This window comes from Phyllostomus discolor, chromosome 1, assembly GCF_004126475.2.
Source record: "Phyllostomus discolor isolate MPI-MPIP mPhyDis1 chromosome 1, mPhyDis1.pri.v3, whole genome shotgun sequence".
NCBI classification, from domain to species: domain Eukaryota; kingdom Metazoa; phylum Chordata; class Mammalia; order Chiroptera; family Phyllostomidae; genus Phyllostomus; species Phyllostomus discolor.
The window spans coordinates 28,357,043-28,501,221 of record NC_040903.2 but is presented as its reverse complement, the minus strand read 5'-3'; the positions used below and the strand labels follow the sequence as shown (position 1 = coordinate 28,501,221).

The 144,179-nt window shown below is 36.9% G+C and overlaps 2 protein-coding genes across 5 annotated transcripts; one reads left to right on the top strand and one right to left on the bottom strand.

Annotated features, from left to right (window-relative positions):
• Positions 1-25,026: 25,026 nt before the first annotated feature.
• On the bottom strand, positions 25,027-27,117 carry LOC118499394 (collagen alpha-1(I) chain-like). Its single transcript, XM_036020136.1, has 2 exons — positions 26,688-27,117; positions 25,027-26,529 (listed from the first exon to the last, which is right to left on the bottom strand). The coding sequence occupies exons 1-2, from the start codon at positions 27,090-27,092 to the stop codon at positions 26,356-26,358; spliced, it is 579 nt and encodes a 192-aa protein (XP_035876029.1). The 5' UTR covers positions 27,093-27,117; the 3' UTR covers positions 25,027-26,355.
• On the top strand, positions 27,082-135,451 carry GABRA2 (gamma-aminobutyric acid type A receptor subunit alpha2). 4 transcript variants are annotated; one of them, XM_028508003.2, is made up of 11 exons: positions 27,103-27,310; positions 28,260-28,337; positions 30,867-30,982; positions 72,792-72,859; positions 88,351-88,571; positions 90,803-90,885; positions 94,831-94,974; positions 95,966-96,118; positions 118,255-118,457; positions 123,962-124,141; positions 128,273-135,451. In XM_028508003.2, exons 2-11 carry the CDS (start codon positions 28,267-28,269, stop codon positions 128,567-128,569), a joined length of 1,536 nt encoding a protein of 511 aa, XP_028363804.1. In that variant the 5' UTR covers positions 27,103-27,310; positions 28,260-28,266; the 3' UTR covers positions 128,570-135,451. The 4 variants fall into 4 exon arrangements, with proteins under 4 accessions (XP_028363805.1, XP_028363804.1, XP_035876015.1 ...); XM_028508004.2 differs by lacking the exon at positions 123,962-124,141 and having other exon boundaries at positions 27,082-27,310; positions 28,265-28,337; XM_036020122.1 differs by lacking the exon at positions 123,962-124,141 and having other exon boundaries at positions 27,110-27,310.
• Positions 135,452-144,179: the final 8,728 nt, after the last annotated feature.

Genomic DNA, 144,179 nt, shown 5'->3' with positions numbered 1-144,179 from the left:
CCTTGTTCATGGTTTTTCCTCTCTACAGTCTAATCAAGGCATTATAGAGCATTCTTTTCTGCCTTTTATTATCACTGAATTCATTCATTCAAAATATGTTTATTTAGAAGTCTACTATATGACAGTTACTCTCAGACTCTGGGATTCACCTGTGAGTGAAATAAAAAAAAATCCTGCTCTCATGGAATTTATTTTCAATTTGGAGAGACAGACAGTAGAGAAATAATCAAATAGATATACAATATAATGCCAGGTAGTGATGGGAGTCATGACGAAAAGTACAGAAGATAAAGGGACAGAAAGTTTCAAGAGAGCAATTTTTAGATAAAGTGGCTGAGTTATTTCCACAGTGGCAATAATTTATCATAGACAGTGAATATGCGGGGAAGAAATGTTCTGGGTAGAGAACAGTCCATGCAAGGGCCTGGGCAGAGCATGTGAAGTGTTTCTGACAAGTAGTAAGAAGAATCTTGTGACTCTAGAACAATCAATAAAAGCAAACATGGTAGGAAGTGAGGTCAGAGAAATACTGAACTTCTGGCATTCTAGAATTGAAGGAAATGGTAAGGGCCATGGATATTAATCTGGCATATTAAAATATATTCATATATTAATATTTTTGGACATTATTTTAATATGGTATGGGAAACCATTTATAATTTTGAACAGAGGAATGACTATGTATGATTTATTTTTAAAAAATTATGCTGGTTTATATGCTGAAAAAAGGTAAGATTGAAAACAGAAATGCTGATTAAAAGGAAATTGACATAATGCAGGTGTGGATGGAATGATGGTAATTTGGACGAGGAGAGTAATTGTAGAATGAGTAGGAAATGCTTAGTTTCTATGTTTATTTCATGTATTTATTTTTTTGATTTTATTTATTTATTTTTAGAGGGAGGGATAAGGAGGGAGAAAGAGAGAGAGGGAAAGAAACATCGGCATGTGAGAGATACATTCATCGGTTGCCTCTTGCAAGCCCCCAATGTGGCACCCTGCTGGGAACCCAGGCATGTGCCCTGATTGGGAATCAAACTGGCCACCTTTCAGTTCTCAGGTTGGCACGCAATCCACTGAGCCACACCAGCCAGGGCTCTAGATTTAGTTTGAAGGTGAGCCAATGGGAAATAAGAAAATGAGGCTGAGAAAAAGAGAAAGTAAAGGATGGATCTATTAGTTTTGGCCTGAACAACTGGGAGAATGATAGTATTATTTGGAGAAACAAGAAACTCTGTGGGACAGACAGGAGCAAGGCAAGACAGGAGCTGGTTTTGAAATGAAGCTGAAGTGCTAAGTTCATCTAGGGACACTTTAAGTTTATGATCATCATTGTGCACCTGAATGGATTGTCCTGGATTTCAAGACAATGGGCAAGTCTGAAGGTTTAAATGTGGGAGCTTCAGTGCCTTCAAGCCATTGGAAGAGAACTGAGATATGAGGTCATAAGGTGCTGCAACATTGTCAGAGAAGGGAAGAACAAAGAAAAAAAGAGAAATAAAATAAAGCAAAATTTAAAAAAGGAGGAATAAAGAAAGGTTGGAAAGAAGGAAGGAAAAGAAACAGGAAGAAAAAGAGAAAATGGGAATAAAGATAGTAATATCTAGTGAGAACATGCTTTCTTTTTATTTTGAATGTTTTCTTCCCATTTTCTACAAACCTCAGAAAGTAAGACTGATATTATTATCTAAACTATATTAGAATCACTCAGTCTGAAAATAGCACATTCAATCTCCCCAACTTGCTAAATGATCCATTGTAGAACTGCTATTCCTGCTTCAATCAGTTAGGTATCCAACTTACCTTAAACTTTGTTGTAGAGTAGCCAGATGTTTACATTTATGTCCATTAGATTAATTCAGACCAGTCTCTGATGGGCATTTTGTCTTTTAAAATTAATTTTTTTTCTAAAATTTATAAAGGCTTTAAAAGTAATTACAGTAAATGCCTTCTTGTCTGACCTCTTCACATAATTGAACATTTTCTATTCTCTCCTTAAAGTGCACTGACTGAAGGCAATAGTCACCAACTGCTCCCAGCAGCAGGCTTCTCCTTGCAGTGGCTGTGTCCTTCCGTTCTCTCTCTTGTGAGGGTGAGATAGTGGAGACTGGATTTGTTCCCCAACTGTGTATGCCAGCTGCACTTTTCAGGGACTACCCTACGTGATGCAATATTTGTAAACTGACATAATATAAAAACAAAGTTTACTGTATTGCTAGGTGTTAATGGATGTGGGCATTAAAATAATTCTACTTGGTGATGGAGAGAACTAAAAACTAGGATGAAACTATAGTAATTAATAAACAACTATAACCAAGTCCTGAACTGTAATCGAGTTTGGAATCCAGATGCTTCACCTACCTCTTCAGGCTCCCATTATATCTGGAGGGAGGGAAGGAAACGAGGAGGATACGAGTGATACCAAAATAAATTCTTAAAGAAAGAAAAAAGACTAAATAAGCAACAACAACAAAACCCCAAATCAGAACTGTAAATGATGTATTTTGGACGTGATTCTTGTGAGAGAGACAACGAAAAACTTTATTTAAATCTAAAGAAAATGCCATGTATCTGTATCTCTAGAACAATATATTGGCAAATAAACGAACACATATATTTTTAAGTTAAAATTAAAATGATAAGAATTGTATGTATTGCTTTTATTAGAGGCAGTACAAAACTGACTTTTATACTTACCTCTGGTTTTATTATTATATTGGTATTTATGTGTATGCATTTATTTATGGTTTAGAATAAATGAGTAGTTTTATTCTTAAAGAGCCAATGTTGCTACAAAATAACTCAGGCAAAAATAATAGCTTATGATGATGAAACAAAATTTAGAATCAGTTGATTTGTGTCTCTTTGAACCTTCATTCTATTCTTGTCATTACATATCTATCTAAATAAAATTTAAAGCTAGATTAAAAATACACTGTACACTGTATAAATTTGGTAGTTTCAATAGTATAAAATCAGCAATATTTACCAGTTTTTTATTTTTAACTTTGAAAAATTTAATACAAATAATTTAATTTGAAATGACAGCTGAGTCTCTTGTAAAAAAAAACAGAGAGACTCCGAATCCAAGACTTCAAAATCCGAGACTTCAGATTGACTCTGAAGAAGAAATGGCACATGAACTACAAAAGAAATGGTTCCTGTGTCATTTTGAAAACTTCAGAATAAAATGGATTTGTTTTTTTAGTTATGTAGAGATCTGTGCAGCTCTTCACAATTTTTTTTTAAGATTTTATTTATTTATTTTTAGAGAGGGAAGGGAGGGAGAAAGAGAGAGAGAGAGAAACATCAATGTGCGGTTGCTGGGGGCTGTGGCCTGCAACCCAGGCATGTGCCCTGATTGGGAATCGAATCTGCGATGCTTTGGTTCACAGCCTGCATTCAATCCACTGAGCTACGCCAGCCAGGGCCCACAATTTTTTTTTAATTTGAAAAATTGTGTTAATACATCTTTATGTGCTTTAGTGAAAGTTTCAAGCTTAGCTTTATTGTTAGAGATAATTGCCATATGTGAGTATTAAGCCAGAAACTGTACATATCCCATTTAACCTTAAGAATCCTTCCAGGTAAATATTGCCATCCTCATTTCCTATGTGGGAGATAGAGGCTTGCAAAGAGATGAAACAAGCAATTGATGACAACACGTGAGGGGGAAGGCTGTGTGACCACACCCTGTCCTCTCTCACCACCTCTGTGTAGGCCTCAGTTTCTTCTCTGATTTGAGGGTAAAGCAGCCTCTCTTCCTCAGAATAGATCAAATGAAATAAAAGAAATTGCTGGTGCTTTGCAAATGTCAGCTGATATTTATTATTATTATTATCACCTCTCAAAGCAAATTGGAGAACCATTGGAGAAACCCTGAGTAGAGGAGCTCATCCCAGGTACACGAAAATGTATTCGGGCCACGGTTTTGACCAGCGCTTCCACTCTACCCTGTCTTGTCCCCTGGTCCTCCCAGCAAGGGCTTCTTTGGGCTGGACATGTGTTTCTGCGTTTTTCTTTTGTTTATCAGTGGGGTCAGAGGATCGTCAGATTGATTTTTCAAAGAACTTTCTTTTATAAAGAGGAAGAACTAGAGGTGGCCTAAGTCTCAATTCTGTTTTTAACAGCATGGCTGTTTCATCTGTCTCCCCAGCTTAGGAGAAATTCCTGCTGAAAGGGAAAGGTGAAATGGACACTGCAGGGAGTCATTTTACTGTCTTGCAGGTAAAAGGTAGGAATGCTATTTTGAGAGAACATTTGATCATAATAAAATTGGTTTTTTAAGCTGTGGCCTCAATGGCGAACATGTATAGCATTCCTAAAACAAAACAGAACAAAACCAAACGAAACCCTGGATTTATTTAGGAACAAAATCCGGAGTGAGGGATAACAAAAATTTAGTATCTTTTCCAATAAGGTCTAATTAAATCAATTTTAAAAAATTTGTCATGGAACTAAATAGTTTTTATTACACCAGAAGTAAATAAATAAATAAACAAACAAACAAATAAATACATATAAGGCTTAGACATTAAAATGGACGATCAGATGGAAGTGGATTAGGAGTAATTATAACTGATATTTTACTAACCAGGATTGAATGTGATGTATAGGTACACCTAGTATTATTACACCTGGCTTTATTGCATTTCACAGTTGTTGCATTTTTTAAAAGATTTTATTTATTTATTTTTAGAGAGGGAAGGGAGGGAGATAGAGAGAGAGAGAGAGAGAAACATCAATGTGCGGTTGCTTGGGAGTCATGGCCTGCAACACAGGCATGTACCCTGACTGGGAATCGAACCTGTGACACTTTGGTTCGCAGCCTGCGCTCAATCCACTGAGCTATGCCAGCCGGGGCAAGATGTTGCATTTTTCACAAATTGGAGACAAAACCCTCCACTAGCAGAAAGATTACAACTCACTTTATTGCAAAACAATGTTTATTGTTTTATTGTGGTGATCTGAAACTGAACTTGTGACATCTCTGAGGTATGTCTGCACCCCCAAAGTGAGTTTCAAGGCAGAAAGTGTGAACCATATTGGCATAAAAGTGGTTCCAAGAAAGGAATTAAGATATTTTCAGGAGCATGTCCTTCAGGGAACTCACTAATGAAGTAAAACTTTATAATTATTGTTTTTGGAATTGATACCTCAGTTAATAGAGGGAAGGTTGGGGCTGAGTAAGAAATTTATTAAATAAATAATAAAAAAAGAAAAATGTTCAAATACCCATGCTGGGGTGCTTGATTTCACAGTGTCAATAGATGCTGTTTTTTTTGCCTTGTTCCCCACAGTGTACTAAATAAGAAAGGTTTTCAAGATACTTTGCAGGAAAATATCAGCTTTTCAATCTAAATTCAAGTCAAATCACAAGAGAAAATAAAAAGAATAGTTACAGAAAAACTCATTATATTCCTGACTTATGTACTGTGATGAAATTGTGAGGGGAAAAGTCTATTCATGAAATCCTCAAATGTCAATATTCTATAACATTTTTGTAGGAGAGTATGTGAGCGGTGAAATAATTTTAGGAATCTGAATTTTAGTTTTGGGGAGGATATTCATGATGCATGAGAATTTGTGGTATGATGTCAACTTTGTCCTAGTAGTTTTCATTTTTGCCTCCTAAGTACACTTTTATTTTTCTAATGCAATGCTAAATATTAACTTCCTGAATATTTATGACATACCACATGTATTGGAGCCAATTTGTTATTTGTCCCCTGTACTTTTGCCTGTTGGCGTTACATGGGCAGGGAATACTTCTGTCTGTCTCCTTCGTGTTTGGTGCCCAATATAGCACCTGGAAGGTAATAGATCTGTAAATATTTGTTGACTTAAATTGAACAAATAAGTGTTTGGTTGGTTGATATTTAGTCAGGCATGTAGTCCTAATAATGAAATTTTTATATTGAACACACACACATGCATTCTCATACATGAAACTGATATTTTAATTACAAGTTAGAGTTTAATGACATAGGTTTAGGTGTATTGAGAGATTTGAATCCCATTAACACCTGTGAATTCACATGAGAAGACAGCCACCTGGCCACCAGAATTTGTATTTCTTTTTGTGATATAAGTAGTTGTTAGAAAGTGACTATCTAGGGAAAAACTGTATTTCTCAGGCCCACTTCACTCCTGATATTTAGGTGTGACCATTTATCACTGATGCAGCACGAGTAGACGTGAGATACCACTTCTGGGTCAAGGCTTTTAAGCAGTGGGTGTGCCCTTCTCTGTCTCCTGCCCTTCTTATGCTGCTGCATGAACTTGGCAGTCACAATGCAGAAAAAGCCTGGGGTTTATGTATTGCATAAAAGAGAGCTGACCACACACCTGCAACAACCATATTGGGCTGTGACATATACAAGAAAAAAATTCAAGCCACAGACACTGGGTTTGTTACAGCAAATAAATTTCCCAGTTTTCCTAATTATAAACAGCTATTGCTATTACAGTATATTTTAGAAGTTAAAATTTGGTAGGTGTAAATGCCTTAACTGATATCAGTTAGGGAAAACTCCATTTCAAATCCAAGCCTTCCATTACAAGGTCTGTGATCCTTTGAACACAGCAGTGTGATACCTCCCAGCCATGCATGGACCTGTGCTGGCCAGTCAGAGTTATTGACAGATCTGCTCCTTCTTTCTAAAGTCTTGAATTTAGTACCTTGCATTTTTGCAGTTGGTTTGAAATTCAACATGACAATGGTAAATTTACTAGTAATGATACTATCATGCATTTTCAGTTCTTTTACGCTGATAAAGTATTTTCTTTTATGGCTTATTTAGTCCTCTCATAAAAATCATGCATGGTTAATCAAATAAACTTTAAATAAATTGTTTTGCCCCAAAGCCTATCGTTTAATTTAGAACAGGGCAATGAGGACTGCAGAAGGGACGTCTTTTGGAGAAAAAGAAGAGAGATGGTCTCCGTAGAATTCCTGACATCATGTGTGTTCGAAAAAATTGAGGTTATAGATGAGAAAGTGAGATAATTAAAACTTGAGGGAAAAAGAAAATACTGTAAGACAAGGAAAATGAAATAATAATTTTCCTACGTGTCTCTCTAGAGCAAAATATTTACCTAAACATAATCATGCATGTGCTATTTATTCATTCAACTGGAAACAGTGATAAAACCTGATAGCACCTATGAGAAGGGGAGGAAGGGTTGAGTTGTAAGAGACCCCAATCCTCAAAGCGGGAACCCGGCGGGTACATTTGAAATCACATAATCAGAAAACATCAGCCTGTGCACATTGTTGGTTCATAATGAAATAATTGCTGGTAAAAACAGTTTCAAAGGTTAAATATTGTTGCCTCTGAGGTGGTGCAGCTTGGGAGAGGCAGGGTTTAGCTATTCAGTATAGATTTTGGGGTTTAGATTCAGTCTAAAGATTCAAATCTCTATAATACTGAGAAATAAATCACACACATAGATTACTCTGATTAGGAATAACATTAATTTTAAGTGATTTTAAGAAATGCAAAATGACTGCCCTGACCGGTGTGGCTCAGTTGGTTGGGCACCATCCTGCAAAGTGAAAAGTTGCTGGTCTGACCCCTATTCAGGGCGTGTGTCTGGTTGCAGGTTTGGTCCCCAGTCACAGCATATACAGAGGCAATGGACTGATGCTTCTCTCTCACATCAATGTTTCTCTCTCTCACTTTGCCCCTCCCTTCCCCCCTCTCTAAAAATAAATAAATAAATATTAAAAAATGCAAAATGATTAATAAGAGAATGATTGTAGATAGATAGATAGATAGATTGAGATATATCTGGTGTCCAGGCCTCCTCCCCAGAGGGCAAGCTTAGCTCTCACATGGCTGGAGGTAGAAGCGGAAGCACCTCTTACACATGTGGAGAGGTGTGCTTCCACACCTTTTCCACATGTGTAGAAGAGGAAGCACCTCTGCACATGTGAATCTCTTACACAGAGATTCTCTTACACAGAGATTCACATGTGCAGAAAATAGGCTGTAGGGAGGCAAGAATAAGTGCACAGAGAAAGAACATTGAGCATTGATTTTCACAGTCCAAATAACAGAGTTTAGGTTTGGACTAAACAATAGAATCAGTGAGTGTGAAGGATCCTAGACGTTTTGAAGGCAGAAACAAAACATTTGTGGATGGATTGGATGTTGACTGTGAAGGAAGGGGGCTGGTCAGCAAGGATTTCATAGTTTGTATCTGAACAACGTAAAGAATAAAATTGCCATTTATGAAGCTGCAGAAGACTATGTGAGGGACATATCTGGGAGACTGAAACCAGGAGTTTGTTGTTGAACATAACAAACTTGCTGTGCCTATTAAACATCTAAGTGGAAATGTCAAGTAAGTGCTCAGATAGATGAGTGTGGACTTCAGGAATAGATCTCAAATAGGGATATAGACTGGAGAGCCAGTGTGTAGGTGGTATTTAGAGTCATGAATGCATGAGGCCACCTAAGGGTGTGAGCAGCGACTGGAGGAATACAGTCTGAGGGCCGGGGGCAGGCACGCTGATGTTTAGAGGCAGGGACAATAAAAAGGATCCAGCAAAGAAGACCAGGAAGTAATGGCCAGAGAAGTGGGAGGCTAACTAAACGAAGTGATATTCAAGTAGCCAAGTGAAAGCAGTATTTTAAGGAGACAAGAATGGGCAGCTGTTCCAGATGCTGTTGAGGAATTAAGTGGATTACTGATAAGTGGTCCTTGCATATAGCAACATGTGGGCCATTGGAGTCTCTAGCTCAATGAGCTCTTTTAGTAAAGTGATTGGGGTTAATATGAGTCCCCAAAATGAATTAAAGTGCTGGAAACTTTGAGTATAGACATCTTTTTTTGAGTATTGCTGAAAGAGAAGCAAATGTATTAGGTGGTCACTGTAAGAGCGATCAGGGTCAAGACGGTTTTTTGTTGATTTTTAATGAATTATGTTATAGTATCTTGTTTGCTGTAGGGAATAAGGCTATATCAGGGGAAAAGTCTTGGTGTGAAACACATGGGGGAAAATTACTGTAGTTACATGTTTGAGAAGGAGTAGAAGCTGGGGCACTACTATCAGACCTGAATGAATGTAGGATTTCAGATTTGTTGATAGGAGCAGGCACAAGCTCTATTTTATCTTTTTGTTTCTATTTCTCCCTGGAGAATGAGAAGCAAAATAATCAGCAGAGAGTGAGAGGGAGGGGTTTTGGAGATCTGAGTACAGATAAGATAGTATGAAGCAATCGTGCAGCAGAGTGAAGAGGAGAATGCTGCCTAAATAAATGTGGTAGGATTGCCCTGGAGCCCGAGGGGTCCACTTGAGTTTTCTGGTCATGACCTTGTGTGTTCCTGACTTGCCATATGCAGCTGCTCAAGTGTCTGAACATGAGACTTAGTAGGTTGTGAACTGAGTTCAGCCAAGATTGGGCTTTTCCAACAACGTCAGAGAGGAGTGAGAATGGGGTGGGGTAGCATGAGTCCTGAGTGAGGTAAGAAAATACAAGAGCATGGGCAATGAAAAGGTACCAGGGTTAACAGATCTCCCTTATTTATACGATTATGGAAATTGAGCTGTAAAAAAAAAGAATGAAAGGTAAAAAATTGTAGCAACAACAAAGGGTAAGAGGTTGTGTACTGAAGACACTGGTTTCAAAGAGGCTGGAATATTGAAATAGTCAGGGAAAAACTGGTCTGGATGTTGCAATGAGTAGCAAATAGGTCTACCCACCTCCAAGCTGAGTGATACACAGAATATAACAGAAATAATGGCCAACATTTATGAGGGCAATAGGCCCTTTAACCTTCTCCATGGATGAACAGATTTCATAGCACCTGACAAGAGAAAGAATGATAATTTATCCCAGAATTTTAAAAGAATGTGGTATTAGGAGAATGTGTGTATTGTTTCACAGAAATAAAGATTTCTAATGCTTTTGTAATAGTTTTCTCTGAAGTGGAAAGTGTTAATTTACATAATACATGTGTCTTTATCTCTTCTATTTTAAAAGGAAAGTAATAGAAGGTAAACACAAGTTCTAAGAACCATTAATATTGAGCACATCATTACATGATTGTCAAGCATAGCTCCATTTTCCCTGAATTTCATTGTTTAATTGTTGTTTAATTTAAATTTAAATCTTAAACATTAGTACAAAATTTAAATATTTTTTATTTATTCATTTTTAGAAAGGGGAAGGGAGGGAGAAAGAAAGGGAGAGAAACATCAATATGTGGTTGCCTCTCACACGCCCCCTACTGGGAACCTGGTCTGCAACCCAGGAATGTGCTCTGACTGGGAATCAGACCAACATTTTGATTTGCAGGCTGGCACTCGATCCACTGACCCGACACCAGCCAAGACACATTAGCAAAAATTTAACACTTTCCTTTGTCCCTTAAATATTCACCACGCAGCATTTTGCAAATGACTTTGTAGTACTTTGTTAACAAAAACTTCCTTTGGCTCCTTTGCCAAGTAGTTGATATCCAGATGCTTGTGAGCACAATAATGTGTAGGCTTAAACGAATTATCTGCCATGTGCAACTATTTATACATCTTCACTACATTAGTAAAATATAAAAGCCACTTACAATTCCTTTTAAATAGCACATGCACCTGCAGGCAGCTTCTGTATTATTATTTCAATAGTATAGAAATGAATAATAAAGATAGGTTAGAGATCTTTGCTGTTTATGGCTTTAAGAGTTCAAATGATTATGAACAAAGCATTTATTTTTTATTAAATTTATTGGAGTGATGTTGGCTAATAACACCATGTAGGTTTCAAGTGTACATTTCTATGATACACGATCTGTGTATTGCACTGTGTGCCCACCACCCAAAGTCAAATCATCTTCCGCAACCATATGGCTCTCTTTCCCCTTGACTACCCCTCCACCCCCTCCCTTCTGGTTACCATCATACTGTTGTCTGTGTCTATGAGTTTTAGTTTTATATCCCACATATGAGTGAAATCATATGGCTCTTAGCCTTTTCTGTGAACAAAACATTCATTTTACTTTGCAGCATTGCAAATACTATGACAATCTTCTTTGTATATTCCTAAATTAATTCTAGAGTTGTATATCTTAGAAGCAAAGAAATGGGAGTTCTATGGACTTAGAGTTTATGTTGATAAAGTTGTTATATTCATGTATTTGTTAAATTTTGGAGAAGTGGAAAAACATGTGAGGTTGGTGATTTGATGGTGGTCAAGAGGAGGGGAGTCTGGGGGAAAGACGTAGTTTTTAACTTGCTGCATAAGCCTGAGTGTGAGAGCTGTGTCTACAGGTCCAACTTATTAGGTGCAGTAGGTATGGTGCGTCAGCCCCATGACATTTTTAGAGACTCAAAAATATCCTAATTCTATTTTGTCTTAAAATCATAAATAAATGATTGAATGAAATAATAATCAATATATAATACTGAATCCAACCTGGAAAATAATTGTACTTATACTCATGCATTAAATTTTTATTTTGCCTTTTTTTAATGGAAAGGGGACCCACAAAAAAAAGTGACTGGGGCTTATGAAAGTCACAATACAGCTCTGAGTGCCTCTGTCACCTTGAAGGAATACCTAGGTCGAACCTTATTTTTTGATTAAATTAACTGGGGTGACATTAGTTAATACTATTATATAGGTTTCAAGTGAACGTTTCTATGATACATGATTTGTATGTGGTACACATATACAGTGGCATACTACTCTGTTCTAAGAGGAAATACTGCTATTTGTGACCGTATGGATGAATCTTGAAAGTATCATGGTAAACAAAATAAGTCAGAGAGAAACTTATTTCCCTAATCTTTAAAGCAGTGCTAATACCTAAGAGGCCTCTAAAAGGAAACTGGTGAGATGCTGTATATAAAGTTCTCTGTACAGTTTCATGCACAGAATAGTGGCTCAATAAATGTGAATTATTATTGTTCTACTAAAAATAATGAATTTGCTTCCATTACAGCAGACAAAATGAACTTAAGAAGCTCTGTCTCTCTCTTTGTTTCTCTCTTTCTTTTAATCCAGCTTGCTACATCGTTACTGGATGAAGCTAATTAAGAGGTTTGGCAAATTCAATCAGAACAGTTCTTTATAAAGCTATTTAATGACTTTGTAAGTTAACTGCTTATTTTAACTACTCAACCATTAAACTGAAATATCTCGGGTTATACAACCAGGTCCCATGGCTGATGAAGAAGTCATGTACTACCCGGAACTTGTGTTCATTTACACTTATTTTTATTTGGATGATTTATGAATGCGTGTAAAACTATATTTTGACCAAACACTTAACAATGACTATAGGCAATTTGTTTAATTTGAAAAAATATTTTTTGAAATAAACTACTTCTACCATGTGAAATATGGTAGAATATTTATAGAAAGTAATAGAAGAAGAAAATGAAGTCATGGTGTCTTTCTTTCTCTGGCACCCAGTGATGACAACCAGGGTCTTTGACCAATGGGAAGAACTAGAGACATTTCTTATTCATATTTTGAGAAAGAGAGGATGGGTAATGAGGAGATGGAGGGGCCCGAACACTTATCTTCTTCAAATAGGCACTAATGAAATGTCATTCTGTAAGTGGGAACAGCGTAGACCTTCCCAAGGCCAGATGGTGTAAGATTCTGAGTGGCTTCCTGTTTTTGCAGTGTTTTAGCCTTCCCAGGCCTGGTTATTAACTCATTCATCACGCCTTCCCCTCAGTGGAGAATCTTAACAGAATCCAGTGATTTCTTTGTTAGTAGTTTAGGTTGGCTAACTTATTATCTTTCTCGTGAGCTCTGATCTAGGACTATATATCTACGATCTTTCCATTTCAGTCTTATGCCAGCATCTGCCATGGTGAACTTTCTTTGGAGGAAGCATACTATCATTTAAAATGTCTCTGTTTTTTTTTGATATTGAGTTTTGTAAGTTCTTTATAAATTTTGGATATTAACTCCTTATCAGATATATCAGTGAATGTGTTCTCCCGCTCTGTGGGTTGTCTTTCTATTTTGTTGAGATTTCATTTGTTGTACAAATCTTTTTAGTTTGATGTAGTCCCATGTATTTATTTTTTTCTTTTGTTTCCCTTGCCTGGGTAGATATATCCAAAAAATATTGCTATAAGCTAAGTCCAAGATTTTACTGCCTATGTTTTGTTCTAGGATTTCTACAGTTTCAGGTCTAACATTTAAGTCTTTGATCCATTTTGAATTTTTTATTGTGTGTGGTATGAGAAGGTGGTCTAGTTTCATGTTTCCACACATATCTATCCAATTTTCCCAACAACACTTATTGAATAAACTATCTTTAGCCTGTTGTATGGGCAAAGGACCTGAATAGGCAATTATCCAAGCAGGACATACAGACGACCGATAGACATATGAAAAGATGCTCAACATCACTAATCATCAGGAAAATGCAGATTAAGACCACAGTGAGATATTAACCTCACACCTGTAAGAATGGCTGTCTAAATCAACAAGTGCTGGTGAGGATGCGGAGAAAGGGGAACCCTTTTGCACTGCTGGTGGGAATGCAAATTGATGTAGCTACTATGGAAAGCATTGAGGAGATAGCTCAAAAAATTAAAAATGGATCTGCCTTTTGACCCAACAATCCCACTTCTGGGAATATATCCAAAGAAACCCAGAGCACTAATTCTGAAGAGCATAAGCACTTCTATGTTCATTGCAGCTTTGTTTACAATTGCCAAGATATGGAAGCAGCCCAAGTGTCCATCAGTAAACGAGTAGATAAAACAACTATAGGACATTTACACAATTGAATACTACTGGGTCACAAAAAGAAGACAATTTTACCATTTGTAACAGTATGAATGTACCTGGAAAACATTATGCTAAATGAAATAAGCCAGTCAGAGAAAGACAAATACCATATGATTTCACTCATATGTGGAATCTGATGAACACACTGAACTAGCAAGGGAAATGGGGACAGACTCACAGATGGAGAGCAGGATGACAGTTCAGGGCAGTGAGTTTAGTGGGTGGAGGGACTGAGCAAAGAGGAGAAAGGACTCATGGTCATGGACAACAGTGTGGTGATTACTGGGGGGAGGTGAGTTTAAAGGGACTAAATGGTAATGGAAAAATGCAAGAAAGATTAAACAAAAATAAATTCTCAAAAAATAAAATAAATAAAACTTCTCTGGCTCTGACTTGTGTACAAACAACCATATTCAACAGTTACTTTCCATATTATCTACAAGTCTTCTAGAAATAAAGCACGTTTTCTGCACCATGCGCTCACATATGGTATAAATTTCTTGTCCCGGGGAGTACTTGCCCAAGCTCTAGGGCCTAGGCTCAGATGTGAGTAAGCCTTTTCTTTCCATACCAATTCCAGCCAGCTTATGTCACTATTGCTACCTTTAGTCCAACGCCAACTCTCCAGCCCTGGCAACATTTCCTTAAATCCCAGCTGCTCACTCCTTGTTTTCTCATTTTCAAACTCTGCAGTTCCTGTGAACACTTCCAAATTACCCAAGTATGCCAAGCCAATTTGGTCCTTCAGTGCAAGTCTGGTCCTTCTGGTAAGTATCAGTGACCACCCCCAGTTAGAGGGAGTCCTCACCCTGCAACCTCTCTATCAAATATTAAGTCATAGAAAAAGCAAATTTTAAGCCACAATCTGTCAAACAGAAGACATTTATTAACACACAGACATACAGAACTTTTTTAGCTTAATTAAGAATGGTTCACTCTTTTGCCGCAGGTTCACAGACCAGTGTCATCTGTGAAAAACACACCCGCTGAGTGGGAACTAGGAGCTCTAAGGGCAGGACCTGTAGCCTTTGTCACTGGATCCGGTGGCAAGATGTCTCTAGGCCAAAGGCCCTAGTTATGTAGTGCCTGTCATTGCCAAGATTGCTCTTCTCATAATTTTTTTCACAGAAACACATTGTATTCTCTTAAACTCGCCTTAATTTTTCACGCATCTCAAATCCCATTACTATCACCAACCAAAGGTTAATATCTCATAGGTCTTGTGCAAATTAATTAACCCAATAAGTTTGATTCATATTGAGACATTTGTTCAATTAATTAACTCCCTCTAGAGTGTTAGTCAAATTTAACTCATCCATACACATATGTCATACTACTTTTACTAAGATATTTAAAATTAATTACTTCCAGAAAGTATAATGAAAAAGACCTGGTAAGGTAGTGGTTGTAAAAGGATTCTTTAGTAACTTCCTAGATAACTTTATTTATTAAAGCCAAAGGAATATTGAAGATATTCAGCTCTACAGATCAGCCATAGTCATAAGTAGAAGTAGATGACAGAACAGAAGGCATTGAGTGTTACATTTATTCATTTATCCATTCTTTCAACAAATACAAATTCAGAACTCATTACTTGTGCCACAAAAGGAGACACAGAAATAAATCAGCTCCTGCCCTTAAGGAGTTCACCTTCCACTTGGGAAGATAGGTGGACATACTTTTGCAATACAAAATACTTGTAAAGCCAGCATACATACGGTTCAGGTGGGGCTGCTAATTAGCCCTGTATTCCAGCTGAACAAGAATAGACACACCAGTGTAGGCAGAGAATACTAACATGCAAGCAGAGGGGGGTATGAGAGCCCAGGGGAAGGACACTCACGCACAGAGAAGATGTACACAGGACTTTTTATTTTAGGTTTTTTTTTTTTTTGGTGCAGATCACATACTCTTTCATCAAACTGTTTCTTGAGGGTTGATGACCCTGTTTGTTTGTTTTCTTCTGTTTTTCAAGTAATGCCTAATATTGTGCTTTACAACTCCACAAACTGATTGTAAATAAAACATTTTTCATTATTCTTTTGGGAAAATAATGATAATTATTCAATTCACCAAGGCAGTTTTGATACTAATTGAATAATATTAGCACAAGAGTTATAAAGGAGCCTTCCAAATAGTAATTGTGGAAACAAGGTATGAAGACACCATCCTATCATACAACCTGACTTTTCTCAATTGCTACTCAGACCACAAGTGCAAGTCTGATTTAATTCAGAGGCTGGACATTTTTTTTGTCTTAATGGCTTATACAGAAATGTTTTGGCTTTTGTGGGTGATATGGACTTTGTTGCAACTACTAGATTTGCCTTGCAGCACACAAGAACTATTAGACAATACATCAATGAATGGGAATGGCTATGACCCAACAAACTTTTTTGTACAAAAACAGGGGGGCAGGCCAGATGTGTGCAGCTACTATTTTATAGACTAGTGAGTTTTAATTGATTAGTTCAGATCATGCTGTAAATATGTGTACCTCCAAATGTGCAAATATTAGCTTAGTTATATATTTATGCTATGTAAACACATTTCTCTAAGCATACACATGGGCTTATAGAAACATGGGGCAGATAAACTGTCCATTTGACTGAAGAAGAGTTTAGGATTAAGAATAACTTAAAAGAATTCCTATAATGGAAACCCTGAGAAACTTTTGCCTAAAGTGGTATTATAAGATGTTGTTGAAATTCTACTGTAACATAACAAATTAATAAGTTGTCAAAAAGTAGTTTTTTTGCCTTAAACTTTTATTTTGTGTGTCTTGAAAATGACAGTATTAAAAGTATTGAGACTGTACAAATGCTGGGCACACCTGGCATGAGGTATTCTGTTTTTATTTTTACAAAATTGTAATATAACTATACAAGTATGTTTATTAAAAGTACTCAAACTACAAAAAAATCCCATTTATAATAAAATCCCTAGGGAAATTAGCATCTTAGTAGACATGTAGAATTTTCATAAGAATTGTTAATACATAAAACACATCTTATATTTTATCCACTAACACTCTTTCATGCCATACATACTTTCAGAGATTTGTAGAACCTGAATCCATATGGTTCAGGTGGGGCTGCTAATTACTCCTGTATTCCATTTGAATAAGAAGAGATCACACCATTCCAGGCAGAGAATACTAAGGCAAGATTTGTTGGGATGATCAATTTTTAAACACTGGAAAAGACCTTTGTCGTGAACAAATACCATAGGATGAGTAGAAATAGTCTTCCCTGTACAGTAATCCATAGTTATCTTTCTTACCGTTTCCTCCTGCTCATCTTCCTTGATAGAGTTTACAGCCCCCACCTTGATATCAACACTCTGTGCCCTCTTCCCATTTCTCACAAATTCAGAGGGTCAGCAATGCGGTTTTCAATTATTAGTTTACCTTAGATTCTTTATGGATGTGGCAAAACTTGCAGTTACTAGACTCTAGATTTATTTTTAAGGATATGAGATGCTAGTTTTGAGAGAAGCATTATACATCTAATCCTGTGTTTGTTACACATTCATTTAGTCCTTCATTTTTTTCAACAGCTGTTTATTGAGTGCTTACCCTAAGTTAGGCAGTGCACTGATTGCAGGGGATCCAATGTTTCGTAAAAATAAACATGTTTCCTGAATGTACAGCGCAGTTGGTTAACATGTTAATGCTACGATCACACAATGTTGAGAAATGGAGACAGTTCTCTAAGGAATTTAACTGACTAGTGGGCAGGGGGCCTCTGTCAAGGAAGTCTTCTTGAGGAAGTGCTTCCTATTTTTTATATGAAAGATAAATAGGTGCAAATCAAGTGAATGGATGGTGAAGAACTTTCCAGTGCATAGAACTTGAGCTATGATGACCTATGGCAAAATAAGAAATAGCTACAGGAAACCTGGCATGTTCCAGGAACAGAAAGAAGACTGGTGTGAATGGAGCAAGAGAAACTATGGTTCCAGGCCAGGCAGGAATCAAGGCACACAAGACTATGGCCATGATGTTGGTCTTGACCTTATGAGAAACAGGAAATCCCTGAACAATTGATTGTAAGTTATGCAGTAACATGAATAAATTTGTATTTTGGAAAGATCACTCAGACCACCTCATTAAGGCCAGACTAGAGAGGGTCAGAATGGACAAGGGAAGAACAGATGAGCTACAGTGGATAGTGTTTATAAATACTTCAACACGTCCTTGCATTCATTTATTAATTTCCTAATCTGTTTATCTGGTTGTGTGGTCTTCCTCTATCAACACGTACTGAGCACCTACAAAATGAAAAGCATGGAGAGATAAAGAGATAAATCATAGTTTCTGGTCCCTTAAAAGCATATTAAAGATGCATATATTTTTATTCTTACAATTTAAATGTTAAATGGCTGCAGTGCTTTGTATGAGAATATCTTGACTGGCTAACCAAAAGCTGTTTGAACCTAGAAATTTTTGCTGCAATAAGTTGGGTAATGACAGCTGAATTTGGTGACTGACTGGCTTTTTCCAAATTGTTGAAAATCTCTGAAAAGGGCATTAGAATTTGCACATTGTATGTTTAGGTCGAAGTTAATTTCTTTTGTTTTCCTTTATGTAGTAGAGATATATTCTTAACATAATTCATCTTTAGAAGGAATTTAATCCATCCTTCTTTAACTTTAATATATAGCAGTTGCTATACCAATCAGACCTCTTTTTCTCAACTTTTCTTACCGTTTCCCATCCCATTTCTGGGTTCTGTTAGATGCTTCGGGAATGGGAATTCCTGTTGTAACTCAATGAATGCCATCCTCTCATCCTCCCATCTTCATCACCATCACATTCAATGCCTGTGACTCAGAGGGAAAAGATAAAGTAGAGGTTAAGAAAAACTGTTTGCCAAAAATAACCTCAGGCTTTGCTTTAACTCCTCTGGATTTGTAAATGCAAAAAAAAAAAAAAAAGAATGAAGAACTAAGTTATGGAAACACCACACAAATGTTACCAAAGAACAGATATCAACTGGCAGAGTTAGGCAAGCTACTATTTACATAACGTGATTTCAGGATCTTTAAAAACACTTCTTTCTTTCCAGAAAAGATTTGATATGTTACTCTATCATTCAATTCTTATATTCAAAAACAGACACAACCAAACTTACTGTACTCTTTTTCTTAATGTGTTTTTTAAATTGTTCAAGTACAGTTTTCTGCCTTTTACTCCTATGGCTTACTGTACTCTTCATCCTTTAGCAGTGAGGATAGACTTATTTTGTGGTTATTTTATGATCTTATTTTGTGGTTGAACACCACCCCCAGATTTTAGAGGCTTAAAACAGCTAATGTGCTCCATGCAAGTCTGCTAGGTGCTCTGACACTTGTCATTCTTATTGAAGGACACAGCGAGTGGCCACCATTTGGAGTGTCACTGCCCATAACCAGGTAACAGGGAAGGAGCCCTGGCTCATCCGCCTTCCATCCAGAAGTGGCCCACGTTTCCTTTGCTCACCTTTCCTGGGCCGGAACCAGTTCCACTGCTGCCTCTCATTTCAAGGTGAGTAAAGAAATCCAGTCTTTTCATACACCTAGGCTGGAAACTGGCAATATATTCCGGAGAGGACTAATGTCTGTCATAAGTCATTTTAAAAATTTTGCCCTTCCAAAAGAAAGCCTTTAAAGGTGATTTATTAACTCCTAATGCAAAAGTCCTTTTATTTCTCATTTCCAAATAAGTAGCATGTGGACACTATATACCTGGAAGTCACAGAAAGAGAAACTTGTAACCGTATTTTTATCTAGGGCATGTGATTAGGAGCACAGCTGGAAGCTTCTATGTTGATTTGTGACTGTGGCTTTCTGGATATTAGAGATATGGGTCTCTTTTAAACAAAATATCCAACTTACGACAATTTCTTTATTGCAAGCAAAGCAGTAACCAATTCAAAAGAGAAAAATCACTTGACTTTTCTATTCAATTCATATAATGAATCAATAAAATACACTTGAGTGGACTTAATAGCATAACTTTATGCTGGGTCCTACACACAGAAACACAGATGGGGATATTCAGGCATTTGTAGTGTAGGCACGCACACCCCCATTTGCCTACATAGATATTTATCTGTGTGTACTCTTATAAACAAAATTTCCCCCATATGCTAAAAAACAAGTGTGTACATCAATGCTGAGTTCATGTTATATATGAGTATTAATGGGAAAGGGAGAGAAAAGGGACAATAGAGAATGCACAAAAGATGAAAATGCAGGCCAAACTCAAATAAAAAGGAGGGCATCATACATTAAAAGGAGGACAGGGGAAAAAGCAGGAAAAACAGAGAGAAAGAATGAAGGAAGCAATGCATTCATGAGCCAAAAAAGTAAGGCAGCACGGGAGAATGAGAGTACATGTGGAGGGCTCTGGCCAATTCTTCTGCCAAGGTAGGAGATTGACTGTCAGTGGGAAGAGTGGATGGGAATATATAAGACAAGATGAGTCAAAAATTCAGTAAATTCAAGAGGAAGGAGGGCAACTATATCCCACTTACTAAATCTTGAGGCAGTGAACTAACAGCTTTCAAATCCTTTAATAATATCCACAGATGCTGAGTAGTGTTGTCGCTGATCCAAGTGCTGTTCCGTGTATGTGTACATATATCAACCCATAAACTCTTTACAAGCCATATGAGGTAGGTTCTACAACTATCCTTACTCTACAGGCAAGAAAACAAAAGCATAGTAAGACTAAGGAATTTATCAAAGGCTGCTCAGCAAATAAGTAATAGAACCAGGATCTGAACTTTAGCTTTTAGCTCCAGAGTCTGAGTGCTTAACCACTACTCTCTGTGGCATCTCATTTGCCCTGAAGAAAGTATATACATATGAAGGCACAGATGCTCATGTATTCTCTCGTTTATTCATTAGGTTTTCATTCATGCATCAATCCATTCTTTCTGTCATTTATTCCTCAATAATTTCCTGAAAGATTATCTGTGTCTGATTCCATGCTAGGCATTTGAAAAGAAACGATGATTAAGATGAGGCTCATTGCCTTTAAAGAGCTCGCAGGCTAATAGAGTGCGATAGAAAAGTTAATAAGTTCCTTGCATATTCTGGGTTTCACGTTCAATTCCTGTGATAAGTTCAGCAGGAGTACAAAGGATGATACAGATTATTCTTTTTTCTGGAAGGATAAGAAATGGTTTATAGGGTTAAGGCTTGAACTGTTCACCAGGTAGGCAGCATGAAAGCAGTATTCCAGTTGAAGGGGGCAATGAGAACCAAAAGCATGGGGCATGAAGCCGTTGCCTATTGAGAAAAATGTAGACATTTTCACTTGTAAAGAGCACAGGGGACAGGATGATAAGAAATTAATGCTGATTATGGGCATGTGTGTGTTTGTGACATGGCAGGTGTGTGTTTGTTCGGGCTGGAGTATAAACAGGGCTCAGGTATGATATACAAAAGAGTTTGCAACTTAGGCTTTTATTCAGAAAGGATTTTAAATTACCCTATTAAATCCATTTTAAGACACTCTTTTGTTTATTGGAACTGCAATAGTTCAGGTGAAGAGAGAGCTAAGGCTATGGAATTAGTAATGGCTAGAATGGATCAGATAGTAGATAGGGAGGAGGCATTTTCTCAGCACAACAAATGTGTGTTTATGAGTGTGTGTATGTGTGTGGTGTGAGTGCATGGGGGCACGATGTTCCCAGAAAAGGCTCTAGAGTGACTCCCAGATTCAGGACTTTGGTGGGGTCAGTGTACTAAGATAGAGAACACTTTTTCTAAGTACTAAGTACTTAGAACACCTGTACTAAGATAGAGAAGATGCCTTTTGTGGAAAGAAGGTGTCTACTGGTGAGATACAATGAGCTGTTAGAGTCGGACAGAGCTTTGAGAGTTACCAGCATATTATAACTGAGGCTGGACAAGGCCATGACATTTTTGACGCTGGTACCATAGCTCTCAGTACTCAATTCTACCAAGAAATCTGTAATTACTTATTGCAAATCTATGAGCAGAATCTATGAACAAGTCTCTGACAAATACTAAGAGGTCTGTAGCGAGGAGAAATCATCTACATATTATTATTTAAAGTCAATTGATATAGATACATAATTAATTTGCCATGGCATTATTCACATTTTCTTAGAAAAAATTAGTTTCTATTTTTCTCTTCCATGTCTCTCTTACTGACCATGAAATATATACTCATAGTCTGATGATATTTTTCATTTATTTCTTCACAATGTGTATACCCTCTCTTCCACTCAAGATAAAAGAATTATGATGCCAAAAATAATGCAACTGGAGGAATAATCCCTCAGTTGGGGGCCAATCTTATCCCACCTGAAAAGTACATGAATGGCCCTAAATCACATTCTGGACTACCTCTATCTTCTAATTTTGTTGTTTTTACTGTCATTGAATTCTTCTGTATAATTTTGTGTGATGAAATGTTGTTCAGAATATAGCCACATAAGATAGATATTTTTTCATTTTGAATATAAACTTATCCTGGTCCTGGGAGCTTAAGTTGTTTTTTTGTGTGTGTGTCACAGAAAGTACTTAATCCTGTTCTTAATAATAATCCCCTTATTGTTATATGGTAATAACTAGATTTTCAATTTATTAATTAAAGCAAATCTCCCATATTGCATTATTTTTCATAAGCTGAAGGTGCTTAGTAAAGGTAGTATTTCTCTGTAAACAAGTTTTCAGAGTATACATATAGGCCTTGACCTTAATTTGCTTGCAATTAACACCATAAGTTATTTTCTGCCTTTCCAGTTTGCTGTAAGCTCTTTGAGAGTAGGGAACATGCCTCAATCATTATTATATCCAGAATGGCACCTAAAAGAGTATTGTAAGAAGCACTCAATAAGACTTGTTGAATGAATATACTGCTGTTATTAACAGATTCATACTATCTTGAAAACATCAACACATTAACAGTTAAGTATTTTGCCAAAAAACTTTCCATGGTGAGACAGTGCCTACAAAGCTAGAATTTTGGCTGCCGTGACGTAGTACAGTAGCTAAGCATGCAGGCTCCGGAGTCACGCTGTTTGGGCTCTACTCTGGTCAGGTCCATCGGAAGACCTTGAGCCTGATTAAGTTTCCTGTGCCTCAAGTTTCTTGTCAGCGAAATGAAACTAATCATCTAACTCTTACTTGTGAAGTTGAAATAAATTAATATACAAAAGGTATTTAGAATGAGATTTATATTGTTATACAAAAAAAGACATTATAGGTTTATTTTTTATTTTAATTACTATGATTAAGATTTAAGGTACCCGCCTCACAAGCGAAAGAGCTGCCAGTGATGTAGCTGCTTATCTTTCACTGAAATTTGTGGGGTGTTTTCCAATGAGAGAGCTTGTGGATTGTGCCTTGTCTTACTGAAATTGTTTTAGGAAACAATCCAATAACCTATAAAATAAATCCTATCTATAATTTCACAAAAGGAAGGCAAAGATTTCCTTATGAATAACTCAGCATATGTGTTTGATGTAGTAGTTAGATTTTAAAATCTGAGAAACCACCAGGATATCCTGAATCCAGTATATGTTTGATTTGCAAATTGAATAAGAATTTGTAAAATCATTTTATATTATGAACAGAGAGTTACTCTGAAGAATGTGATGTGCATAGTGTATCTGAGCTGGTGCACATGACATATTTAGCGCTAATGAAATGTGGCCCAGATACATTAATGTAACAGAGTAGTTTCAGAATTATTTGTTTGTAAGGCTAATTATTCCCACTTTCCAGCTGTTTCTCCGTTCAGAATCTTGGATCCTAGTGGACATATTAGCACTATCCACCTGAATTAAACTCACAGGAAAAATGAAGCTTGACCAAGCCATGCTTCAGACTTGAGAATTGCCAAATGAGCATTTGCTCCAGTTTTTTTGAATGGTAATTGTGGATACATGAGAACAGACTTGCACTTCAAACATATTTTAAAATTGGGAAGGCATTCTGGATAAAAGTACAAGATGGTATTTAATTCTATGAAAAGAGGGTAATCTATGCTTTAGCTCTTAATTTTTCATCAGTTTATATTACCACTTGAATAAGTGACTCACATAGGAAAATGTGTAGTTCAAGTGTATAAAGTTTATTACAGGAGCTACATGTTGATATTTCAAAATTTATAAATACAGTAAGATGCCCTTCTTATTAAAGTAGTTCTGGTACTTCAAAGTATGTAAAAATTACTATGATCAAATCATGTGCTAGTGAGATTAAATAATGTATTTTGTAAAAATGTGTGATATAAATATTATTCTCATTTAAATCCTCAAGACTTTTTATTCATTCAGATATCTACCTTCTAAAAACATCTGCAGGTTTGTATGTGTATATAATGTACATATATACATATATATACACACAAACATATTATCTTATAGAACTTAAAGATTCGTGGAGTCCTCTAGGTTATACAGGGTGGTAGATCCAAGAAAGAATAAAGCCAAGTCCCTAAAGAGCTGGGCCGGAAAAGGAGAAGCTCTCCAAAATATCTATTAAAAAACATAAATAGTTTTGTAATGAATTTGAAAACTATACAATATTATGAGACATCAAGAAAGAGAAATCAGATAATATTAACCCCCCCAATTCATCATCTTTCTTTTTATTTTTTGATTCTTATGTGGAAATCTCCTTAGCCGCTTGGGTGCTGAGGATGAGAAATATGTAAGAGAGAATTCCCCCATTCTACTCTGTGGGAGAATCATTCAAACAAGTTAAAACAGAAGGTTTTGTGCTGCCCTAGCCTGGGCAGAAATGAGTTTACCTGCAACCAACTAGTTGTCAATTCTTCTGCAGGATTGGCGGCCTTGGGACATGCTCCAGAAAAAGTGGGTGGGAAGAGCTTAGTCATGACCAATCCAATCTGGGTTCCAAAGCACAGGCAGATCAAGGCATTCCATCATCACAGAGAGGAGACAAGAAAATGAGGCTGGATTTGTCAAATGTCTGTGGAAACTGGACACTTCTAGAAGAAAACTGGCTGGACTAGTGACACAGTAAATTATCAGTATAGATAGAGCAATAAGTAGACACCCACTGGCTGCAATCAGCTTTTCTGATTTCCATTTCCTTTATGTCACAGCTATCCAACATCAACAAAATAATGAAGCATTTTATAGAGAAAAACAGAAAATCATGGTGTGGTAATAGTTTTGTGAATCTCTCTCAAATAAGTGCATATCCAAATCTACAGACTGTTTGAACATACAGGTTTTAAAAAAGCAAACGGTGAAAATCATTTAAAACAGCTTGAGCTTTGCGAAGTTACATGTAAGTGGGTCATAAGGAAATGAGATTACAAATCTAATAAGGGAGCCAACTGAAGAAAGCTAATTCTTTTAGAACAAATCATTCCAGTAGATATAAATTTTGAGGTAAAGCAATTAAACTAAAATCTATAAATTGGCATTATGAGACTAATCTGTGAAGATGTTTACAAAAATTGTGACATTCATGAAGGAGAAATTGTCAGAGCAAGCAATTAAAGTTGAGAAGCAACCAAACGCTGTTTAATTTCCATTATCCAAATATTAACAATTAGTAGTCATGTAAATGGCGAAATGATAAGGGATCTTGATGAAGATTGACTCATAGCAATGGAAAACAGGGAAGTATAGTAACAAGTGAAGTGTTCGAACCAAGTAGAAGAGGTTTAGGTCCTCTAGTTGAAAGGTTTTAAATGGCATGCTTTTTATCTTTGTGAATTTTAATTAGACTCTGCAATGGGCAAGTCAGGAAGGGCATATTAATGGCAGGGGAGAAAGCTGGGTGGTGTTCCATGCTTCACAGAGCTGGCCCTACAGGACAGCAAATGTTTGTTTAGGTTGTAGCATATTAAATGCTTATTTAGAAGTTGGTGATTAACAGGTTAAAAAGCACGGCTTGGAATATTTATGATGTAGGTTTTACTTTCCTCACATAATCTTCAAAGCAAAGCCAAAATTTATGTAGATTAGCGCTGTCGTTATGAAAACTGCACCATCTAGGAAAAACACCTGAATTTTTGGTTCATAGCTAATACAATTGAACTGTTTAGCACAGATGGACTCTGCACGTAATATAACAGAAACATGTCAGCTTACTCTGAAACGGTGAAAGTGCCCAACGTTTACAGGGACTTCTCAAAGAAATAAACACTGCCCTGCGTTGCCTTAGTGGGATAACACTGTCTTACGTGCCCTATGAAAAGGAAAATGTCTGTTGTTGTTGTTCGAGTTGCACATTTGGATTTTACCGCCCCACATAAAATAGAAGAGTCAGATCAAATACACAATGTTGAAAATGTACGATGGAGGCTGGAATTACAACAGGTCACCCTTTTACAGGAAAAAAAAATAGCCCTGATGGGGGGGAACCCTCACTGTGCCCCTTTTCCAACCCAGGGGGGAAACCGAAAATCGCAGGGGTAGTAGAAACACAGCAGGTCCAGTTTTGCTTTGGGAAAATGTAAACTTTTTAGAGTTGTTGATGAGTTTGATCACCAGCTAGGGAGGAAAGGATGCCTGTGAAAGAGATCGGGGAGGAGAATTACTGAGAGTGTGTAGGAGGTTTCCCAAGTCGTATAATTTGCAAATGGACTTTACTGACCGGCTCCAGGGAAGTCTCCAACCCTCAGAGCTTTGAGGAGAAATCGGTCCTGCTGGCAAGGAGTGTGAAGGAATGAGTGACATATGCAGATGGCTCCGGCAATCAAAGAAACTTCCCGCTGTCTGATTCCACGAATATCGGTTGAACTTGGTCCTGTGTGGGTGTGCTGATGACAAAGTAAAGGCGTGATTAGTCCCCTCGCCCTCCAGCGGGAGCGGTACCTCTTTACCTCTGCTCCGCAGCCACGTAGCTCCAGAGCCAGGGGATGTTAAGGGCAGGCGGCAGGGCGCGGACCCGGGGACCCAGGGACGCACAGACACCCACCGGCAGTCCTCTAGGAACCTCTGGGCCTCCCGGGAGCCCCGGCGGGCCGCCTCGGGGAGCAGTCCCGGGAGGTGCGAGGGCTCGGCTCCTCCCGCGCAGTGTGCAGCGCTCCAGGCGCACTGGAGCTCCCGCCGCCTGCCGGGGCTGTGAGGCTGCAGGTGCCCTGGGGGCGGCTGCTTGGGCTCCGGGAGCGGGTGGGGGTCCCTGCACATCCTGAAACCTCGGTAGCCCTCCTCCCGGGCCTGGCTCCTCCTCCTTCTCCAGGCGTGGGGCTCGTGCCCGCCACAGCCCGCGCGCACCGCGCCTCCGCTCGCGTCCCCCACCCCACCCCACCCCACCCCGCCCGCCAGCCCGCCCGCTCCTGCCAACGCTTCCCCCTCCTCCTCTTCCTCCTCCTCCGCCCATCACCGCCACTACGGACGCCTTCGCCTCCTTCTACTCCTGGCACTGCCGCCACCGCTCCTCGCGCTCCTCCCCGACTGCCACCAGCCCTTCGCTCCCCGCTCGCTCCGCGCTCGGCTGCTGCAGTCAGTATCTCTGGCGCTCTCTTCTCTCTCAAGTTTCCTATCTGCTCAAGATCAGGGCAAAGGGAGGAAAACACCCAGTTCTGCTTGTTGTTTCAGGTAAGGTCGTACACGTTAGTCCCAACAGGGACCCTTTCCATTTGCCTCTGCCTCCCATGCATGCTAAATCTCCTCCACTCTCCTTGCTTCCTGGAAACCCAGGAGGTTCGGGTCGTCCCCACCTCCCCAGCCCATCTAAAAAATAATTTCGGTGCCCATCGTCAGAAGCATATTTACAAGTACAATAAGCTCCGAGACACCCGCCCGGCAGCACGTTAGCCTGGCTCTTTTTCAGTCTTCAACTTTGCACGCTGTGCTTGGCGAGCCTGCCGGCCAGGGCTGATCCCGAGCCTCGCGCTCCTGCCGGGGTTGTGGTCCTCCGCTCCGCGAACAGCTGTCAAACGCGGCGTTTCGCAGCAGTTGAACCGAACCCCTCTGCTTGCAAGATGTGATGTTAGGCAATTGTAGACAGACAGGAACGGGGATTCTTATATTTTATTTTAGAGAGAGTGAAGAAGTGAAGAGGTGAGGACTGCAGTTCACTGTAATGAAAAGAATAATAATAAAAAAAGTGGGCTGGCTGTCCCCCTTGCTTTTCTCGCCAATGTCGCGGAGGTGGTCTTGGTCGAGGGGATGGTGGCATGAAGTGCCCATCTCTCCTCCCCCTTTTCACTCTCTCCACCAACCCATTCTCTTCTCTAGCTCATATGTCAGTTCAGGGTCCCGTGTGTTATTATTACATATCTGTGTGTGAGCACAAAACAGTGTTTGCTGACGATGGGGCTGGGGGAAGTTACTGGCAGAGTAAAATGTGATTATTTGATCATCTGGCTGTCAAAAAAAAAAAAAAAAGGAAAGAAAAAAAAACCTTACCCAATCATATCCTAACTCCCTCCCGGGAATAACCTCCATAGCGTTAACTCCAATTCCCAGTCTTTTGGGATATTTGGATAGTGGGACTGAATTTAATTTTTAGTGTATTTTGGTTTTCTTCTATGGCTTTACAATGAGCAGCGATGAAGACGAAACTGAACATCTACAACATGCAGTTACTGCTTCTTGTTTTCTTGATGTGGGACCCAGCCAGGTGAGACATTTATGGACTCTTGTAATTCAGGTTAAAGGTGTGTTTCTTGAATGGCATCAGGGCAGGGGTGGCTTTTGAGAAGCCAGAGTATTTTGAAGAACTATTTCTAATGAAAAAAGATTGTACCAAGAAACTGAACTATGAAGTGTCAGAGATGGTAAAAAGTTCACTGCTTCTTGCTTTTAGCTATAAATGCAACAGTGAACAGAAATAATTTTCTTAAAAAATCACCAAAGGAAACAATGTCCTTCGAATGGCATATTCTTGCAAGGAATTGAAGTGATTAATTTATATGCACTTATGATAACATCAAAATTCAATAAAGAATCAACAGTCTTCCTTTAAGCCAAATGAAAAAGCTTGAACTAAAATAATTTGTGTGCTAACTTATTTTATTTTGCCCCCCCCCCCCCCCCTTTTAAAACCCATCTTGGCTCTTTTAGTCATAATAGAAGCCTAAATGACATGTGAGCCTTAAACCTCTAGGTGGAGGTAGTATACAACTTCACAGTTACAAACAATAAAATAAAAGCTTGATTTATTAATCAACTTTTTTATATTAGTGATTTAGAGATCTTTTATTCTTAAAATGGTTACCGTCATAAAGAGTACTGATTTTAAGCCTGTAACTATTTTTTTGCCTATGTTCTACAGACATGAAATAATTCTTATTCCTTGCAACAACTTTGTCATAGTTGTAGCCTTTTTATAATTTTATCACCAATAGACATCTTTTATTTATTGCCTTCAGAATATGTTTTTAAAATACCAGGGACTAAAAATACAAGATTCATAAGACTATTCATGTAACCATTCCTTTCTTTTTTTAGAGAAACAAGTCTTTATTATATGCTTATTTCCCTTTTAATTTGTCATTTCCCTGCCCAAACAATTGTCAAATTGTGAACATATTGTCAAATATGAACATATTTTCTAGAACTGAGAAGAAATCTCTTTAGAAAGTCTCATTTTAAGTGGAGAAAAATCTTGTTTAACATCTTAGTACTGACATTAGAAAGAAACTGTGATATGTGATTAAGAAACACTTTTGACTAAAAATCTCTATGTGGAACTTTATGACTATTTTAGTGATTGATTTTAAAATTACCTTAAGGTTACATAGAAACTGGAGGGTATGAACTAATTTGCTTGCATAATTTTTAAATGCTTATCTTCATATAGGTGTTTTAATATTTTCTCTGCTTTCAAGACAGTATTTTAAGTTGGTTACCCATTTAGAATGTATTGTGACTATTTTTAGCTACTAGCTGTATAATCATTTAAATGCAAATGGGCTGTGTCAGTGATATTTTACACAATACAACTTGATCAGAATGCAGATTACACAGAATTTTATTTTAAAGGAGTGAACAAACCATGGTCAATTTATAATCAGTGAAAATCCTCCGTGCTTAACTATATCTCCCTGTATTAATTTTCTGTTCTATACTTGGCCAGTAATGCTCATGCTAGTATTTTATTCTATTATATAAAAGGTTCTCCCTCCCTCTCTCTCTCTCCTTTTCTCTCCCCCCCCCCCCTTTCTCTCTCTCTCTTCTGGCTAGTAATTTAAATCTCTGAATCATTCTGGGGAAAAAGTGGCAGTGAAAAGGGACATTCTGTTTTATACATCCAGTTTCTTTTGCACCAATTTGCTGGATATCACAAAATTAGGTCTCCAGCTTTTGATGGAGAAATAATGGAGAAAATCACTGTTTCTAACCCTCTTTCTGGTGATATTTTGAGATGACTTGTTCTGTCTGCAGATTTCTTACAAAAGTAGCTGGGCATGTGAATCTTAAGTGACCCTTGTGGCTGTCCTCTGGGTCAGTGAGGAGGGGTTTCCTCCAAGGCTGTCTGCAGCTGTATATATGCTGCAGATCCTTTCAGAGCCCACCTCCACTTCCTGGCTACACTGACGCCCGCCTGGCACACAGCCAGTGGAGTTCCCCTGATGTCTATATTGCACTTGGCCATTGGGTGGAGGTATACCCAAAGTAAGGAAATCATCTTGGCTTAAAAGAGAAAAAGACATAAAGAGAAAAAGAAAGACATTTGTGAGGAAAACAGAGGAATTTAGTGCCTCCAAGGATGCAATTTTCCCCCCAATTTATATTCGAATCACTGAAGATTTATTTCAGGAGACCCTTTGATTATTGTAGGTTTCTAAATGCAGAATAACATTCCAATTAGTGTCTGCATGTGATCATCTACAATCATAGCATATTGTATGGAATGGGCTTTAGGAAAAAAAAGGGATAGTCCATACACAATGCTAACTGGTAGCTATCTGAAATGATTTTGACATTAAACTTTCTAATAATCTGGTATTTAGTATCCATTTTCCATGGCTGACTTATGTTCCCCATAAACATATTAGTATTTATAGAAATGGAGGGAAGAAAGAAAATGGGTTGCACTGATAGTTTAGGGGGGCTTAAAATTCAAATCAAGAAATAAGTGCATGTTGGCACTTTTGAAACACACACATGTGTATATATATATCAGCTTGTAAAATTATCTGTTTAGGTTGGTGCTGGCTGGCATCCAAGAAGATGAGGCTAAAAATAACATTACCATCTTTACAAGAATTCTAGACAGACTTCTGGATGGTTACGATAATCGGCTTAGACCAGGACTGGGAGGTAAAAATAGTTTTATTTCTTTTTGAACTCTCACAAAATAATGCCTTTAGAAGTTAAGGTTAATATTTATATTTTAATATATTTGATATAGAACTGCATTGCTGTATATTAAAAAACATAGATAATAGAAGGTAAAGTACATGAAATAAACATTTTCTGTGATTCTTTTTTGTACACACTAAATGTATTTAAAATACCTTCACAAAAGCCTAGACCTTCTGCATGAATAGTTTTTAAATTAGTTCATTTGTAAACTTAGAATATGTAAAGGAGTAACATTACTGGGCAGAAATGCTTTTGTAACATCTTTGTTTTTTTTCATCACATTTTACAAATGCCTGTTTTAACATCAGTACACATTTGCAGAAATGAGTTACATAAATGAAAGAGTATCTGGGTTGTATTTCAACACATACTCTTTTTAGGATTCTGTGATGCATTTTATTATACAGCATGTGACATTTCTAAAATGTAGCACAGGTTGGCATTCTTGAGACTTTCAAAGGCATTTTAGAGATACATTAGCCACAGGCCTAAATTTACTGGGCTGTGGCACAGTTTGACTTCAAATTTAAACATTTGTTTTTGAATCAGAAAAACAATCTATTTTTATTCATTAAAGTGAAGAAAATTAGGCTTGGGTAATATGTTAAATTTTAATTATCCTTCAGTATAGCTGGATGATAACCTTAGGAGATCAGGTGAAAGTAGGGTAAATTTATAATTCATTAAAGGGTTCAGAGTCAAAATATGGTAACTCATTACTTCTAACATGTGATATATGTCTGCATGCATGCACTGATCACATGCGTGTTGTACTTATTAAGGTGTTCAGTTTAATAATTAATTCAACATTGATACAATTTAGTTAAATGTGATGTTAATCAAAGATTTTTATAGTCTGATTATTACCAAGTTGGCAACCTAACAATATTAAATTGCTTGAAAAGCAATTGATTACATGCCTGGATGTTTTTGTAAATACTTTCTTTGACAAATGTAGGTAGTTGTTAATTTTATATATATTTAGCAATTGTATGGTTTGGATTATCTAAGAATCAGAAAAAGTCAGAAGAAACACAACTTGTTTTTAAATAATATACCATTTAATTGCTATTAGTTTTTTACTTGTTTCCTGAATAGTACCTTGCATTTTAAGAGGGAAGCACTGGGAAAGAATAATGTTCAGAAAGATGATACATTTTTCTCTTAAAAAGAATTCAATTGATTCATCTACACTTAGTTTTCTATAAGGGAAAATTGAAAGGAACAGAATATTTCCTTAGTAATTAATATGTCTAGTGTGCATGAATATAAGGTACTACAGTCCACACTAGCATGTCTGAGAGTGACCTATTGCCAAACTCATATAACAAAAATATGCCTGGCATAAAGCTTTCGCAATGCATCATGGTGGTTTGAGAGGTACATTGCACAAAGGCAGATATTTTCCTAAGCCATAGACTGTATTATTATTTTTTTAAAATTATGTACTGTCCAAAATGAAAAATATTTGAGCTAGACCTTGGATTTTGTCTCTGAGGCTTTAGGAAAAATAATTACACTGTGTTTGTTTGGTGGGTAGCAGAAACTACCTGCTGCAGGATGTGGGTTTTGCCATTTATCTCTTTATATTTCTTTTGTAATGTCCCTTACATTCATTTTTATTTCCATTGCTAGGATTCAAATATATATCCTTGTCACCATATTATTTGTGTTAATGCAATAGCTTAAGTGGATATTCTTGCCTAATGTCTTTGTTCCCCAAAATGTATCTGACATTATTCATATGCTACTGTTAGTAGTCTTCTTTTCTTTTAACAATTCTTTCATGTGTCACTCTCTTCTCTTGATCAGATACCATCAGTGGCTCCCTACTGCCTTCAGTAGAATGCAGTGAGGAACAGTGGAAGGAATATGAGCCTTGGAGGCTAGTAGATCTAGATTAGAGTTTCTGTCCTACCCATACACAAAACTGTACCTTGGCCACTGTTTCTTTTATTTAAAATAGCCATGATATAGCTCCCTTTCTCCCTCATAGGGTTGACAAGAGGATTATATAAACAAAAATGCACACAAAGTGTGTGCCACCCACTGGCAGTTCAACAAAGATCTATTTCCATCTCTTCTCCCTTAGATTTCCAAGTTGCCAGGCAAGGTTTTCTGCAATCTACTTCTCTGCCTTCACTTGTTGTTTGCCCTCTCAGCCACTCTGCACTTCAGATGCATCTATTCATTTTCCCTTGACAATCCAGTCACTTCTCCCTCGGCCTTTGATCACATTATCAGCTCACATTGGAATTCTTCTTCTTTATCCTTCTAATCTAAATCTTACCTTTCCTATAAAGACCACCTCAACATGGTCCACTTTAGCAAAGATTTTTCTTAACTGAACTGAAGTGCCCAGATTCAATTTTCTCTCCATTTGCACTTCTTTAGTAGTGGTTGGTTCAATATCACATTTGGTACTTATTATGTGCTATTTTGGATTTTTTTTATTATCTTTTTATGTGTTTCTTGTTACTTTAACTAGATTGCAAGCTCATTGAAGCAAGATATTGTATCATAAATTGTGTGTACTCTTAGCAACTAAATATTGATTTGCATATTGTGGACATAAAATAAATGTTGATGGCTTGATTAACTTTTCTATGGCCAGTTAATCATCTGTAAAATGGAGCTACTCATATCTGGCTGTCCGTGTTGAAATGATATGTTGAGCATCATGCTGCAGAATTGTAGTGTTGCTTAGTGGAAAGACCTAACTTTAGAGTGGAGAATTTAGATAAAATCCTGGTTCTGGCACTGACTAATCCTACAACCTTTGAATACTAGCCCCTCTGGGTCCACATTTGTCCTGCATAACATGGGATCACTAACAGTAATATTCTTAAAGTTTAGATGAATCAAATACAATGATATATGCAAATTAGCACAGTGACTAGATACAGTAGAGAGTTACTAAATAACAATAACTAAAAGACTAAATGTACTGTTGTAAATTTAAATTATTATTATGATTATCTCTGCAATTAAAGTTCTTTGCCTGGGTATCCATGTCATTTCAAATAGAAAGTTCAGGGAAATTACTTGTTTCATTACGTCTGAGAAATTAATAAGGTAAAATTGGTTTGATTCAATGTAAATATATCCAAACAAACATCACTGCTGATGAATAATTTGGATAATTGATGTCAGTTATTATTTTCTTTCCTTTGTGACTTTAGTATAAATAAGTACATAAGAAAGATCAATCAGTTTTGGGCAACAAGTTAGAAAAAATAGTTTATTTCACCTGGTCCTGCCACTTATTATATTTTGTCTTATCCTAGACAAGTTGCTTAGAGATCCTGAGATTTGGTATTTTCTTTGGAAAAGTGGGAATGATTCTATTTTATTTTGAGAGAAGTGGGGTAAATTGGGATTCATACATATAACAAAGGTTATACAGTATGTTGAGTGATAAAATTTTAAGACATTTAATAATTAACAATAGATCCTCTTTAAAACTGTAGTAAGATCATTCCAAACGAACTGTTCAAATCCATGCAATGGTTTGCACTTCATTCCGAACAAACCTGGACTCCCTGCGGTGGCCACCGGTGCCCAGGGTGGTCTGCCTCTCTCTGCTTCCTCTGACCTCACCTCTTGCAACTCTCCTTGCTGATGCCCTCGCAGTCACACTGCCTTCCTTTCTGTTCTTTGAACTCACTAGGACACTCCTTGGAGCCTTTTCTGTGGATATCCATTGATCTTATCTCCTCAATGAAGCCTACCAAGTAAATACAAAATAATTTATATCTTTATTAATGTTATGTCACCCTCTTATTTTTGACTCTTTTCTACAACATAGACTTATTGAAATCAGGAATTTTAGCCAGGGATTGTTGTTTGGTTCCCCAGCATCTAGAATAGTGATGGGTGCACGGTAGGCACTCAAATATTTCTTGAATAAATTTTAATTTTATTTATTCTATTTTATTTTATTGTAGTGTTCTACCAGGAAAAGAATCAACTATAGAAGTTATTCTTAAAATAAATGGAGCAATTGTCATTTAATTACCACATTAAACTTTCACTGTTAATATCAACATATTTAAGGCTGAGTTCTTAGTGAATTGGAATAATTATTACACCAATTACTCAAACTTGTTTTTAAAAATATTTTATTTATTTTATTTTTAGACAGAGGGGAAGGGAGGGAGAAAGAGAGGGGAAGAAACATTAGTGTGTGGTTGCCTCTTGCACATCCGCTGGCAAGGATCTGGCCTGCAACTCAGGCATGTGCCCTGACTGGGAAGCGAACTAGTGACCCTTTGGTTCTCAGGTTCGTGCTCAATCCACTGAGCCACACCAGCCAGGGTCAATTACTCAAACAGTTGATTTAATGTTAGATGTAATCCTGTCACGAATTAACTGTGATTTTGGGTGATTAATTTATCCCAAATATGACTTAGTTTTCTCATCTGTGAAATGAAAGGAGAAGCTCTACTTATTCGGTTTATATCTCGCAGGGATATTGTGGGCTCAAGTAAGTTAAAAGTCTTAAGAATGCATAAGGTAATGTAACACTTATAAATATTAGTATTGTTAGGAATAGCAGAGAAGAGTTCTTCAAGGAGAACATCATCTTAAGAGGTAGTATCCTTTAAAGTCATGGCCAGGAAATATGGGGATCTCCTGTGCATTTGTAGGCTTACTTCCTCGTGAGCCTGGAAGCCTGACGTGAGTCTTCCTTGATACCTTATCTGCCAAGACCACACATTCAGATCAGCTAGAACTAATACTTGAATCAATGTTTCTTTTCGTCTTCATTTTAGCCATTGGAGCTAACAATTCATGGTGTCAGCCTTTGATTTTTATATTTCATAAGAGGCTTTCCAACGGGTAACTGAATGAAGGCAGCAACATTTACTTTTTGGACCAACTTTATGGGGTCATTGGAAAAATGAAGGTGTAGACAGGTCTTGTATATTTTGACAGCTAATATCCATGATGCTAAACAGTGGCAACTACTGGAAATGACAGGCCTTGGTATCTAACTTATAGATTCAATCTGGAAAATCTAGATTGAGTACCATGTTTCATTGCATCCTGTTTTGAGGAGATTGTCTAGATAGATTCCCACCCCGCCCCCCAGCTCTCTTGTCATATACTCTGAAAACCTTGAAGAATTTTTCAGTTTAAGGCCATGAAAAACATGATATAAGATCATAGATTTAGTGGCTGACAGTAAGTTTCTAACTTCACTCTTTAATATTTGTCCTCAGTCTAAAGGGAGAATGTGATAACATGTTCTATGAATTTTACTCTCCCAAATTTATAAAAATAAAATATAGACTATTCAGTGGGAAAAATATTATAGACAAATCTTATCTCTTCCAGAACCTATGAGATAGTCTGACCTCAAAATAATGTCTTTTTACTCTATAAAGTAATGGTGAAGATCAGAGCCTTGGGATACCAACATGTTTGGATTTAAATTTGCATCATAGGGGTGCCAGAAGGAGAAGAGAAAGAACAAGAAATTGAAAATCTATTTGAAAAAACAATAACAGAAAATTCTCTAATTTGGTGAAAGAAATAGATGTATAAGCCCAGGAAGCACAGAGAGTCCCAAACAAGATGAATACAAAGACACCCACTCCAAAACACATCATAATTAAAAAGTCAAAGTTTAAAAATAAAGCGAGAATCGTAAAAACAGCTGGAGAAAAGTAGATAGTTATCTACAAAGGAGTTCCCATAAGACTGTTAGCCAGTTTCTCAAAAGAAACTGTGCAGGCTTGAAGGGACTGGCAAGAAATATTCAAAGTCATGAAAAGTAGGTATCTATGGCCAGCCTTGCTCTACCCAGCAAAGATATCATTTAGAATCAAAGGGCAGATAAAGAGCTTTCCAGACAAGAAAAAACTAAAAGAATTCATCATCAGCAAACCATTACTATATGAAATGATAAAGGGACTTATTTAAGAAAAAGAAGAAGAAAACTATGAACAGTAAAATGACAATAAATACGTATCTATCAACAATTGAATCTAAAAAACAAACTAAGCAAACAAGAACAGAGAGAGAATCATGGATACTGAGAATGTTTTGATGGTTGCCAGATAGGAGGAGAGTGTGGGGGAGATGGGTGAAGACAAGAGGAGAGTAAGAAGTACAAATAGGTAGTTACAGAATAGTCCTGGGGATGTGAAGTACAGTATAGGAAATGGAGCAGCAGAAGAACCTATGCATGACCCATGGACGTGAACAGTGGTTGGGGGATCGCCTGAGGGAGTGGAGGGTACTGGATGGAGGAGGGCAAAGGGATAAAACTTGGGACAACTGTAACAGGATAATCAATAAAATATAATTTAAAAAATAACATCATTTTACTCTATAAATTAATGATGAAGATCAGTGCCTTTGGATACCAGTACCATTGGATTGGAATTGTACTGCCACCATATATTAACTACAAAACTCTTGGCATGTTACTCAATGTCTCCTTGCTTTTGTTTCTTCATTTATACAATGAGGGTAAAAGTACATGACTTTGTGGTTTTCTGGGATTTGATATTTCTAGTCTAAGTCCTTCGGACAGTTTCTGACATACAGACTAAGCCTTCAATTCATACTGATATTATCGCTGTTTTTGTTGGTCTTACAATACTACTCCTACTATGAATGCAATAGAGGGCGTCACTCAATGGTTCCCATATAACAGCTGCAACTTATAGAAAAGGATGAAATTGTAGCACATATAACCTACAGTTAAACAAAGGAGATATTTGTTATCTTATATGTGCAGACACATCTTTGTATGTGTATGGAATCTCTGGAAACAAAAACTATCACAAAAGAAATATGACATATTTTTTGCTTTTTTATAATTATTATCATGGCATATAACCATTGAGCATCATCGAGTCATAATAATGAATTTACTTATAGGAATAAAGTTATATTTACAGAAAAAAGCTTACTATTAATGTATGACATTAGTGATGATTTCAGAGACGTAAAACCAGAAGAAGCGCATCTGCTAACCTAACCTGGGACATGCTGGGTCCAGAATGGCAAACTCTGGGTCCTGTGACCACAGAGTGTGTGCTTCATATCTGATGATCATTTGAGGGGAGGTGTGGTGGAGGCATCAGGAGGGAGACAACGCACTGCAAGTGATCTGAAATCTCTGTGAAGAACTGGCAGAGGGAGAAGGGGAGAGTGGGTTGCAGGATGAGCAGAAAGGAAGAGATTAAGTTGTCAAGAAGTTCTAGTCTCAGATGGAGAGATCATGAACTCCAGGTACTGGGAACTCTGCTTTCTTGAAAATTGGTGATATCTGAAATTATCCCCCGAGTTCAGCAGCCGTGATTGAAGTTGATGCTCCCAAGAGGCACGAAGCAGCTGGAAACAGGTCTGTCTTCCCTTCTGACTTAGATCCCTGTGATTCTCTCAACTTTAGAGTCGAAAGTGTCCATAGGAAGATGATTTTTAGAATAAGCCTTGGGCGTCAGAACATTTCAGAGATTTTGTCACTTTCTACCACCAGATCTTCTCCAGTCACTGGAAAACTCTTCTCCAGTCAGAGTTTGCCTAAAGGTCATGGGGAACGCTGCATTTGATTATATCATGAGTGAGAAAACGGAAATGAGTTAGGGTGATCTCACACAATGGTGTAAATAGCTTTCACAAAATGTGTAAATGACCAGCATCAAGTCATTTGTCATTTCTTATTCTTTTAAAATTACTTTGTGGAAAGTAAGAAACATAGAAAGCAGAAAGCTATTGGCTGCCTGAAATGAGATGCTACTGGGGTGGCTTTAAAAGTCAGTTCCTTCAACATTGTTGCCTGATCTGCTATTGTTCCTCTGGCACAGAATTCACACGGGCTTCATCACAGTGCATGCTGGGTTAAAAAAATGTGGTAACATTGGGTACATATTTTTGGATTCTTTCTAATATTTCAAGGAAAGACTAAGGACCATCTTTGCTTTCCTACACACCCTCACTCATGCTGTGTGTTGCTTGCCCACTGTCTGTCAGAATAATACTAAGGCAGGCTTCTTCAGAAATGTTTAGAGTGAGGTAGTTTTGCATACCTTTTTCTCAGTTTGTTGTTTTAACTATATATATATATATATATATATATATATATATATATATATATATAGCTTGTGATTATTTCATGAGACAGGCAGACTGAATGCACAGAAGGAGTAATATGCATTAGATTGCATGGTGGAACTTACATTCCCAAATAGCATCTGTCCAGCAAAATGATATCACTGTTCGGGTGACATCATTAATGAGCACGGCCCAGAGAATACTACCTGTGTTTTAGAGATCTAAGTAAAACTAGGCTCTGTTTTTCCCTTAAAACATTTCTGATTAATAGCAGTTTGTTCAATCAACCATTGCTGCTAGAAAGGTGTTGCCTTCAGTCATAATTTTGAAGAATTGTTATTTTTGCTTTTTTAGGCACAGGTGTGCCTCACCCACTGTATTGTTTGCCTTCTAGTATTTAAACTGGTGCAACCAGTGTCTTTCTTTTTCTCTTTTTTAAAAACACAATGGATAAATTGGACCACAGGCATGACCAATCCATTTGTTTTATTACTACTACTACTACTACTGCTACTATTGCTATTGCTCAACACGTTGTAGAAATCTATGTTAGTGGTGGAGATGTCCAGGTAAACAGGTTGGCCATCCAGCAGTTCATTACTTTTTAATGTATTAACATGGAACGAGTTAGGTGCAACTGTTCTTGCACTCTGTCCCCTAACGCATGTGTCCTGAAGGATGCTGCTGTGCCAGGCATTCTGCAGGGTATAAAGATGTAAAAGTGTAGTGTTGGTCTCCTAGGGATGACGTTCCTTGGGGGACAGATAAGGTAGGTACATTAAAATTCCTAATATAAATTAAAACACTAGAACACATTGTCCCATTATAAGAACATACTATTGAAGTTTAGAGAAGAAATCACTCATACTTGTACCATAGATATAGTTCTGTATCTGTAATCATAGTCCATTCATTAAACTGTTTCTTACTAAGGGCCAAGGATTTGCTAGGTCCTATTTTAAATGCTGGAAATTCTATGATGAATAAGAACCAGTCTGCAGAAATTCATATCACACCAGATTTTGCTCTTTCTGCTTTTGAGTATCCTAGACATTGGTTTCTCTTTTTTTCCTTCTTTAATTGAGAATACTCTTCAATTACCCTATATTTCCTTTATTGAACTGTAAGCCTTCTCTCAGAAAGGGAAAAGTTATTTCTGGTGTATTTACTGCCAGGCTGAGAGTTGTGATATCTACAGAAGTACTAGCAATCAGAGAGCATGTCTTCCCATCTGTCGAAGGGGTGGCTGTTGAGCAAGTCTGTGTTGTGTGGCATTCCCAGAGGTAATAAGTGAGTGTTAATTCCAGCTGAAACTTCTGGACACGCCTCAGTTCTCTTTTTAAGGCAGCCTTATTTTCTGCCTTATCATAACTTGTTTTGAGCTACAGCTGAGTTAAATATTAACTAGACATGCCCCGTGAATTAAAAATATATGTGACATGAGATGTAATGTAATGAGTATTTGACTTTTTAATATTCCCCACAAAACAGAATTCTGAAACTTTGCTTATAACTTGATGTACTCTCATCCTTTGGAATACAGATCTTATCATTAAAGAGTAAGGGATGGAAAGAATAAACTTAATGCTTAAATTGAAAATGTTCATATAGAAGCTCATCAAATTAGGGAAATCAATTCATCATGACATTGATCCCTTAGGATTAATTCTCCATTGCATTTTTGCATTTTTAGTAACTTGCTTTAGATGGTGGCTTTTTATCTTTGTAAGGTTTAGTATCTTTTAAATTTTTTTTTAAAAACTAGCATGTAGAAGATTTGACATGGTTTAAGTGATGTGAAATTTTATCATTTTTACATTTCTTCTTGATTTTTTTTTCAATATTTAAAACATGTTGAGGTGGGAGGTGGGGGTGGGTAGGGCAAAGGAGAGTAATAGGGGAAAATGGGGACAACCGTAATTGAACAACAAACAAACAAACAAATAAATAAATGATGTGAAAGAAAATGCTTTCACATACAATTGAAAAATATAGTACTGTATGATAAGAGAATCCTTTTTAGTATACCTCTTCATAAATATTCAGGGTGTTAGCTCCTTGTTAAGGGGCTGAATGCAAGCTGTAGCAAAAAGATCATTCTGGTGGAGTGTGTGGTGCACATCTTTCTGTATGAAGGTATGTCAGTATTCTTAGCAGATGTGATCAGTTAGGATATTACTAATTTGATTTAAAACATTAAAAAGTAAGATTTTTCTTCTTTTGCTATAGTATTCACAGAGAAATGTATTTCCACATTAAGATACTACTATTTTCAACTGTTTGGTAGAGATGGTTAGTAAAGTCTAAGAGATCTTAGAAATATTTCAGGAATATGATGTAATGAGTGGTACAATAGATTTCTTCCATGAGTGGAGGAGTAGAGTTATTCCACAGGGTTAAGGAAGGATGAAAAATGGTAAGAACCCTAAAGGTCTCCTAATAACATCCCCAAAACCATTATTTAGATTATGTTTTGTGTTGGTACCAAATATATTTTAGTAGGTATTGGGGAAGCATTTGACTTTCTATTAAGAAGGTGGAAGGATCAGGCACTGTTGCAGTGGTGTGCATGAAAAGCTTCCTCGGGAAAAGAGGTCTCCAGACCTGAACTGGAGAAGTGGTCTGGACAAAGCGAACAAATGTCATGAGAAACATTTAGAAAGAGATGAAACATTTCCAGTGTGCTCCTAGTTACTCAACAAGATGGTTCTATTACATCATTTAAAAAGTTTTTCTTTGTTAATTTAGAGAGAGAAAGGAAGGGACAGGGGAGAGAAGGGGGAGGGAGAGAGAGAGAGCGAGAGAGAGAGAGAGAGAGAGAGAAACATTGGTATGTTGTTCCAGTTATTTATACATCCATTGGTTGATTCTTATATGTGCCCTGACCAGGGATTGAGCCCACAACCTTGGTGGATTCAGATGACTCTAACCAACTGAGCTACCTGGCCAGGACCTCACAAGGTTTTTGATTCTGAAACAAAAAAAGAAGAATTATTACTCTGATATTTGGGCTGGGGAGCCCAAAATTTTTCAATTATATGAATTTTTAGAAGCCCTTACAATAGAATTAAGCAAATCAGCCATAGTCAGAGAACTGTGTTAAATGGAACAAATTCATTTTTCTTACTGTGATTACATGGAGAAGCTCTCCAATTTCTCAAAAAACAAAATAGTGAACTAAAATGCCAGGAAGGTTTAAGAGAGATTAAAATTTGTGTACCAAGAGAGAAGAAGTCTTAATTAAAAGAAAATGGAATTGCAAGGCTGGTGTTCAGGTCAGGTAGAGAGGAATATGGGAGGGTGCATTTAATTAGTTATCTAGGGCATGTAAGAGAATAATCATCGAAGCAAAAAATGTGAGGCCAGTGATTGCACTTTGTAGAATAGCAAAAGAACGGTCCAACACATATTAGAGGAGTTGGAGAGTTAGAATTTTAATACAGTAAATGGGGTGGGCTTCGATGGTGAAATGTCATAAAGGAATGAGTGAATGTAGAGCATTTTAAAGGAAGTTGTCATTAGAATATTATAATAAGGTCCCTTGATAACTGAAAAACAAAGCTTCATATTCTTTTATCGATTTGAGTAGCTTTTGCCTTAATAACCATTACAGACTTGCAAGGTCAAAGATAACTAACAAGAAAAAGTAAATAGAACCATATTACTACTAATGTTTATATTAAAACATGACACCATTTAAAAGAGAGTAAATATCAAAAGAAGACTTATTATTCTTAAGATATAAAAGCCAGAATAGCAATGTCAGAATTCTTAAAGGATAACATCAGACAGATGAAGTATCGAGAACATTGCTGTAGCAAAACTCATTTCAACTTGGGATTCTTTCAGGTTTCTCGGATAACCTGAAGGGTTCTTGAAGGTGTTCTTTGATGGACACCAAACTGCTCTTATGACTTACAGCTTTAGCATAAAGGGTCAAGTAGGCTTTCCATTGGTATCTGTGAAATTCAGGGGTGAAGGAAAGTCCCAGGGGACCCAGTTGCTAACTCAGGATGGAGATACATATTTTTTGATGTAGTTCCGCTTATTACACTGATGTTGCCCGCTTTTGTCATTCTCCTTTAGCTGCTGCCACACCCAATCTACTACTTGTCATTTTTGGTGACATCTTCAAATACAGGCACGTCACACTTAGACATTTGACTGCCCCCAGTTACAGGGGGCAACTGCAGTTTCTGCCACCGTTGCTGCTGCCTTGGAACAGCTGGGAATGTAAGCAGTATCTATCAGCAGAGAAGGAAGGTGGGCAGGTGCATGTACAAGTGAGTGGATATGAAAGTTGGTCAGGCAGAAAGCACATGTTTCCTCATCAGATCCTTTCCCTTTGGGGATCTGTTTTGTGACTTGTCATTTCCATAATCTTCCCCACCACTCAGAGAGGGTAGCGTGATGCTTTACATACCTGTATGTAAAAGGCTCTGTATGTGCTAAGTAAATGCTGTTGTTGCTGTTACCATTATGATTACTTCCTTGGTTTTCTTTAAGAGTTAGGAATTCACATTTTTGTTTCTAAGGTATGACAGTAATATGCCTTATTTTTATCAGAATATAATCATAGACAAATTTTATTTTTATGATATGCTTTTACCAAGTTATTAGTAAATATTAGAATTAACCATTAATTTCTGTGGATGTACTGCATAATGTTACATACAACTTCTCTATTCAATTATCAGTATATTTTAATTCTACCACAGTATACACATATGAATATATATGTATATATATAATTAAAACTAACCTTTAGTAATTCCATGATAGTATTTGAATCTTCATAAAAACGTGTTAGATATCCCAGCTGACTAGTTGTGAGAAAAAATAAAACACCGACATGAAGATTATAAACTAAATTAGTAGGAACAACTGCTTATAAAATGAATTGAATTCTGAATATAGAGTTGTAGCAAATAATGTTTTACTATGTATATAATCTCAAGGGAAAATAACAGAGCTCTATCTTCAAATCATTGTATGTTCTATTTACGTTGCTTCAAAATTTTCTTTTTGGGCAGATAAAAAGTATGATTTTCCTTTAAAGATATTATACATGATTTGTATTAGAGTGATTTACAAACACCAGATTATACATCTAGAGGTTCCTAAATTCTTAAAGAACTGTATTTAAGGACCTTGAGAGGGGAAGGGGCCTTTGTTTTGATCAGAAGAGGCTGCCATGGCAAAGCAGTGTACAAGAGCATTGAAAACACTAAGCACAGAAAACTCTTTCTTCTTTCAAGTGTCCGAGGCCTTGGACAAGCAGTTATTACCTCTGTGCCTCGGTTTCCAAAACATAAAAAATCAGGGGACTAGAGCAGTGACCTGCAATGTTCCTTCCATCTAAAAATCCCCTCTTTCTTCCTTTTGTACCTTGTGTCAAGGCAAGTAGAGTGGAAAATAGGGTTCTTGGAACTGAAATCTAAGACCAGTTTTTCTTCATTGTAGAGACACTGGGAGGCAGAGTATAGGCCTGAATACAAGCTAGCAGAATAAGGTTGCTAAGCTTTTAAAAATCTGTTCAGTTGAGAAGGGTACAAAGGCTGTTTTGTCTTCCAGCTTCTAGCTGTTAGGAATTTGTGCAAACCCAAGTACTTCCATTGCATGAAAATTCCAGTGATGAGCTTCTCTTAAAGCTGAGTGAGATTTGATTAGGAAGAGATTGGTACAAGTGAAGGAGTGATTAATGTACCAAATTGTATTTACCAATATCAACGTTTACACGTATAAACATTGCTCTCCACTTTGTTTATATGTGAGGTAAATGGCAACATGCCTTCACAGCTCACTCTCTTTGACTTCTCTGCTCTGTTTGATGCCACAGATCCATCTCCTCCTGGAACTCACTCTTCTTTTCCTGGATCTGTGTCCCTCTACCCTTCTTCATGTGTGTCATTCTTTGGTTCCTCTTTATCTTCTCTGTTCTTAAATGTACTCCCTAAGGTTCTGTCATTTTCACTCGTACTGCTTTTCACTTTAAAGGTTTCATCAGAACAATCTCACTCAATTCCATAGCCTCAAAATTAACCTACATGTACGTGATCTTTAGTCCTGCTACTGTTGACTATGCAAGTTTCTTTATTATTGCCCAGATGAACTCCCTGGTGTGATCACCCATTACTTTCAGGATCAAGTCTAGGGAACTTAATGTAGCTTATACAGGCTCTGGCCTCTGCTCACTTTTCTGACCCATCTCTCACCCAATATCACTATCTCGCATGAAGGAGACTGAATTCACTGACCTTGTTTCAGTTTTTAGTTTTTAACGCATTTGGCTTTCTCTAGCCTGCGGGCCTTTATGTAGGCTGTTGCTTCTTTTGGGAACACGTTTTTCTTCCTTCTGGTTCTAGCTCAGATGTCACTGCTTTCTAACGGCCTCACACGACTATCACACACACATCATACACTCATGCACCACACATCTGAGCATACCGCCCATTACTGTATTTGGCAAAACATCGTGCTATTTTGTAACTCTGCTCCACCCATTGGACACTTAGATCTCTAAAGGCAGACATTTGTGACCCCTTGTCTGTTGTTCTGGCCCAGTAATGTGTAATACTTCTAGGAAGGAAACACTAATTGTCATATTTCCTGAATAGATTAATAGACAATTGATAAACTGTGTTTTTTCATACATGGCATTTCTCAAACTTCTAGAAAGTAAATTTGTAATTTTGTCATGTAAAACTGCATTTCATACTGTGATTCCCTTGCATGATTACTGGCCTCCCTACTTGTCAAGCTGTAAGAGCTAAAAATCCATCCAAGAATAACCTTTCAAACTCTCTTTACTCCCTTCCGGTCTCCCAACTCTAGTGGTACTGTCCTCTAGTACGCAGGCACCTACCTGATCGATCAGCTTGTTTTTGTTTTCAAATAAACAACTTGAAACATTTAGAAATGAGGATACTTCCAATGAAAATGAGGATTTCTGTCTTCTAGTAATGGTGGATTTGGTGACCCCAGGTTGAAATCATCGATGACAGACAGTGAAATAGAATTAATGACAGAATTTGAAAGTAAGCAACTGTCTTGCTGTTAGAAGGGGTGTGCCCTCTGCATTCAGCCAGAAATCTCATTTAGTCCACGTCACCCTGTCCCGATACCTGCCTGGCCAGTAAATGACAATAAATCCCTGTCTGTCCCTAAAGAAAACATTTGAGTATGAAAAGCTAGCTCTATCCTACTTTCTATGTGACCAGATTTTTATTTTTTTATTAGATTTGATTATGTAATTTTTCAATGACTTTCCTTTTCCCCACTTGCCAAAACATAATCTCTAGTCTGTGTAACAGTGTTCCAAAATCAGAATAAGGGGACCCAAACTCTTAAGCTTCTCTGGGGTGGGGCAGACGGAGGAATGGGCTGACATTATGGAGACTGAGGAACTGGAGCGTGGGATTTCACTGGCGAAGGGGGCTGGGTTTCATCGGACGATTGCCATGTCAGTGTCTGAACTTAGAGTTGCCAGATACTCCAATTATTTTTATAACTTCTTAGAAATACCAATTTTTCAAAAATTGTTAGAAATATCAATTTTTATGGGGTGTTTCTTAATTTTTTAAGGGCAAATAATTCCAACTTAAATAAAAACATACAAAATCTTATGTGTCTCAAACAAAGTACATTAGGGTGTTATTACTTTGCAGCCTCTGGCCCCCAATCAAGGTTTCTCATGAAGACTATGCAGGAGTCAACTGGATAACTAACAAATCCTTAAATATTCGATCAGTTCGGGTTTGGGCCCAGGAATCCTCATTTCATCAGATATACTTAACTTTGATTTGGGTAGTTCAAACACGGAACTAAATCATCAGTCTTCAAATTTCTGAGTACAAATTATGTTGTCTTTCTCTATTCTCTCCCAGTACTTTACTTGTATTGTTTTAGTTAACTATGAAAAATAAAATGCATGGTAAGATAAGTCTGCCGTCAAACGGATCTGACTAGCATATTCTGCAGTAACCTCCAAAAAAGGGCTTTTGCACCTCTGTTCTGAGCTGGCTCTTATTTTTGTAGAGTCAGAGACCTACTTTTGTGTACTCAGTGTATTAATCTGAATTAACTGGCTCATGCTGCAGTGACAGCTCTTGGCTCTCATGTAGATTGCTTACAGCCCAGCCCTGCCCACTGAGCCTGGATGTGTAGGATGTGTAGGATGTGGGCTTTCCGGCCCATCATCCTCAGCCAGGGTCTCAGGCCAATGGCTGTCCAGCATGTAAAACAGTGCGGGGTACTGTGGCAGGGAGCATACTGTCATTGGAAGCTTTTCCACAGATGTGAGCTAACATCATTCCTGCTCATATTCCATTGCTCAGAGGAAGCCACATAGATGTGTTTAACTTTGAGGGACAGAGAAGTAAACTCTACCCTTACTCAGAAGGACAAGTGGAGATATTTGGCAGCTTAATGACTACTATACTTAGCAAAAATCACTCATTTCTCAGAGTGCGATTTATCTTCAATGGTGACAAATAATATGGATTGCTTGGTGCCACAGGTCAATTCTTATTTCAAAGTATATAATTCAGCAACAATGTTTTGTATGCAACATGCATAGCATGTTCATGAAGTTAATTGTTATGGATTATTTTTTGATACAACTGATTTAATGTACCTTTAAAGTCTTATTTCTCAGTTCCCAAGAATAGAGAGTTTTGGCATTTGAGCCATGAAGCCATAGCCCCAAACTGCAGATATTTAAGAAGAGAGAGTCTTAGAAGTGTTAGTGTGAAATCTCAAGCCTCTGTGACAGTAATTGCTGGGGAGAGTGAAATTAAATGGCTGAGGAGCAGAGGCCATGTCTTCCTAGTTTGTTACTATGTCCTCGGTGCCTGGTACAGCACCTAGAATTCACTGTTTGTCAGTTGATTGTGTGTGTAATCCAACAATCATATACGCCCCAATATGTAGACAGCTGTTCTGTGCAAACCTACTTATTTGGGGTGCCCAGTTTAGGCATTTGACAATCAGCTTTATCTATAAATCTTAGTGATTTAGACTTCTGGCATGCCTTTCAATGAGTCATCCTTCTCAGAAACTATGTTGATTGATATATGGGTTCAGTTGCTGTGCTGAGCCTTAAATTCAGTAGCACATAAAATTAGAACCACTAGGATGAGTTTGGATTTAATATTGTGCAATACCCTAATTCAGTGGCCCTCGCTGTTACTGAGTTGGGGACCGTGTGAGCCATGATTGCTGAATAAAAGGTTGTATGGGTTCCGGTGTCTGTAGGACACACAGCACTGCATCCACATGTCAAGGTGGGAGCTCGGGGACAGCCACTAGTTGCACATGATAGAAATGAGTACAAAAAACTACAAAAATGAATTTAAAAAGCCTGAATAGTGCTAGGATTAAAATGTTTTCCTATATTGAGATGATGTAAAACTATTATTAGTTTTATATGGACTATTTAAAATTTTCTTTTGTCTTTCAGAGGCTAATTGAATATTATAAAATAATTATAATAATCATAATAAATTAACAGTAATATTATCATGCTTTGAGTACTGGGTATTACTCTAAGCGTGGTACCTATAATTTAACACTCATTATTAGTTCCATGAGGTAGGTGATTCAATGATCCTCCCTTTGCTAGTAAGAAAATGAGAGCTTGAGACCAATTATTTGCCTTTTGTAACAGTTATTTTGTGACAGAGTGGACATCCCAAGTGATGCATCTTCCCCAGACCTTTGATCAATCTGGAAGTAAGGACCAAATCAGCAAAAGTGGTGACTAGTAATGCGTATATCGGTACTCTGAGATTCAGGAGGTCATTGTTTATTACAATTGTGTAATCATTAGCCTCTGAATAAGTACCTCTAGAAGGTAAAGGATGGTTTGCAAATTCACCCTTTTATTTGCATAGGAGATCTCATTATCACATTTCTTGATCAGCCTTGGCTTTGACAAATACCTTGCCTTGCACAGGGATTTAGATATGAATGACAGAAGGATATTGATCAGTAGAAAATCTCTGAGAGTATTCGTGAATTAAAGCCAGCATCTTTGACTCTCATGCTGCTGGTTGTACCCCTCACTTGATATAAGTCAGAGCCTTTGCTGTTATGTTTATGAACAGCTAATGAGAAGGACACAAGAAGACCATGTGGTTTAGCTAGATAATTGCAATATTGCTTAGTACATAATAAATTGGTTCTTACATTATTTGTGGAGTTAATAATGCAATGATGCACTCGGTCAAGTAACTTTTAGCTTTGATCGGCTTATAGTAAGTCACATTTAAAGAATATGACACGTGAAAGAGGGATAAGTCTGTAAAAGCCAAAGCAATGAAGAACTAATAAATGCAAGAAACCTTCTCCTTGCATTGGGTTAAAACTTCTTCATTTCCCTTTGTCCCCATTTGACCCTTATTAATCTTATGAGCCAGTAGAGTACATTTTAGAAAGAGGTCAGGCTTTGGAGTCTGACTGACCTAGGTTTGTATTCTGGGTCTAGCAAGTTCTAATTGGGTGGTTTTGTATGCATTAGTTACCTTCTCTGAGCATCAGTTTCTTTGTCAGTAAAACAGGTTTAAAATAACTAACATTCATATGGATGTTAAAAAGATTAAATTAAATGATGTGTGTAATGTTTCCATAAGAGTTCTAGGCATGTGATAGGTGTTCATTAATGGTGAACTTTCCTTTCTTGTTTTACATTTTTATTATTGTTGTTCAAGCACAGTTGTCTCCATTTTCCCCTAATGGGAAGTTTTCCACTTGCCCTTTGATACCTGCTAAAATGGCCTAATGTGGAGATTTGAGATTTGCTTACAATTTGGGAAATAATGAGTTAAAATAATAGATTAAAAATAAGACGTAACTCAGATGTACATTTAGATTTCTCTGATTTCAAGTTTTGGGATTATACACAAACCTTAGTTGTGTAAGAATGGGCATTTCACTGATGTGAGAACATGCCATTTATAGGATATGACATGATGTAACACTTAATATACAAAATATCTTTTTTATGAACCTCTAGCAACAAATAAAGAAATTTTATTTTACTTTTATCTGACAAGATTGCCATCTGTGGATGTTACAGTTTTAAAGCACTACATGTGAATTTATTTTTTTCTAAAAGTTTTTATGGACAAATTAATTATATTCAACATTTTTAAGATGTCAGTTATAGCTCAAAATTGATATTAATCTGAATTAAATTATATATTCTGAAATGACTGACTTTTAAAGTACACTGTTGATATATTCATAATGTTTAATGTTATTTTTATCACATTTGCCTACATTGAATAGAAGTCTTTTAAAGCCCTTATGAGACTATGAATGTTCTTATATCTTTATTAAATACCTTAAAATATTCTCAGAAAATTAACTTTATAACTGAAGGGCCAAATTATTACACATTAGAAATACTAGATAATAAAGTTTATTGTTTTCTTTAAGCTTTGGATTGCTGAATTGTGCTTTAAATAGTTGTAAGTCATTACATGGTCTCAAACGGGCCATTATCTTGTCATGTATTTTTAGTGAGTATTAGAGTGTGTCTGCCTTTTTTTCTCTCTGATGACCTCTTCTCTTCCTCCTTCAATATATCTAAATGTTTCTTGCCTCCATTTTCATTCTCCATGTTGGTCTCATCCATCTGTTCCCTGGGACTCGGCTGCTTTGCCGAGTACATGTCTCCAAAGCCTTTTCTTAGCTCGAAGACCTCATGCCTACTCTGCTTCTGTAGATGTAAACATCTCCTAGTTCTCTGTGTTAATGCCCACCTATTAGCTGTTTCCACTTATTCTCGACACTCCTCATGACTCTTACGCTCTTGCCGGCCCATGGAAATACCTTATTCTTTTATTCCTGCATTCACTGTCCATTCCTTATCCTCTATCTCGTTGGGCTAGATGAGGTGAGAGAAGAAAAACCAAGGATAGCTTAAAGGTTTTTGACTTAGAAAAACGGGTGGGAATGGCTGACATTTACCTAAATAGAAAAGATCTGAATTATTGCTACTTTTGAACATGTCTCAGGTTCTTGAGTAGATTAGAAATTTCTTTACCATAAGAACTAAGTCCTCTAGATTTTCTTATCCATGTGGCACTTAGCACATCTTACATCGAGTATCACTTAGTAAATGTTTAATAATTGAATACACCAATTTAACTTTATCATTTGTCCTTTGCACATTATTACTTTACTGCATGTAATACCGCTAAGACTTGAATTTACCTCTTATTAATAATGACCAGCAACCATACAGCTCATGTTTACAACCAGTGATTAAAACTTTAAAGATAATCTCAAACCTTTACCTTAGCATTTTTTTGGTTCTGTTATCATCATTTCATCTAATTATTTTTGGAGTTTGCTCTATTTTCAACCTGTGCTTTTATTGTCAGATGAGAGGCATTGGTTTCCTTCTCTTCACCCCTCTCCTTTCAGGGATGTGAGTGTTGCTTCCCCTTTTCTTACATTCCTTTCATGCACTCATTTATTATCTCATTGGGATGGAAAAAAGATTTACCACTATGTGAAGAGTCCTTTTATGTTGAAAGTAATTATTTTGAATGAATGGCGTTCTAAACAATGGAGAACTCACCAAAAGTCATTCAAATATTAGTTGCTTTATTAAAAAACAGAAACAGGCAATTGTATAGATGTTATTTCATTAACACATTACCGAGTAAAGAAAAATAAGACACTTGTCAATCATCTTATATTTGACTGTTTCAGGAGGAGCTGACTGCCTTTTCTTGGGCCCTACAGGTTAAGCGTAAAGAATATCATGAGCATCCACACTTGAAGGCAGGCCCTACAGTACTGGAGAATGTTAGATTTCAGAATCATTTTGTTTCTGAATAGCTCCTTAAAATGCAGTGACTGATATTTATTAGATTTGACAACATAAATGGACAGCTTTGGTAAATGTCTGCAAACCAGTGTCTGTAGTTTGATAGACTTTGGGTCAGAAGGAAAATATTTTGGTTAATATCTCTACTAATTATTTGTATGACCTTATGCCCATTATGATGTGTAAGTTCTCAAAGTTTTGATCTCTTCTATCAAAATGAAGATAAAATTGCAGATCACAACATTTGGTGAATAGCAGGCATGTGTTTTGATTGTTGAATGAATGGATGGAGAAATGAGCAGTGTTTGATAGTTATTCATTACCTGTGAAAACAATTCATTGTTCCTCATGTGCAGAACATTAATGTGCCTGAGATAAATGGTTCTGTCACAGATGGTTAGACAGGAATTAAAATGGACAGAGTAGAACAAGTGACTACACTAGTATATCAGATCTTCATAACTGGTACTGCATGTAGATGACATCACTCTGATGGAAGAGTGTGCAGAGTTCCATCCGAGATGAATCTGCAGGAGTCGCATTGCAAACAGTGGCTAGATGTGGACCTCAGGGCAGGAGTGTGCGAGTGTAGCCATTTCTATGCTAGAACCAACCCAGCAAACAGGTGAGGCTGGGATTCTTAACTAGCCAAAAACTTTAGTGATGATTAGAATATTCCTAACGAAATGTTGATTTTGTTTGGCACCATCATCATTGACTTCATAGCTATATTTATTTAGCAGTGTCTTATTGTCACTAAGAAGATTATGAGGTAATTTTTTTAATATTGCCTTATCAGCATTTAATTAAAAGTACTATATACAGAACATGTTTTACCTAAATCTTGCAACATGAAACATACACACAAATTGAAAGCTCTGTATTTTCTCTTTTTTTAACATTTTATTTTTTATTTGCTTTTTGTTTTAGAGAGAGAGGAAGGGAGGGAGAAAGAGAGGGAGAGAAACATCAGTGTGTGGTTGCTTCTCACACGTCCTCTACTGGGCACCTGGCCTGTAACCCAGGCATGTGCCCTGACGGGGAATTGAATCAGTGACCCTTTGCTTCATAGTCCAGCACTCAGTCCACTGAGCCACACCAACTAGGGCTGAAAGCTCTTTATTTTCAAAGTCAGAAAGTAATTCCTCCTGGCACAGTGTAACATTTAAATAACACTATCCTCTAAGGAGCTGAGTGTGGGGCTTGAGAGTGGGGTATAGAAATCAGAAGTTATAAAATATTTCACCTGAGAACCATCATTGCATCATGGGACATCTGAAAGCTCAGAGACAATCACAGTGAGAGAACTGTTTTAATAGCAAGAATCATTCCATTAGAGTTGGCATTGCTTTTCTCAATGAAGCGGAGGCCATTATCTATCATCATCAGTTATGGAGCGCTTACCATGCCCCAGGCACCCCTGTGAGTGCATCCTGTATACTCACCCACTGAATCCTCATACTGACCTCATATTTCAATTTTACAGAATGAAAGGTTCAGTCAGGCAGACGTTTTTAGTCAGTTTGTTTATTGTGTGTCCTCAGACCCTCAAACAGTGTTTGGCGTACAATATGTGCCCATGAAATATTAGTTGAGCGCATAATTGAGGAAACTGAGGCATTAATAGGTTAAATAACTTGCATGATGTTATACAGATAGTGAAAGAATTCAGGTTCAAATCACGATCTTTAAGCTCCATACGTTCCAATCAAGTGAAAACCTACCATTTTGGGTGAAAAGCATGCATAATTGTTTCTCTCTAGCTGTTGAGGGTCTATGAAACCAGTAATGAGACCCCTTTATTTCCCTCCTAAATCCCTACTCAGACAAAATCTAGACGTAGCAAGCATGCATATGGGACTCCGAATATCAGTTTTATCACTGACATGGATAATGTGACTCAGATGCTTGGTTATTGTCAGGCCCCATAATTCTTCACCCCAGGGTCTATTTGGGCTTGCAGATGAACACACATACTGCGGGTCACTCTTTATGTGTGTAGAACCCCGATAATGTGGCCAGAAATGGACACTCTCAGATCTGTCTCTAGGTACCAGGCCTAGGCTGCCGTGTGTGACTATCACAGGAAGCAGGAAAAGAAGACACAGCTCTTCTGGGGGCATGTAGACTCTATATCAAAGAAAGTGGCAGCATTGAGCATGTTCAATTTATTCTTTCAATTTTATTTCGCAAAAGTTACTTCTTTCTCAGGGGAAGTATGAGTGAGCAGAGAATGGGGCTGGAAGTGTTATTTCAATGTTGTTCCTTCTAAAGAGGGAAAGGTACATGACAATGCAAGGAATGGGAATAAGGGTTCCCCCAATAGTAGGTCAGACCTCCACAGGGTGGCCATTATGTCTGGTTTCTTGTTCCTTCCTGGGAAAATAGAATATGCTAATTATGAAGCTATTAGATTTCTTCTTGATTGTCCTGCGACAACCTCCGCAGATCCAGGGTTCGTGTGATTCTCAGAAGTAATTTTGATATGCAGACTCCAGATTCCTCAAAGGCATACTTATTCTGATACTGTTGCCACATGCCCTGTAATTGCTTGATAAACATCAAAGAAAGGAGCTGTTAGATACGATAAATTTGAGAAGCTGAAAAACAGTGGCTGCTCTCTGCTCAGTGAGTTTGCCATACCCTCTAGATAATTGCAGATAAGTGATCTGCCTGGATGTGGACGTGAAGAGGCTGCAGAAAACAGGTTCTTGAATGGGAGATATCCAGAAAGTCAGAAAATCGAAAAGTAGATGGGCTTGGCAAATCCATAATGAGGGGCTGGCTGGGAGGATGAAATTAGGGGCCTTGGGTAAGAGAGTATAAGCAGAGCAGAAGAAAGTTACTTTTGATTTTCAGAAAACTCCAGCATTATTAAAGTTTTCTGAGGAGCACAGTAGTAGAGCAGAGGTTGAAAAAAATTGATTTTAGAAGTTTAAAAGGTGAATGTGGGAGGACGTGGTGTTCCTTCATGAGGATTGCTACGGCAGGAGCATTGAGTACCATCATCCAAATAACAATTCACAGGGATAGGACGCTGGCACCTTCCGTGAAGCACGAAAGCTCACACTTCAGCAGGCTCAGTGAAGATGGAGACCAGTGCTCATGACTCTTGAAGTGCGCAATGCATCAGTGCCATTATGAAACTAATGGATAGAAATGTAAAAACACTGTTGTTACCACAGTTAGTTCTACACAGTCTAATAAGGTGATGAAGTACGCATTTAGAGCCGGAAAGAGTTTTACTATTGAACTGTCATACTAATGGACCTAGTCGTATTTTAAAGTAATGCAGAAAATTATAAATAAATGAACACAAGGCATGAAACTCATAGCCTATTAGACTCTAATATATTTTCTTCCAGTAGTGCTGAATCTACCATACATCTGAATTATATGAGTGCTCTTGTGCCCAGGGGGGATCTTTGGCAATGGGAGAATCAGGAATCCTACATATTAAATAAGCTACCCTGCAAGAATTGCTTAAGTAAATACTTGGTACATGTAAAAATTCTTCTCTTGTTTTCTTTAATTTAATAATAATTTTGATTTAAAAAGAAATTTGAGAACCCATTTACGAAAAGTTATTTGCAGTTAAAGAGTCTACTGGGGGGAAAATTGAACACAGCCTGACCCCAAAGGATATATTATCTCTTCACTGTGCTTACAAAGGAAGGGACAACTGCTGTTTAAGGCACCATTTAGAGAGACAATTTGTTGGATGCTTTTAAAGCATGATAGATGTTTAATCCTAAAAAATATTGTTTAGTGCATTGAAATGCCAGGAGTCTGTTGATGGCTTTATACATTCTTCCATGTGTATACTCAAGAAGTGAGCGATTGCAGTTATAAGGATGATTTAGGTTAAGAAAATAGTGACAAAAATAGCAAAAAAAAATTGGGATTGAGGCCTTTAATATAAATTGCCAGTACTGATATGACTCACCAGACAAATGAGAAAGAAAGTGAAGTGTTGGTGTGGGTGGAGGGTGTCTTGGAAGGGAAGGAGTAGACAGATATTTTTATCGGGATGTACATATTAAAAGTCTATTCAGTTCACGGCTGCCTGTAAGGTATGTATAAAGTGAGTTAGTGTGTATAATTATATCTAGGTCTCTCTTCCTCCCAAGGGATTTTAAAATCTAAGTTCGGACATAGGTAGGGCAAAAGTGGATGACAAGTTGAAATTTGAAATAAAGTAATGTGCCCAAGTGTATACCCTGCCCCCCGCCCCCGAGTGAGAGAAGTTAAAAGATTCCCTTGTTTTGTCAAGGTGGGGACAAGTGACTTCATTCTTGAGACCAGAGCTGAACTCAAGAGGAACCACTGAGAGCAGCTGAGGATCAGCTGGTGGGTTGGTTTACATGAGCCGAAACTAGTAGTTTGAATGATTGTTTAATCACCTTGCTGATTTTAAAATACTGAATTTACCACATGGTTTGGGTCTTACATGAATCAAAGATTCGAGAACTGATGTCAAACATTAGAGAAATTTAGGAGTAATCCCCTGGGGAGAACTGAGAAAATGTTTAAATTAATTAAAAGGATAACAAATTAAAATTTACCCATGTTCTTTGTGGGGTTTTTTTTTTCACCTTTTTCTGTAGGAATATGAACCAGTTTCTTGTTCTGAAAAAATTTTCTAAATTATGACTAGTCTCCGGAATCATGTGTATCTTGATAATTACCTTTTGCTTCCTAGTTCACAGGGATTAAATTGTTTCCTTCGAACTGTAGAATTTATGACTATGCAGAAGCCTGTAGTGAAACTTGGTGGAGGTCATTGCTTTCAACATGTCACAGTGGCCAACAGCCCAAGTCTCGGAGTTGGACATGAGTTTCAATCTGGGCTCTGCCACTTACCTGCTGTGTAACCTTGTGCAAGTAACAGACTTTCTTAAGTGTCAATTTCTGCATCTGCCAAAAGGAGGAGTAACACCTAGCTCTCAGTGTTCTATGAGGGGAGCTAAGGTCACATATGCAGAGTACTTAGCAAAGCACTGGCATGTACTATGCACTCAACTATTTTTTTATTCTTTCTTAAGCTTACTCATTTATTTAAAAAGTACTTACTGAATGCCAAGTATGTGTCAACAATTTTTCTAATCCATTGGAATACATCAGTGAACAAAACAGATATCTTCTCCTAAGTTTACATCTTCGTGAATGAAGCATAAATAAATAAACTCAGTAAATAAATACATTATACAGTGTGGTAGTAACTAGTAAATACTGTAAAAGCATTAAACAAAAATAAAAGTAGAGAGGAGAAATATGTAGTGGGGAAACTGAGAGGAAGATTAGCATTTTCCAATTAATATAGAGTCATCGATATTAGCCTCATTGAGATGGTGGCACTTCCATGAGGATTCAAAGAAGAATGAAGGAGTTACCTACATGGATGTCGGGAAAAGAGCATCTAGGTTGGGGAAGGGTGCAGCCAATTCAGAGGCTGTCAGGTGAGAGTGTGCCTAGGTCAAAGAGGCCAGGACCACAGAGGGAGAAATCAGTAGGGATGGCATTGGATATGTAACGGTGGGAAGAGCTCACATCCCTTCGGGCATTGTCGGCCACTCTATGAGCTCTGGCTTTCATTCTCACTGAAACGGGGAATTGTTTTAGAGGTCTGAGCACAGGCATGGCAGGATTCCATTTTCTTATGTTTTATGATACTCACTCTTTGTGCTGTGATGATAGTAGACTCTCCAAGGGCAAAGATGGAGGCCGAGAGACCAGTTATTTATGTGACAGCTTGGACGAGGGAAGAAGAGGTAGAGATCTTTACAGCTTGATTTGAGGTATATTTTAATGCTGGAGCCAACAGATTTTCTGTTGGAATGGATGAGGATGTGAAAGAGGAAAGTCAAGGATAATTACAAGGTTTTGGCTTAAGAATCAGCAAGGCTTATAACAAATGTAATGATTTTCATCTTCTTGTCTTATACATTTAAAAAAGAATAGGGGACTCACTTGTACTTTTTTGTGTCTTCTACAGCACTAAGAAAATGATATGCACAAAGTTGATTCTGAATAAATAAGTTTTGAATCTTTGTAGGTATGGGGACAGTTCTACTGCTCATAGAAAGCAGTAAGGCATCTAAAGATAATAAGGGCTACCCAAACAAACAAATATATATATATATATGTATACACACACACACACACACACACACACACGTATATAGGTAGGTAGGTAGATAGATAGATAAAGATATTGATATTACTCTACTGCTTGATCGAGGTCCAGCACTTCCTATTTATCCTCCATCAAATGATCCAGGCACTTTGCTTCAGCCATTCTCAAAATCAATATGGGTGGCTACACCTTCTTGATTGCAGAAAATGGTCTCCCTTGTTAAGAGCTTTTGTAGTGATCTGGCTTCCCTGTTCTCTGGCCATGTAGAGACAAACATTGTGCGGTCAGCAGAAATGGCAATGGATGAAATTACCTGGGTAAAGAAGTCCTGAAAAGTTGGCCTGAAATTTCTCCTCCGTGGGGATCTCAGCTCTGCTCTTTACGTGGTGATGCATTCTTAGGGATTACAGAGAATTGCCACAGTACTTTCTGGAAGTGAGGTGATTCGTTTCTGTATTGGATTTATATCATTGTGAACATTTACGGATGATATACATGAAAACTTTCACACTGAGAGGAGAAGCAAATATTTCTGGGAGAACCAAAAAAAATTATGAAGCTTACTTACTGTGTCTATTTTTTTTCATTGTAATTAGTGAGTCACATATAAAAGCAAAAGGTGAAGCCCTAACAGTTGTAAATAGAGCTCAGAAAGTACTTGTGCGTGTTCCACACAGCAGAGCTGTGGGTGATGAGTATCAGGGCACAAATGAAACACCCTGATTTTGCTATAGTTGTCCCTATGACTTTAAACTGGTGCGTTTTTATGGCACGAGGTGCAATGTCTCATTTATCAGTGGTTCTCTGCCCTTCCGGAGAAGGCTCAGAGTCCCATGTCTGAGCCGAGTGGAGGCAAACGTGGGGTGAATCTCTGACATATTAGCTGAGGTGCCCACAGCTGCCTTTTAAAGCTGCCTGGAGAGCTCAACCAGCACTTTCAAAGATTACTGGGAATGTCAGGAACAAGTCAGGGTGCACAAGTGGGAATCATTTTCTGATAAAACCCCAAATGTATCAACTTACAGGTTTACATAAAACACTTCTATAGGAAGAACTGCTGGAAACTGAATTTAGGACAGGGGCAAAATCAACTGTTTATAAAAGTATATCAGAGCAAAGAAGAAACAGGATAACATTTAAATGCAAATCAAAAAGGAAGAAAACAACTTGAATGTTTATTAAAATATTCTCTGTCAGAAATACGATCAGAGCTGAGAAATTATAAGTTTGCTATAGACTGAGAAGTAGCAAATCCAATTTCTTATTTCAAATATGGCTAGTAATCACTGTCCTTGAAAGGTCAGTTTTTTATGTGTAAATCTTGAATGTTATTACCTATACACATATCTTTTCAAATATTCTGTTTTAGATTTTAATTGTAAAAATTCTTGTATCTTTTTCCTGAGTACATTTTTTTTCTAAAATAAAATTATTGTTTTGAAATATATAAAGGCATAATTAGGATTCAGGGACACATTTAGAACAAAGTAAAACAATGTGAATCATAAGAATGCTGAGTTTGAGAATCTGCATTAAATTGAAATGATCATTTTCTGACCAGATCTAAGTGTGGCATCCAAAACAATTTTGAAAAACCACCAGAGATTCTTCCATCATTTTAATTTCATAGTTACCTTTTTTATTCCTTTATCTCACTCTTGTGTTGAATGAAACATCTCTGTTAAAGTTTTTCCTACTACCAATTTCCTGAATTCACTTTGTGGTCCAAGCCTGATACTATAATCTACTTCCTTAGAATTTCCTCCTAAGTAATAATGTAGTTCTCTTAAAATTACTTCAAAAGGGCCTGTCATAAGTATCACTATTCATTAAAGTGAAGAGCTATAATTTGTTTTTAGGTTGCAACTATGAGGCTTTGGAACAAATCGAGTTAAAGTGATAGAAGGGGAAGGTTCTGAGGGAAGATGAAAAATAAATAAAAAGAAGCACACATTACAGATCAAAGGATGGCTTGGTCAGCCTTTTTCTGGCGCCCCACCCCCCACGCTTGAGCTCAGTGCCAGCTCTCTCCTACCACCACCCGCCACTCGCCTCCTCACAGCATAACTTAGCACTTTTTAATTATTTTTGTCATTTATGCACACTTCATGGACAATAATATATTGGCTTGTTTTTCTTCCTCTGAGACGTCATGGTTAGATATTATGTTCTTTGTTGTTTATCTAAGTGTATTACTTAGTATAACACTTACTCAATATGTTTTTGTTTTGAAAGAGGAAAAAGAGGAAGGAAGAAAGGAGGAAAGAAATAAAATTTACCCATTTCTCAGTGTCACTCTACACATAGCCCTCTTTCAAAGTTCCACATTTCAGTTGGAATATTATGTCTTTTGGTTTAAATATAGGGCCGTTCAACACCAAAATTTGTACACTGGTATGTGTATACATACACACAAATATACACATATTCATTTATATGTATATATATAAACACCTAAATACATGTGTGTTTATTTATTATCATGTACTTACTATATACTGTATATACATATGTGTGTGTGTATGTCACATGCACAAACATATACACTTTATCCTAAAGTTGGAATGATCTTATGTTCTGCAAAATTAGCTGCGACTATTGAACTGGAATGCAGGTTTCTTTAGTATTACTACATATTATTATACCACTCCAAGTATACCACTCCAAGTATACCACTCCAAGTATACCACTCCAAGTAACTTGTAGCTGACATATGACATGTGTGTAATAAACCCAAATGGCTCGATTACACTGGCACTACTCACGATTCCAAACAGTCTTAAACTAACTGAAAAACCTGTTGCATTGTTTGTGTTTTTGAATGGCATTTTATTATTGGAATAGAGATGAGCATGAGTTTTTAAGTCAGAGAAAAATATTTTGGTGCAACTCTGTTTTATTAGTTGCTGAAGGTGGATGAGAAAAAGTGAATATAATTCTACACAGTTCATAAAGTGATCATGAAAATAAATTTAGATCATATATATGAAAGTTTAACTTACTAGAGGCATGGGATATAAGCTTAATAGGTTGTAAGTTCCTTTTATGATCATATAATGGGAATTCAACAGATAGGGTAAGTCCTTAAAGGTTGCTACACCGGTTTCTAAAATTTCCTAGTGGCATGTTATGTGTAGAGTAATCATAACATTCTTCAATACACATACTCTCGGGAAACAGCATCCAGTGATGGATGATAAAGTGAATTATTTCAGGGGAGTTCTTTTTTCCTTTTATACTTTAAGCTAAATTTATTTTTAGGAGGAAAGTGATGCTACCATCATATTAGAATATTAATAAGCTCCATATCATAAGTAGAGAGTTTCTTTTTGAGAATGATCCAGGAGATTCAGGGAAAAGTAGCAAGGGTTTGTAATATTGCCAACAAAGTTCTGCATGTCTTTAATCTTGGAGTACTGTTGATAAAAAATGTTGGATTGTTGAATGTGGGAGCTAAAACCAGGTGAAATAAAATCAGATAATCTTATGTTCTTAGCATGAAAATCTAATCTTGCCTTTAAAAAGTTTCCGTATATGATTAAGTTAATTCAGTAATTTATCATCATCACAATTTCCCCAATTTGGTTGAGATTACTCATAGGTGTAAAGGTAAATACTTTGATTTATTTCATATCCAAGTGTGAGAGGATTGTTGTGGCCTTATCCTTTATCAGAATCTGCTATCCTTTTAGAATCAAAGAAAAAAGATCCAAATGAATTCCCTACTTAAAAGCCACATTTCTAAAGAAAATATCAAGGGAAGTGGGGATGGCTGGGGTGGAGGGGAGTGATGGGGGGGAATGAAGATAGCTGTACTTGAACAACAATAAAGAAAAGTTAAAAACGTGAGAACTGAAAACAAGAAGAAGAAAATATAAGCTACATGACAGAAAATGAATAATAAGATGATTTTTAGGATGTTGCTTTGTATCATTCTATAATTATTTATGGCATTCCAAGTTACTCACACAGAGCAGATTGCTAGGGACTGCTTGGTGTGTGGTGAATGGAACGGGAGACACACAATTGTTTCAGGATTTCTTATGCCTGGGAAGTTACAATGTGATTGATTATTTTATCTGAAGAAGTAAACATTCCTGGACCCAACAGAAAGACTAATTTAATACCCCAGGGATTGTAAGGGCAAACTCACAGAGAAATTGTTATTTGAGGTTAATTTTCTTAAGAACCAGGGTTAAACTAGAAGACATCTTCTGTAGAGGAAAGGGTGACTGCACAGCCAGAGAGGGTGAAGGAGAAGGAGGGGTGGAGTGTGGCGTGACTAAGGTGCACAGTGCAGAACGACACTGGGAAAGGAACAGAGACAAAGATGACCATGAAGGGTCTTTTATGTCATACTATGACCTTTGAACTTGATCTATAGGCAAAGGAGTGTCATTGAGACAAATTTTGCTGGGAGGAAAGACATCACACTACAGTCAGGAGGGAACACTTCAGCAGTATTAAGGAGGGTAGATAGGAATTGACAAAACTAGAGGCGGGACAAAGGGAAGCCACGCTAAAGGCCATTGCCATTGAGGGTGGGGTGGAAAGAGAAATTCAAGAAATATGTAGGAAATACAATCAACACAACCCTGTGAAAAATTAGAGTGCGGAATATGAGTAAGAAGTTCAGATTGAGTGTAAAATTTTGACAGCTGAAAAGATAATGGTGTCTTTCATCAAGACTAGAAATGGAGAAGGCAAGACTAGAAATTTGAAATGATTGAAACCAAGGCTTAGATGAGCTTTTGAAATTGTTTGGTTTGCATATACGATGTTAATATTTTGATTATATTTAAATAATTTTCTTCTACAAAATAGTAAAGAAACAGAAAAATTATTTTGCAAAGTAGGCAGAAATACTGTTTTCAGCAGCATATTTCTGTGGGGATGGTGAAAAGTTCATAAAAGAAAAAGTCAGTTAGCATGCTCACTTATATCTGTAATAAATGCAGTTAGATTTTTCATCCCTTGATGTTAGTACTATATAAAGGAATTATAATCTTAGTGTTAAGAATCTTCAATTATATTGATTTGTAAAATAACTTATCTTTAAAATATAAATGTTTATTTCTATTCTGTATTGGGTATAAGAATATTTTCTTATTAAAATGTATTTTGGGAATAAAATGTAAATTTACATTAGCATAGTTTTTATCTTTAAATTCTTACGACTTAGTTGTGAGGTCAGTTTTTATTAGTACTTGGAGAACAGCACAGGATTTCCAGCTGGTGACTAGCACACTCCAAGTTACTTATGAACCCAGGAGTCCTAGGTCTGTAACAGCCTGTGGCCAGGCTGAACTTTGCACTCTTCGTGTCCTAACGTATCCCGTGTGATCTGGAGGCCATCTTTGACAACCTGAAATGGGGGTGGGTCATTAGAATCTCCTCACCAGAGAACACAGCTGAGAACATCTTTACTCTTTCCTTTGTCAGAGTCCCAGACTGAAAATGCAGCAATTGCTTGATGAGACATTACCTTGAGGAACATAAATTGCTCCTGGTACCACCTACAGCTTCCCTTTGGAAACATTTTCTCCCTTGTCTGTCAGCCTGGGAGTGTCTCTGGACTGTACTTAGTCAGCCCTTAGTAGCAATTTGTTAATTGGACTAGATGGTCCCACTAAACCGATGGGACTCGATGTGCACTCAGCCTCCTCTTCCCGTCCCACGTTGATTCCCTTTACTGGTGTTCTGGGGAGAGGTCGTGTCCTCAGCAGTAAGCTGGGTCCTCAGGCAGCGAAGGAGCACATTTCAAAGAAAGAGAAGGCACCTCAAATCTTCAACCCACTGATGGTTCTAGGGCCCAGAACCGTCCAAAACCTGTTGGGGATCAATAGACCCTGAAGATAAACCCTGAAATGATTTCAAAGTCGAATTTGTTCATAACCCATAACAGTGGCTGCCATGAGGGGCATATGCAGTTTCTCCTTTAAGACTTTCTCTATCTGTCCCTAGCATGCAGGTATATTGATTCTTGTTCAGGATTTCCAAATGCACTGTACTTTTTAAATCAATGTATTTTTATTAGTAGGGAAAAAAATCAAAGTTCAACAAAGGAAACTACAAGAACAAACAATATATGAAGATAGAAATATTAAAAAGCACCAGGAATATTATGCTGAGAGAAATTTTCATATATTCAGTATATGTTGATATTTCACAGTTTGAAATCAAAGACCAAAATTTAGAATATATATACAAGGAAAAATGATCATATCAATACATTATACTTTATGGTTTTATTATTGTTCTTAACTCTTCCTGTTTTCATGGACAATGTGTTGAAGTGTCTGATGGAAGATATTCCATAAGGGGCCGCGATTCCTATGTGGAGGAATGGTGGCAAATATATTATCAAATTCAAAGTTGTCAACTTTTAGCAGGGAACACAAAGTGTCATATACACAAAAGTCACATAATAAGTATTTTTTGACTTTAGTGGAATTGATTAATAACCAATGGGACATATCAGTATATGCGGATCATCCCAGGAAGCAAACTGCCTGTTGTTGCTGTGCCCAGTAAAGCAAAACACAGTCACCAGAAGGGAGGGAGAGGGAAATAACATGGGAAAGAAGGGAAAGGGATATAAATGAACATCAATGAGGGACCCATGGATGGAGCCAAGGGGGGTGGGATTGAGGGTGGGAGGTGGGCATGGGTGGGGCAGGGGAAAGCGGTGGTAGGGAAATGAAGACAACTGTATTTGAACATCAGCAAAAAAGTATTAAAAACACAGAAATGATGAACTCATCTTAAAATATGTGTATGACATCATATTTATGATACATGATGTGCAAAATTATTAGTGTCCCAAACTCCTTGAAGGGGTGTTATCTTTGATGTTACTCTTTGTACTGTAAGTGTATGTCCTCATTAACACTATTGTTAATATCTACGTAACAGGAGTAAAGATAGTATAGCTAATAAGTTTGTGTGGTTAGCTACCGTGAATGCATGTGTTTAACTATTTAACTCTGATCAATTTTCCCCTTAGGGTACGTGAATGATATTTACACTTGTGCTTGTTTTCCCTCACAGGAGACTCTAAGGTACGGATTATGTTGGAAGTGCTATCAAGAGTCACTCACACAGGGGGCAGGAAAGTCACACAGGGAAGGGGAGGGACCCTAATGAGCAGATTACTGGCGAGGGCCCCTGATGTTTAATTCCACTGAAGATCTCTGGGAAATGGTGTGGCACATGGCTTAGGGTTTTTTCTTATAAAGGGGAGAGAAATCTGAGTTCTCTTTTCTCCGACTCCCATCAGTCACTGGTTGATGGTTTTTCTCATGAGAACTTACTTCTCTGTACTCTGGCCTTCCCCAAATGGCCAGAGAAAGCCCTGAGGCAGAGAATCTGTAAGAGAAACACTACGGGAATTCTGTAAGGGAATACATTTGTGTTGCATTTGTACGGCAACAAATTAAATATCCTAGATGAAATGGACGCATTCCTAGGAAAATGAAAAATACTAAAACTAGCTCAAAAAGAAATTGCAAACCTAAATAGACTTGTACAAGGAAAGAGATTGAATTAGTAACAAAACAACTTCCCACAGAGCAAATTCCAGGTCCATATGGCTTCACTGATGAATTTTGTCTAACATTTAAAGGAGAATTAGCACCAAGCCTTCACATAACGTCCTAAAAATAGAAGAAAAGAGAACATGTCTCAGCTCATTCTATTAGTCCAGTACCACACTGATACTAAAATGAGGCAAAGACATTTTAAGAAAACTGCAGACCAATATCCCTTATAAATACAGACGCTCAAATGCTCCACAGAATACTAGCAAATCAAATCCAGCAACATATACAAAGTTATGGACCAAAACCAAGTGCAATTATCACAGGCATGGAAGGTTACTTTAACACATAATGATAAATTGATGTAATGTGCCATGATACTAGAATAAAGGGCAAATACTTCATGATTTTCTGCATACATGCATACAGAGTATTTGACAGGATCCAACAGCCACTCACGGTTTTAAAAAAAATACAACCCTTCTCTATAAACTAGGCCTAGAAAGAATTCTATTTATATGAAATATCTAGAATAGGCAAATCCATAGAAATAGAAACTGAATTAGAGTTGCCAGGCCTGGAAGGAGAGAGGACAGGGAATAACTGCTAATGCGTGCAAGGGTTTCTTTCTGACGGTAAAAATCTTTCTCCGGTTAGAGAACAGTAATGTTGTATAATTCTGTACTAAAAACTCCACTTAATTGACACTTATAAAGTATATGCTTTATATTATGTAAATTATATCTCAAGACAGCGTATATAAAAAATCAAATAAGAGACTGTACGGGTAAATGAGTAGAAGCAGTTTTCATACAGAGAGATGAAGGTAACTGTAAGAGTGGGAAAAACAGCTTTCAAAGGAGGCAAAAAGTGGTTGGATTATAGATATCTTTGAGACTCAGCCAGGCTTACTGTTTAGAAGAGAGAGGTGTTGAATGAAGCCAAGATCTGTAGCTTAGAGGGTTAGAACAACAACAAAAATGCTAGGGAGGGTGGTGAGTGCAGCTGATTCTGGAAAGGAATATAGATTTTATTTGGGACATGATGAGGGTGAGGAAATTAATAGATAGACAAGTGAAGACATCAACTAGACAGCCAGATATGGCTGTCCAGATTTTAGAAGAAAGCTCTGAATTGTAAATGGAAATTCAAAAACCTGTGACTACATGAAACAAACGATCAAGAACTGAGTAAAGAGAACCAAACAATGAATGTTGGGACATTCCAGTGTTAAGAGTTGGGGGCACAGCAGTGAAGGAGTCAGGGAGGAAGCGACCAGTGAGAGTAGAATAAAATCAAGAGATTGTGGTGCTTCGGAGATTAAATGGAGAAAGTATTTCCAGGGGAAGGAATATTCCCTTGGTATATGATTTCATAGAATGTGTCATTTCTGTGACTGTATATTTATTTGCTTTTCTCCTGATATTTCTCTTTACTAGTCTCTGCCAATTTCTATTGTGATAACAGAGAGCATGTCTACTTTCAGTGACTCTGCGAACAAGAATGAGAATTCATTTATTCAATAAAATAAGTGAATATACATGATGTCAGGGGCTGTTCTGTGTCGGGGTTTTATTTTTCTGAACAAATACAAACCCATGTGTTCATGGAGCTTAACTTCTAGTGGGAAGATAGACTAGTATTACCTTACAGAACTTTCTGTGATCATGAAAATGTTCGACATCGCTACCTAATATGGTAGCCAAAGTCATACATGGATAAAATGTGGCTAATGTGGCTGAGAAACTAAATTTTTAACTTTGTTTGATTTTAATTATTTAACATTTAAATTTAGAGAGCCATGCATGGCTTGTGTTTGCCGTATTGAAGGCATAGATGGCAAATCTTAAACATTGTAAGTAAAGGATCATATTGGAGCCAGGGAGAGACGTGAAGGTCGCAACTCACAACACGCAAGGTGCACCTCATTAAAAAGATAACAGAAAGCCCAATGCTGTGTCCAGTAGTGTTGAAAAATTTTCCCACTCATGAAGAAGCACTAGGAACAACAAGCATTATTGCACAATTTCCAATGCATGCCAATCATTCACAAAATGCTGTACATAAAGACATGGTTTTATTCTTGCCAAATGTTAGAAATTTTTGCTTGAAGGTTTGATTGCTGGTGTATTATATTACCCAGTACAAGTTCAACTATTTATGACTTCATCTAAATACTTTTTGACAACCATTGTAAAGAAACTATTTTCCACTTGTTCTTTTCATGTATTCACCATCCATTTGCTTACTAGTCTTCTTTCACTTGTTTCATGCAACTGCTCATTTCTAGGCTCTGAAGATTTTCTGATAGTCAAACAAAGGGGTCCATTTCAGCATCTTTTAATAATACCATCATAGAAAAAAAATCTACCCCCTTGATTTTGACACTTTTGTATTTGCATTGTCATTTTTTTCTTTTGTAGTAACTATTGCAACATCTTTCAAACTGGATACAAATTTTTCAGTCTCCTCTGATTTGGTTTTCCCACTGTTATAAGTGTGACATAACTTTTCTATATAATAACCTTCTCTATATCAAAGGTTTTTGGTGAATGCTGTGCTGCTATATATGGAGAGAAAGACCATCATTTTCAGGATTTTTTTTCAATGCAACCTCTGTCTTTACACAGTAACACCCCCCACATCTGTACATGCTAACTGTGCTCATGAGCCAGACTTAACCGTTTGCTAAAGGTCTTTAAAAATGAGTTTGATTGTTATTGGATACTGTATTACCCAGTGAAAAACAATCCCTATGAATTAACTTCAACCTTTCTTGAAATTATTCAATTATTTATATATTCACTTTGGATATCTTTCAGGATCATTTACTTTTTTCTATGAAGTATTTCAAACATTCAGAAAAGTATAGAGAATAATATGATTTATTCCATGACCAGTTTTATCGAGGCTTAAGACTTTGAAAATTTGATTAACGTCAATTTGAGAAGAAGAAAAATGTTAGAAGTGTATGAGAAGCTCCGTGTACCTCTCAGCGGGCTCTTCTCCTTTCTCCCCTGAATCTGGCAATCGCACGCATTCTTCTGTGTTTATCATAAGCATTTCTTATCTCTCTTAAAGTGTCTGTTAGTGAATCCATGGTGTTTTGCCTTTTAAGAAAATCTCTATAGAAGACCTTAGTTTTGTATATTATGCCACTGGTATTTCTGAAGGCAAAAATTTAGTTGATAAGTAATTTCTTTGAAGTGACAAATGGTGGATGTTTCTGTTAAAAACCTCTAACCGTTCAGCAGTTAATTTTCAGTTTCCATCAACATTGATCCCTATAAATACATTTCCCCCCTTTGCTTGACTCTGTCTCTTCACTGGGAACCTGTTCTCTAGGCTTTCAACCCCCTCTGTTGGTGGGCAGTCTGGCATCTGCCTTTACAAACGACAGGGCCTTTCTGAATGACTGTCAGCAGCTATTCACGGCCATTTTTTATGTTGATGAATATACTGGAAAAAGTTATATATTCTGCATGCACAATAATTAGAAATTATTTGTTTATTCACGTATAAAGCACCTAATATGTGGCAGGTGTGCTAGCATGGGTGATAGAACAGAGAAGAGAAATGGCACAGTCCTGTCCTCCAGCAAATTTAAATCCTACTTGGAGAGACAGACCAAACAAAGAACAAAGTAAAGGAAAGCAAAACAAAACAAAACAACAAACAAAAAAAACAAGTAAAAAAATGTTAAGGCATAAAAATAATGACAAGTTCTAAAATGCCCTATGGGGGTGGAAACTGGTGTCAGAGAGAGAAAATGGGAGAAGAAGACTTGCATTCTTTGGGAGAAATAGTGAACCCCTGATCTGAGGAAAGAACATTTGAATCAGACACAAAGGCAGAGCAGTAATTAACTACGATTGAAAAAGAAGTAAAAGCCAATGTGAAAGGCCTGAGGCAGGACAGCGCTTGGTGGGTCCACGAAGTGATCCAGATTTCAAGGAGTAACTGGTGGTACCTAATATGCAGAGATTGGGATGGCCACCAGAATGTCAGTGTTATTTATTGGTTTACTTGTGACATACATCTGTCACATGGGTCAGAAAACTGTAACAGGCATTAATGACACAGCTCGACCCTGCCCTACATCCGCCGGGGAAAACAAAACCAGAAGATACTAGGGACTGACTTTGACAAATCAGTGTCACAAAATCCAAAAATTACCTATGTCTATTCATATAATCTTAGCCCACCTCTCCTGCCTTCCCCTTCCCTTATAAAAATCCAAATAGAAGATTGCACTTCAAATACAGAAGAACCCTGGGAAGTTGTGTTAGACGTATCAAGTAGTTTTAGTCATTACACTAAAATATTTCACTGATGTCTATTAATTGTTTACAACTCTGGGCATCCATCTAAATGGAAATCCTCAAAGGCTCAATACCAAGATTCAGTCTCCCAGTCTCAGGTACATATTGGGTATTTGTGGTCAGTGTGTGCCTTGCTAATTTTTCTTTTCCTGAACTTTCATAGCAGAAGAATATTTCTTCCAATACATATATTCTTTAGCTATGATTATGAAGTCAATAAAGCATGAAATCAATTCTTAAGGTAACTTTTCAGAACTATCTCCTGCCTCTTTAGGGGCTGTTCTTAAAGCTTTGATGCTATTCGTATTTTTCACTTTTTGGATATGTAGCTGGCATTTCCCTGCAGTCACTAGGCACTGACAATACCCTCTCTTCCTCGTTAATTTCCATTTGGCATATAGTGAATGTTTTTCATAGCCTTAAGCATGAATGTATTCACACATTTTTGTCATCTCTCTTTTTCAATTTTACTCTTTCAGACTAAGGAGGATAATTCCATTTGCTTATGTTGGGATGAAGATGACCTTAACATTTTAGCTTCTCTGCCCTGAAGAATTTTAAATCACTCTCTGTAATTACTAAAATTGTATTATATTGTTTATCAAGTAAAGGTGATAGCATGATAGATTTTGTGCAAATACAAGGAAAAAACAAACAAACTTGGATCCCATTGTCTTGACTTCTTTCTAGCACCATGTGTAATTTAGGTCCAGGACTGGCTGCCTAATTCGTGAGGCCTGGTCCAAGATTACAATGCAGGACCTCTTATTCAGAAAAATGAATAATAATTTTAAAACAGCAAGAACAGGACATTAAACCAAGCTTGGGGCACTTTTGAGGACAAGGCCCGCTGCCATGGTGCGAGGTGCGTGTCCCTGAAGCTGACCCTGTGCAGGTCTTTGGAGCAGGTGGCAGCTGGGCCTTAACTTTATAAGGATATTAATATTTCAAATCAGTTTTATAATAAAATTCCATACTGTTTTTGCAATAGAAAACTTTATGCAAATAATAAAGTGAATGACTATATTTATTTAGAATGCTATCACTCTGTTTTGGCAGAGTATTGTGGTGAACAGAAATGTGTAGTTAATGAGAAAACACTTTTATTTCAAGTTGATTGTTGACTGTGATGTTACAATTTGGATTACCTTGAGGGCTCAAGAGCAAGATTGCTTGGCTTCCAAGTGTGGGCGATTGGGTGTAACTCCTTACTTCTCAATACCTAAGTGTACACACACACTGAAGTGATAAGAGAAAATCGATCTCATAGGTTTCTTATGCAGATTATTACATGTAAAGTCTTTTGAATAAGTCTACTCTGTTATTTCAAATCCATTTTTATGTTTTAGTTTTGCATCGGCGGATACAATATCACAAACTTAATTTACTTTCTCCTTCCTGGTTATGAATTAATGTCCAGTATAATATTAAAAGTATTTCATGCTATTTGTCTAGAATTAAAAATTTGGCAGTTACCAAATAAGATGGTTCACGATGGTAGAAATTAATGACTCAGTTTTTCTGTAAGTATATTTAAAGGATTTTTTTTAATCTGTACCCTAGGATATATTTCTATTGGTTCTAGAGAAAGAGGGTCTGCAGGCTGCCTCTGATGTGTGCCTCGACAGGGATCAAACCACAGCCTAGATATGTGCCCTGACCAGGGATCAAACCTGCAACCTTTTAATGTATAAGATGACACTCCAACCAAGTCATCCAGCCAAAGCTAAAGGGTTTTTCTTTTTAAATCTTTCGTTTGAGCTTCTCCTCACCCTTACCATTTGCCTTATGAACTATCAAGCAAAACAGAGATAAACTCATAGATCAGGAACAGGTTGACAGTCTTGGATAGGGTTGGGATGCTGGGTAGGGGGTGGAGGGATTGAGTAAAAAAGAAAAAACATAGAAAAAAGTCATGGACATGGACAGCAGTGTGGTGATTGCTAGGGAGAGGTGGGCAGGGGGATGAGGAAGAGGGTATGGGGGATAAATGGTGTTGGAAGGAGACTTGGTTTGGGGTGGTCGCAATGCAGTGTACAGAAGATGTGCTGTGGAACTGTGCACCTGAAACTTGTATAATTTTGTTAACCAGTGTCACCCTAATAAATTCAGTAGAAAAGAAAATAAATCATTAGAGCAATCCAGTTAATTGTGTTACAGTTAAGTTACATAACTATAGAATCTAATTTAATCCAATTAAGATGAATTCTAAGTCTTGGCATTTTAGACATTCTTAAATGCATTTAAAAGCAAGCTTGTTTGGAAGTAATCCATTGTGATTAATGCGTGTTATTTTCTTTTATTTTTATGTGACTAAATAATACATCTTTTTATATTAATATGAATTATATTTATTGGTAATGATTAACAATCTGTTTGTACTTTATTGAGAAGACACACTAATTTACAATCTACAAACTAAATCTCTACCATCCTGAAACACCATCTGAAATATTTAGTTTAAGAATTAAATTCAGGACTATACCAAACAGTAACCATACTAACTATATTTTATTTTCAGTACTGGTGGGAAATGTATTGTAAACTAGTTCAGATAAGATAGATTTTAAGAAACTCTTAATTTTGAGAAATATGCTTACAACAGAATACTCTAGTTAGAAATAGTTGCTAAGTAAGAGGATCCTAATGCTTGTAGGCATTTTGCATTTAAGGTTGTGAGAACCTATGGAATCATTGAATAATATAATTTCTTTTTGGTTTTGGAAGTAAAAAGCAAGTAAAAAACAGTATTCTCAAGTATCACACAGTTTCTAACCATGCCATGAACTTGACCCCTTCTTTCTCCTATGCCTCTCATTATATAATATCTATATTCAATCTCTTTTTCTTATATCAGACAGTATTACCGAAGTCTTCACTAACATCTACGTGACGAGTTTTGGCCCTGTCTCAGATACAGATATGGTGAGTTTTTTATGAAATAGTATTTTTACTTCACATAATGCAAAATTGAAAGGGGTAAATTTTTTAGAATAAACAAGTACGTTTAGTGTTATGGAATTATGTGACTGTCCCATGCCTATTAAGGCTAAACCATCATATGGAGAGTTTTGGATATTAATTCTTTTGTATCTGTGGTGCACCATTCTGGCTTGGGTGTTCAGATTAGTGCTTTATATTTTACCATATTTTTCGGAGTATGAGACACACTTTTTTTTGCCACATTTTTTGCTTCCAAAATTGTCCCCCTATTTTCCTCCTCTAAAACCTAGGTGTATCTGGGGTCCGCACCATAAGATGAACCTAGGTTTTAGGGGAGGAAAATAGGAAAGAAATTTTGAAGCAAAAAATGTGGTAAAAAATGCGCCTTATAGTCGAAAAATATGGGTACTTCTTTTCATAACTTGTATCACCAACAAGGCAAGAGCTAAAAGCATTGGTGAGGATGTGGAGAAAATCAACCCTTGTGCACTGTTGGTGGGGATGTAAAGTGGTACAGCCACTGTAGAAAACACTATGGAGGTTCCATAGAAAATTTAAAATATGATCTGTATGATCCAGCAATCCCACTGCTGGGTGTATATCTAAAGAAAATGAAAACAGGCTCTCAAAGAGCCCTCTGCAGTCCCATGTTCACTGCAGCATTATTCACGACAGCCAAGACAGGAAGCATGGTACATATGACCGCAGTGGAATATTATTCAGCTCTGAGAATAACAAAATCCTGCCATTTGCTACAAGATGGTTTGACCTTAAGGGCATTATGCTAAGTAAATTAACAGAGAAAAACAAATTCCACATGTAGCACTTATATGTGGAATAAAAATATTAAACTGATAGAAACAGTGCATGAAATGTCATTGCTATGGTCTGGGGGTAGGGATACATCCTATACCCACCTCTCCCTGTCCCTATAGCTACGAAATAGTAAGGTCTGAGAGTATAATGTAAAACACGGTGACTCTAGCTGATAACACTGTAATGTATAATTGAAATGTGAGAAAAGAGTAGAACTTCAACGTTGTCACACATGCACACAAAAGATAAACATTTAGGGGTACTTGCCAGAGCTGATTTGTCTGAATATCCTGCCTGGTGACTGAAAACTCACTGCATGCCAATTATTTGAAGCCATGCCAAGGAATGACAATACACCCAAACCATGAAGAAAAGCAGCAAGAAAAGTCCCTTGTCTTGCTATGACCTCAGAAAGTCCCTCCAGCCCCCTCCATTGACAAAGCCTAACATTGCACCAGCTGGCTAAAGAGCAATGTTTACAGCAGGAATGTCAAACTCATTTTCACCAGGGGCCACATCAGCCTTGTGGTTGCCTTCAAAGGGCTGAATGTAATTTCAACTCCTTAACAGTTAAGGGGTAGTTATTTTTATACAGTCCTAAAATTATTTTGGCCTTTTGAAGGCAACCACGAGGCTGATGTGGCCCACGGGGAAAATACGCTTGCTATCCCTGGTTTACAGAGTCCCTCTCAAAGGAGGAATAGGAGGGTCGATTTGCAGCTGTAAGTTGGAGAGTCGATACACTGATAATCGATATACATAATGATATGTAAAATGGGGAGGATTTCGAGTAAGAGCAAGAGATGGTTTGATCACTCAGCAGGTGCTATTTGTTGATTGTCCAAATCTAGAGAAGTAATATGAAGCTGGAGACTGTGAAACCTGAGTTATCTATATAAATATGTAACACAGGCATGTACAAATGTACGCACTTACTCATATTGTAAATATCTTACTGAAGACAGAACTTATTTAAAAACATGTATATATTTTGTGAAAAGGAATGATTTGGTCTTTCTGATGATCAAATGGAGTGATTTTTCCATCTTGATATTATTTTTGCTGGAAAGCAAGATAATGAGGTACAGTTTGAATTTATATTAATACACATGGCCAGGTTAAGAAATGAAACTTGGCTCTGACACTTTAATTAGAAAGAAATTTATTATGAGGTGGAGGGAAAGTATATCCATATCATTATCAGCCATAAGTGGCTTACAGGAGCAATTAATTAATGGCAAAAAGTAAAGAATAAATTTGATTTCACTTTTGGCGTCTTAGCAGATACACTCATTTCCACGTAGTGTGCAAGCAGAGCAGCAAGCCCTAAACCCCTAAGTCTTCCTGCTCAGGTCAGTGAAGTAGATTTGTTGTGACATTAGCCGGAGAGGAAAACCAGTGTAGCAAAAAGAATTAAGAACCAAAAGAACAAGCACACACATGCACGCTCACACAAGAACTGCACTTCAGAGTTATTAACCAGTGCGATTGTCCGAAAAAAGTTGCAGGTCTAAATCATAATGAAAGGTTGTAATTACAATGCCTACAAATAAGTTGAAAATCTTTTATTTTAACATTTAAAAATTATGATTAAAAAGGTAATAATTAAACTTTGGAATGTGCTTAGTATCTGATAATTTACAAAGTCTGTAGTAGGAGTGTGCATTTTAGCAATTTATAACTCACTTCTCTTTAATTTTTCTCCTTGGTTTGTATAAGGATGACTTTTCCCATATTAGTAAACACTTTCTCTCTGTGTGTGTATTCTTAAGGCATAAGTGGTATAGCCACCAACTTTTCCACCAAAACCTAGGCTAAGAACTGCAGCTCAAATGGCTAACTCTTGCAATGCTAAGTGTTAAGGTTCAAACTTAAACAATGGAGACTTTGAAGTCATGAGGGGCAAATTCTGAACAGAGTTTGTCATTAAGCTATTAAGCAAGCTATTAAGTGGTGATCTTGGTAATTTATTGATCATATTGATCTCATCGGTTCATACTTTTCCATCTTATGAAAACAGTGTGCATTGCAGTATCTCTGATTCCCTGAAGCTATTAGGAAATTATGCATTTTGGTGATTAACATTATAGGAAGGTTTAGAGAGTTATTACATGTCCATAATTGGGTTAAAAATTGACACTGGATGTAGCTGTTAACCTTTATCAGAAGTTTTCATTTGCAAATGTAGCTAAAGAAACCTGCTACAAATATGATAAATACTATACATCGAGAGTAAAGTCATGATGTTTACTCACTTTAAAGCTGTCATGCAGGAGTTAATTATTGGAAGGTTGTTGCTATTTTGGAAGGATAGTAATTAGACTTAGTGAACATTCACTCATTCAACTACTATTATTCAGTACCCTTCTATAGTTTTAAAAATGTTTTTCAAAATGATATTCATAGACACTTGCACTGGAATCACTAGGAGTTATTTATTAAAACCTTTATTTCCTAGACTCCTTCTAAAATCTGTGAGGTCATAATTGCCACTTGTAGGACATGACAGTCTATATTTTAACAGAACGAGTTATTTGCATAGGATGAAGTCTTGGGGGATTGGGCAAATGGTGGCACCGTTCACTGGGATATGGAACAAGGAAAGTTTTCTGTGCTTTTGTTTTGGTGTTTGGGACCAAGTATTTATGTTGCAGACATACTGCACTGCTGTGAGTAATTTAGTAGGAGATGTCTAGATAGCAGGCATGGCTCAGGGGCTCAGGAGGGGAGCATAGAATGCAGATGGTTTGGAGAACCATGTGATGGTAGTCGTGACCACAGGCACATCCATAAACTGGTGCAGGAAAAACAGGTTAGTATGAAATGGTCATCTGGCTTTCACAGAAACTTTAGACAACAAAAGGTTGAAAAAGACTGCCTAGGAGACTGAGAAGGAACAACCATGGATGTCTGTTAAAATAAAAGGGGATTTGAACAAACGTCAGAGTCCACTGCCTTTTATTCCTTATCAGATGCAATGATAATGTGCAATAGTCAGATATCTTTCCCGCTTACAGCCCTCAGCCAAGGTAGGATATGTTTTGTTTGATAATGAAACAAACCCATAGGTTCCACCCACAGCAGAAACCTCTCCTAGGGAATGGGGTAACAGTTCCACAGCAGAGGGAAAATAAAGGTAGTTGACCTAGTTTGACTCTATCCTTTTCCATCTTGTGGGAACTGAGAACATCCACTCACAGCACGTATTCTGAAAAGAGGCATTCCCTACCATCCTCTCATTATTTTTGCATAAATACCAAACAGCTATGGCTTCTGACCATGAAGTGGTATTTTACTTAAAATATATATAAATTGCAGATGTTTCATGTCCTTTTCCCAGGTGGCCAGGGTGGAACCTGTCTTCTTGGGAGGGGCACCCTGAACTTCTATGCCTTTATTAAAGATAATAACTCTTACCCATTGGTGTCAGCCCCATTCACTTTCCAGGAGACATCACTGCATTTAGATTGTTGGCAGACACAGAAGGTCTCAGATCCCATGATGAGGATTTTCCCAAGGGTTTCCCACAACACCAGGAGAATGTGGTTTTAATGCCAATGCAGGAGGGTATAGCAAAAGTAGGAAGAGAACAAGTGTCTCATATTGTAGTAAAGCCAAGAAAAAGATTCGAATGTGTCATTGGATGGAGAACAAGGAGGTATTTACTGATCGTGGTAAAAGCAACCAGATTGCAGCGGGCTGAGCGTGTGGGAGGTGAGGAAATGGGGAACGAGTGGAGGCGACATTTTCAAGCAGCATGACTGAGGAGAGGGGGTGAGACAGAGGGCAGTAGCTGTGAGCCAGTGCAGCTAACTCTCTGCGAGGCTTTTATGTTTTAAAGACTGCAGTGAACTTCTCACTGCTCTCTGAGCCTGCCATTATCTTTAACAACTCTCTGGCCTCACACATGTTTTTCCCTGTTTTTGTTATGCTTTGCTCCTCCTTTGCCAGCTGGAGGTCTTTCATGAACTCAGGGCCAAACTCCGATTTCACCCTCTCTGATGTTTCTCTTTCTCTAGGCTACCGCAAGCGGAGTCAGCCCTTCTTGTCCCTGTGCTCCGCCACATGGCGTTCACACATTTCTCATGACTCTTCACGCTGGATAATACAAATCTTTACATGTCTTTCTTCTTACTGCAATCCGAGCTACTCGGAGGCACGAGTTGTGTTTGTTCATTTCAACAAGACTGACTAAGTACACACTCTGTGTCTGTCACAGTGTTGGAGCTGAAAACTGGCGGAGCCAGTGCTGCCTTCAAACTGTTCACAGTGTATGTGTGTGCACGTGTGGGTGGTGGTGGGGGGAGGGTGAGAAAAAAATCATTTCAGAACAGTGCGATTCTGCTTTTATTAAAATATTTATGGATTAATATGGTAGCGGAAGGGATGCGGGTAGAGGATATCCACATCTGAGAAGAGTTCCCCAAAAAGAAAAGAGCAGAGGACAAATATGGTTGGCTGGCCAGTGATATAATGAAAAGAGTGCTTTAGCACAAATTAGAACTGATTGAGTTTAGTAAAATATAAAAGTTCAGTGTAATAGGAGCCTAGAATGCTCTTAGAGATTTGAAAGGTGATGAGGCTAGAAAATAACTCAGAACCAGATCATAAACAGATGTATAGCCCATTGCCTCCCCAAAAGCCAAAACATTCCTAAATAAAACTAAAACATACCGTAGCTACCAGAGAACTTATTATGGCATGGCTTTTGAAATATATGTCAACATTCTTCAAAATGTAACAATTATATATAATAAAAGCCCACTGTGATTAGTTTAATGTATTTATGCGAACACAACCAAGCCAAGGTTCTCACTTGTGAATTTAAGAATCAGGGTATTGCATGCTGGTGACTTTGCTGTAAGATATCAGAGAGTTTTCTTCCATCTGATCCTGCTGATGCCTTTCTCCTCATGCCCCCTTTGTGCTGTCGTTGCCAGAATCCTTGTCACAATATTTAATTTCCAATGAATCCTCTCATTCATTCATTCATTCATAGACTAATTTTGCTTATTTCCTGTGTTCCAGGCAAATTATTAGATGCTGGTGACACAGCATGTAAGAAGGTGATTATGGTCCTTGTTCTCAGAAGTAAAAGTTGACCAAATGTTGGGGTGAGAAGGGGACAGACTGCAGTAGAGGTCAATGAGTAGTAAGATGGAGCACCAGGCATCAGAGGCCCCGCCATATCAGTGCTGCTGCAGGAGAGAGTGGGGAATGGGGAGAGAATTGCTGAGCACCAGGCCAGAGAGGTGAGGGTGGGGGAGGTTATACTGGGCCTTGGGGGCTGTGAGAAAGCATCTGGACTTCATTGCAAGGACTTTAGAAATTCTACGGTCCAAACTCAGCAAGGCTTCATTCATGGTGTCAGATGCATCCTGTAGCTTTATCCACACTTTTAAATATCGAGTCCAGGAAGTCCTATTTAAACCTCAATCTCTTATGCCATTTAGATCTTTTTTTCTCAGGTATGTTCACAGCTATGGGATGTACAGTGGGTGACAGTCCATGTTCTACTCTTTTTCTCTGTCTGGGTCTCCCAGAGTTGAGGCAAGAAGGGAGGTTATAAAAAAGGAGCATAAACATGTTTTACTTAACTTGTTCTATTGATAATTTCTCTTGGCAGTCAATGCCATTTGAATGGCTGGTAGATAAACACAGGCTCTTTCATGGGGCACACTTTGGATTTCTTCTCTATGATGTCTTTATTACTCCAAACACCAAAAAACAACCGCAGCTTATTCTTTGATGGGCTGCTTGTGGCCTCCTCCTCAGCCTCTACCTGGTACTTTACTTTGTGACCTTCGGTACTAGGTGTTCCCTCCCTCGTCAGGACATCCTTTTGTTGAGTATGGGAAATGGGGGAGAAGAAAGCTTTGAAGGTGATTTAAGCCAGGTTACTTTGAGATTCAGTTTCTAAGAACTTTACACATATTATCTCACTTTATCTTTACAAGAGTTTTAGAAAGTACAACCGATTTTATTATTAACACCACTTTACAGATAAGTCAATTTAAGTAGAGAACGAACCTGCTCAAGTTCAGGTAGTCTGGTCTATCTGATTTAAGGGCCCACACTCTTACCATCTATTTCATATTACTCAATTTGTTATTCTTGTTGATATCCTTCAGTTTTGTGTGAGTCAGTTTTAAATGTGGAAAGACTTTGACAGAGATTATAAAACTCCAATGTCAGCCTTGCAACTAATTTCTCCGTGTTGCCTTCCATAATCCATGCATTTATTGATCTATAAAAGAAGGGAACTTCACTCTAATGTCCTGCCTCCGAGAATTTATTTTATGTATGGTATAATGAAAAGAACTTGGTGTAGGAAGCTTAAAGTTTGAGTTCAAACTTTGGCTTTCTCTCTTTTATTTTTAAATGAATGTGCCTTTGAAAGTGGTCTCTATCTATGAAATGTTGATACCTTTGCGTACTTAGTAAGCTTATTATGAATTTTAAATAACAAATTATATCAAAGTGAGTTGCAATGAACATATTATAACTATTAACCATTTTGAATGCTTCACTTATATGTATTTTAAAAATTTACTATTATAATATGAATTTTTAACATGAGTTTTTAATTTGCTTGTGAAACGTGCCTGGCATCCAGTTCCAAAGGATAGCCCAGAAACCCCACCTGCACAGCGGTCTGAATGTGTTGCATCTATGCTGTTCTGCATTCCATTTGTGTGAGCTTCTTTGCATGATAGTGTTTCATGATCTTGTATCAGTTGAATTTATGGACACTGTGCTGTTCTGTTTTGAAGCTTCTTACTTTCTGTGATTTTTGAATTGCAAATAATACTGGCTTAAATTTGTTGTTCAGCCTCTTTGAGCACCAACAAAAGCATTTGAGTTTAACCATCACTGTATTTTCCAGAGTTGTTGTTTAATTGCTACATACATGCTTTATAAATCCAATTTTTCTTTGTTACATAAGAAACACACTGATTGGAATTCACTCAGAGGAGACTAGCCTTTATGAGCAAAAAGGGCATAATGAAGTAAACTTTAGTACTTTAAAATATACTCAGTAAATCAAAGTAAGTGAGAAATCACTCCAAAAGCAGTCCTACCATTTGGATGTTTTAGTGAGTAGGTACAATTAATCAGAAACAGGCTACAAGCAGTGACTTATAATTAATGTACCCAGGCACTAAAAATATGCTCTCTCCACTAAGTTAATATGTCCTTAGAATCACGTTTATGCAACAAACTATGCAATAGAAGGGAATTTCTTTGTTTGTAATACAAGTCATGGAAATAATGGTTAGTGGTAGTAAAATATTGGACTGAAAACTATATCCTTCCCTTGGTTTTGCCCCTAACAAGCTTAGAAACAGGAAATTCACTGAATTTATCTATAACCTCATCTATGAAAAGGAAAGTTGGGTTACATTTCTTATAAAGAGTTCTTTAGAGCTGGAAGTTTATGGATTCTTTCACTTCAGTTCTATCTAACAATCCGTCTCATGTCCCCTGTGCATTGCCCATAGGGTAGCTCTATGCTCCTATGCCCATGTGAGTTTTTGTTTTTTCCTAACTTTGCTCTGCACTTGTTTGTGTACTCTCTGAAGGATTTTGTATATGGTTGTGTCATTATTTATTTCTTTTAGAATCTCGGTTCATGGTTCAAGTCCTGAGTTTGGATGAAGAGGTTGCGTTGTTCCCTATTGTTCTGGCAAATTTCTTGTAACACACAAATTGCGTTATTACTGTTACTGTACATACTTGTGGCACACTTGAAGTTTATTTCAAGAAATCTTTCAAGAATATTCTTTTTAATATTGAGAATATGCATTTTATATGAATTTAAGGCAATCACATGTAAATAATTGGTTTGGAAATGCCGTTCTTCTTAGTGGATATCTAATTGGTTGTCTCATTATCCTTCCTTTTTAATCATTAAAACAGTGAGTGTAAACCTATATTTTAAATAGACTCAATGATAATTATAAATCTTCTTTTATGGATTTTGTTTGAGAGTTGATTATTTCATCATTTTTAATGTGGCTAATGAAGAGCTCATATTAGGCACACAATAAATATATCTTTTTCTTCTTCACTAGTGTTTATGTAACTATTAATGTTTTGTTCAATCCATTGTGTCGTTTAGCAATAATCTTTTTGTGTGTTTGTTTTTTTATTATTGTTCAATTACAGTTTTCCCCATTTTCCCACATTACTCTCCCCTGCCTTACCCACCTTTCACCACCCACATTATATCCACCCCCCAGTTGTCTTTGTCCATGGGTCCTTCGTAAATGTACATTGACTGATCCATCTCCTGCTTTCCCCTGTTACCCCCCATCCCTCTCCCCTCTGGTTACTGTCAGTTTGTTCTTTATTTCAGTGCTTCCTTTTCTATTTTGCTTGCTTGTTTTGTTGATTAGGTTTTGCTCATAGGTGAGATCGTATGGTATTTGTCTTTCACTGCCTGGTTTCACTTAGCATAATGCTCTCCATATCCATCCATGCTGTCACAAAGGGTAGGAGTTCCTCCTTTCTTTCTGCTGTGTAGTATTCCATTGTGTAAATGTACTGCAGTTTTTTGACTCACTCATTTATTTATGAACACTTAGGCTGTTTACAGCACTTGGCTATTGTAAATAGTGCTGCTATGAACATTGGGGTGCATAGGTTCTTTTGATATAGTGTTTCAGGATTCCTAGGGTATAGTCCCAGCAGTGGTACTGCTGGGTCAAAAGGCAGTTCTATTTTTATTTTGTTGACAAAATTCTGTACTGTTTTCCACAGTGGCTGTGCCAGTCTTTGTTCCCACCAACAGTGCACTAGGGTTCCCTTTTGTCCACAATCTCACCAGCACTTGTTGTTTGTTGATTTGTTTATGATGGCCACTCTGATTGGTGTGAAGTGGTATCTCATTGTGGTTTTAATTTGCATCTTTCCGATGACTTGTGATGCTGAGCATCTTTTCATATGTCTCTGGGTCCTTTGTATGTCCTCCTTGGAGAAGTGTCTGTTCAGGTTCTTTGCCCATTTTTTAATTGGATTGTTTGTCTTCCTGTTGTGAAGTTGTGTGAGTTCTGTATATATTTTGGAGATCAAACCCTTGTCCAAGGTATCATTGGCAAATATATTTTCCCATATAGTTCATTGCCTTTTCATTTTGTTGATGTTTTCTTTAGCAGTGCAGAAGATTTTTAATTTGATGTAGTCCCATTTGTTTATTCTTTCCTTTATATTCTTTGCTCTAAGGGACGTGTTGGTGAAGATATTGCTACATGGAATATCTCAGATTTTTCTGCCTATGTTCTCCTGTAGGACTTTTATGGTGTCATGACATATTTATGTCTTCTATCTTGAGCTTGTTTTTTGTATGGTGTAAGTTGGTGGTCAAATTTCTTTCTTTCTTTTTTTTTTTTTTTGCATGTAACTGTCCAGTTCTCCCAACACCATTTGTTGAAGAGCCTATTTTTACTCCATTTTATGTTCTTGTTCCCTTTGTCAAACATTAATTGATCATAGAGACATGGGTTTATTTCTGGGCTCTCTATTCTGTTCCACTAATCTATGTGTCTGTTCTTATGCCAGTACCAGACTGTCTTGATTACAGTGGCCTTATAACATAGTTTGATATCAGGTATTGTGATCCCTCCTTGAAACCATCTGTCCATTTATGTGAGGGAGTTAGATGTTGTAACTTGCAAAGTCACCTAAGTATTAATCACAGTACCCTGTGAACAACTGAATGTGGCAGCACGTGATCACTCCTAGTTGCAGGTCCTTTTCTTCCTGCAGGACACTTTACATATGACCAGAATCTACTTATGGACATTGTGAGAATGCCGATATCATTCCATATATTATCTAATAGCAAAGCTTCATTTACTTCCTATATTCCCATAAGAATTCTGTATAAAAATAAAGATTCTAACAATTTCTTCCCGTACCCAAATGGATGTACATATTCTACTTTGTAAACCATTGCTCTAAGCTGATAATCCTACTTCTGCTCACAGGTTTTGGTTTTCTCTTCATTTATGTAAAGTGCAGTTACAGATTTTTTTTTTTAACTAAGTGATAATGAGCCTGCCTGCATGGTATTAAACCCATGGGACTTTCACTGGAGTCATGTGATGAAATTACATTTTAGATGCTCTCAATCTGTTCATTCACAAATAGTTTATTTTTCACTTAAAGAGGGCTAGTGTGATATATTGCAATGATGGTCCCCATTCTTTGCTTCTTTGTATATCTGCATCTATTTTTGAACTTTAAATACTTTTCCACTAAGAATGGGTGGACCTGATATAATATTTGTCACTCACTTCAACCATGTGACTTGCTTTGGCCAATGGATTGTTAAAAGACATTACACAAGCAATGACTTGAAGTGGGCCTGTTCATTGAGGTTTGTGATTTTGCACTTATGCTATTGTCATGAGAAAAATAAGCCCCAAGTTGTCCCCTGGTCTGTAGAGTAGGACAAGATATACTCGAAACACAGCTGAGATGCCCCAGTGATCATGTGAGGATGCGAGCCCAGATCAGCCAATGGCCAACTAACCCACATATGCATTAGTGAGAACAGCTGAGATCAATGGAGCCCAGGTGAGATCAGCTGACCCTTACTCTCAGGACTTCTGAGTTAATAATAACTGGTTGCTACTTTAAGCTTCTGTATTTTAGGTGGGCTTTGCTTGGCAGTAACAAAATGATAATAGCCAGTCTCTAGATTTTACTGGTGAAACACTGATTTCCATTAAAGACATTTACCAATTCAGGACTGAGGGACTGTACTTTTTCCCCAGTTGTAGTCTTTTTCCATTCCTCACCCCACTACATTCCAGCTCTAAACTCTTTCTCCTTTTAAGATATTTCAACACTATTTTACATGGTAAATCTCGATTTGCTTCTTAAATTTTCTTGTCTCCTTACTCCTTCTACAAGTGTCTGTGTTTTTCTGGTTCCTCTTCCTCTAGAAAAAACTCTTCTAGAGTTTTTTCTTGTTTATTTCCATCAATTAATCATGAAACATATATATATATATAAATAATTAATTTTTATTCTCACTATTTTAATTATCATTGATAAAATGATATAGTGAATATATGTTCAATATGTTAAAAGTTAATATTAAATGTTAATAGACTAAGTTACCATTAAAAAATGGAAATGGTCTGATTCAACAAGAAATATGAAGATATTTTCAAAAAGTTGGAAATAATTAGTATCTTCAGAGCTGATGCGTGCGTGGGTCACTGGCCAGCAGTGATCATGGAACGCTGCGGATGGCTTGTCAAAACACGAGAAAAAACATGCACAGAGATAGACCAGTTTCTGTGGAGAAGTAGGGACGGACCGGCCACCCCCTCTAGTGGGAAGTGTGCCAATTTACCATCCAAACTGGCTTTTATTGGGTTCGTTTTGCATAAGAATTCAGGTAAAGCACATTACTCATTTCGAGGAAGTAAGGATCAAACGATAGATAACAAGGAAGTCTGAGGGCCTATTTTGAGTCAGGGTCAAAGAGCTGTAAGACTTTAAGGAACAAACTAACTTCCTCCTTGGACCCTTCTCATTCAACTGAGAGCATTCTAAACAAAGAAGGTTTCGCAGGAATTTACATGTTCTTTCTTAGGCCTGATCACCTGGGGAACCCGCCCTTGCCAGCACAGGGCGGCACCACCCTGTCATTGTTTCAGGCTTAGGTGGAGCAAGGGAAGTAAGGCAGCCAAGGGATTAAGAGATTTTCTTGCAGAGCAGGAGGACTCGAGCTTTGTCAAAGCCAAAGGGTGAGAGTCCATTACCCCCTTTTGCCGTAGCCCCCAAAGTCCTTCTTTTGGGGGCCTCCTACGTGATCGTGCCTGTCGTAGGTCGTTCCCCCCTTGGGGAGTCTTACCTGTCATTGGCTAACTGACCAAGCATTGGGGTCCAGGCAGGGTGAGGTTTGAAGGAGCAGAAGTGGTGCTCCTGCCAGGGAGATAAGCTTGTCTCCTGGCTGGCTTATGGTTCCAAGGGTGTTCCCTTAGCCTTAGCCTTGGTGGGGGTTACAGCTTCTGATACCAGGCAGGGCGGTTCCCAACACAGAGCATAGTCTCTTATCACGATTGCAGTAAAATTAAACATCATTGACAAGATATAAGTAAATAAAGCAATACATTTGGAAATATAAAGACCTGTTACAATATCTCCTACATAAAAAAGGAAGAGCCATAATGGAAGTTATGTCTTTGACTGAACAATAATAAAAACTCTATTAGTTATACTTTTTATATAGCAATAGTAACCATGAGTTTAGAAACAATGTAGAATAAACAATGGAACAGAAATTTCAGAAACAGAGCCAAACCTATTCTGATGCTAAATACATGAGAGAGGGGCCATTTAGATCTGTGGGGAAAGATGGACCACTTAATAGAAAATTGTTTTTCCCATTAGAAAAAAAAAGGTCGGATCTTTACTTTATATGATACAAAATAATTCCAGGACCTAAATGTTAAAAGCAGAACTTTTACATCTTTATAGGAAGCATTCTGGGATATATCTATTATATATTGTATGGTTTACAATATTAGAATTCTTATAAAGTTTGTGTTTAAAAAATTCATACATAGAAAATACAAAGAATTTCTATAACTCAATAATAAAAAGGCAACCTAAAGGAGACTGAGTAAATGAAATGAACAGAAATTCCATAAGAAAAAACTAGAGTATTTAATAAACATATGAATATGCATTAAATGTCACTGGTTTAACAGGGAAATCCAAATAGTTGCACTATGAAACATTTTACACCAACCACAATGGCTAAAATGAAGTATTCCACCTATCCCAAGTTGTAAAGGAACAAGGAATTGTATACATTGCCAGTGGCCCTAGGGTTTCCATTTGACAATGTTTTGTTAGGTTGAAGATGCACGTACAACACGGTTCAGTTATCCCACTTGTCATTCACTTACTGTTTGGGAACCTTCTGTGTCTCCTGTGTGGGATGTCTGTAGGAAATGATTGCCATAGCAATAGCTTCTAAAAACAATAGAAATACCATAATGTCATAGAAATAGAAACATGGAATTTGAAATTTGATAAAAAGTTGTAAAATACCTTGAGTTGGCCTGGAAAAGTACATGTCATTGGGATTCACATTCAGTTTGAATTGAAGGGAAACACAGTTGGAAAGAAATCCTTGCATAAAAGCTTATCATATACACTCATTTATTAACCCAGCTTTTTGTTGTGGCTACTTGAATTTCAACCATATGTAATTAAATATTTAAGCAATGATTGACCCATGGAGAATGAGGGTGTGTTCGATTGTGAAATTTTCTCCTAAGCTTCAGGAGCCCAAAGCTACTTACATGTCCTATTCATTGGCCAGTACCCCTGGCTGATGCTTTTCATCTCCAGCCATTCCATTTCTGAGGGATCACTGAGAATCATCTACTTTCATTTGCTTGACTAAGATTTGCACAAATGCTTGATATTTTCATAAGCATATGGCTTTTTTAATCTGCCTCTTTCTACACACACAATTTTAAGTGAAATTGCTAACTGCTGAAGCATTTATTTGCTCACATGATAACTGTGACATTGTGCTCCAGGGGCAGTTTCTGAATTTCCAGTCTCAAGTGTATAACTGAAAATCATAATTATTTATCATGTAAATGTTTGCACAAATGTGAGTGGACAAAAATTTGAATGTTTGCACAAATGTGAGTGGACAAAAATTTGATTAATGCTGACAACCTAATAGATTGTCAGCATTAATCACAATTGTGAATTGTGTATCTCATCTAAAATGTATGCATTCTCTTCTGTTAAGAGAGATGGAGATGGAAGTAAAAGGAGGGAACGGAGGGAGGAAGCAGGAGAGGGGGTCAATGAAAAAGAGGGAGAAGGGAAGGAGGGAGAAAGATGGGGTGAGGGAGGACAGTACAGAAAGAGAGAGAGATTCAGCTAAGACAGTGTTGGGGAATGATAATAAAAGAATTGATCGTTAGCTAGTCTGTATGAATATTTAATAGTACATCTTAACCTGAAGGAATTTATTTGCAAAGTATTTGTCTTTGAATACAAATACAATAACTTGTCAAATATAATAATGAATAACTTAGTCTTTTTATTAAAAAAAATTATGAAAATCATTGTTATCTTCTAATACATTCTTGCTAATGATATGATATTTTGCCATTTTTTTTGTATTTTAAAAAACAAGATATTCTAGTTTCTTTGGCAACAGGAGATGATGACTCATACAGATCTGACAGTGTGTTTAATACTTGTTTCTATTTTTTCTTTTCCTTTATTTTTTTCCTACTGAGAAGGCTCCCTGATATTTCTTTCTTACATTAAATGACAAAACAATCCACCCAATCTTGCCCCAAGCATGCCCCCTTCTCCAAGTTTGGAACTATAGAACAAAGTAATGCAGTTTGCATGGAGAATTTGTTCAAGTAAATAAGACTAGATAAAGTAAATGCATTTTTATTTTCATAATAATATGTAGGTACCTGTGTAAATACATATGCTTTATCCCATTGTAAGGGAAAGGAATGATATTTCTGATTCAAAATTTACTTCTCTCAATACAGCTTTCTCTCCTTTGAAATGATGTTACTGGAGTTTTGTATTCCTTGTCTTTAAAATATTTATTATTTTCAAAAGAATGTTATTTTATATTTCAGGAATATACAATAGATGTTTTCTTTCGGCAAAAGTGGAAAGACGAGAGATTAAAATTTAAAGGTCCTATGAACATCCTTCGACTTAACAATTTAATGGCTAGCAAAATCTGGACTCCAGACACTTTCTTCCACAATGGGAAAAAATCGGTAGCTCATAACATGACAATGCCAAATAAGCTTCTTCGAATCCAGGATGACGGGACGCTGCTGTACACCATGAGGTATGTTTGTAGGTTCGGTATGTTGCATTTAGATGCTGAGAAACCCACGTATCAAAAAACCATCCAACCTCATTGTCAAATGTTAACACAAGTTGAATATTTTCATAGCAGATTATTGAGGTACCTATAATATTCTTTGTAATTGTATACATATTAAAAATATAAATATCAAGTAGTATTTATGACTTTGATTCTCATCTTAGGGTGTTAAAATTTAAGAAGTGCCTTTACTATTAAGAATTGATTTTTTAACTACTTATTTTTCATACTATATTTTAATTAAATACAGTTTCATAGCATGACAATTTTTTTTACTAGCATGTAATTTTATTTTTAAGATCTCATTAGATAGCCCATCAAAAATTTAAGGGATTTTTAAACAAGCTTATATTTCATTTAATGTTTTGTTTCTTTTTATGAAGCTGCTTGAAAGAAAAAACATTATTTTTTAAAACTCAGAGTTAATTTTTTTAATAAAACTTGCAAGTAAATTGGATATCGTAAGCATATGTCTCAGATCGAAGCATGTAAAAATTGCCATTTTGTAAATCAAAAAATGTCATGTAACATCATCTTCATTGATTCAACCTTAAAAAATCAGCTAAAGGAAGGTACTGTTGTGGCGCTGAATGGACTGAATGTATTGTTGTTAACACCACTGCCCCATTTTAAGTATTCCCATGAATTCATCTTTCAAAATAGGTTGCTTCTATTATGTAAAAAAGAAATCATCAGAAATCTAATAAAGTGATGTATAATGTAAAATTAACGTGTTGAAAGTACCTTAAAGCATAGGTGACTTTCATCAACATCATATTTAGACAGATGTGCATTGCAGGCATTTTATGTATTTTTATTTCATATACAACGTTAAATGGTAGATTTCAGTTGAGAAAATTCTGTAAGAAAGGTCTTTCATGAAGTCCTGATCTTGAAAGAAAAAAACTCCCGTGGACTCATTTTACTAATGACCATGACCTAAAATGGAAGTGTCTCTTTCTCTGAATTTTGCAAAACAGAGGCTGTACCTCTGTGATTTTGCACATTTTGATCATTCTTATGGATTAAGACAATAATTGGAAATTTGGAGTTTAAACAAAATACAGACAGAGCACACATAGTTTTGGAAATATTTCATGGAGTTCTATTAGAAGTACATAATCTATAGTTAAATTTTGCCCCCATTTGTTTTGGTCCTAAGAAATATTTTCATTTGTTCCATTTAACACATGTCTTATATACTTTACCTTTGTGTGAAGTGGAATGACTAATAACTCTGTTATAAATTTGCTGATTACTTTGTACTGTGCTCATAAGGGCACAGAAAAATACGTGGTATATAACACGCGTAATGTAACCTAGTGGCAACAAGATATTTTTATGAGATACATCTAAATGTGTCTCCGCATACAATGCACACCCACAATTTTTCCCCAAGCTTTCAGGAAAAATTTTTCATTTCAGTTTTTTCACTCAATTATTTATTTATTTATTTATATTTAGAAACAAAACCAATGATCATATTCCAGGGTATTATTTTGCATACAAATATCTTTATTGCTTTGTAGAACTACACTTTTAATGCATAAGCATAAGTAAGAGAATTACAAACATTTATATAGATATAGAATTAGTACTACCCATGTAAAATGTGTGTGCTTATTTTTCCTCAAAAATTTAGCAAAAAAGGATGCATTATACATGGGAAAATACAGAGTATCTATTTCCATATTTATATTCATGTATCTATATATGATACTGGCTCAAAGCTTACACATTTTTGAAGAAAGCTCCTCTGAATTAATATTGAATTCATATATCAGTTTTGTTATATGGCTGTTGATGAGATGATAGAAAAAATATATTTTTTCATTATAGAGATTTTTAAAAATTTTTCTCTAACATTTCAAATGTGAGTAGTAAAGTTAATGGGAAAGTAGTTATTCAAAACTGCGTATAAAACTTAACTTTTTAACAAGCCACAGAGTAAAGTATGGTTAAACCATACTTGGTAAATAAATATTATTGTTACTTACACTCAGATTTTACATATGTTAATGTCTTCTAAAGTATGGTCTAAATGTGAGAGAAAAAAACATGTTTAAATGTTAATTACCCTAATAAGATGCTATAAAGCTCTCCATCATCATTAATTCTGTTGACAACAGTAAGGAGTGATTTATCTTCACTTGCCAATTTACTTAAACAAAGAGTGGAATTTTGACTTTTAGGCTTACAGTTCAAGCCGAATGTCCAATGCATTTGGAGGATTTTCCAATGGATGCTCACTCGTGTCCTCTGAAATTTGGCAGCTGTAAGTATGGGGATGAAGTTACATGTTTTGGGTCAACAATATCAAGGATAGTCAGCAGCACTGCTTAATTTTATATTTCTTATCATATTATTGAATGCTCAATTCTTCAATATTAAGATACAAAAGTAAATTCCCATCACAAAAAAGTTGGCTAACCCTCCTGTACTCTCAAATATCATTATATTTTAATCCTGGTATTTATATTATCACTTACATGATTGCTAATAAAAAACATGGTGTGTTTTTGTAAATATGTAAATTAGACCAGGAGCTCTATCATAATCAGGACTGTGCCATTTCCCGTGTTTGCCAAGTGCTAATACATTAAAACATACAAAATAAATGTTTTATTTTTGTCAGCTAAGTATCAATTGTAAAGGATAGATTCCATTGTTTATTAAAGTAGCCAACAGCCTGTTGCAAATGGCAGGCACAGATGCTGGATCTGTGCAATTATCTTTCTGCTTTCTAACTAATAGAAGGTGTTTTTTTTTTAATTTCCTAAAATAAATTTGAAAGAGATTAGGTAGCTAGATTGCTACATGCGGACATCTTTTGTGTACAGAGACTATTGCAGCAATGGCTCTGTGCATTTGGCCATATTTAGGTCACTGAGGTTATATCTTGTGTGTCAAGCAGAAGCATTTACTCTCCCGGGATAATTGGAAAGAGGGAAGGTCAAGCCATCTCCCTGGGCCCACAAGGCATGCAGGGCAGGTTCAGGATAAATTCATAGACGATACTAGACAGCTTCTCTCTTGTGTGAACACATCCCATTGCCTGACCTTTTAAGAAACATTGCTCTTTCCAGCGCCTCCATCTTTGTCCATTTGGGGCAGCTCTTGACATTTCTTTTTTCTTGAATAGAGATGCAGTTCTCAAACCTGATTAAAAATATTTCTGACTGAGTAATGTGCCTTCTCCCCACAGACTGTAGCAAGTGAAAGGAAAGAATGATGGTTAATATGAATGCAAAAGCCTCTAATTATTCTGATGACCATAGTTTTGTAGAATGAGAAGTTCAGACTTGTTTTTTTCTGTTCTTACATACAAAAGGTGTCAGCTCTCAATTTTCTTTGAGAATCTCTTCTTTGTTTAACTACAAAGCCTTCCTTTATTGTCATGGAAACCACCACTTCAATACTGGCATTTCTCCCAAAATTATTTAAGATAGTCAATCATGTTACACAACGTAAATATGATGTTGAAAAAACTCAGCAGATGTCGCAGGGAAAAACACATTTGCATTGCATAAGTGGCATTAAAGAGGAAATTGAAAAAAAAAACTTGATACCAAAGAAAGGACATATTCATGATGCAGTAATGGTGTAAGAAGGAAACATTTTTCAGTGGGCAAGTTAGAGCTATTAAAACACCAGATATAAATGAGGTTATGTTACCATTCTAGATATGAAATAAATACATCTGAAGTTATTTTAAATGAAAATAAAAAATCTTTATAGCGTGTCTACAGAGTAGTGGAGTATTACTTGCTTGAGAATATGGTTTTCTGTACCTAGAAATGATATGGGTAAAACATAAAATCTATTATTAGACATTCTCTGATTGCCTTTATATATTTTTCTTCATGTTTATTTTCTGACACTTTTGTAGTCTTTGCCAACAATAGATGCTTGATGCTGCTACATCTTCTCTCTCCAGGCCCCAAATCTAAAGTACATATTCCACCCTAGCTGGTGTGGCTCAGTGGATTGAGTGCCAGTCTGAGAGCCAAAGGGTCTCTGGTTCGATTCCTAGTTAAGGCACATGCCTGGGTTGTGGGCCAGGTCCCCAGCTGGGGGTGAGTGAGAGGCAACCACACATTGATATTTCTCTCCCTCTCTTCTCCCTCCCTTCCCCTCTGCCTAAAAATAAGCAAATAACATTTTTTAAAAATAAAAATAAAAAACATATTCCTATACAACCAATGAAATGACATTATTGCTTTTTTATAAAAGATGTGGGAGCAATCAGTCAATTGTCTTTAATGTATTATTTTGCTCTCATCCAGAGTTTTATCGTCTATGATGGAAATTAAGATAATAAAATACTATGAGTGTATTCATTAACTAGCAAGAAGGAATTGGAAATGTGTTGTGCATGTCAGGCATGGTACCGAGAGCTGGAGCCACAGACGTGAATCAGAGTTCCCACCCATCCGTGTCTCATTAGTTTCTTAACATGGCATCGCGTGTGCAGGGTTTCGTTTTCCCTTATTTCCATTCAAAAGTATTGTCAGACCCAAAAATGATTTTTACCATTACTTTAAAGAACTATGTAGTTTATTAGTATCCACAACTGTTTGAGTACTGTGAGACCTTCTAATATAAAGTAGTACACGTGGTGTGTCTTTGAATTATTAAATTCTGTGCCATTTGAATTTTATTGAAAACAGGGCCATGATTTGTATCCACAGGAGAACAAAACAAGCCACTTGAAAATTTGCCAGTGAAGTTGTAGTTATCCACATTACTGATGTTACTGTAATTTTAGCCCTCATCAGTGACTGACTAGTTAAAGCTAACATAAAATTTAAACAGAGTAACTAGAATTTATTCATCTGGAAACTATATCAATATACCTCTACTATTAAATATACATATACAAATATATACATGCATTTTTAGAATCCTATTTCAAAAATTGTTTTATGTAATATATTTTACTTGTGAATGTAGATGAATACATGCACAACGAAACCAGCATTTTGTAGATATTAACATTTAGTAGGGACCATTAAAAGACCACACAGAAAGACACAAACTTACATATTCATTTTATTGTTGCTGAAGTTTAAGTGGGAACTGAATTATGATCATAAACTTTAAATCAAGGTAAGTACCAGGGCTACTGCATCACAATAGTTGGAACTAGAAAACATATACATGTTAGCAAAACAAGCTTCCCAGGGTCCTGGATAACTGGACAGAGATACTGCCAGAGACAGCTGGCCCATTCTCTCCCTTTATCGAGAATGTGGCCACAGTGCTGAGTTTTGCTCAAGGACCAGGAGTAACTAATATTTCAAAACATTCCCATGAGCAAAAGTGCATAGAGTTTCTTCACAAGGTCAGTAGAGTAGCAAGAGGTGTCTGTTTATTCAGCTGTGGGGCGACTGACTGCATGAAAAGGTCAGCTGCTCCCCCACCAGGACCTGCAGGTACAAAGGAAATGCCAGGGCCAGGGGATGGCTAAGATGAGACATGCTGCCAGCCCACCAGTCCTCGAATCACCTCGCTCTCACTCAGTTCTGCTTCTTTGGTCAAATAAAACAGGAAATTATGCCTGGTCTGTACGTCTTTCATCTTTTCCTATGAATCTGTAACTTACCTGAGACGCAATGATGGTAGAGTCCAGTGAGATCTAGGTGCATTGATTGATTTTAAAATGAAAATGTTTTAATAAATATTTACAACTTGAGGAAAGTATAACATTCTCATTTATTTTACTTGTTCCGCAATGATCAGTCCTTGTTTTTCTAATGAAATATATTGTATTATGTATGATAGCTATAATTTAATTCTTAACTAAATTGATTTATGCCCAGAAAGCAATATTATTTTCAACTGTGATTATTTCACAAGTAATTATTATTTCTTATTACCTGAGGTATGGGCATTCATAACCTGTTTACCACAATGTCTTTGTCTACCACCTTGGGCTATGGGAGATATTTTCATCACCTCAGTGCCCACTGAATTTTGCAGGCTCTAGCAGGACATTTGTTCTTCACCCCCCAAAGTGGTTGCAAAGAAAATAATCTCATGATCTTGATTGTCTCTCTTTACCTGCTTCACACACTTTTTATCCTAAAAATATGCTCTGTACATATCAACAATGATTTTTTAGTCAACAATTATTCTATGAAAAATTCAAGTTTTGGTGTTACATTTTATTGATGGTTCTTACTAAAGTGATAAAAATATTTTTTCCACTATCCTACAGATGCATATACAACCTCAGAGGTCACATATATTTGGACTTACAATGCATCTGATTCAGTACAAGTTGCTCCTGATGGCTCCAGGTTAAATCAGTATGATCTGTTGGGCCAGTCAATTGGGAAGGAGACAATTAAATCCAGTACAGGTTAGTAAAATGAGTCTGATAGTTCCTAAGAAAAATTAATGGGTTAAAGTCATTGGAAATGTATCAGTTCGCTTAAAATCTTGGGGGCTTTTTAGAAATTCAGAATCTCAGGCCTGACCCCTTGCTCACTTAGGATCTGTATTTTAACAAGATTCGAAGGAGATTCCTTAGGTGTGCATTAAAGTTTGAGAAAAAATAATCTAAAGTATACTTCATATTAAAGTGTGTGTCTTCTCAGGCAAGTCAATTTTACCTTCAAATAGTATTACGGCTTCCATAGTGTTCTGATTCCTTTCCCTTTATTCTAGATAGCTTATCATGATTCAACTCTTGGTTTATAGATAATTATTACTGGCCTGTGTGGGGAAGCTGCTGTCTGTTCTAAGGACCCCCCACCTCTAAGAGCCCCCCACCTCTAAGAAGAAGCAGCTGTGTGAACTAATGTGTTTACATCCTGCCAATGTAAAGCCAGAGAGCAGGAGGGAAGGTGGCTCTGGGGATGGGATAGAACTGACTGCAGTGAATAAAAGCTTACACACAAACTGAGAAATTCAGAATTGGTGACAGGGTCAACAGTGGGTAATCTGAACCAGTCTTGGAGATGTGACTAGATATCAAAACCTTAAAGGGCCAGAGAGAACCGAACTTGAGGTTGGTACCAATGTGGACGAGGGCCCTCACTAGGTAAAAGAGTCTATGGTTGGAGAGTGTTCATTATTCCTGTGCTCCTTGGTCAATAAGTATGACCTAGAGAGAAAACAAATTCCATCAATAGACATGCAATGCGAGTTTCATGGTAATATTAAATCCTCTTTTAAATATTATTGCTATGTTAAGGAGGAGTTAGAAGATACATATTTTTCATGTCATATATGTGATAAATTCTTTTTTCAAACCAGACACTGCTCTCTCCCTCTAATCCCTTCCATTTCCAAAATGTGCAAACTATTGACTGTTACAGTTTCTTAAGCTTCTTAAATTTTTCTTCCAGGTGAATATACCGTAATGACAGCTCATTTCCACTTGAAAAGAAAAATCGGGTATTTTGTGATTCAGACATACCTGCCTTGCATCATGACTGTCATTCTCTCCCAAGTGTCATTCTGGCTTAACAGAGAATCCGTGCCTGCAAGAACTGTGTTTGGTGAGTGCACAACTACACACTTCGTTGTAAAGCGCATCACGTTTCACAGCACACTTTCAAAAGCATTCTCTTTCATGATGCTCACACAATAATTTGTGGTGTGTCCGGCAGGAAGTATTGGCTTCATCTTATAGGTGAAGAGACTGAGGCTCAGAGAGACCAATTGTAGAGTCAGTGCCACACTGTTAATAAGGAATATAAACAGTACTCAGATCATCTGGAAATATACTCAGCCTACTTCCTGTGGAATCATTTTGCTTCTTAACATTTGTCTCCATGCTAGTGTAAGGAGAATATTGTTAGACATTTTAATTTAAAGTAAAACTACTACATTGGTAGGCTTTCTATATTTATCGTGTTTTCTTTTGTTTTTAGATAAACAGAGATGATCTTAAGATTAGGGAGTGAAAGGGAGGGAAGTTTAAGAGAGACAAAGAAACCCCCTTGTGTACTACCATTAGTGTGTTTATTTACAAATTTAAATTTCTTGATTTATACCAGGCGTGGAAATTTGGTTACTGTTTTTTGTATGTCCAAACTAGGCTGAGCACATTTTGTGACAAGATAGATTACTTTTGTGTATTTGGACCACTCAGTCATTTAGGAAAGTTTTATTGAGCATCTACTATGCCAGGTAATGCACCAAACCCTAGAATGGAGGACAACAAAATAAGCAGAAAAGATAATGGCAACCCAAGGTGAAGGCAACATAAAAGAGGCATAATCAAATTGTTACAGGGAGCAGCACCAAGATCGTCTCTAGGAGAACCGATTAAGTAGCTGAGCTAACATTTGAGCTAAATCTTGAAGGATGAGTAGGAGACTCTCAGACAGATGAGCTAGGGCAAAAATCCTAGCCAAAAATGACAGATTGTGTAATGAAATGACATCAAGAGATGGAAGAACATAGTGTGTTTGGTGACAGTGAGTTATTTTGGTGTCAGCAGAGGCACATACAGATAAAAGCATAGTTTAAAGACTAGATGAGAAAGACCTTGAAAGCCATATCAATACAGTTGACCTTCCTGTGGCCTATAATACTGCAAGCCACTATGTTTTGAGGCCATAAACATGTGCAAAGCTCTCAGAACAACCCTGGTATTTAATATGTGTTATCTACTTGTTGACTATTCTTATTATCAATGCAAAAAATAAAAAGCAGTCCGAGTTTCAACATTAGCAATGAATAATTATAAAGGAAATTAAGGAAATAACTTCATTTACAATAATATCCCAAAGAATAAAATATCTAGGAATAAATTCAACTGAGTAGCTGAATAAATTGTTCAATAAAAAATATAAAAAGGATAAATTGTTCACTAAAAAAGTATAAAAGTATAATTGTTCTTACGGAAGACCTAATTAAAAGAAAGGCATCTGTGGTCATGGGTTTGTAGACAATACTGTTAAGAAGAGAATAGTCTTCAAAGTGATCTATAGATTCAATTCGATATCTATCAAAAGTCAAAAATGACCTTTCTTTTAAAGAAAAGGCAAAACTGACCCTCAAATTTACATCAAATTCAAAGGGGGATTCCAAATAAACAAAACAATCTTGAAAAAGAAAACAAAGTTCATGGACCTTTCAGTTTCCAAACTCAGTACAAAGCTACCTTATCAGCGTGGTAGTGGCATATGCATGGGCATGTAGACCGAAGGAATAAAACTGAGAGTCCAGTGACAAAACCATACATCCCTGGCAAACTGATTTCCAACAAGGGTTCCCACACCATTCTGTGGGGAAGTAGAAGCTTCTCTATGAAATATTGCCGGGGCAGCTGGGTGGCCACCATGTGCAGGACAATGAAGATGCAACCTGACATCCTTTCAGATGCAACAGTGAATCCAAATGGATACAAAACTTTAATATAAAATCTACAACTATGAAACTATTAGAAGAAAATATAGTATAAATCTTCACGACCTTGGATCTAATCATGGTTTCTTAGTTTGACACCAACAGCATGAATGATAAAGAAAAAAAATAGGTACATTGAATTTTTATTAAAATTAAAATTTTTTCACCTCAAAGAATGTTGTCAAGAATGTGACAGACAACTTCTATAGGAGAGAAATATTGAAAGTATTTTGAAAAGTATGTATCTGATAAGGGTGTAAACTCCTGAATAAATAAAGAGCTCTTGTAACTAAAAAATAAACACAAAGACTGCAAATTAGATGTAAAATCTGGACAGAGAACTGAAGCAGACTGTTAACTACAGAAAGGATACAGATGGCAAGCTAGCACACGGCACAGTGTTCAACATCACTGGACTTTCAGGAAATGCAAATCAAAATCATAATAAAATGCATTTTCCTCACACTAAGGTGTCTACCATAATAATAAAAAAATATGAAATAAGTGTTGGCAAGGATAAGGGGAAATAAAAACTCTCATATATTGCTAGTGGAAATGCAGAATGATGCAGCATCTCTGGACGGTAGTTCAGCAGTACCTAAAACAAGGTCACATAGAGTTATCACACCCATCCATTCAACTTCTCGGCACGTACTCAAAATTAATGAAAACGTATTTTCACGTGAAAACTTGTACACTGATGTTTATAGTAGCATCATTCCTAATAGCCACAAGGTGAAAGGAAACCATGTTTTCATCAGCAGATGAATGGATAACCAAAATGGATTATATACTCACAATGAAATACTATTCATCCATAAAAAGATTAATACTTATGCATACTATAACATAATGAACCTCAAAAACATGCTGAATAAAAGAAACCAGACTCAAAAGGTTATATATTGCATGATTCCTTTCATATGAATTATCCAGAATAGGCAAATCCATAGATATAGAAAGTAGTTTAGTAAATGGAGGCAGAGAGAAACAGGAAGTAATTACTTAGTAAGGAACAGGATGTTCCAAGGTGCTGAAAAAGTTTTGAAACTAGAGAGAGGTGGAGACTGCTGAACATTGTGAAGGCCTAAATGCCACTGAACTGCACACTTTATAACATAATGGTGAGTCATGCATTATGTTAACTTCACCTCAGTAAAACCATTTGGAAATGCCATGAGTTGAAAAAAACAGCATTGAATGTGCACAGCAAGAAGGCCCAAGATTTAGACTCAGATGGAAGTTCTCAGATACCTGTTTCACAATTTGCAAATTATTGAATCAAAGACAAAAAAAATTTGATTGGCTGAAAATAGTAGCAAATTTTTTTCAAGATGACTTGAAAAATAAGGTTACATGATTTTCAGAGCACAAGATTTACTACAGAGAAAAGTCTTTAAGGGAAAAATTACACAATAATTAAAAACAGAGGAAAGAATAGGGCAGAATTGATATTCCAGAGAGATCTAACTTTATATGTAACTGTAAGAAAAGTCATACGAAATAAAATAATGTTTGATACAGGTTGTAAGAAAAATAAAATTTTGCATGGAGATAAATAAAGAATTTGCAGGATAAATTACATAGATGCATATGTTAAAAGAAGCAAGTAGAGGACTCTGCCTGCCTATAGAAGAGGTAAATAGATGAATAAATATTTAAATTGGAATCAGCAGAATATGTTAGTGTCAAAGCTGCTAGATTTAACTATAACTAATGTACAAAAGTTGTAAAGATTGGCAATGAATATAAAATTAAAAACCCAAACTATATTTGAATGTGTAAATTTTATATGAATTATTTACAATTCAAGTTTAAGGATCAAAAAGTCATATTTTCATTTAAATTTAGACTGTTAGGTGGTAAAAAGCATCCTTGGTATTTTCTCTGCAAGTTATTCTGTGTGAAGTTCGTAGTAAACATCATTCCATGTGATTGTGCGTGTGTGTGCGCAAATAGATAAACTCGGACTCTATATTGTACTTGGAGTGGGACTGGAAAGCTGCTCAGCCACCTTATTGTACACCTTTATTCTGTTCCTCACTGCCTGCTGCCTCCTTTGGAGTTTGAATATCATAACCTGACTAATAGACAGCAGGTACCAAAGTAACGATTCTACTGTCTCCAAATTTCGCTCTCTGAATTCACAGTCGTGTTTACAAGCTCATGAGAGATCATTAAATCACCTGCCCTTCTCCTGCCTCCAAGGCTTTCTGTGATGAGTAACCCTCCCAAGGAAAAACTATTACAGTTAAGAAATTAATATGCCCTGGGAGACAGCTGTCAACTTTCTCGCCCTTTGAGGTCTGGCTTCACACTGTGAATAGAATAAGAAAACAGAGCAAACAAGACAGTATGCAGAGGAGTTGAAATTAAAACGTGTGCCGCTTGATATTAGAGACTTTGCTCCATTATATTTGGTTTTATGTATTTCTTTTTTTAACTTTATTTTTATTGTTGACATTATTGCAGATGTCTGCATTTCTCCCCTCTTCTCTACCCAACCCCGTCCCCTTTCCCTCTGGCCATCTATTCTTATTTTGCACATTGCGTTTATTTTATGGTTGTAGATCTGCTTGATATATTTTAAAAATGTCTTCAGTGGGCTCTCCGTGTATCTTGCAATGATGAAAGTCTGCTTTGACTTGCTCTGAGTGCTCACTCCCAATGCATCCAGCATCAACAAATACTTATTTTGAACAGCTATTTTTATCAGTGTTGTTCTAGATGCTTGAGATACATCCTTGAACAAAAACCAAATGCAACTTCCTTCATACGAAGTAGCTGCTCTCTGTTGCCAATCGTATAACAAAGCACTTGGGAAACTTTTAACTTTATACTTCAGGTTTTGTGCTATTCAGGCTCCTGTGAATGAAAAGTGCGTCCATAACGTACAGACCTCATTTTGTGTTTGTACAAACATAGATTATACAAAAAAGTGTATAGTGTGCACTTTTTTGCCCACACTTTTGAGGGGAAAAAAGGATGCATATTATACACACACACACACACACACACATATATATATGGTAGTACTAATTCCATATCTGTATAAATGTTTTTAATTCTTTTATTTATGCTTATGCTTTAAAAGTGTAACTCTAGAAAGCAATAATAACCATATGCAAACTAATACCCTGGTATACAGTCATTGGTTTTGTTTCTAAATATAAATAAATTAAGAAATTGGATTAAAAAATTAAAGTGAAAGATTTTTTCCTGAAAGTTTGGACCAAAAACATGGGTGTGCATCATATACAGCAAAACATGGTATCTTGTGAAATTGCAGCTTCTAGTTCTTCTAGTTGCTTGACATCCTTTAGAACTTTATGTAAATAAGTAATAATCATAAGGAATTTACCAGTTGTATTTGAAGTCAAACTCTCTTTCAAATTTATGATAAGTAATTCAGATAAGTAATATATTAATATGTGACTGTCAGCTCATATATGGACATATGAACACAGGGTGTGGCAAAAGTAGGTTTACTGTCATTCATATTGGAAAAATAATACAAGAATTAGTAAATTTAATACAAGAACAAACTCTGTGTTTTGCATACTCACAACTGTAAACCTAATTTTCCCTCAATCTGCATGTGAATAAATTTATATGTAATAAATACGTCCTGATATTTTTGTGTTCATATTACATTCAGTATGGAACAGTGTGTTTTTCTATTAAAAACTAAAATTAAATAACCAGCATCTGTTAGGGTGTAGGTTTGGTAAATGAGTACAAAGAGTTCAAATACTTTATATTGCATACAGATTTCCTGGCATATGAAAGGGCCTTAGATGCCTGTGTTATATAAATTTTGAAATAATTAAAATGCCGAAAGGAGTATGTTTGAATTGTTCATCTTTCTTCTCAGTTACCCCTGCCCGTCAGGCCTTCACCACGCTGTGGTCGGTGCCCATGGGCTCTGCATACAGGCGTTTATGTTCTTTAGCTCCTCTCTCCCAGTCCTCCCACCTCCCTCCCCTCTGAGATCTGTCAGTCTGTTCCATGTGCCCGTACTGCTGCTTTTATTTTGTTCGTCAGTTTATTTTGTTCATTAGATTTCACACACGAGTGAGATCACATGGTACTTCTCTTTCTCTGACTGGCTTATTTCACTTAGCATAATAATGTCCAGGTCCATCCATGTTGTCACAAAGGGTAAGAGTTCCTTCCTCTTTACAGCTCTGTAGAATTCCATTGTGTAAATGCACCATAGCTTTTTTACCCAACGTAATGGGCATTTGGGTTGTTTCCAGACCTTGGCTTGAACATAGGGGTATGTATGGGTTATCAGAGTGTTATTTCCAAAAGAGAGTTGACTAGATATTAGGCAAAAAAAGTAAACAAAAGTTTCCATTGCAAAGGTTAGCCCACTGTGAAGTTTAGAAGGAACGCAATGCGGAGGGCTGCCGTGATTTTGACACTAACCGTAAGTTCACAGGGTTCCTAGAACCATCCGCACTGTTGATCATTCACTAGAAGGACTTACAGAACAGACTGCAAGCTGTTACATGCACAGTTATGGTTTATCACAGGGAAAGGAGGCAGATTAAAATCAGCTAAAGGAAGAAGCACATAGAGTACACTCCAGGCAAAGTTACAAATGCAGAGCTTCCTTCGTCTTTTCGCCATGGAGTCAGGGCAGCATTACTTTCCTGGCATGGATATATGACACCATGTACAGAGTGTGCCAACCAGGGAAGCTCATCTGCAACTTAGTGTCCATAGTCTGTCTTGGGCTCTGTCACAGTGGCACTGTTGACTGGTCTTACAGGGGATCTCAGCTCCTGGGGAGGTCGGGTTGATACATCATGGGCTAAAAACTCCACACTAAATCCAGTTGTTACCGTCTGGCTGGCCCAAAGCCCCCAGGCCTACAGAGTCACACCCCTCAGGTATGACATTCCAAAGCCTAGCGATTACTCCCAGAAGCTGAGGTCAGTGACCAACCTCTCTTTGAGTAAGGTTAAATTTATTTATTACACATACTGTATATATTATAAACCAGCTATTAAATATCTAATTATTAGAATATCATTTTGAGTTATCAATATATCTGCATTCTTCTTACATTTATCAGTATTGTCTCTAGTCTTCTTCTAGCTTTCCCTCATTTTTACCTTCCCTTTGTCTTGATTCTCTCCTCCTTGTCTACTTCCCTATAGCTCTCAACATGTTGTCAAATTTTGGGGCATTTCGTTCTCCCCACCAGCATATCCAAAAAGTTGCTTAACATTAGAAATATCTCATTTACAGTGAGGTTATGGAGGGGAAAACATGCTTTTTCATTTCCTTCTACAAGGCCACACAGAAAATGGGCTCTATATACCTGTTATACAAAATACAACGACATACTGTGGGTGACCATAAAATTAGTAGATAAGAAAACATTCCATTACAAGTTTCCAGAAACCAGTTATCTACTGGGCAGAAAATTCCTTAGTAATCAAATACTGTAGCTTAAGAGAGAGATCATCATAATCCGACTTAGTGCATCTAGCATGTTTTCCTCTTATAATTAAACAAGAAACACTGTTGAGTGCTTGCGACGTATTTGAACGAATGTCGCACGGGGAAAGAAGGCTGCTGCCAGGCCCTGACTCTGCTTCCAGGTCAAGCAGGTGTGCAAACTCTCCAAACTCTAGATTTCTCTCCTGTACATGGATGTAAACCAGATGCCGTCTCTCCCACAAGGGTGTTATGAGGGTCCATAAAACAACATGTGTATAGGGCTTCTTAAATCTTAAAGATATACTTTTATTGTTTTATATAGAGAACAAATTACAAGTTTGAGCAGTTTCTGAGGGCCAAGGGTACTGTAGAATGTACTGTGAATCCAAGTGGGGTGTGTGTGTGTTTCTTGAATTCAAATCCCTTTGGCCTCAGCTTATAACTTCCAAATATTAATTACTTCTCATGTTAGTATACAAAACTATTTCTTTCAGTTACTCCATCTGAATTAGTTGTTGATTTCCTAGAGTTACATAGGAAATAAAGAATGATAGATAGATGATTTTATGCTATGTATGTGATATATATACATACATGCCTTTTATTACCTTTCAATATATATAAAATCTTGTGTGCATAATGTATAGATTCTAATAATTTCCATTATTTAAAAAAGGATGATTCAAATAAATTAAAAAATTGGTAAAACTAGAATTCATTCTTGCATGGCAGCCTGGGACTGGGACTGATGAGAAGCAGTTTCTCTGGGCAAGAAATCCCTAGTTTGCCACGAACTCTGCAATCACGGTTGCCCGCCTTACCTATTTGCTTTCCCTGCCCAGTCAGTCCTTATGGACATTGGAGGTTGAAACCTATAAATGAAGGCATGCAGAGATAAAAATAGTGTTCCATAAGAACCAGGAAAAAAGCAAAAGCAATGAAAAAGAATGTCAAACTCATAAAAACAGAAAGTAAAATGGGGATTGCCAGGAGCTGTGGGGATGGCAGAAACAGGGAGAGGATGGGGAAAAGGTACAAAATTTTCAATTATAAGATGAATAAGGTCTGAGGATCTAATTTTGACATGGTGGCTATAGTTGATAATACTGTATAATTGACATATGCTAAGAAAATAGAACTTAAGTGCTTTCATGAAAAAAAAAAGAAGAAAGGTTAATACAGGAGATGACAGGTGTGTTAATGAACTCTATTGTGGAAATCCTTCCATAATGTATATTAATTCGTCACTTTACACATGTTAAATATATCATGACTTTGTCAATTATACTGCAACAAAGATGAAAGAATAAAGAGACTAAAAGACAGAGAGAGAGAGTGAGAATCAGGAAGTAACCTGAGCGCACCTTCAGCCTGTCCAGGCCGAAGAGAGAATCGGCGCAGCCTTAGGACACATAGATGGCCTAACTGGAAAGCAGCGAGAAGGTGGCAGCAGGGGCAGGTTGCCTGGGTGGTAGCAGGATATGAAACCAATGAACAGAAAGCCTGTGCAGGGGAGAAACAAACTCCACAAAACTGCTTCCAAATTCCTGTCTTCCAGAAGGCCTGGGCTGCGGAGTGCTAACAGGCGGCACACCTGGCGTCCAGAATTGACTTTGGCACAAGGCAGCACATGCTAATCAGTGAGCTGCCAGCCCACCAGCCGCCCTGCTCCCCGCTGTCAGAGGCTCATCCTAGTCAGCCACCGCCAATTAGGAAAGTGGCTGAAGCAAAATACAAGAATAACCCCTGGCAAGGGAAATTAGAAAGCCTTGTAAGTTCATCCAGAGGCAAGTTTAAAGGTTGTTGCAGAAATATAGGTAGCCCGGTTAAGCCTAATTGATGGGAATGAATTAGTAGTAAAAGTACAGACAGAGAATTAAACATTTTGTTTTGTCTGTGATTTGTTTTGTTTTTTCTTTTAGATTTTCCTAGGGTGGGCAACTATCACTTCAATACAGTTTTGACCACTCAGGTCACACGGGCAGTTTATCCAGTCTTATGTCCTACACTGAAATCCAAATAGTCATCACGATGTGGAAAAAACTTACACAGTCTTTGGTGAACACTTTTTATGCATCACATACTGTGTAGGCCCTTCCACTTTACCCATGGTGAAATTTTGAAAACATATCTCCAGTTAGTACAGTAAGTAGCCTCCCTTTTCGGACAAAAACATTGAAAACCAAAGCAGTCAAGAGGCTATTGCGTTGTCGTAAAGCAGGTCAGTGACAAGGAAAGAATGTGACCTCATGTGGTTTCACTGTTTATACTGCACATGATGGCATCCAACTACTTTTTTTGTTGTTGTTTTTCTTTTTCCCTTTGAAAGCCTGAAGTCAAAAATATCTTGGGAGATTGTTTCACAGATGCATAATTTCTGTTTGAGGGTCAGATTCACTATGCATGGGCCAGAACTTGAGGTGAACATTAAGATTTGAGCCTTAGTTAGCTGTTAGTGCCAACCATTGGCTTATTGAAGTGGTTCAGATTCCTTTCTCTATTCCTTGTCCAAAAATTGATGTTCTCAGGTTATGGTGGCAGCTAATACATTACATGGATTTTCCAAATTCAGTTCTGCCTAAGTATCATATTCTCCATTTTTAAGTCAAATGAATTTAGTAATTCAGGTCTTTAAAATATAGCTACTTGTCATAGGATGGCCTTAGTTGTTAAAAGCTTTGGTTTAATCTGAGTTGAAGAACTTGATCATTAGCATCTGTGTATAATGTACTTTATCTTGAAACTCATCTGTGAGATCTTGGTAACCTTACAGAATATATGAAGGAGATTTCAGGTGTTTCAAGAGGAAAGTATTTTTGTTTTATTTTGATATTTGTAAATTTAATTTTTGCTTTATTAAATTTTGAAATAAAGTGAAAAATAATGATTTTTCAACTCTAATTACATTACTATTTGTAGAGGTTTCAGTCATTAAATGTTTAGTTTCACTACAATATAACTTTGGATGTATGCTTATTCTTGGTTTTTTAACTTTCAAAAAAAGAATGAAAAGCTATTATTTATTTTTATATAGCTACTAGTCCTTCAAGGAAATATTCCCCACTTGGGTGATATTATGTGAAAAAAATATCTTTAATAATGCATTATTCATCAAGAGTAACATAATATCTCCCCAGTTAAATCATGTCAGGGAGCTATAAAAAATCTCCCAAACTATTAACATTTGAATAGTCACCCTGAATTTTATGGGATTGCAATTATAAGAGTGAAATATAAATGGGTTTGAAGACAATGAGGAGCTTACACAGCCTGTTTTCTGTTGTCTTCTGTTCTTTTACTGTCTTCTCGTCATCATACTGATTATATTATTTTTATAACTCATGAAATCAGGATATTACTGTTACAGTTCACACCGCTTGAACAGAGTACTGTAGACTGGGTGTCTTACCGGCACTAGAGTTTATTTCTCAGAGTCCTGGAGGCTGGAAGTCCGAGACCAGGGTGCTAGCCTGGTAGGGTTCTGGGGAGAGCCCTCATTCGGGCGGTGGACTGCTGATTTCTCACCGTCTCCTCACAGGGAGGAAGGACAGTGAGCTAGCTCTCCGGCTCTCTGGCTTCTTCGCAGAAGGGCCCTGAACCCATCCAGGATGGCTTCATCCTCACAACCGAGTCATCTCCCAGCGACCCCACTCCCAGATGCTATCACACTGGGGATGAGATTTCAACAAATGAATTTTTGGGAAAGTCAGACAGGCAATTCAGAACAATTCCTGTAAATGCTAAAGCAGTTGCATCAGGCTGTGCCTTTTTGGGTAAGGGAGCCAACGCTGAGCTGGTACGGGGGTCCCCCGGCGATACCGCTGGCAGGCTGTGTTTAACCATCTTTAGAGCCAACCTTATCTTAATTGAGAATGTCCACCTCATTCCTGATTTCACTTGAGATTACATGTAGATCATACTAGATTTCTTGGGACTCACTTCTGAAATGTAGTAAATTATAACTGAAGGGTATTTCTTACCAAAGGCTGGTGTTACGGTTGTAATGACACTGATTAATCTGTTCGATAGCATCAGGCTATCAAATAATGCCTATTTTAAGGAGTCGAATTGTATCCTTTTTGAAATCTAGGAACAGAATACTTCAGCCTAGTGAACTGAAATGAAAATGGTAAGTTTAATAAGACCAGAAATATGCATATCCACTTTCAAAAGATTTTAGGTTTCCTTGAAACAGTGGAAAAATAGAAGGAAATCTGGTTCAAAGCTTTTCTTTCTGTCTCTTTGTGAGGCAATTAAATTATTTTTCAAGGGGGAAATGAATAAAACAAAACAGCCCAAGTCTTTTTAGGCAGCCATTTAAACAGTACAGTGTCTTTTGGTTTTTCTTAAACCACCACTAGATGGGGCTCTTGCATCCTTGGTCTGGATTCTTAGCTTCTTCATTCTCACTTTGGGGACCTGACATACGCAGAAATAACGGGGGAACCACAGTGATCTTTATGTGACAGGTTCTGTATTGGTCATTTGAATGTATTGTTTAGTGTTCAGGTCTATTCTCATTTTAGAGATGAAGTCACCAAGAGACACACTGAGAGAAGGGAAAATTTAACATCTGTTGGGCAAATCCATGTACTAGGCATACATGCTCATATCTTCTCCTCCCAATAAACTCAGGAAAGGTCATGAAGCTGCCATGTCAGAAGCAGAATCCAAACTTTTGCCTGATTTTAGTGCACATTTATCATTATGTATAGCCACTTCTCAAACAATTTATTTTATTTTTCCCAAGTAATTAAATGTGTGATATAAATTTAAAATTACAAAGGTCTTAGGAGCTACATCAGTAAAATGTAAAGGTTAGATTCCTGACACTGAAAAATGCATGATATGGACGAGCAACTGACATTGAAAGTGAACACCGGCGATAGGGAAGGCAGGGTGATTTGGAGAAGAAGAGTGTGGGCTTCTGAGGCAGACTGCCTGGGTTTGCATCCCACCTGTGCTGCCTGGGAATAGGGTAAGCTTCAGTGAGGTGCTCGAAATCACTTACCCTCAGTTTCTGCCTCTGTAAATGCAGGTGATGATAATATCTAACTCACCGGGTTGTCATGTGGAGTAAATGAGTCAATATATGAAGAGTTCTTACAATAAAATACAGCATAATGTAGGTGTTCCTTAGTGGTACCTTCTATTATCATATCTGGAGTAATGTGAGAATATGATATTTATGTTCAAAAGACATCAGTTTTTATTATTTTTACATCACATTTATGTTGTGATATTGTTATTAAACCTCTATTTCATGCCAAAGCTTAATAGATTTTCTTGAAGATTTTATTTATTTATTTTTAAAGAGAGGGGAGGGAAGTGAGAAAGAGAGGGAGAGAAACATCAATGTGTGGTTGCATCTCAACACACCCCTCACTGGGGACCTGGCCTGCAACCCAGGCATATGCCTGACTGGGAATGGAATCAGCAACCCTTTGGTTCACAGGCCGGTGCTCAATCCACTGAGCCAGACCAGCCAGGGCAGCTTACTAGGTTTTTAACTTGTACATTCCTTGTTGCAGGATCCCTAAATATGGGCCATCAGTGTTCCTTTTCAGTTTTTAAAGTTAATTATTTCATTTGGTGAACCAACAGATAATGAGTATTTACTGTCACTAGAGTCAGTGTTAGGAGGCAACATTTTAAAAAGACATGGCGAGTCACGTGCCCACACGCTGCTCAGAGTTTTGGAGGAATGAGATGACATGTAGGAAATAAATGAAGTGAAGGATCATAGGTGCCGGAGAGAACTATTCCAAAATAAGCTAAGGGCAAAAGAAAACAATTATATCTGAGGAAGTCAGAGAAGCCCAAAGGGAAGAAGCATCAAGTCAAGCCTAGCAAATTAGTGTAATGGAAAAGGCCATGCTCTAAGCAGAGGACACACAATTATCAAAAGCAATGTGGAGCATATGGATAAAAACAAATTAGTGACTGGTGTATCTCAGGCATGGGATTCATTTGTATGTAAGGATGGCTGGTTAGACAGGCTTCTATCCCATGCTAAAACCATGGAAACAGTTTGAAGGGTGCTTTAGCATGGGAGTATAATGGATGCATTTGAGTTTGGGGAAGACTATTGTGGAGAATATTGTATAAATAAATGGAAACACTATGAGTGATACAGAGAATTTAGTTAAGAGATATTTGGCATCATCCAGCTCAGAAATAATGAAGGCCTGAAATAAGACAATGAATATTGGTAGAGAGGGAGTTATAGATTTCAAGGACACTAGACCAGAGTGAATCTGAATTGTAGGCACTGCAGAATACTCCCAGATTTCTGAGTGACTAGATAAATGTAATTTTATTCACCACAATAAGGAATAATGGAAGACATTGATAGATTTTGCTTCAGACTATAAATTAAGTTGAGAATGTTTAAAAATCCGTAATTTCTATGGGACTTATCTTTGACTACTGTAAAAGGCTTCTCTGTTTTCCCCATCCCTAGTTTGACCTTTCTTTGTTCTATTCTATGCAGTGGCAAGGGTGGCCTCTTAAAAACTCCAGTCTAGTTACATGACTCTCTTGTGCACAAAACCATTCCACGGCTCTGCATTGCATGAGGCTTCCCCAGCCTAAACCATCGTGAGTCCACCTTTTGCAGTGCTAACCTACACTGGATCTAGGAACATGCTTTGTCTTCAATGAACGTGTTCCAAGACTCCTCAGATCTCTTTTTACATGTCACTTCCTCTAGGAAGCCTTCCCTCAATCTACAATCTTGGGTAGGGAATCTTTAGGTAGTCTCAGAGCACCTATACTTTCTTCAGCACTTACTATACTGTCTGTGTGTAACTTGCTTATCCATTATCCATGTATTTTAGAAGGTTATAGTCTCCCTGAGTTTATGATTCTTGTTTTTTAAACACTCACATCAGACAAAGTGACAGGCATATCAGTGACTGGACATGTTTTACTGAAACAAAGAGTGTCATAGGAGGCTCAGTCAATTTTTTTGAGTCCATGCAGAGGCTCCCAGAGGCGGTCGGATGTTTGGCACTAGAGCTCATCATAAGATACATCTTTGAAGATCTTCATCACATGGGATTAAATGGTATTGTCAAGAGAGAACATAAAGTAAGAAGAGCGGTAGAACAACATGAAAAGAGGACAAAGGAAGAGTGGCCAAAATGGAATGTGCACAGAAGAGTAGTAGCTCAAGAATCTCTGTTCAGATGGACCAAATAGCAGGTTGGGGTCTTTAAGCTGCATTTCCATAGCAAGAACATTGGAATGGCTTGCAGGAGGGTAGTGTATCTATGTTTTGTTTTGTTCAGTAGGTAATTTGGTGTTTCAGTGGGTGAATGTATTACATTCCTTTCTTCTTAAAATTACAATTTTAAGCCAATTTGTAATCCGTGCCTGGATATTCTTAGGCCTCCCTCTACCAGAAGATTAGCTTTCTCCTAATAACATACAGAATAACAGAAGTCTTGATTCTACATATACATCAAATTAAGATTACATTTCTCTGCTTTCCTTACTGCTATAAATGGTCATATGTCTAAGTTTTCTAAGACATAGAATTTTCAGTTTATGGCCTTTAGCTTGGAAACATGCCCTTCGAGTGAATGCAGGTCTCTCCTTCTCTCTCCTACCACTTTTGTTTTGTTTTGTTTTGTTTTCTGGAATGCAGACCAAATGTTGGTAAGCACTCTTGAACCTCAAAAACACAGGCAATACCTTAAAAATGGCAGAGAAATAGGAAAAAGTGTGCTTAGGTTTCTGATGCCAAGGCCATCTTACCCTGGATGTCTGAGTCCACAACTGGTAAGTGAGAGAGGCGCAAACACTTTCATTGACTCTTGTCTGCCCTCCTGCTGTTTACTCCAGAGTTGGTGCTTAGCTTAACATATTTTCTATGACTTCAACTTTTCTTTTACTATAACTTAATTATACATGTAATATTATATATTATGTATATAGACAAATATAGTATATATACTTTATATACTATTTATATATGTATGCATATATGTTTCTATAAAATATTGCATGTATAATATTTTGAATAGAGCACATAAAATAGTTACTTAAAAACGGTGTTGGAATTCACCTACATGTGTCTGCCTCCAAATCCTCCAAGGTAAGGCACTCATTTTCCTAGTCCTTGAATTCTGAAAGAATTTACTATCAGGCTATTTTTGAGGATCTGGGTATTTAACCCCAAACACAGGCAAACATATCCCTTTATTTCTGTGTCTATATCCACACAGATAGGTGTATTTGTGATTATGAATATATTTATTCCTTACTGAATTAAAAACATATACCAGGCACAGGCCGTCCAGACATGAGGTCAACGGGAAAGACAGGATCCTTACCTGAACAGAGGTCACCGTCTGTTTAAGGACATCGGCAGGGGACCTGCAGGGGGCTCTCGGATGACTTGGAAGGGGCTGTCAGTCCCAGCTTGGAGTATTAACTGATCCTTGCAGCTCATGCCCCACCACCGATTCCCCAGAGTTTCTGAATATTCGTATGTATATGTGTGTATATACTTTCACATTCTGACTGGGTGCAAATACATTGTACTCTACATCCATGAACACTTTTAACATTTTAGTAATTTGATAGCTATTGTGCAGAGATGTAAAATTAGTGTCGGTACCATTACTGGATTGATTTTTCTTACCTTCAGTCTTAAGCAATGTATTTCTACTTATGCTTATGGTAAAAACATTAAGAAATTTGGCCCATATCGATGTCATGTGTTTACCAAAAATGTAATCAATGCAGTGAGAAAAAATATTAAGAAAGCTGACTGAATACATCAAGTACAAATCAATCAAAATTGCTTGGAATTTTCCTGTTCAGGTTCTTTTAAAATGATGGGGATACAGCAATGTCATAACAATACTCTGACACCACATTTTAATTAATTGTATTTCATTTTTATATGCTTTCCAATTTCCCCTTTTAAGATTCAGTTAGCAGGAACACGGTGAACTGTCAGAGCATCTGTGTCTCAGATTTCATCATGCCGGCCAAACTCAGACATTTCTGGTTTCCTTGTTGATTATCAGTCATCTGCTGATATAAGTTCACTTTTCACTTCCAGAAGATTGCCTATATGATATTGATTCATTGCCTTGCTAAGGATTACCTCGTTTTTCTGATTATCTGTCAAACTCAATTACCCAGAACACAACCAGAAACTCAAGCACACACAAAAATAGACATCTAACTAATGACACGGGAAGTTATAAAAAATCATGTATTCAAATCACGGCACTAAGCTTCAGGTTCCAGAGCTGACCTGTGAAAAGCGTGCAAGTTATCGCTCCCATTCCTACAATAAGAATAAACTGAACAAACTGAAAATTAAAGAATTTTATTACATTCATAATGGAATCAAGGTGACAGGGAAGCTGCCATCCCAAATTGTGGAGAGGCAGGCACATTCAGAGACATGCAGCTAAATTTTTTTTTTTTTACATGGAAGAGATTCTGCTGAAGCATCATATAGGTAGAGGCACTCAGATGGTCATTTTGATGAATTACTGGGAGTCTTCTAACGTGAAAGTGAGAAACTGCTCAGGCCACAGTCTTATGGGGGAGCCCCACATATTCATGGGTGTCTGCTCCAGGAATCCCATCAGGTTCTTGAGGTAAAGATCTGAAAAATAACCCTTCCTGCCTATGGCAGGGGACGGGCAAGGAACACGGATCATTGTGAAATATACCCAGAGCTTTCTCCCTAACAGAAGCAGACGTTTAAGGGAAGGGACTTGGCCAGAGACTCATCGCAGCTGACAGAAGGACTTTCCTCTCAGCCCAGCCCCTCTAGTCTTACTCTCTCACCTTAGGTGTGTAAGGAACAAAACGTCATCAGGCAGAGCTTCAAGGAAGCAGACAGGTCATGCCGCAGGAGAGGGAATACGGAGACTGGGGAGGAAAGCTGTGCCCATGGAGAAACGCTGTGAAGGTTACAGCCTGAGATGTAGCCCCGCTAGAAACTGAGATTTAATGACAACATTTTAGAATGCCATACCACCAAACCAACAAAAACCCAGTGAAATAGCTGTGGCTTACAGCAGAAAGAGCTGAAGGCACAGACTCTGGGAGCGGGGCACTTAGAGAAGCCCAAACTCAAGCTGGGAAACCACAAAAGAACACAAATGATGTATTGCAGAGTAGAAGAGTATACTTGAAACCTATGTAATTAGCCAATGTCACACCAATACATTTAATTTTAAAAACAACACAAGAGGAACTTGAATCCTATGGCACTTATAACTAGAGCAAACATTAAGCACACTCCAACTTTTAGTTAGATTAACGTGACTCTTACACTAAAGTTCTATTTAGCAGTTTCCAGTATTTAGAAGTTTTAAATCAACATGGCCAACTTACACCAAAAAGTTACCAGTGATATATGTCAACTGTGTTTCAATAAGTTGGGAGAAAAAAATTAGAAGGGTGTCAAAAGGAAAAATAGAAACAACACAGTTTGTAGGGAAAAAAAACAGAACCAGACTTGGAATATGACACAGATGTTGGAATTATTCGATGAGGAATTTAAAATAACTGATTATTATGCTAATGCTAATGTCGAAACTAGTTTTACTAATTCAAACATATGTCAGTAATGTAAGCAGGTATATGAACCTGCTTAGGTTTTATACCTGCGTAGGTATAAAACTCTAAGAATCAAAAGAAATGATAGAGATAAAAACAGTAATAGAAATGGAGAATGCTTCTGATAGGCTCATCAGTAAACTCAACATGAGCTTCTATATTGATCATTAGAAACTTTCAAAATTAAAAATTTAGCAGGAAAAATAAAACAATAACAACAAAACCAAACAAAGCATCCAGGAGCCATGCTACAATTTCAACAGGTGTAACATATTTCAACAGGTGTAACATATTCATAATTGGACTATCAAGCAGGAAGTGAGAATAGAGCAGACACCATATTTGAGGTGATAATGGCTGAGAACTTTCCAAATATTAGTGGACAAACCACAGATTCAGAGAGCTCAAAGATCATCAAGGAAGATAAATTTACAAAAAAAAAACCCAACGAGAAAAAAGATACCTAGTCTTTTCATATTCAAGCTTCAGTGAAGCAAAAGCAAAGAGAAAATGCTGGAAAAACAAGAGAAGGAAAAAACAATCACCTTAACAACAGAGGAACAGCAGCCAAAGTAATACTGCTTATGTCACCACCGTTTAGAACAATCTCTGTGTGCGATGGCTGCCCACTGCTCGGGGAAGCAGATTGCATCCTGTGGGCATGATCTAACAGGGCCTGAAGGGTCTGGCTCTGGCCTCCTGCTCTGGCCTCATCTTCAGTGAAACCTTACCGGCTGCCTTCCCATCTTGTAAGCCTCTTTCTGCTCCTCTTAATGCCACATTTCCCCAGGTCCCTGGGCTTCTGGGCATGTTCTTTTCTAAATCTCGTTACTTCCTCTGGTCAGGTGACCCCTCGAACTCTTCCCCTATTTCCCATGGGAAGCCTAACCCAACCTCCCAGTCTAGATAGAGCACCTGGTTACAGCTCATCAACAACACAGCCCAGTTGTGATGTTCGTTTATATTGTGCTTTTTTTTTATTTTTAAGAAAAAAATCATATGCGCCCAGCAAAAAATGGGGACTAAATGAATGCTTGCTTTATAAATGGACAAATAGAATTCTTACAGTTATCCTACTAGATCAGTAGTTATCAATTAAAGATACTTGGAGGAAGCCCTGGCTGGCATAGCTCAGTGGACTGAGCGCGAGCTGTGAACCAAAGTGTCGCAGGTTCGATTCCCAGTCAGGGTACATGCCTGGGTTGCAGGCCATGACCCCCAGCAACCACACATTGATGTTTCTCTCTCTCTCTCCCTCCCTCCCTCCCTTCCCTCTCTAAAAATAAATAAATAAAAATCTTAAAAAAAAGATACTTGGAGTAGTTTAAATATTTAATAATTCATTTAAAAATTCTTTAATGACCTCTTACCCACTCCTGGGCACCCCTTTTGGGGAGCCCCAGAAATTTGGGGAGAAGAAGACACTCATGCTCTCATCCACGTAGTTGATTGGGATATAGGATCATGTAAACCAACAGAAAATTCAAAATGAAAACATGATCTGACAGAGGTATGCGTGGGGCGATCTCATAGGAGCTTTCTGGGTAGAAATCCTGCAGCGCGAGTAGACCGGGCTGTGTGTGCGGCAGCATTAGCAGACTGTGCCCCCCTTTTGGTGTGGGAATCTTCGCTGTCTGATCATTGGTGTGTCCCCAGGGCCCACAAATGGACCTCACATTTAGTAGGTGCCCATTAATTTATTAAGAGAAGGACTTGGGGCTTGCTAAACACAGCAGAAGGATGAGTAACAGGGAGTATTTCTAGGCAAAGGAAACGGTGTGTAGCTGACTAACAGACATCACATATCACGCAGCTTCAGCCGGGAATATGAAATGGCTTCATTTAGATTTTGTAGGTGCTTTTCACTGAGAAAAGGGCATTGGGAAGAAAAGCATTTGGAGAAAGGGATATGAGTTTTAGATTTATTAAAATCCATGACATATTCAGGTGAGCAAACAAAATACGTTTTTACTCCCTCATAGTTTTGTCCACACTATAATTAACCTTTCAGACATTTTCTTCTAGATTATAGTAAATAGATTCTATCTAAGTGAGTGGAATTTAATTAGGCTTTATGACAAAGATTTGTTATGTAAGTTCTAAGTTCTCTCCATCGTACACAGAAGTTTTGCCATTTTGATCATTCAGATATAGTACAGTTATAAGTCAAAATTATACCCTTAAAAATACAATAAATTAAAATTGCAACCTTTCATACTGTATTTGTAAATGCTAATCATATTATTATTGGTAGTTGTTACTGTTTATTATTGTTGTTATTATTATTATTACTAGTGTCACTATTTGAAAGGGAGGTATTATTTCTCTGTCCATTGAACTGAAAGGTGAAAAAACCCTCCTGTTATTAGAATGCCTGTTGTTTCTGCCATTTCTAGCAGTAACCAGCAGGTGGTATCAAATAATTTTACATGTTTGTTCTACAGCAGTTTTTGTGCCCGAGACGTCTGAGACGTTTCCTCCCAAACTTTCACCCCGCACCCCAGTCACAAATACCCACACAAAAACATCTCTGGATATAAAAGACTAAAGAGGGATTTTATTTTATTTTTATTTAAATTTGTTTTAGTCCAGTGTGATAATTGTTCACACATGCACTGTTTCTTTTTAAGAGAGTGACAGTGCTTTATATGCAGCAACTCACTGTTGCTCTGACAAGTCTATGGGAAACACTGTTCCCAGCCCCCTCTTTACAAAGGAGGCAACTGGCACAAAGAGGCTAGGGAATTTCCCCACGGTCACAAAATTAGGTCTTTGGCATCTGTCTTTGGTGTCCACGGTGACGTCTGTGCTGAAATCACTTCCCCTGATTTGATTTTCTCTTTTCAAGGTGTTTTCACCCAACACCTGTCATTCCTTTACGGTTCTATCATTCACTCGGCTACTACAAATTGAAGTTTTTGACAGTTACACCTTAAAATGATACTACATAGAGTAACACCAGAATATAAAAAAGCTGTATGTTAGCTATTACCTGTGTATGGGGAATGTTCACATGTTTCAGATACATGTATACAATTTTAGTGCTAAAAGCATTTTGAGGTACTTGCCTTTTATTTCACTGAAAAAGAGACATAAGTATCCCCCCAAAAGCACTGAGTTACAATGGTCTCACAGAGGTGCTAAAGGAAGAAACTTTCTGTTAAAGAAATGTGGGAATATCGTTCCTGAAGGCCCTTCTAAGCAGAGAAAAATGCACATTGTTGGGAGATGGGCACGTGGGAGGTTTGTGACCTTCCAGGTAAGTGCACTCCTTATTTAACGCCTAGCTCGCTCTGTTCTGAGCATTAGGGGACCAGGCTGGGCTGCACTAGCAGGCAGAAGAGCTGCCCAGTGAGACTCATCTTTCCAGCGACAGAGAAAAGGGAATCCGGGGAGGGCAGAAGGAAGGAACTTACAGTCAGTGGTAACAGTTTCCTTGTCTAGTGTCCAAAATCAGGTAAAAAATACAATAACATTTAGAGGTGGGCAAGATTTGAATATGGTGAAACACAGCAGATTCATACTGAAATTGCCCTGATATTTTATTGGCTCAAGTGACGACCAACTGCACAAGGGAACTAGAGTTTGTTTAAATCAATAGAAATTTAAAATATTCCTCAAAAGTAGTGATTTACATGTTACAAGGTTTTATTTTTAATGTTTTTTTAAAATTTCTATACATTTTAAACTTCATTATGAGAGAAATGATGTCCTTCCTGTGCTAAGCAGTCTGGAATGAACTTCATAGTGCAGTGTTCGCACTGGGGATGAGGAACTTCTGACTTGTAGTTCCATTGTAATCATTGCTGAGAAGGATCCGTCCATGGTCTAGCATGATTCACATAAATAGTGAACTAGCTAATATGAGACTTTACGTAGGGTTAAAAAAATCGATGTCAACAAGCTGTAGGTCAATTTAAAGTGACAACTTTCCCTCATCAGAAATTCTACCTGAGCCTCACCCGCCTTTTTACCCTCAGCTGTCCTGAAGAGAACAGAGGGACTCTTACAAACAAAAATGAAAACTGAAGGCATTTCAGGGTCACCTCTCTTGGTAGTTTTTTGGTTTTGTTGTTTTTGTTTGTTTTGTTAGTTTAACTTAAATTTTTTTAGTGTAATAATGTGACCCTGAACGTTGCTTCAGAAACAAACAAGCAAACAAATACTGCTTTCCACGCTGTCCTGCTAGGACCCATTGATGTTGTGGTTCTAATCTTTTCTTCTGCAGGTGTGACGACTGTCCTGACAATGACAACTCTAAGCATCAGTGCTCGGAACTCTCTCCCCAAAGTGGCTTATGCAACTGCCATGGACTGGTTTATTGCTGTTTGCTATGCATTTGTGTTCTCTGCCCTCATTGAATTTGCAACTGTTAATTACTTCACCAAAAGAGGATGGGCTTGGGATGGGAAGAGTGTAGTAAATGACAAGGTAAGTGATAACTTCCTCCTTTCCATGATTAAGGCACTCCCCGAGAGATTTAGCAGATTTATCATCTGTGTGTATGAATCATAACGATTTCTTTGAAAGGGTGCTCTTGCCTGAAACCCTGTAGGAGTGCTCGTGGTAGCCTACGTCTTTAGAGCCACTCCCTAGCATCTGGTGAGCTCTGACTCTGTGTCAGGAGCCGTGATAACTTTTTTGTTTTTTTTTAACACATACTCTTTCATGTAATCTTTACATCAACTTTGTAACTGAAGTCTCATATTAATTCTTTTTTATTCTGACGAAGAAGCTGAAGTTTCATGAAGTTACTTGCCCGAGCTCACACAAACAATTAATAAGTATAATGGAACCCAAGTCTGATCATTAAGTTCACACTCTTAAACACCACATTGATTTATTTATTAAAAGTGAGCGCTACCTGTACCTGCTATAGAATTCAGGTCTTATGTGTGAGTTGAGTTATTACCCTTCACCTAACCCTATCTCTGTTGCTTGGATGTAAAAGTCTGTATATATATCATTGTTATTTCCCCCATGTTGTATGAAATAATTGAGTCAGTGCTGGAATGCCTAGACATTTTAGGTTGTTCATGTAGTCTGTAAGACAAAAGTTATTTAGGTTCAAGATAAACTTTTCTGTGGGTTGTTGGTGCCCATTTTTAGGTTTCCAGTATGAAAGTTAGTGGTAGTTTTGTGCATTGATATACCAGCTGTTTCCTTTCTTATTCTATAGGTTATTATTCATCTACCTTAAGAGAAGGCTTTGGATATACCACAATATGCAATAAAGTTTCCTTAATAAGAATAAAAAGTTCTATTTGTAGGATCACTTTTCCAATCCATCTACTTAAATGCTCTTCTAGTACATTTGGAATAACGTATTTGTTGATTTCATTTCTTTTTCAGTTATTTCAATATAAATATTTTTCCTCATTTCTATGTCCATGTTTCAGCTTAAGCATACAAACATGTTATAGTTTAAAAGTCCTGCTCCTTTCCCATCATTTTGTAAACAAAGCTTTAATGAGTTCTGGTTTATTTCATTTATTTTGTAAGCTATATTTTGCATATAAGTAGCCAATGAGTAAACATTAAGTTTGATTAAATTTCTTTGTTTAACCTCCAGATTATTTCAGCATTTCCATTTCATTTTATTGTTAATTTATGTCCTCAACCCCCATGTGGTAAGCTGCTTTTTCATAGCTATCTATGAAATTACTTCTTTTTAGTGATATTAGTTAACACACGCACTTTCATGCTAATATATTTTTGAAGATAAGATGCTAGTTGGTCATTTGTGAGTGTGTCACAAATGGTAAATAGTAGTTTGTGGTATAAATTCCCCATGTCATGTCAAAATTCATTAATATATTTTAACGCTGTGAGTATGCCAATCAAACTGGCATTGTGATTTGACAAGTCAAAAAGTACGCCTTCTCAGCCTCTGAACTTGGAAAAAAGAATTACCTATATATGCAAAAAAAAAAAAAAAAAACCCACAACAACCAACAATCCACAACCCATTCTTGAAAATGCATTTTAAAAGCAATAACTTCCATGAATGAATACTGGATTTAAGTCTATCCACATATCAAATCACACATAGTGGAGAGAAATCTAGGTCAAAATCATTGATGCTACAACCTAACATGTAGGAAAACAATAAAGTTTATATTGTTTCAGTTCTTAGTGGTTCAAGTTTAGTGATTAAGTTAAAGGGTACATTACTTCAGGCACAATGCTTGTTTTTACTTACTTATTCATAGCTAGAGTGCCAAGCACAGTGCCAGGTATGAAATTTTTGTTGAATAAAAATTAAACAAATTTCTGATATTAAATCTGTCTATGTAATAATGTGATATCAATGAGAAGTTTTAAAACTTTCTCATGATGAATTTACCAGGGGGTGCCCAATACAATTCTCTGATTCAAATGACTTTGGGGATGTGTTTCTTAAACCTACATTGGAAATTTTCAGGTCCTTAGACTGGAAAAATTTCAAGTAGAATACCCTAAACTAACCCCTCACATTTATAAATGAAATGCAATCTACCTCAGCTTTATTTTTTTTTTCAATTTAATTCTTAAGTGAAAAATAATAATTTTCTAGAAATAGAGTTTTAATCCACCTGCCATGTTGGTGTCCTTTTATTCTAATCAGACTGACGAAGTCCTCTGCTTTCTTCAACATGAATAAATTCAGTTAAGGCATTTGTCAATACAAAAAGCACATGAAAACTTGAAAATTTGTTAGTTGGCAAGTATTAATTTGCTTTATGAGAATAATCATTGACACATATATGTTAATGTTACATTTTTAAAAGTAATATGTATTTGACATAGTTTACATGTAGATTATACTCTGATGGTCGTTAAAGTTAAATAAATAAATATCCTCAAGTTACATTCACGCTACCTTTGAGTGCTCTATTGGAAGATAAATCCTACCTTGTTTTGTAAGCTTGGTCAAAATTGTACATTACTTTTAGGCTCAGTTGTGAAATCACACAACAGAACCTTGTTATTGTAAAAATGTAGTGCTGGATCAAATGGTTCAATTCCAAGTTTTTAAGTCTTTCCATACACAAAGGTATCTACTTATGTAACCCTCTGAGTTCTTCTGGAACCTTCCCTTATGCCCAGTGTTTTCCACTTGCCCAAGACTAATTATTCTGTGTCCTTTCCTTCTTGTTCCTTTCTCAACATTCATCCATTGGTTATTATTTTTTTCTTATTTATTCAAAGCCTGCTTTTGTTTTTTAATTGCCTCCTTCCTTTTAGTTTAAGAAGATGCTTAATATGCTTACCTTACCATAGAGACAGAAATAAAATTCTCTCCAGATCCTGTGTCACCCATTCTCCTATCGTCAGAGTCTACTATCTTTTTTACCCTTTGAGCTTTTTGAACGCATTGCTTACACTGCCATGTTCTCAATTTCAATGTAACCTTCAACCCACTATAATCTGATTCCCTTTGTATTTATTGTCCTGTCACCAAAGGATACCAGCAACCTCCACATTTTCAGATCAGATAATAATTTTCCATTTTTCTCAATGGAACCCCATTGAATTCTGCTATATTCGAGAAATCCATTCCAGGCCCAAGTTAGTGACATTTTCTTATCTTTTCCTCTTTAAAATGAGGCTTAGAATATCAACTTCCTTCCCTCAAGTTCTGGCAGCTGCCACTATTCATTCTATTCTTTGAAATTCTCTGCCTGAGTTCAGAGTGGATCCAGTCTCCCCAGCATCTGCTCTTGTTTATCCCCAAACAGACAATCATTTGGCTTTATTTCATGTTGCTTTAGTTTTTACTATTCACTGTGTGTTCTCACTCTAAGGGCTTTACTGACAGTATTTGCAGGAATGTGTGCCCCACTGAGCAGACTGTCCAGCTATTTACTGTCTCCAAGTAGATAGTCCCGCCTCATCCTCAGTACAAATGCCAACCCTCAGGAGGTTTCTGAATTCTTGCCCACCCCCAAATGATTAGGTCTCTTTGTAGTATGCCTAGTACCCTCTCCTTTTGCTTCAGAGCCTTTATTATAACTTGTAATTGCATATTCAAGTCTCAATGCCTTTGTTGATCATGAAAACAATGACTATGATTATTTTAATAAGTCATTTATCCCTGTCCATTTGCACAGGATTTTGTATAAATTAGTTGCTCAATAAATATGGTATAGATTAATGAAGTAAGACAAATCAAATTTACAACCAACTTCTTTATTTTACCTTCCAGGTATTATCTGTAAGTGTAACCCATACTTTCTTTTGTCATCATATTCCCAATGTGTTCCTTAGGCTCTTATGCTGGAATATAATAACTGGATTTTTACATATCTTTTTTTAATGAAAGAAACAACAAACAAAAATAAAACTCCTAAATTTATTGTTTCAATCCTCCCAAAGCAGCCTATTTTTCATCTGTACCTCATTTCATGGCAAAACCTAATATCACATGCCAACAACATGGAGGAACCCCTTAACATCACCAGTCATTAAATGGTATCCACTCTCTACCCTGTATGTCATAGATTATGCCTTTGCTATCTCTCATTTTTGAGTCTCTTTATTCCTTATTATTTCTAATCATTTCTGCCTCGAGTCCATCCTATAAATTAGGTCCAGAGTTATGTTCCTAAAACTAAAATCTGATTGTTTAACCTTTCAGCTCTTTAATTAATTATTGAAGGCAATTCTTCAAGCAGCTTGGCTAGTATGGGTCCAGGTTTTCTCATCTACATTCTTCTATTTACATGATGAATAATAAGGGCGCTATTTTTTGCTCTTCATTGTGCACTTACTACTATGTGCCTGGGAATATCTCCAGTTTGGAAAAGAAGTCTATATAGGTCTGGGCACAAAGAGTAGTTGATCAGCATCACACATCCACTAAGTGGTAGACTCAATATTCAACACAGATCTGAAGTCCATGCTCATGGTACTCCTCAGGCCATTCCACCTCCCCCTCCAGATGCCCCTGTTTCTGCACATCTCCAGGGCACTAGATGCACTAATAATCCCTTCTGCTGCAATTCCCTTGCCCTTCTTCCCTAACTAATGAACTTTCATTTATTCCATAAAATCCATCTGATTTTTTTTAAATCTTAAAACTTACCAAATGCATCTAATTGCCAATATGTTTCTACAGAACCTGGTACAAGTTATTTTATATAACCTCATTAAATTACACATTTATTGTAAATAAATCTGTTTCTAACAGCAGGTTACATTCTCTAAGAAGGTAATAGCTTTGTTTTATTCATTGTTTTCTCTGTCATTCCCTAGCACACCACTTAACATGTAATTTATTTCAATTAAATTTTTAAAATAACTAACTTTAATCTGTTGATATGGTTTCCATTTCTAAGCCTTAATCAGTGGTTCTGTACTGCCCAAACAAAGCATATTTTCTGGAAATACACTGGATATTAAACTATTAGAGCAGAGACATAGCAATATGATACCCAAACTAACATGAAGTGTGCCATTATTTTGTGATCCACACCATGCAACTCATAAAAAAAACATCATTTTTCAAGTGTTTTTATTGATTTCTTTGCATTTTTCACATCCTGCCTTGTTCCAAAAGCATTTTGGGCCATTTGCCAGAAGAATGCATGTACTTAAATTATTATAAAATAATTTAGGAATAGAAGTAGGAAGTCAGAATGAAGGAAAATAGACAGCAAATAGTGAGGTCAGAATGTTAACTGTAGTTCATAACTAGAGTAGCTAAGTTTCAAATTCTGAGCTTCTTGGCTACCACAGTAAATCTTTGCTTGGTGGGGGGTGGTGTTTTTCTTCAATCAAAAAATGGAAGCATAAATTTCTTCAGAAAGAAAACTTTTCCTACACTGAATTCTCTTTTTAAAACAATATCATATGGATTTTATATCAGAGAAAGCTGGGTACTGTTGCAGGTAGGAATGTCAACAATTTCCCAATAAATGCAGTAATGAATTTCATATTGATGTTTCTTGTAGTCCCCTTCAATAAAAGCTGAAGGCAGTATATTAACATACAACTCAGTGAAGGCAATTCTTCAAGGAGCTAAGCTAATATGGCCCAAGTACATAGCTTTCTCATGGCCCAGTTTAATCCAAGGAAAGACTTTAGAGTACTTACAGAAGTGGATGGACTATATAACCTTCAAACAATCTTCTGTAAGTATCACTTTTCTCAGCCAGGATGGTTAGTAGGTAGTTAATACCATTGTCTGACCAGGGAGTCTGTTGCTGTTTTACAGGTACTAGGCTTTCCAGTGGCCACAGTGACTGTAAAAGAGCAACATGCTATGTAGAAAGAGCATAGATTGACTGCTTTGGAGACCTGGTGTTTTCTCCAAAGCCCGTTGTGTCTAGCGTTATATTTACAAAAGCGCCTTGCTCTAATGGACAAACCTGAGATTCTTGCCAACTCTCAAACCGTGTGATTGCTATTTTCATTTATATGCCAGGTCACTTCACTGATAAGGAGCTAAAGCAATCACTCAAGTTATTAACGCACTACTTTGTCTAACACTATAAGGAAGCCAAGATTGGTTTGACAGCATGGTATAAGACATTCAGATTGCTGTAACCAGAAAATTTCCAGTCTTGAATTTTTAATTATGTATTTAGAACTCTAACAGAATAATAAGCTCAGAATATTCTGAGTTCTGTAAAACATCATTTTAAAATTAGAGCTTAATTACTGTGGGTTATATTTCCTTTTCATTCCACTTCAGTAGCAGCATCAACAAATTCCACAGCAGCATAATTTACATTTTCCCCAGGTAGGGTATAAAAAATACATTGTTTATTGATTTTGTTCATAAGCTGCATTTGCCCCTTTCGCACTTGCATGTCTCAGTCACTAGTAAAGCTTCCAGAAACATTGTTTTAAAGTTGAGCTTATTTTATGATTTTTCCGGTCTCTTACCTCTGTAGATGATAGAATTGAGAACTTTCAGGAGAATTACATAACAGAAATGTAGAATAAACTATTGAAATCTAATAGTTTTATAATAATAAAATTTTATTGTATTTTACAAAACCTAATGTTCATATATATATACACGAATATGTATATGTATATATGTATGTATGTATGTATGTATGTATAAAATCAGAGTAATCATTCCACCATTCATTTACCATTAACCAAACATTTTTGGAGCTTGCTAGGATCTCTGCATTGTGTAGTTTATGCCTTCAAGGATCTTACTTGTAAATCAGGTGGAACAGGAAAAAGGTGTGAAAAGCGTATATACATGCCATTATAGAGACAAGCACTAGGGTGCTGTGGAAGCACATGCAAGGCAGACTTATTGGCGTAAGAAGTGATGTCTCCACAGATGTGATTCTGAGCTGAATTCATCTAAAATATATCAGACAGAGGGGACCAATGTGGATTGATCACCAGTTCCTGGCACTTTTGTGGTACTAATCACAGGTTGGGGAATACAGGTGGGTGTACAGAGTTAGGTTGGGGCTGAAAGTAACCTTGATTCATTTCTGGATATTTTATGTTTTAAACACCTGTGGAATACATAGGTGAAGAAGTCCAGTGAAACACAGCATGTAAGGATTCTGGTGTTCTGAGTTGTCTGTGCCTCTGCTCTAGAGCCCATTACGTATTTTCAGTATCTCGTGTGCGTTTATTAGCAATGGAGGGTATTTAAGTGGGAGGCAGAAAGGATGCTGGTAAGCGTTAGTAAAGAGTTCTATCTATAGTTCCCCTTGGAACAAAAAACATAAACTTTTTATGTTTCTTTGTCTAAAGTCCAAACTGTATTCCATAATTCCTAATACAACTTATTGTAAATGTTCTTTTTCCACAAAACTTTCCTTGAGCTCTTCTGTATAGTGTTTATGTCTTCTTCCAAAAATATAAAGTACATTTTTAAATCTTATATGTCAGTAATCATTGTCTAGATTGTAATTAAATTATAAGTTTCACTACTCTCCAGTAAGGAGCTGTTTTCTAATGTGATTGAAATACAACTAATAGTCACTTTGATTCTCCCAACAGTTTAGGATGGCTTTGGTATAAGTATCTCCCTTTTTATCCAACTAGGAGCTGAAACAGGGATATGTTAAGAAGTATTCTCAAGGCCCAAATTCTTTATAAGTACAATTTGATGTTTTAGATGATGCTTAGGTATGGCTGAAATAATATAAACACTCTATGTTACATACTCTGGGGGTTTGAGAGACATTTGAGAAGATTGAGGCAGTAACACAAACTTCAATTAGAATATTTTAGGGAAAGTACTTCCAGGTTTTAAACAGCTCCCTCAGTGTGAAAGTCCCATAGCATGCTGTTCATAGTGGAGGTCAGAATTCTCCCACACCTAGGTTTGTGTGCCTTTTCATCCACTTCGGTGACAAGAGATCGGGCCATGCCACGCATGAAACCTCCTTAGCCTCCCTTTCTGAATTTGTAACATGGGGTTAATAATAGAGCTTACTTCTCACCCATTAGTGAAGTTTGTCAAGATGACACCCCCAGGCTCACCATTCAACCTGACACGGCTTAATAATGCTCAAAAGTTGTTCGCTATTATCTCAGCAGTTACACACTAGTACATCACCCTCCATTTGTCACATGGTAACTGCAAGTGCCACGACGGAAGAAAGGTTCTTTTTTTTTTTAGCTTTTCATAAAAATACAAATGGTAGTCCCTCACCCCATTTCCTTTTGTACTCCAGGCAGGTCTGGAAGAACATCTCATCAGCAAGGGAAAAGGAGAGGGAAAAGCCCGATGCCAGTGAAGGGCAGAAAATCCAGGCCTCTTTTCAGATGTCCTGGCTTTTCAGAGGCCTTTTCATATTTTATTTTACTTGAACACTTTGAGAATTTTTAATGCAAAGTAACTGATGCTCAAAATTCTGTTCTAGGCCAATTGGTCCTCTAAATCTAATCAATTGACTATACTACTCACTATTTTGCATAAGTCATTGGTGGCTAATTTTGTTCACATTGTGATAACTAGTAATATTTAGTATTTATATTAGTGGAAAGTACAGGTAAATACAGTTTGTATTTTCCAGTTTCATTAATTCAGTACGTATTATGTGCCTACTCTATGAAAGGCATCATGGTAAATGCTAAGTTACAATGGTGAGCAAGCCAGAAGTAACGGCAGCCTTCACTGAATATAGATTCTAATGAGAAAGAAAGATGCCAATAAAATAATCACGATAAAGAAGAAATTTACACATTTTAAAAATGACCATGATGGGAATAGAAATTACATAAGCTGGGTGTTATGAAAGAACACGTTTGGGACCAAGGACTATGGTAGTTAAAGTGGTTAAGGAAGGCTTTTTTGAGGGAATGATGTTTAAACCAAGATCAACATATGAGAGGGAATGGGTTGCAGGAAAATCAGAGCGTGGGGTAGGGTGAGGAAGTGGCATGGCCCAAGACCCCAAACAAGGAGATATTTTGCAAGCTAGAGCTATTTCAGTGGCACTGGTATATGATAAGCAGAAGAAAAAAGCTATGGTAAGACCTGTTGGTTTTATTCTAGGTTCTATGAGATAGTATTTAAGAGATTTAAGTGGAGAAGTGACAGGATCCAGTTTATGACTTAAATCCCCGGGGCTTTAGTGTGTCTAATGATTGGGCGAGGTCTAGCCAGCCTGGGAGAGCGCGCAGGGATACGCCCATTTGTACAGGCAGGAGACAGAATGACCTGGACTCGAGTCAGTGAGAACTGAAATGGGGATCCTAAGGAGAAACAGGTGGTGGATGAGCTAGCAAAAATCAAAAAAGTTTGTATTTCATTTTCCTTCTTCTGTTTTAGTGTTGATTACACCACCATCTGTATGTGGTTACAAATTTTCACCGTCTGAGTAAAGCATTGCTGTTTGCCATGAAGCGGGGAAATCCTGCTGTCAACTTAAAGAAATTAAATGTCTTTCTTCAGATTTCACGATCATTCATGGTAGATGATCATTCCTCTTGTTACAGGATTTCTACATTTCATGTATTCATTCACTCATTCACAGAACAAATATTTGAGTTACCTGTAATAGTCAAAACTGTCATTTGTTAAAGTTGCATTTGTATTGCTTCCCTGTGAACAACAAAAACATAGCTCTTTGGGAAAATGGTACTTTTGGTTACTCTGGGGTTTCCTCACCCTCATGGTTTTAGGACTTCACACACCCCTTTCAATTACTTTCCTAAATTCCTCCTTTCTAATGTTTATCAAGATACTTTTCTTCAGAATTTGAACTGGAGTTTGGAACATGTTAAACAGCAGACTCAACCCACATTCTGTTAATTCTTGTATTTTTCAATAGAAAAAAGAGAAAGCCTCTGTCATGATACAGAACAATGCCTATGCAGTGGCTGTTGCCAATTACGCCCCGAATCTTTCCAAAGACCCGGTTCTCTCCACCATCTCCAAGAGCGCGACCACACCGGAGCCCAACAAGAAGCCAGAGAACAAGCCCGCTGAAGCCAAGAAAACCTTCAACAGTGTTAGCAAAATTGACAGAATGTCTAGAATAGTTTTCCCAGTTTTGTTTGGTACATTTAATTTAGTCTACTGGGCCACATATTTAAACAGGGAACCTGTATTAGGTGTCAGTCCCTGAATCTAGACACAGGTTAACTTTGGGATGTATAACACCATTCAGCTTGGTTTGTTTTTGCTATGTACAGTCTGACTAATAACTGCTAATTTGTGAACCAACATGTATAGTATGTATATAGCAATATAGCTAAACAGTACACCTCTAATGGAGACACGCATTTGCTAACTCATGGAACTGTAGGCCGGAAGCACCCCATGCCCGAATCAAGATTGACCCTAGGAACTGGTTTTTAAGGTGGATTTCAGGTGACATGATTTCTTTCCTCTTCTAATAGCGATGACAATAGGGATCCTATGCCACACTTTATGAACCCTTTTGATTTAAGTCTTATATAGGAGTGTTTTCTACTGTTGCCTAACTGTAATGTAAGACAACACTTTCATTGCAAAATAAATTCTTCTAAATAACAGGACCACATTTCTGCAACAGCAGCCCCTTCCTGAGCACTCAAAATCCCTCCTAGCATAATTGGAAGCTTAGCACACATCAGAAGAAAAACTAGAAATTTGACAACAGCTTTTAATTATTCTATAGAGTATCTATAGCCATGTGCGTATTACAGCATGATAAGCTCAAATAATTACGAATAACCCCTGACAGGATGTTAATTATGCCTAGAATATAGAAACTCCTGGAATGTCATGGTCATTACATTTTGAGCATCAGAGTTTATTTGAAAGTGATCATTGAAATCCACGGATCATTTTAATCATTGGAAACTACCTTAAATTTTAGAAAGTAAAATTAAATGTGTGTTACACTTTCCAGGTTTGTGTTGTATTGAAACCAATGAGCTAAATTTTCTTGGTGCTGGGGACTGGAAAAAACATCCAGTTTGGCTGCTGCGGAGAAACACTCATATTGGATTAGAAAACTGTGCCAAAAACTCCCACCAATGAGAATTCATAGGTGTCACAGAGAGCAGACGAACACTTATATGATTCTCTTCTTTCCTGTTTACTGCAAATTCTGCCTTAAGGCTTCTTTTCATCAGGACTCAGAAGCCACTAATCACAATGGAAAGGGCAGTTCATTGGCACATTTTTCTGTCTTGAAAGCAGCACTTTCGGATAAGAATTATTGTAAATCTGCTTTTGTAAATTGCAACTTTAAATTTTGCTGACCCAAATTTACAACAGCTTTGTATACCAGAAGAGGTTTTGGTAAGAGTTGAACATTTTTAAACTGAAATAACAAAGGATCACCAACAAATTGTGAATTCACATGCACAAATGTAACGTACACAATTAGTTTAATTAGAACAGATACACAAACATGTAGCTAAATTAAAAACCAAAATTTTCTACTTTATGTAATTACTAATTATTAATGGGTAAAATTCATTTTCCTTTTAATATTTAAGAAGTATTCTGTATGCCCCTCAGACATGTTAATAAAAGTTAACAATTGTGTCTTATGCCTAGATTCAGTGCTTTTGGCAAACTTAAGATCCTTTTGATTCACAAATAATACATTAGCAGTTATTAGTTGACTTTTACTACTAGATACACCTTTATGATGGTGTTTTTGTAGAAACATAAGTAGACCAATAGTGGCATTTCTTGCAGTTTTGTACAGTATTTCAGTATAGTGCATAAGTAGGTATATTCATAAAATCAATAAAAGGAGTGTCTTATTGAAATAAGCAAAATCACAACAAAAATTGCTATTCCTTTGCCTCGTTTAAATTTTATTTTTTTAAATTTCTTTCTTTTAGTGTGATTTTTATTATGTGCTTGCATGATTGTCTTATTGCCAAGGTCACAAATGCCCTGAAGAATTCACCCTGAGGACAACCTTGACATTAAAAATTCCCTTACAAAAAGTAATCCATCATCCTTAATAAAATAATATTATTACATGAGCCAACAAATTTATACCTTTAATCCCCTTTCAATAACACCTTTATCACCTGAACAGTTTTAAAATGTGCACTTTATCTACACATTGAAATAGAAGATATCCTATTCTTATACACTTAGATATAGTGTAGCTCTTCTTTGTAGTTTAGGGAAGTGTGCAATAGTTTAAGAATGTACACAGCGCTTGAAAGAGAGCAATAAAAATGCTTTGTGTGGTGTGCCATTATTAGACACTTGAAAAATATAATTCCTATAAGTTCTGCATTGCCCCCTTCATGTCTGACTATAAATTATAAATCTATAAATATGTACATATGTAAAAATAATTATATATAGCAGTTTCTGCAGTACAAAAGAAGATCCATCTATACCTTTGACAAAAGGCTGCACCTACATTAATGGCACCAGTTTTATTAAAAGTAATTGTAGATCAGAAAATTTATTATTATCATTATACCTAATTTTAGTTTCATTGTTAAAATCTTATTTGAGACGATGATGTCCTGATTCTCTGATCAGGATTTTCTATTATTTCTCTAACTTGTTGTATTTTTCACACACATTTTAATCTTTAAAAGTTGAGATAAATCAAAGGGAGCCTTTGGTCTTGTTGAAGAAAAGGAAGATGTTCCATGGAAGGGGATTTTAAATGATAAAAGTATAGTCTTTATAATTATTCTCTCTTCCATAAACTACTTTAAAAACACAAATTAAAAATGACTAGTTTGTCAGGAAACATGTTTTTAATATAGTAACAGTTCTCTTTGGCCCACAACATTATGCCTATTTTATGTAGTCATGCATATACATAAAGATTTATAGTATGTACAAAATGTAGACAAATACATGTACATATATAGAGGTATATTCTCATTGTTATATAGCTATTGCTCTGACTCAGCTATTTACTCCACTAATATATTTTATTTTTACTTCCTACTATGTGTTGTGCAGTGGGGAGGGTATTAGTACTGCTCATATCACATCCACAGAATTTAGTTAAAATTAAAGTACATTGCACATTCTTATACAAACTTAAAATCAAAGACTCTGTTGAACACATAAGAGAATTCAGCACTGAGAGTCGTTTCATTAGCCATGAGATCACTGTGTGCTAGAATGACAGCTGTTTCTCTCTATTCTCTGATCCGTGCTCCTATTTGTTTGAATATAAAAATAGAATTACTATAACCATTCAATGTTGTTTTACCCTTCAGTGATTTGTTTTAAGTGGCAGTCTTCATGTTTAGCAATCTTTTCAGGGATCTCTGTACTTTGAATTTATCTCAGGTTTGAATAACTGATCCCCTTGAGCTATATTTGCTTAAATAGTCCATAATTTATTTTTTAAAAAAACACAGAAACCATTGTTTCATTCACATTATATATACTATATATAATGTGTTTATGATGTGGCTGACTTTATATTCCTGGTTGAGGGAACTGAACTCTGCCATGATGCCATAGATTGCAGTGGGGCACCACACCTCTATGGAATCTGTGGCTTGTGGCTACTTGACTTGGGCAGGGCCCATCATCAGTCCAATGGGAGGGTGAGGGGAGCAGTTTAAGTCACCTCCTGCAGAGTCGTGGTTCTTTAGCATCTGTTAAGGGTTTTCTTCAGGTCCTCCATATTTGATGCACTCAGGCAATGCCTGTGATACACTAAAATAGGTATTGCTTACTTTGATATCTGGGACCATATTAATAGGTTTATTACACAAGTTGTCCATGTTATTAGTCTTTTGGCATTCCTATATTCATCAACAAATTTTGAAGCAATTGCCAAATTTTTCATATAAAAAGATTCAGAATTTCAGGGGAATCATAAGATGACCCATAGCTACTTTACATTGCATTTATTTTCCTTTAAATTGAGATTTCTTTCATAGGCATCTTGGACACTGAGTCATACAATTTAAATTAGGGAGGGTGTAGTTATTTTGGACACCTGCATGCCTGGGAAACCAGGACACTACAAAACAAATCACTAATAGTGACATGGGCAAGACAAATCATGATATTTTCCTCTTGTATCCATGCTTTAAAATTAAATTTGGTATTTAATAAATATTTTAATATTCATAATCTTGTGTTATCAACATTATATGAAAATACTAATATTTTTATTAGTATTAAGCACTCACAATTTAATTAATTCAAAGACAAAGTTAGGGCCTCAAAACACAGAAAAGAGCCTGGCTTCTGTGGCTCAGTGGATTGAGCGCAGGCCTGCAAGCCAAAGGGCCGCCAGTTGGATTCCCAGTCAGGGCACATGTCTGGGTTGCAGGCCAGGTCCCCGGTAGGGAGCGCATAAGAGGCAACCACACACTAATATTTCTCTCCCTCTCCCTTCCCTTCTGTCTAAAAATAAATAAATAAAATCTTTAAAAAAACAGAAAAGAAGAGAGAAACCCACCAGATTAATGAGCTGTTGCTAATTAAACAATGTGAAATATTTTCCCTTTTTAATTTCCTAATGAAGAGGAGACATTATACACACACATAGAAGTACCTAATAGTCATGATTCTATCAAAGTATGAATCATGATTAAACCATAAAGTTCATATAAAAGACATATTGGGAAGGTAGCATTAATAAATTATTCAATATTTACTTAGCAGAATTTTATATCATGTTCTGTAAAATTCTTAACTTCCAACTTATTTAGACCATTATCCTCAATTATATTTACTTGAAATTTTTTTTGTATATATGAATAAAATTTTATTATATATGTAATATTATACTCCACTTCAAACCACTCCCTGGATATTTTATTTAATTCATTACATCCTAACATTGCCAGTAGAGAAGAATAGCAGGTCTGTGTTTTAGTTCATAGTAACAGCCCCAAAGAACCCTTAGGTCTTAGCTTTGATTAGAAGTGTGTGTGTGTGTGTGTGTGTGTGTGTGTTTGTGCGTGCATGTGGGTGTATTTCCTAGGTATGAAGTAACATTTTGAGAAATTCCGACAAATTTGTGAGATCTAAACCATTTATTTTAACAGATTCAGTCATAAACATAGCTCTTATTAAACTTAGTCAATAAAATAGCTTATTCACTTAGTCAATAAAATAGCTTTTTCAATAGATTTGTAACAAACTTATTAATGGGAATCTGTCTTGAGCTATGTAAATGGTTAGAAACTATCCTTCTTGTAAAGGTGTAAACATTTTTTTCTGAGGTACTTCTAGTCAATTGTTTTGAGCCACTAAGTTAAAAGTGATATCACAATTCCGCTTTTAAGGAAGAATAGAAAAATCCTTTAACTCCAAGTTTCTCAGTGGAAGTTTGTGAAAGCTTTCATTAAATTAAACGTCTGGTGGTTCATTTGCAAATACGAAGTCATCTACATTCACAACTGGTCAGTTTCACACCTTTTTTGAACTGACGTAGGTCTAAGCATCTTCTTATAGAGAACTCACCAAAAGCCACATGCTACCCCTGCGCGCCAGTCCGCGTTTCAGACCCTTTGCATCTATGACCTCACTGGGTCCTCACAACAGCCGCAATCACTGTGTGATTCTTCACGTTGTGGAAGTTTAGAATTTCTAAATAGTACACCAACATGCTAGTCTAACACCTATTTTGGGCAAAGTGAAAAAAAAAACCTATATTTTTCTTTGCTTTAATTCAAATATATATTCATACTTTTTTGGGAGCATCAATCTAATAAGGCTACTATCTGATTTTCTACACAATAAAACCAAGCAAACCTAAAAACTGTACAGCAACCAATAATCTACTTTTGTGAAAATAGCTATTTACTAACATTTGTTACAATTTAGATTTTGAGAATACAGCTCATTTTTCTTTTTGATCCATAAGTACTTATAATATATAAAATGCTTAAAGTTGATTAAGCACAGAAAAGGAACACTTTCTTAGTTTATTTTCATTTCTTTTTTGCCAGTTATGTTAGGGGTTGGATTGGTTTTTATTTACCATATTGTTGATTTCATAACATTTAAATCCACTGGACTCCAAATATTATATATTGATTTTATTGAACAATTTGTTACAAATTACTATTAATAGAAAGAAACTCAAACTGACCCCAAATAAATGTCAGCGCTGGGGCTGTAAGTGTTGAATTAGCTTAGTTGGTGTGAAAAATTGAAATTTTTCATTCACGCTGTCGGATGCCAGCCTATATTACCAGAAAAATGAGGATCTCTAACAAAGTGTATCTGTGAAAACGATTGGTCCTAGGAAAGCAAAACCAAGTAGTTAGAATAAGGCGTTACAGATCGCTTCCGATTACTATATATTCTAAATGGTCAGCACAGTAGTGGGAGCGCCAGTAGTGGGAGTGCGTGTCTCCATTCCGCATCCGCAGAGTGCGTAAGAAGTTTGATATGTGATCAGGGAGGCCTAAGGGGAACTGAACTGGTGGCAGTTTTCATGATTTAAACTTGACCGTCTATGGATAAGTTCATTGTTTGTTGAACTTGGGTGCTTGAGCCATAACTGATTTCAAGTTTCTTGGTGTCTGATTTTTTTTTTCAAGATTTTTCTGAGCAGATGTGATTTGGTTTCGTGTGCTCCTAACTGAGGAATGTGACCATCACGAAATATTTCCTTCAAGGTGACATATGTGAAAACTTTAAAAAGCTGTGTATTTGTTGCTAAATTAGAAAATGAAAAAAAAAACAGAAAAGGCTAAAATATTTTTCCCTTGCTACAAATCAATTTTTAAAAAGTTGTATGCATAAGAGTGCATGATGAAGTTCCAATGGTAAACTCTGACTATTCACATTAGGTGAAATTTGAAATTTTCTGGGTGACATTACCCTTGTGCGGTGGGTCTTCTGGTTTAAGGAAATAATTCAGGAGCTAATATTTATTTGTGACCTTGTTGTAATTGGGAAAAATCACTATTTTTATGTAAGATAATTTGACCTTTATTGAACATGTCATTATGCTTGCTGTTTAAAAAGTTCCTGATTAATTGATTACATGCAAATTAATGCTAAGCATTATCTTTTTGTACTTATTAAAATTAATTTAAATATATTTGATCTGAGAATTGTGTTTTTTGTACTTTAATCCTTATGTGTTTGCTTCAAGATGTGAATTTATTGTAAAACTGACTTTTTATATTGGGATATAAAACTGGTATTTTGTAATAGTGGTTTTAAACATTGTTTGTTTCTTAAACTTCTTTTAAAAATAAAAAAAATCATAGGGCAAACAGGAAAAGTATAAACTTTTTCTGAAATTTTAGAGGGAATCATGAATTGCTAATGTTGACCTCTTTAACACATTAAGAGAGCAGTGCTATGGAAAATAAAAGTTCACCCAGAAAATTGACTGCATTCCATCATAAAAGTGTCACATTTACATGAAACTATTAAATAAAATAAATAAGATTCTCTATTTTAGGTAGACTCAGGTCATCATTCTATTTGTAAACTAGAAACATTACAGTTTTACAGTTGGATATAGTCTCTTAACGCAGTTTGATTTAATGAGCTCCTTTTTTGATTGTTGTTATTTTACCAATATCACTGAAATCAATTACTTTTAATTGTTAAAATGGTGTAATTCTAGAGCAGTCTTTTATCAATATGGTAATTTATCATACAATATTTCTCAGCCCTAGGCACACCTTAAACCATCTGAGGCCAAATCAGTAAGAAGGAATTTTAACAGTCTTGAAAGGAGTTATGAAAATTTTAAACCCCCCAAGTAATTCCATGGTCCCGCTATGTGTATACATGCTTTCCTTTTATAAACCTATGTGTGGGCTTTTTCTAATATCTGCTTGTTTTTTTGGATAGCTCTACTTGCTTTTCTGTAACTTTTAGTTGAACCTATGTTTGGAAAGAAAAAAAGAACCAACCAGAAAACAACATGAGTGTTACAGGTTAAATTTACATCCAAGACAGTGAATTTATGACAATATCAAACTTCGTACAACCAGGTATTCATTCTTGAAATTTTATTATCTAGTCAGTTAATTAAAATTACTACTACTCTTAATTTGTACCCCATAGACCTATAGTTAATTATAAACAATTGGATATATACAGTATTATCATTGCCATTTTCAGCTTATGCTTTTCAATGATATATTTAAAAAAATGTTCACCCTAATGTGTTTTTGCTGTTTGCTTGGGGAAAGCCTGCTCAATTCAAATAATATCGTGAGTATCTATAGCTCCAAATTCATACATCAGTAAAATTGAAGCCAGCAAAACACTACATTCTTTAATAGCATTCAGCTAGTTTCTCCAATATTGATTTATAGCCCAGGCTTTGTCAAACTCATGTAAATGAAAACAAACATGTCATTAAGGAAGCATTTATGTCATTTTTCTCTGAAGGATTCAGAAAGGGAGGAACTAAGGTTTCATAGGGGCCTCGCCAGTAAAGAAAACTGCTGAGAAGGCAATAAGAGAAAATACAGTTGTCCATGAAGATTGCTACCCTGTCAGATGGAACTAGACTTACATCTTTTTGTTAGTCCTCACTGGGGACGTGCTTATTGATTTTACAAAGATGGGAAGGGAGGGAGAGAGGGAGAGACCCAGCTATGTGAAAGAAAGATCAATTGGTTGCCTTTCTTACATATCCCAACAGGGGGGCCTCTTGAACATGCCTTAACTGGGACTGAACCAGCAACCTAGGTAGGTGCCCTGACTAGGAATGGAACCCAGGGGACCTTTTGGTTTATAGGATGATGCTCCAACCAAGTGAGCCACATTGGCCAGGGCAGAACTGGTCTTATATTCTAAAGCTTGTGCTTGATATTAATTCTTAGAGGTTTTTAGATGCAAAGAAAAAAAGTAGAAAAAATGAAAACCCAGATAAAGTAGTAAAAATACAACTAAATCCCTCAATTGCCCCTTGAGGAACATTAAATTTTATCCAGCAGAAGAAGGCCTGCGGCGATACATGCTGATGGATGGAGACTTGGGGTGGTGAACACACAATACAGTGTATGGATGATGTGTTGCAGAATTGTGCACCTGAAACCTGTGTAATTTTGTTTACCAGTGTCACCCCAATAAATCATAAAATAAATAATGAAAACTAAAAAGGTTTTAATACGTTGAAGAAAATGGGGAAATGGGTACTTTAAAAAGATAACCTTTGTTTAATTTCAGTGAACATTTTGGAGCTTAATTTCTTGAAATTAATTTATCTGGGAAAATTTATTATTGTGGAACACTGTGTTCCATTAAAGGCTTGAAATTCCATAACATTCATTTTTATGAAATAATAAAAACAATCTAAAGAGATTTCTTAAGATGTAGAATAATAAAAAATGTAAATAAACAATTGAAGCATATCAGCTTTGAATTGCTCTTACTTTACTTCCAAATTAAAATACACATAAAGTGCCAAATAGATAAGAATATAAAATAATTTATCTTTGTTTAAAGTCCAACATGTCCCTCTAAATGAAATTACAGAAAGATTTCAGTGGTTGTGTATTGAGATATCCTAAGGCTTGACTCCCGTCCAACTCATTCCAGACAACCAAATCTGTACCCGAGAAGAAAATGTTTCTAATTTTCTCATGCCTTTCTATTTTTATTTTACATACTTATATTCCTATTTTTGAAATTCTAGTATCCCATCCAGTAATTATATTGAACATTTTAACTCTTCAAGACAACTCTGGATAGTTTCAAAGTTAAGGTAGAATATTGTACAGAAAGTTGTACTGGACTTTGTAAAAGTCACTATCTTAGCCTTATTCTTCTGACAAAGAACAAAAGCAACTTCCAGGTAATGTGAGCACAGGGGGAACTCAGGGAAAGAGTATAAAATGTCTTATAGTAGGAAACGTTAGAGCCCCTGAACTCAGGGAAGGGAGGAGTGGGATACAGACTTTATTGATGCTTTGGAATAACAAGGCTCACTGCCTATCAAGCTTGTTCACATTTGTGAGGAACATAATCTGAGAGAAGCAGTTTGGTCCAACCAGCTGTATTATCTACAGTACAAACAATATGCACAGCTGCTGGGCCACCCTGCTGGAGAGGAGAGAGGCAGCGCCCGGGGCAGAGGGGCCAGCACTCAGCACACACCTCCAAACCTTGATGACTATAGTCTAGTAAGATTTTTGTTTTACTCTGAAAACTTCCAAAACCTAAAATGAAATTTAAAAATATTTTTATAGGGGAAAAAATAAAAAAGACTCTCCATGTTCATACGTTCATTGTATTTTCCAATTGATATAACTCTACTTAAGGATGAGAGAATTTACAGTTGAATTATTAATATTCACGTGTCAACTTAATGTATACAACATAAAAACATAACTAATTAACATGTAGGAGAGCAAAGAACACGTATATTCCATAGATTTTGGTAAATGCATCTTATTTAAGTTACGCATGCTTAGTTTCAGCGGGACGAAAAACCATCTGTGTTACTATGCTCACCATTGCCCTATCAGCACAGTCCCTCAAAAGTGGACGGGATTGGCGGCTCAGGTAAGTGAGTTGTGACCGAGAAGCAGGGTCCTCCTAGAAGGCAAATTTTTATTTGTCTCTAAAGAAATGTATCAGAAGTTGTACTCTGGCAGACAAAAGTGTACTTTACTGGAAGAGTGGAAACAAATTACATTTCCATCACAAGATGTAGGAAAGCAATATTCTATTGGTGTTCATTTTTTTCAATGTTAAAAGTTGTAATAAGATAGATACACACACACACACATACACACACACACACATGTGAAACACATAAATGTTACCCTCTTAACCATGTTAAGGGTATGGCTCCGTGGTATTGCGTACATTCACATTATGGTGCAGCCATCACCAACGTTCATCCCAGAACTCTTTTCATCTTGTCAATCTGAACTTCATACTCACCGAACAAAAACTCCCCATGAGCCCCTCCTCCCTCTAGCCCCTGGCAACTGCCTTTCTATTTTCTCCTCTTCCTTTTAAACCGTCCATATCCTAGGCTCTAAAAACTCCTGTTCTACTCTCCATTACTTTAAGTTCAGCTTTTTAATTTCTTTTTAGATTCCATATATGAGGACAAAATTTTCATGTCACTTTTGTTCCAAAAGTTTTGGAAAGGGAGGAGCTGAGGTTTCAAAGAGCTTTGGTGGTAGAAGTTTTATCTTCTCTGTTTCCTATTCTAAAGGATCCAGGACTGGAAGGAGAAGCTTAATGCCAAATATCAATTATTCTGGCCAGGAATATTCTAACACAATTACAAACAATCGGTACCTCCACAGTGCAAGAACAAGACCAGAAGAAGATGGTGGAGAGATGAGCGGATGGGAATGGGATTGGAGCACAGGTTGTGAATGAAAGGGGAGTCCCAGGTGACGATCTACAGTGGAACTGCATCTTCCTCATCATCATTACCCATTCTGCTCACAGTATGTGCTGGGTCGCACCAATATGAGATAAAATAAATGCGATGAAATACAGTTATGAGAAGTGAATACATTATCATTTCAGTCAGAGAGTCACAGAAGAAGACAGTAGCAGAAGGCTAAAGTAATTAGTCTTGGAATTTGAGTATCACAAACCTGCAATCCAGATTTGAACACTTGGTCTTTCTTGTTAACAAAAAAATGGAATTGGTCATTTTCCCTTCATATTATATTAATTTATATAGCTAAATATATAGTTGTTCTATCACTGCTTCTTTATTCATAGGTAATAATTTCTATAATTTTTATTTCACAGATATTTTGATACAAGAATAGGCTGACATTTAACAGATTTGATGTAAGCTTAACTTATTTGATTAGCATATTTCAAGGTAGTACAGTATTAATTTCTAAAAGCAGCATTTAATAATTTTACTATTTGCTCAGAAGAATGAAGTTCTGTTTATACAGGATGTCACTATTAATGACTCATTTTTAAACGTACATTATTATAATTTTTATAATATTGAACATCAGTACTTTAAATCTGATGAAGCTACAGCTAATTTTTATAACAATAGAGCTAAAACATTAGATAATAATTTATAGTTTATTATTTGATTTTAATACATCTAGATGAATTTCATTAAACTTTGTAAACTTATATTGGGCAAAATTAGGTTCTACTTAATTTCTTGTTTGTCTGCCTCTTCTAGCTTTCCCTCCTAGAGGCATCACATTATAGGGGAGAAGTCCTGTTGCATGCCTGGCCAGTTTATGCAGTAAAGCTAGTGCTGATCCCAACACCCCTCCACTGACCTGGACTGTGCATGAGGCTCCAAGTCACCGTGGTGATTGCCTATTCCTGTGCTAATCATTGGGCTCCCGTGCTACTCACAATTACTTGTTTTCCCTATTAGACTTTAATATTTCAATGGCAGAAATTAAGCTCATCTTTCACAAAGCTTTTGATTGAAATTCAGTGACAGTCTTTGAATGTGTGTGATGTGGACCCCGGCTCATGGGGTTCATCACATTGTGGATGATACATGAGACATTCACAAGGACTACCCAGTCCTGTGGAGGAAAAAGGTGAGCATGGCTTTTCTCTCAAGGGGAGCAAAGGCCAAGGCCCTAGCTGTGACCGGCCTTTATCGGTTTCTCGGCACTTTACTTGATGGTCCTCATTTACTATGCACAGGCTCGCTTTAGGTGGTTACCTTATACAGAGAACAAGGGAGAGGATGCTGGTAATCACATCACAGAAGAGGGATATTTGCAAATGGAAAAGGCAAAAGTGGTTGAACCAGTTATGCCCTTCCTTGGAAGGTTTAGCATGGATCTTAGGAAGTTACTTTGCAGTAAATGTCCTCAATTCAGGGTGAGGGAGATTTTTAGTAAGAGCAAGAGTCAAAGCAGCCTAGGCACATTGTAGGCCTGATTCCCAACAGGAGAACCTATCTGTGGGCATGGGTCCTATGCATCTCCAAATGGGATCTGGGCCCACACCATGCAGAATGGTCTACATGTGTGGATCATTTCTTTTATCATCTCTGGAAAATTCTTATTCATCATCTCTTTCAATAACATTCTTTCTGCTCTATCCTGTGCCCCCTCTCATTCTGGAATGCCTGTTAGATATATGTTAGATCTTCTTACTCTCCTCCATGTTTCTTAATGTTTCTTTTATATTCTGTATCTAACTCTCTGTACCACCTTCTGGACACTTTCTTTTGAACTAAGGCTAATTAACTTGCCTAAAATCATATTTTTATTATTTTAAATTTCCAATTCCATGAGGTTTCCATTAAATTACACAGTGATTCTATAATTCTCTTGCCTTAAAAGGAATTAATATGAATATGTTATTTACATGTTTGATAAGATTGTACATAAATCAAGTTGATACTATGATCTGTTGCAAAGCACTAGGGAAGCTTCCCAGGGAAACTGAGTCAAGTGGTTGTCTTCAGATCCTATCTCTTAGGGTTTTGTTTGCTGAAGTTTCTGCATGTAGTTGTAGTCATAAAGAACATCATGGGCAAGTGAATGTCACCATTTCAAAATGTTGCATTACTTGTCTGTTGTCTACTCTACTGAAGACTTCAGTTCTCTGCATATACTAAATGCTCAACAAATGTTAACAGGCTTTCTGACTGAGTAAGTCTCTACAAAGTAATCCTGGCAATTGACTTCAGCTGGATTGTACTTGAAAGCTCAAACACGAGTGACTTCATCCTGATGATACCAAAACATTCAATCTTCCATTGTTGTCTATGATAATTGTGCCTTCTATTGCTCAATTGAATAACAAAACAGAACCATCTTATTAAAGAGACAAGTGCCTGGAAAACATCTCCAGATTGCATATATCAGGCTGCAGCTGTGGCCATCATGTTAGCATTTGATATTAAAAACACACACACTTCATTTTTAATTAATATTCATGGAAAAACTGAAAATATCTTTATAAACATTGTGCTCATTCCTAAAATATGAAACTATTTAAAAAGTCAATGCCTGAAGAAGACAATTACTCAATGAATTAACTCTGATTTTAGGTTTGAAAGAATTAGAATTATTGCAGATAATTTTGGAACAAAATATACAGGAATGTGAAGAGTATTCATCTTATAGGCTCTTCATTAATAGTTTATAGAACATTAAATGTATCTACTTTGTAAATAAAATTATAAATAATTATTTTTATGGAGAAAACCTAGAACACTATATTAATCAGAATCCAATCAAATAAAATAGTGTGGTGTAGGTATTTTAAGCATAAAATGATTTATTACAGAGTTTTAAAAATAGCCTACAGATTGTTAGGATATTTGTCAAAACAGAATATGGAATTAATACTCTGGAAAATGTTCATGTCTCCACTATAGGACCAGACCAATAAGGCTGCTAACACTTCTATGATTAAGAAATCACTGGTCCAAGATCTAAAACACTCACTGTCACATCAAAAACACCCCTAACAAGGAATCCAGGATGATGTTGCTTGATCCAGAGCCATATTTTGCTTTCAAACTTCTAAAACAGAAGAAGTCATGCTATTGTGAATTAACCACACTCACTACAATTTACCAGCTTGGCTACTCTGCACAAGTGCACTTTTTTCCATCCCTATATTTACATGCACATGCACACCATAGACGTAGTAGCAAGAAGCTCAAATTGAATCTAATAAAGTCATGGCTGAACAGAATATGTACATTCAACAACTCTACACAAAGGAAAAAAAGAGTCTAGCAATCATCACATATTTCTTTGGGGAGCATTCAGTGTCAATTCTTCATTTGTACAGTGTCAATTCTGTGTTGACATTTCATTATTATATAAAGTATATCTCTGCAACTGTAAGCTATATGAAAATGTAAAATATGGACAAAAGAAAAAGGGTAAAAAAGAAAATATATGTATATATACAGGGCAAGAGAGAAATTATGAGTGAATACTTCTGTCCACTGTTTTCCAACGGATGATGAGATTATTTCATAATTGTAACTTTCCGCCTTCTCTGACCTTTTCATGTTTATTTTTGTTCTCAGCCACACGGGGAGCATTGCCAACAGGTGCCCCTCCCCATATATACATCCCAGTGGGAGGGCCCAGACAGTGGCAAACAACACCTTTCCCCCTGAGGGACCTGTGTGTGCTCCAGGACTATAATTCTTGTGTGGAAACTAGGCCCTAACTTGCATTCCTCAATAAAACGTGAATTGTGCTTTAGAGACTTTCAAGTATTCAAGGAAATATTGCCAGTAGATCACTTAGCTCTCAGACTACAGAGCTCTTTCCAAAACAAAGTTAACCTTGATTGTTCAGGAGGGCTTTCTGAAGAGATAACCCACGCTTTATTTATATGTATCCTGAGGGCAGTTTATTCCTACAATGGGAGTCATCCAATTAGAAAAGGTGGTAGGAAATTTGTTTCCTGACTTAATCTGAAGCAATCAATGACACCACCTTGACCCATTAAGACATTCAGGTCATCCTCAACTCACTGGCCAGGGCTGTTAGAGATAAAATAGTCCTAGACTTCCTCCTTGAGTGCCCGGGCAGAGTCTGTGCAATTGTTAGTACATCATGTTCTCTATGGATTAATGCCTCAAGATACGTAGAAAGGCTCACACAGAACTTTACAGAAAAGTGTCCTTGCTTGCTTAGCTATACACTGGTGACTTATGGGATTTGTTCAGCTAATGGGTGTTGAGAACTTGGAAGATCATTTCTGTGGTCAGTACTGCAGGTTTGCTCCATCCTGCTTCTTTGATAATGCCTGTAGTTAAATGCTGTATGACACAAAGTGAAGAGAGATAATCCAGTCCCTGTCAGTCAGACTTATCAGAGGAATCAATAAAGTAGCAGAGATGCGCGAAAAAA

Coding starts and splice junctions, on each gene's coding strand:
- LOC118499394 (XM_036020136.1), bottom strand. CDS start 27,092: ATGGGCGGAGGAGGAGGAAGAGGAGGAGGGGGAAGCGTTGGCAGGAGC. Junction 26,530..26,687: donor AGGTTCCTAGAGGACTGCCG/GTGGGTGTCTGT, acceptor CTTTGTCATCAG/CACACCCACACAGGACCAAG.
- GABRA2 (XM_028508003.2), top strand. CDS start 28,267: ATGAAGACGAAACTGAACATCTACAACATGCAGTTACTGCTTCTTGTT. Junction 28,338..30,866: donor TTGATGTGGGACCCAGCCAG/GTGAGACATTTA, acceptor TTATCTGTTTAG/GTTGGTGCTGGCTGGCATCC. Junction 124,142..128,272: donor TAACCTTCAAACAATCTTCT/GTAAGTATCACT, acceptor ATTTTTCAATAG/AAAAAAGAGAAAGCCTCTGT.